The 124,664-nt window shown below is 41.8% G+C and overlaps 1 protein-coding gene across 5 annotated transcripts; it reads left to right on the top strand.

Annotated features, from left to right (window-relative positions):
• The first annotated feature begins 13,148 nt into the window (after positions 1 to 13,148).
• cenpe (centromere protein E) lies at positions 13,149 to 123,590 on the top strand. Of its 5 annotated transcripts, none has more exons than XM_033017918.1 (48): positions 13,149 to 13,526; positions 22,925 to 23,025; positions 24,234 to 24,323; positions 28,633 to 28,751; positions 29,081 to 29,197; positions 29,535 to 29,616; positions 33,805 to 33,872; positions 35,094 to 35,144; positions 35,770 to 35,821; positions 37,287 to 37,374; positions 40,083 to 40,215; positions 43,178 to 43,297; positions 46,174 to 46,323; positions 49,831 to 49,951; positions 53,299 to 53,440; positions 55,383 to 55,494; positions 56,579 to 56,650; positions 56,739 to 56,975; positions 58,340 to 58,414; positions 60,469 to 60,597; positions 62,213 to 62,320; positions 64,196 to 64,373; positions 69,017 to 69,171; positions 69,688 to 69,891; positions 70,594 to 70,762; positions 72,930 to 73,060; positions 77,535 to 77,726; positions 81,756 to 81,881; positions 86,351 to 86,497; positions 94,541 to 94,795; positions 94,999 to 95,256; positions 95,532 to 95,792; positions 95,961 to 96,221; positions 96,399 to 96,659; positions 96,849 to 97,100; positions 97,302 to 97,562; positions 97,767 to 98,021; positions 99,587 to 99,760; positions 104,219 to 104,440; positions 105,722 to 105,952; positions 110,329 to 110,544; positions 111,586 to 111,804; positions 114,515 to 114,718; positions 116,214 to 116,326; positions 116,424 to 116,521; positions 116,964 to 117,129; positions 118,063 to 118,430; positions 122,211 to 122,455. In XM_033017918.1, the coding sequence occupies exons 1-48, from the start codon at positions 13,471 to 13,473 to the stop codon at positions 122,303 to 122,305; spliced, it is 7,695 nt and encodes a 2,564-aa protein (XP_032873809.1). In that variant the 5' UTR covers positions 13,149 to 13,470; the 3' UTR covers positions 122,306 to 122,455. The 5 variants fall into 5 exon arrangements, with proteins under 5 accessions (XP_032873809.1, XP_032873812.1, XP_032873811.1 ...); XM_033017917.1 differs by having other exon boundaries at positions 13,165 to 13,526; positions 94,999 to 95,259; positions 122,211 to 123,590; XM_033017921.1 differs by lacking the exon at positions 96,399 to 96,659 and having other exon boundaries at positions 94,999 to 95,259.
• Positions 123,591 to 124,664: the final 1,074 nt, after the last annotated feature.

The following is a 124,664-nucleotide window of genomic DNA, read 5'->3' as shown; positions in this document are numbered from 1 at the left end:
TCAATCACCAGGGCTCCAGGCACAGGGTGCTCCTCAATAACCAGGGGTTTTCAGGCACAGGTGCACCCCAATCACCGGAGGCTGCAGGGAGAGGGAGCATCAACATTTGAAGTGGTTTCATGGAGAGAAAGGGAGCTCCCCAATGGAGAAACAATGGAGCAAAGAGGTCCTTCTGCAGTTGTACAGAGCCCTAGTGAGACCACAACCTGGAGTATTGTGTGCAGTTTTGGTCCCCTAATTTGAGGAAGGACATTCTTGCTATTGAGAGAGTGCAGCTTAGGTTACAAGGTTAATTCCCGGGAATGGTGGGACTGTTGTATGCTGAGAGAATATAGTGGCTGGCCTTGTATACTCTGGAATTTAGAAGGATGAGAGGGATTCTTATTGAAACATATAAGATTATTAAGGGTTTGGTCACGCTAGAGGCAGGAAAAATGTTCCTGATGTTCGGGGTCCAGAACCAGGGGCCACAGTTAAGAATAAGGGGTAAGCCATTTAGAACGGAGATGAGGAAACACTTTCTCACATAGAGTTGTGAGACTGTGGAATTCTCTGCCTCAGTGGAGGCCGGTTCTCTGGATACTTTCAAGAGAGAGCTAGATAGGGCTCTTAAGGATAGCGGAGTCAGGGAATATGGGGAGAGGCAGGAACGGGGTACTGATTGAAGATGATCAGCCGTGATCACATTGAATGGCGGTGCTGGCTCGAAGGGCCGAATGGCCTACTCCTACACCTATTGTCTATTGTCAATGAGGAATCCAAATCAATAGAAGCTCCAAGGACAGGGAAGAAAGAGACCCATTCAACAAAACCTCCAGAAACATCCCATTCAACAGTTCTTGACACCCCAGTCAGCACAGCTCCAGAGACAGGAGAAACCACTGAGTACGTAGGGCTACTGACATGGAGCGCTCCAATCAGCAACACTCCAGGAACTGAAGTATTCTAATAAATAGGGTTTCTCCCACATACAATGGAAGACGAGAAGGACATTCAACAGGAGCTCCAGGGATTAAAACCACAATTAGCAGGAATAACAGGAAGCACCCCAATGAGCTGTGGTCCAGAGAGAGGTAGCATCCCAATCAACAGAATTCCAGGGACAGGTAGGACACCGAATCAGCAGAGCGACAGAATATTTTTTTTAATTAAAAAAAAACTTTATTCTGAATATACAAAAAAAACCTCTTCATAAATTCGCAGAGTGTATTCATTCAATAGTGTCATACTCAGTAGTGTTCGCACCTATCTTTGCCACACGTGCCCCCCATGGGTGATACCTCTTCCCTTGTTTGAGCAGAAGAGCCCTAGATTATAGTCTTCCCCCACGGAACCTTGGCATTGGCTGCACCAAGCCTCAGTATGTCCCACAGCACGTACTGCAGCAGCCTGAATTGGGTCAGTCGGCAATATATCCTGATGACATCTCGCTGTGCTGGGAGACCAACAAGTTTTGAGAAGACCAAAGAGCGTCTCACCGAATTTATGATTTTCCAGCAGCACTTGACATCCACCTCTGGATATGTCGCTGGGAAAAGCATAAAAATCAGAGAGTACTCCGTTTCATAGCTGTTTAGAATGAACCCTGACAAGGACCCTTGCATCCTTCGCCAGATCCTCTTCACAAATTCACTTTGCAAAGAGATGGGCAACTATCTCTTCTCAATTGCAGCCATCTTGAGAGCAGCGTACATTGGTAGTAAGACTCTGACAGTATAGGAAAGATCTGACTGGGGAATGCTCTCTCACCACAAGCCAAGCAAGGTCTTGGTCCTTTTTAGTGAGTTATGGTGATGAGGCATTTCACCAGATAAACTGGGCAGTCTGCTCAGGGATCTACCTCACAGGATCCTTTGAGTCCTTGTTCTGCAGTATCTTTGGATCTTCAGATGTTGCACTTCCCGATGGACTTGTGGTCAAAGGTATTGGTCTGAGAGACCTTTTCCACAAAGAACAGTTGGAGCAGCAATATCTAGCTGACTGGCACAAAAGGTTTCTTTTAGTTTACTGTACGTGTACTGAGGTACAGTGAAAAGCTTTGTGCGGCATCAATGGCAGGCTTGTCCTTCGCAACATTGGGGACAATTAGAACTTGGCAGGTAATGATACTTGGTGGTCACGTGCATTGGCGCTACACACAGCTTAATGCAGCCATATACAAAAGTGGCCATCAAGATGAGGAATACGGATGTACCAAAACAGAACAATGATATTCTTATTTGCAGCAGCACCACAGGTTTGTAAACACAACACTCAGTAGATAACATAATAAACAAATTAAATCAAGGAAGTTCAGTAAATAACACACCCGTATACAGTGCAAAATAAAAGCCCAAAGTCCCTAGTGGAACCAGGATACATTTATTTGTCACATGTGCCAGTTGGAAGACTCGTAGTTCAAATTTCACTTGGTGTTTGTAGTGTTCAATAGCCCGAGAAGAAGCTATTCCTAAACCTAATGGTCACGGTTTTCAGACTATTATACCTTTTTCCCAGTGGCAGGTGTGAAATGAGAACGTGGCCAGAAGTTGTGGGGCATTGATGTTGCTGGCTATCTTTTTGGTGCAGTTCCTGATATGGATCCCTTCAATGGTGAGAAGGCCAAATCCCATGATGGACCACGCAATGTCCACCACTTTTTGTAAACATCTTCATTCCTGGGAGTTTGAGTTGCCGAACCAGGTTGTGATGCACCAGTCAATATGCTCTACTGTACATCTGTAGGAGTTTAGGAAAGTATTCTTCAACATACCAAATCTCCTCACTCTTCTAAGGAAGTAGAACCATTCACAAGCTTTCCTAAGAGGAAGAAGATTGGACTTTATTGCCTTCCATCACAGTGAGGAATGTGTTGAATCCGCTGTGGTGAATGTTTATGTTAACTTTTATGTAATTGTGTGTCTTGCTGCTTTCTTTTAGTATGGATGTATGGTAATTCGTGTATCACTTTACCTTCATTGGTACACATTAAATTAAATTTTTTTTTAAATTTCTTAATTTATATAGCACATTTTTAGTCAACTTGCATTGACCCCAAAGTGCTTCACATAATTACATTCACACACACAGGCAAAGATGGGTGAAGTGTCTTGCCCAAGGACACACACAGGCAAAGGTGGGCGAAGTGTCTTTCCCAAGGACACAACGACAGTATGCACTCCAAGCGGGATTCGAACCAGCTACCTTCCGGTTGCCAGCCGAACACTTAGCCCATTGTGCCATCTGTCGTCACATGACAATAAAAGACCCCTAAAACCTAATGTTCTCTTTGATTGCTTCTGGGAATGTATTGGGGTGTCAAAAAGGGACTTCAACAGTTTCCAATCTGCTTAGTCCCACTTTAGTTTTCTCGATGTTCTCTGTGGCCATTAGTTTGACCTCCCCCTCCCCCCCCCCCTCTTTCCTCCCCTCTCCCTCTTTCTCCCCCCCCCCCCCCCCCTTCCCCCCCCTCCCCCCCCCCCCCTCTCCCCCCCCCCCCCCCCCCCCCCCCCCCCCCCCCCCCCCCCCCCCTTTTTCTCTCCCCCCCCCCCTCTCCTTCTCCCCCCCCCCCTCCCTTTTCCCCCCCCTCTCTCTCTTTCTCCCTCCCCCCCCCCTCTTTCTCCTCCCCCCCCCCCTCTGTCTCCCCCCCCCCCCTCTTTCTCCCCCCCCCCCCCTCTTTCTCCCCCCCCCCCTCTTTCTCCCCCCCCCCTCTTTCTCCCCCCCCTCTTTCTCCCCCCCCCCTCTTTCTTTCTCCCCCCCCCCCTCTTTCTCCCCCCCCCCCTTTCTCCCCCCCCCCCCTTTCTCCCCCCCCCCCCTCTTTCTCCCCCCCCCCCCCCTTTCTCCCCCCCCCCCCCTCTTTCTCCCCCCCCCCCCTCTCCCCCTCCCCCTCCCCCCTTCCGGAATTGCGGCTGTGTTCCACCTGCAGAATTAATGAAGCCTTGCGTCTCTGACCGACTCCATCAGGGGCATAGAGGAGCTGCCCAGCCTGCTGTCAGCACCACCGGATCCAGTCATATGAATGGTGCAGTAAAAGTTATCAGCCAGAATGACCGGCCTGATCATCAGCAGCAGGAGCAGGAGCTGCTGGAAGACAGCTCGCTCTGCACACATTAATCAGTTGGACCATATAGTTATGGTTCATAACATCCACTACTAGGAGACACACCCCAGCAACTTCCCTGGACTGCAGTGATTGAGAACCTGCCACCCACAGCAGTATCCCAAGTCCAGAAGCATGACAGTCTTGCCCCCCAATAGTGACGATAGTCCGTAGGGCCACGATCATGGCCACCTCCGATAGTTGTGGCAGCTCGCACTCTTGTATAAAACTCACATCTGCTTTGACCTTGGCATGGTCCTGCAAGGTGTTAACACATGGTACAGTGCTTTTTACACTGCACACGTTTAGTGACACGTTTTATCTCCATTGTTGTCTTGGTGTTCATAGTTCACCAACTACACACAGTCCAGGCTCAGGTACTGGATGTCATCTACCTCCAGTAGAGAGGTTTCTTCTGGCAATGTTCGTGGTGTTGCTGGGGGAAGCTCCCTCCTTGATCTTCCCTCCACCGAAAGTATCCTCCGTCTCCCTGACCTGGTGTGTGTTAGGCGCTTCACTGCTCCTGGTGTCCCAAATCTGGAAGCCGTGGCCTCTGTACTGCTCCTGGTCTCCTGGAGCTGGGGTGCATTGCATTCTTCATAGTTCCCAGTCTCCCAGAGTTGGGGTGCGATGCGCAGATTTGTCTCCTCGCACATGCTTATCAGCACCGTATTATTGGTGCTTCTCCTGCCTCTGTTTATGCATTCTTGAGTTCAATTTATCCTCCAAAGAGGAGAGGTTGCAGGTGCCAGTCTGTGGCATGATTACTTTCTTGCCACTGTCATTGTTATCTTTGTATTCTTGTTGGTATCTTCTGTGGCCTTTTTCTCATCACCACCATCAGCCACATCCTCTCTCGTTCTTCCCCAACTCCCTCTTCCATCGCCTTTCCCTCTGGGGAGGAAGTTGGGGATTCATGTCTGGAGCTTGGGAAGATGGTTGGGCTATCTTTACTTCTCATCTCAGTTATTTCTGGGGTCCCAGTCATAGTACAGTGTGTGTTGACATTTTTGGGACTGTTGCTGTCAACTTACCCTCTTACTGCCTTTGCATTGGTGCAGGACTGTAGATGGCCTGCTTCCCCATACAGTTTGCTTTCCTTACATAGCCTAGTGGCCTTCCTCCTTGCCGTTCATGCAGATGACTGTACTGCATTAGGCCGACACACGTCCGGGTTTGTTGCAGTTGCGACTCACCCTGGGCTGTTTCAGCGTACAACATAAATCTTCGGTTCCCTCAGATAGCAAACACCAAGGGGGGTTGGATGATGGCTTCTTTGTCATCCATCCTCAGCTTGACAGTGACCTGGCAATTGCTGGTCCAAATCCCGAACAGATCTTTTATGTTGACGCAGCTTTTCATTCCCTCAATGTAACAAGCCAGGAAGGTGAAGACATCCATGATCAGCACAAGTGCACCGTAATCACATATTCCATCTGGGTGGGATGGATGAAGAGTGGCTGCACCTTCAGCAGCGACAGCGGAGCTTCATTCCTCTTCTCCCAGAAGTCCTGGAGTAGCTTCTACATCTCACAGAGTGCTTGAATGTAATATTGAAGCACCGCTATCATGGAGGTAGAAGATGTCCTTAGCCTCAAACCTGCAGGTTTCCAGTAGGATCTTACTCAAGAAGACCTCCCTGGTGATGGGGTTCCCTTTGCTAAGATTATTTACCAGCCTCCTGAGCGGGTTCAAAATCCCTTGACATCCCGAGGTAATCGAAGGCGCAACCATCCTGCTCAACCTGGTTATAGCTATTTTTTAAGATAGAAAGAGGTGTTCGATTTTGCCCCAAATCAGACTGGTCCATTTCTGTCTTAGCAGGATAAGCTCTTATCAGGCAGCCGCTTGCTCACAAAGAGCCTATATAGCATCATGCAGCACGGAAACAGTCCCTTCGGCCCAGCGGTTTTATGCCCCATCGACTCGAGTCCCACCTACCTGCATTTGGCCCATATTCCTCTTGATTTATATTTTATTGTCACATGTATTTGGTACAGTAAGATTCTTTGTTTGCATACAGCACAAGTATGCAAGGATCGCCACGTAAAGGGTGCCAACAAAGTCATAAAAATATTCAATATGGTCCCTCTTCCTTCTCCCCCAAACCCCCACTCCTGAAGTTTCTATCTGTTATTGGCGGCCCCCCCTACGCTGGGTTCCGCTTTGTTCTCAGCGTTCCCCCCTCCCCCCTCCCCCTCACCCATGCTGGCTTGATCTCGGCAGCCTGTCCTTCACCGACTGCCGGAACTCACGCGGGCCCATCCTTGGCCGACTGCCGGCACTCACATGGGGGACGGCTCTCTGATGGCTTCCACTCTCACCGACCTCGCTCTCCAAGCCTTTCCTATCCATGTACCTGTCCAAATGTCTATTACTAGCTGTGGAACTCCCGACCCGACTGCGGATCACAGGTACTGTACCTTGAAACCCCGGGATGACCCCCAGAGCCGACGGGCTGGATCTCCCAGCAACAACGGAGCTGCAGTTGCCGACTTTGAGGGAACCCCCGTTCGTTACGGAGCTGGAGCTGCCGTCTGTGAGGGAATCCCCGTTCCAGCGCAGGTCCGCAGAAACAGCAGGTACAGCAAACACAGTACCTGGAAACAAAGGGGAAGCCTCCATTGTGTCCGGAAACGTGGCCGTCGGGCAGGACTTCAGGTCAGAATGAAGCGCAGGGGCCTCCGGCCCCCTCTCCCTACTATCCTACTGGCTAATGTACAGTCCCTTGAAAACAAAGTGGAGGACTTAAGGGCAAGACTGCTTTATCAAAGGGAGCTGAGGGAATGCTCTGTGTTCTGTTTCACAGAGACATGGCTCACCCCCAGCTCCCCAGACTCAGCGGTCCAGCCTGAAGGGTTCTCCATCCACCGCATGGACCGTACCCTGGCATCTGGGAAAGGGAGAGGAGGGGGCGTCTGCCTCATGGTCAACTCTGCGTGGTGTTCCGACGTGGCAGTCCTGTCCAACTCATGCTCTCCACACCTCGAACATCTGGCGGTGAAGTGCCGTCCCTTCTACCTCCCGAGAGAATTCACCTCCGTTATCCTGACCGCGGTCTACATCCCACCCCAGGCAGACGTCCGTCTGGCACTGGAGGAGCTGCAGGCCGTGGTCAACAAACACCAGACGTCTTACCCCGAGGCATTTACCACCATTGCTGGGGACTTCAATAAGGCGAACCTCAAGAAATCACTCCCCAACTTCCACCAACATGTCTCCTGCTGCACCAGAGGACCAAACACCCTCGACCACTGCTACACCACCATCAAGAATGCCTATCGTTCTATCCCTCGCCCTCACTTCGGTAAATCCGACCATACCGCGGTGCTGCTTCTTCCTGCCTACAAGCAGCAATTAAAGAGCGCACCCCCAGAAGTGAGGACAGCACAGAGCTGGTCGGGGGGGGCAGAAGAACAACTCCAGGACTGTTTGGAGTCTGTAGACTGGGCAATGTTCAAGGACTCGGCAACGGACTTGAACGAATACGCCACAGTCGTTACAGACTTCATAAAGAAATGTGTGGAGGACTGCATCCCTACAAAAACCTTCCGAGTGTTTCCCAATCAGAAACCTTGGATGAACTTTGAGATCCGCACTCTCCTGAAGTCCAGACACAGGGCATTCACCTCCGATGATACAGTGGCCTACATGAAGACCAGATACGACCTTGGTAAGGCCATCAGAAAGGCCAAAAGGGACTTCTGCTCCAAACTGGAGGACGAGACAGATGTTCGGCAGCTGTGGCAGGGTCTGAATGCAATCACCTCCTACAAGGCAAAACCAGGAGGCAGCTCGAATGCCGGTGTAACATCACTCCCTGACGAGCTCAATGCATTTTACGCACGCTTTGACAGGGAGAATACTGATGTGCCTTCCCGATCCCCCATTCGCTGCGATGGCATTTCAGTCTCAGTCACAGAGGCCGATGTCAGGAAATCCTTCAGAGGGGTGAACCCCCGAAAAGCACCTGGTCCTGATGGTATACCCGGCCGTGTTCTAAAAACCTGTGCGGACCAACTGGCGGGAGTTTTTACGGACATTTTCAATCTCTCACTTCTGAGGTCTGAGGTCCCCACCTGCTTTAAAAGGGCATCAATTATACCGGTGCCCAAGAAGAGTAAGGTGACATGCCTCAATGACTATCGACCAGTGGCACTAACGGCGGTGGTGATGAAGTGCTTTGAGAGGTTGATCATGGAGCAAATCAACTCCTACATCGACAAAAACCTGGACCCACTGCAGTTCGCGTACCGCCACAACAGATCAACGGTGGATGCGATCTCGCTGGCCCTCCACTCCGCACTGGACCACTTGGACAACAAAAACTCATATGTCAGGCTGTTATTCATTGATTACAGCTCGGCATTTAACACAATCATCCCCTCCAAACTGGTTACCAAACTCGCAGAACTGGGTCTCTGCGCATCCCTCTGCAACTGGATCCTCGACTTCCTCGTCCACAGACCACAGTCTGTTCGTATTGGTGGAAATGTGTCAGCCTCAATAACAATCAGCACGGGAGCACCTCAAGGCTGCGTGCTCAGCCCCCTGCTGTACTCACTCTATACCCATGACTGCGTAGCGAACCACAGTGCGAACTCCATCATCAAGTTCGCTGACGACACCACTATTGTGGGGCGTATCACTGATGGGGATGAGTCAGAGTACAGAAGAGAGATCGAGCAACTGTCCATATGGTGCCAGCGCAATAACCTGGCCCTCAACACCAGCAAAACCAAGGAACTGATTGTGGACTTTGGAAGGAGTAGGAGGGGGACCCACAGCCCCATTTATATCAACGGGTCGATGGTTGAAAGGGTCAAGAGCTTCAAATTCCTGGGCGTGCACATCTCTGAAGATCTTTCCTGGTCCGAGAACACTAATGCAATCATCAAAAAAGCACATCAGCGCCTCTACTTCCTGAGAAGATTACGGAGAGTCGGATTGTCAAGGAAGACTCTCTCTAATTTCTACAGGTGCACAGTCGAGAGCATGCTGACCGGTTGCATCGTGGCTTGGTTCGGCAATTTGAGCGCCCTGGAAAGGAAAAGACTACAAAAAGTAGTAAACACTGCCCAGTCCATCATCGGCTCTGACCTTCCTTCCATCGAGGGGATCTATCGCAGTCGCTGCCTCAAAAAGGCTGGCAGTATCATGAAAGACCCACACCATCCGGGCCACACACTCATCTCCCTGCTACCTTCAGGTAGAAGGTACAGGAGCCTGAAGACTGCAACAACCAGGTTCAGGAATAGTTACTTCCCCTCAGCCATCAGGCTATTAAACCTGGCTCGGACAAAACTCTGATTATTACCAACCACTTTCTGTTATTTGCACTATCAGTTTATTTATTCATGTGTGTATATATTTATATCATGGTATATGGACACATTTATCTGTTTTGTAGTAACTGCCTACTATTTTCTGTGTGCTTAAGCAAAGCAAGAATTTCATTGTCCTATACAGGGACACATGACAATAAACTAACTTGAACTTGAACTTGAACTTGAACTAAATGAGCAGGAGGAAAACTGCTCTAGTTGGCTTGCTTCTTCTTCTCTCACAAACGTGTGTCACAATGATTGTCCCACACTTGATCTTAGCTGAAAGATCAGGCTAGGTCAGCAGAAATAGAGAGCACTCCAATTACCTGGGCTCCAGGGAGAGGGAGCATTCCAAACAACAGGGTTCCAGGGCCAGGGAACATCCCCATAAGCCATAACTGCTGGTACAGTGGTTAACTTAAAACACTATTAAAAGGCCAGGACTATAACTCCAGAGCTTTACAAATCCCACCATTGTTGACGAGACATCTGCGATCATTAAAAAAATATATTGTTAGTAATTATAATGGCCGGTCAGTTATGCAAAAACTATTTGGTTCACTCATGTGTTCAAGGCGAGTAATTTGCCACTTTTATTGTTCTGGCCTGTAGGTGGTGCCAGGCTCCCCAATGTAGTTGATACTTAACTGGCCCATCAAGGCATTCCGTGCAAGAGCAGAGTTGTGCTGCTCAGGGATATCATTGCTTATGTGCAGGAGAGAGGTAAACACCTGCCTGGTCAGCATGAGCCAGAAGAAGGCCTTTGAGTGGATATCGCACATATACATAATGGGCTTTGGGAAGGGAATGAGGAATTCAATTCAACTGTTCTGCGCAGATATCCAGAGAGTAACGGTGAGCCGCGCGTGTGGCCGGAGTGTCCGGGGAGTCACGCAGGCCCAATTCACCCGTCGAACAACCGCGCCACCACCGACCAGAACGACGACTGAAAACCGGAACGCGCCCCAGCAGGCCCGACTCGCCTCACAGGGGACTGTGGTGAAGCCGGGCTGCGAGGCTTGTCTGGGCCAAATGAGCCTCAGCGGTGGTGGCGATGGGAGCCTTGGCGGTGGAAGCCTCGCCGGTGGCAGCGGGAGACTGGACGGCGGCGGCGGGACTCAGCAGCGGCAGTGACGGGAGCCTCTGTGGCAGTGGGGCCTCGGCGGCAACATGGGCCTCGGAGGCGCCTCGCAGTCGATGAGCGTGGGAGGGGAAGACAATGGGACCTGTAGATTAACCCTTATTAATTCATGCCAATTATAACCTTCACCACACATATATGCATGCCACCCTTCACATGGAATTATGGTACTACACAAAGACTCTCACAAGCCAGCAAAGCCAGACGCGAACAGCTGGCTGTTTGAATGTTCCTGTTTGCTTAATGGAATAAAGATTGATTTCACCATGTGTGTATTCATTTGGATCGCTGATTCAGAGTCTTGAATCACGGCTCCAACTATTTTGCCTAAATTTATTTTTGTTTTTTTTTTACATAGAATCATGGAAAGTTCCTTGTGGCGACCAGATCCTTTGGTGTTCGACAGTGAGCTTGCTGAACGGTGGCGCATCTTCGAGGTGGAATTCGGGATTTTCATTGATGCTGCCCACCCTGCAGCTGCAGCCCACACCATTGCGTCAATTCTCCTCAATGTGGCGAGCACAGAGGCTGCCCTGCGGGCACAGGGCCCCAGAACATACCGATCTGGTAACACATGTTGTGACCCCAGCAGAGTTCATCAGCGACCCGGTTTGCCTCCTCCAAAAGTTCAGAGACTGTGCCAACTTTGCACCAACGTTATCATGGAGCACCACAAGTGTTTTCCCCGCAGTCAACAAGAGGGCGAAATGGTTGAATCCTACATTGGTGCCCTCACTAACCACCATATATGCTTTACTTCTTTAAGAGGAAGGATGTAGATTAACTCTTATTAATTCATGCCATTTATAACCTTCACCACACATATGTGCATGCCACCCTTCACATGGTATTACGGTACTACACAAAGACTCTCTCTCTCTCTCTCTCTCGATCACAAGCCAGCGAAGCCAGACGTGAGCAGCTGGCTGTTTGAATGTTCCTTCGGCCATCCCCGAAGTTGAGGGAGAGCATGCGCACCTCATTTGAGCAGATTGGGCTCCCATTTGCCGCGGTGAGGAGGGGGCCGCGTTTACTGGCGTAAAGGGTGTTAGAGGCTGGTACCTCGACGTTCACATTGGACATAGGGGGCAGGGAGGAGTTTGTCTCCGTCAGCCGCCTTAAGCCAGCCCACATCGACGAGTATAGCCCGGTGGCTGTGGCCACTCCGCGGCGCAAAGTGCGTTTTGACGCCCTCTGCAGCTGTTACCCCCGGTTATGTTTCACCGGTCCCCTCTGTTACGCCCGTCCCTCGTTCGCGTTTGTCGCGTCCTTCCGGTTCTGTTTTGCCGGTCCCTAATGTTACGCTCGCCCCGCGACCTCGGACTACGCGTTCCGGTCGAACCGTCCGGTTACCCGTGCGTTTACGTACCGCGGATTCTTGGGGGGGGGGGGGGCATGTAGCTGCACCTGCTGGCGCACACCGGTATCGAACCCGGCGTTCGGAAGCCGCGGTCACGTGACTCGGGAGGGGCTGCTGTTTTCGCGCGGATTTCGCTTTCGCGCATCAGCAGTGTTGCTGACCACCGTTGTGGTCAGACATGTTTGCAGAGACCTGTAAGCCAGGGAGCTATTGTCTGAATAAATATGTTCGCAAAACTTGGTTGTCGTCTTTGCATCCGCCAAAATAGTACAGAAAAAAAAGACTCCCATTCCAATTCCTGGAGCATGGGACATCCTACCAATATAAATGGGCACACTTAATCTTTGCATCTTATCACTCAACCAATTCTCAATTCAAGTCAATAGGTTGCTTACAATTCCACGTGTTTATTTTAACAAGTCTCTGACGCTTTAATCTTCGTCAAATAGCTTATGTGGTTAAGATAAATATCATTCATAATCACGTGCATACATAGTGCTCGTTACCACGTCAAGAAAGGTCTGTTAAACATGACTTATCTTTTAAGATCAATCCTGCTGTCTTTATCCAAATTGCGCTGTATTTGTCCAAATACTAGGTCACTGTCCACAGTAACCAATTTCAGTATCATGCCAACATTGAGATTGGACTACCTAGTCTACCATTTCCTGTTTTATCACTCCTTCTCGCATTTTGTAGTCACTTAGGATCTTCCTCGCTTTATGATCCTGCTTTTCAGATTCTGCAAATGCAGGTTCAGTGCTCCTCCATTATATTGTTAAAAACAGCAAACTCTCAATCAACAGCAACGTAGCCCATAGACAAGATTCATTTACTCCTGTATTCACCATAGTTCGCATGCTCTTCCCAACTTGTCCCTGCACGATTCCTGAACAACTCTGCTGCAACACACTTAAACTGGAGCCATGACTTGGATTTTGAAATGTAACGGTCGGCGTCTTTGGCATATTGAGTTTATTACCTGGGTTTAAAAAAAAAAAGGAATTGGCGCAGGATGTTGGGCGCTGGTCTATGATCGAGCTGGGATGTTAAAAGAGAAGAGTGAAATTAAATCTTGATAACTGTATTGGGACCAAAGAGTATGGTTATTGAATTGAAGCTGAGTAGGAAACCGCCCTTCCCCGTTTATGAGGGAACAGCGCACGCGCTCCGCCCACCAGCTCGCGCTGTGAGTCATCAACGGGACTGGGGGTATTGGCCAATCAGATCGAATCTGGCAAATTCAAACCGGGGAGTCGATCCTGCGAGCGGCGCAGTCGAGAGACATCAGAGTGGAGCCGGTCCCGCCGCAGAGGGAGGGAGAGACAGACGGACGGACGCCCTTAGCGTACCCGGTGCCGAGAGGGAAAGCGAGAGAGACACCCGGAGTGCACCTGGTCCCGGTGCAGAGCTTGGAAGAGACACCGGGAGTTTGCTCGGTCCCGGCAGAAGGAAAGAGAGAGAGAGAGCAGGGGCGACACCCGGAGCGTAGAGAGTGAATCTGGCGGAGCGGCCCCGGCCAAGAGGAAGAGAGAGGGCCCTGGGTGCGGCGTGAATCGAAAGGATGGCGGAGGAGGGCGCAGTTCAGGTGTGCGTCCGCCTGAGACCCCCCAGCTCTCGGTGAGTCTGATGTTATCCCAATCATAGTACAGAGAAGAGTGGAAAGATCCCAGAAACTTCAGGTTTTTGCACGGGGGTTGAATGTGTGAACGGGAGGACTGGCCGCCGAACCTCCAAGGCGGCTGGTCCCACCCCTGGCGCTAGGGGTCCGGCGGTAAATGGAAAAGAAAATGCCGGAAATACTCAACGTTATATAAACATTACTTTTGCGGGTTGCCGCGTCGGGTTGATGTTATAATTTGCCCGCGTGGATCGTGTTAATTGCCCATCTCTCAGTTGTCTCCTGGTTGCTGTCTTGAGACTATTGCTGACGTGACATTGACGTAGACTCGGCGACAGTTTTGCTGAACGTTTGTGTTCGGTCTGCCAAGGCTTACTGGATAGAAACACAGAAAATAGGTGCGGGCGGGGGGCGGGGGGGGGGGGGGGGGGCTATTCGGCCCTTCGAGCCAGCACCGCCATTCATTGTGATCAATGAAACCTCATTAAAACCTCCTTCTTTCATCTCCGCAACATCGCCAAACTCAGACCCTCTCTCACACCTCCCGCTGCTGAAAGACTCATCCATGCCTTCATCTCCTCCCGACTGGACTATTGCAACTCACTTCTCCTTGGCATCAGCTCCACCTACATCAACCGACTCCAACTGGTCCAGAACGCAGCCGCCCGACTCATCACCCACACCAAATCCTGGCATCACATCACTCCAGTCCTCAAACAACTTCACTGGCTTCCCATCTCCCACCGGATCACCTACAAAATCCTGATCCTCATCTACAAAGCCCTCCACCATCTGCCCCCCCCCCCCCCCCCCCCCCCCCCATATCTCACTGACCTCCTCTCCTCCTACCAACTCTCACAGTCCCTCAGATCCACATCAGCCGGTCTACTCTCCATCCACAAGCCCAACCTCCGCAGTTTTGGGGACAGAGCTCTCCAGGGCAGCTCCCAGGCTCTGGAACTCCCTCCCCCAACTGATCCGCAATTCCGTGTCCCTCACCATCTTCCAGTCCCGCCTCAAGACCCATCTCTTCACCTCTGCCTATCCTTAGCCCCACGTCCCCCTCCCTTTTCATCTGTGCATTAATTGCCTCATATTGTGTTTTGAATTGTATTCTGTCTTTACTTTGTGTACTTGTCATGTCTCTACTATTTATTTCATTCCCCTTACATGTTTTTCCTCTACCTGCTAAATTTTTGTAAGGTGTCCTTGAGACTCTTGAAAGGTGCCCATAAATAAAATTTATTATTATTATTATTATCATGGCTGATCATCCACAATCAGTAATCCGTGCCTGCCTTCTCCCTATACCTCTCGATTCCGCTAGCCCCCGGAGCTCTATCTAACTCGTTTAAATTCATCCAGTAAATTGGCCTCCGCTGCCTTATGTGGCAGAGAATTCCACAAATTCACAACTCTCTGTGTGAAAAAGTTCTCTTCACAGTTTTAAATGGCCTCCCCTTTATTCTTAGACTGTGCCCCCTGATTCTGCACAACCCCAACATTGGGAACATTTTTCCTGCATCTAGCTTGTCCAGTTCTTTTATAATTCAAAGTTTGCTTGATGGCGAGTTTAATAGCCTGATGACTGTGGGGAAGTAGCTCTTCCTGAACCTGGATGTACCAGATTTCAGGCTCATGTACCTTCTACCTGTTGGCAGTGGAGAGATGGGTGTGTGGCAAGGATCGTGTGGGTCCTTGATGATGTTGACGGCCTTTTAGAGGCAGCGACTGTGATAGATCCCTTTGATGGTGGGGAGGTCAGAGCTGATGATGGACTGAGCAGTGGTCATAACTTTCTGCATTATTTTCCGCTCCTGGACGCTCAAGTCCGCCCCAATAACATGTGCTCTAATTTTGCCCACTAACCTCCTGTATGGGACCTTATCAAAGGCTTACTGAAAGTCCAGCTACACTGGCTCTCCATCATCCATTTTACTTGTCACATACCCAAAAAATTCCAGAAGATTAGTCAAGCAGGATTTCCCCTTCATAAATCCATGCTGACTTGGACCAATCCTTTTACTGCTATCCAAATGATCCGTTATTACTTCTTTAATAATTGACTCCAGCATCTTCTTCACCACCGATGTCAGGCTAATTGGTCTATAATTTCCCCCTTTTCTCTCGCTCCTTTCTTGAAAAGTGGGATAACATTAGCCACACTCCAATCCACAGGAGCTGATCCTGAATCTATAGAACATTGGAAAATGATCATCAATTTCTAGAGCCACCTCCTTGAGTACCCTGGGATATACAGGGCTCTCACTTAACTTTTTTTCCCCTGTTGCCAGCCGGGCAACCTTGACAGCACTTTAGGTTGACAAATGACAGTTTAGGTGGTCATTTAAGACTGTTTGCATGACGCGTGTGATAATGTGCTCGGACGAAGTGCGTAGTTACCAATCGGAATTATGCTCAATGAAGCATCCACATATTATGTTCAAGAAGGAACTGCAGATGCTGTAAAATCGAAGGTAGACAAAAGTGTAGTGTGCATGTGTGCACACTACATACAGTGGCTTGCAAAAGTTTTCATACGCCTTGAACTTTTCCACATTTTGTCACGTTACAACCACAAACGTAAATGTATTTTATTGGGATTTTATGTGATAGACCAACACAAAGTGGTGCATAATTGTGAAGTGGAAGGAAAATGATACATGGTTTTCAAATTTTTTAACAAATAAAAAACTGAAAAGTGTGGCATGCAAAAGTATTCAGCCCCCCTGAGTCAATACTTTGTAGAACCATCTTTCGCTGCAATTACAGCTGCAAGTCTTTTGGGGTATGTCTCTACCAGCTTTGCACATCTAGAGACTGACATTTTTGCCCATTCTTCTTTGCAAAATAGCTCAAGCTCAGTCAGATTGGATGGAAAACGTCTGTGAACAGCAATTTTCACGTCGTGCCAGAGATTCTCAATTGGATTTAGGTCTGGACTTTGACTGGGCCATTCTAACACATGAATATGCTTTGATCTAAACCATTCCATTGTAGCTCTGGCTGTATGTTTAGGGTCGCTGTCCTGCTGGAAGGTGAACCTCCGCCCCAGTCTCAAGTCTTTTGCAGACTCTTAACAGGTTTTCTTCCAAGATTGGCCTGTATTTGGCTCCATCCATCTTCTCATCAACTCTGACCAGCTTCCCTGTCCCTGCTGAAGAAAAGCATCCCCACAGCATGATGCTGCCACCACCATGTTTTACAGTGGGGATGGTGTGGCAAACTGCAAACGGGACTTCTTATGGCTTTTTTTCAACAGTGGCTTTCTTCTTGTCACTCTTCCATAAAGGCCCGATTTGTGGAGTGCACTACTAATAGTTGTCCTGTGGACAGATTCTCCCACCTGAGCTGTGGATCTCTGCAGCTCCTCCAGAGTTATCATGGGCCTCTTGGCTGCTTCTCTGATCAATGCTCTCCTTGCCCGGCCTGTCAGTTTAGGTGGACGGCCATGTCTTGGTAGGTTTGCAGTTGTGCCATACTCTTTCCATTTCGGATGATGGATTGAACAGTGTTCTGTGAGATGTTCAAAACTTGGGATATTTATTTATAGCCTAACCCTGCTTTAAACTTCTCCACAACTTTATCCCTGACTTGTCTGGTGTGTTCCTTGGGCTTCATGATGCTGTTTGTTCACTAATATTCTCTAACAAACCTCTGAGGCCTTCACAGAACAGCTGTATTTATACTGAGATTAGATTACACACAAGTGGACTCTATTTACTAATTAGGTGACTTACTAAGGCAATTGGTTGCACTGGATTTTATTTAGGGGTATCAGAGTAAAGGGGGCTGAATACTTTTGCACGCCACACTTTTCAGTTTTTTATTTGTAACCATGTATCATTGTCCTTCCACTTCACAATTATGCGCCACTTTGTGTTGGTCTATCACATAAAATCCCAATAAAATACATTTACGTTTGTGGTTGTAACGTGACAAAATGTGGAAAAGTTCAAGGGGTATGAATACTTTTGCAAGCCACTGTATATACTTAACCATGCACACTACAGATTGATGCTAGCATGTTTTGGCGCAGAAACACTCTGGCTTCCCACATAATTTATCCATAACAAAATATACAGGTTGCAAGGAAATTTCTAAAGGCATTTTATGATAATAGCTGTTAAAACCGACTATACCCATCTGACAGGTTAAACATTACACTAACTGACAAGAGATGGCCAAAGGACATAACTGCAGCAAATGTTCTTTTGGTAATATGTTTAAAGGTGTCAAAACGCCACGTTACTGGACATTCAGATTAGATGTACGTGGTGTGAACAGCAATGAAGGTAGCCAGTTTGTACGCACCAGATATTTAAAAAGTTATTGATAAACGCTGTTTCCATCATTCCCACTTCAGAATTAACGTCAAAATTTCAACTGAAATATCTCCTGACCAAATTTATGATGTATATGACCGACTGTAGAAGTAAAACACTGGATAAATCCAATGTATAGTTGTGAATGTTGCTCATTAAATAACTACAGTACTGATACTCCATATTAAGAGCATTGATTTGCCGTTAAAATGAATTCTGTAATAACCTGTCAACGGTAGCAGTGACAATCGAACACTGCGGTTTTAATGTTTCACGTGTTCACAATTTAATTAATCCATCTTTATGGACTAAAACAAATAATAACATTGGGAATTAAAACACATTTGATTGCATTCCCTTATCAAACATAGTCAATGTTTGCTCTGAAGACATTTCCAGCACAATAGGGTCAGGGAAAGGGGTTGTGTGAATCAGTGCGGGGTAGATAGATGGCGGGGGGGAGGGGGGGGGGGGGGGGGTTGAGAAGGCAATCGGTGCGGAATGGATGGATTGAGGCAGGTGAATTAGTATGTGTTGGTTGGAGTATGTAGAATTGTGAGGGGAGAGCACGGGGGATGTCAGTGGTATTGAATGGGGGATCAGTATGGGATGGATGGGGATGATCAGTACAGGATGAATGGAAGGATCAGTACAGGATTAATGGGGGTAGACAAAAATGTTGGAGAAATTCAGCGGGTGAGGCAGCATCTATGGAGCGAAGGAAATAGGCAACGTTTCGGGTCGAGACCCTTCTTCAGATTACAATCAATACAATCAGTTTTATTCGCCATTGAATGGGGGGATCAGTACAGGATGGATGGGGGGAGGGGATCAGGACAGGATGAATGGGGGGGGCAGTACAGTGTGGATGGGGGGGGTCAGTACAGTGTGGATCGGAGGGTCTGCAGGATGAATGGGGGATCACTACAGGATGAATGAGGGGCTCAATATAGGATGAATGAGGGATCAGTAAGGGATGAATGAGGGATCAGTACGGGATGAATGAGGAATCAGTACGGGATGAATGAGGGATCAGTACGGGATGAATGAGGGATCAGTACGGGATGAATGAGGGATCAGTACGGGATGAATGAGGGATCAGTACGGGATGAATGAGGGATCAGCACGGGATGACTGAGGGATCAGCACGGGATGAATGAGGGATCAGCACGGGATGAATGAGGGATCAGCACGGGATGAATGAGGGATCAGTACGGGATGAATGAGGGATCAGTACGGGATGAAAGGGATCAGTACGGGATGAATGAGGGATCAGTACAGGATGAATGAGGATCAGTACAGGATGAATGAGGGGATCAGTACAGTATGAATGGGGGATCAGTAAAGGATGAATGGGGAGACCACTACAGGATGGATGGGTGCAGGATGGATGGGGGGGTGGCAGGAGAATCAATGCGAGGTGGGTAGGTTGATGACTAGATTGAGGGGGGGTGGGGTAGATGGGGAGGGGAGCACAGGGGTTGTCAGTGAGGGCTGAATAGAGGCTGGAATGGGGATCATTGCGGGATGGAGAGGAGGGGTCCCAGGATGAGGGGTGGAGGGGGGCATACAAGAGAGAGTGGGGAAGGGGCAGAGGTGGTGGGGAGGAAGGAAGGTCAGCGCTCCTCGGACAACATCGCCTCGCTGCCTTGGCCATCCCTGTCCATCGCCAAGTGCCGCCGCCAAAGGGGGAGGCGGTTGGGATCTCCTCGCCACCGCCTCCCCTCCTCCGCCAGTCAACAGCAAGGTGCGGGGCCGAGCGGTGCAGCTCAAAGATCCTATAAGCTATAGGATCTTTGTTGCAGCTGCTTCAGACGGCGGAAGGAGGCCTCCCCCTCCCTCCCGGCCTCGGCGTGCGGGGGTGTTTGTTTTGAAAGCAGTTATCGCCATTAGCGGATTTGCAAGCAGCGGCCACTATCAGAACGGGCGGGATGAGGAGGCGGTGGAGTCGCGGCCGCTGCTGCCGCTGTTCGGGGCCCGACTTTCAGAAGGCTTTCGACAAGGTCCCACATAAGAGATTAGTATATAAATTTAAAGCACACGGTATTGGGGGTTCAGTATTGATGTGGATAGTGCACTGGCTGGCAGACAGGAAGCAAAGAGTAGGAATAAACGGGTCCTTTTCACAATGGCAGGCAGTGACTAGTGGGGTACCGCAAGGCTCAGTGCTGGGACCCCAGCTATATATTAATGATTTGGACGAGGGAATTGAATGCAACATCTCCAAGTTTGCGGATGACGCGAAGCTGGGGGGGCAGTGTTAGCTGTGAGGAGGATGCTAGGAGATTGCAAGGTGACTTGGATAGGCTGGGTGAGTGGGCAAATGCATGGCAGATGCAGTATAATGTGGATAAATGTGAGGTTATCCACTTTGGTGGCAAAAACAGGAAAGTGGACTATTATCTGAATTGGGGCCGATTAGGAAAAGGGGAGATGCAACGAGACCTGGGTTTCATGGTACACCAGTCATTAAAAGTAGGCATGCAGGTGCAGCAGGCAGTGAAGAAAGCGAATGGTATGTTAGCATTCATAGCAAAAGGATTTGAGTATAGGAGCAGGGAGGTTCTTCTGCAGTTGTACAGGGTCTTGGTGAGACCACACCTGGAGTATTTCGTACAGGGTCTTGGTGAGACCACACCTGGAGTATTTCGTACAGTTTTGGTCTCCTAATCTGAGGAAAGACATTCTTGCCATAGAGGGAGTACAGAGAAGGTTCACCAGACTGAATCCTGGGATGTCAGGACTTTCATATGAAGAAAGACTGGATAGACTCGGCTTGTACTCGCTAGAATTTAGAAGATTGAGGGGGGATCTTACAGAAACTTACAAAATTCTTAAGGGGTTGGACAAGCTAGATGCAGAAAGATTGTTCCCGATGTTGGGGAAGCCCAGAACAAGGGGTCACAGTTTAAGGATAAGGGGGAAATCTTTTAGGACCGAGATGAGGAAAACATTTTTCACACAGAGTGGTGAATCTGTGGAAATCTCTGCCACTGAAGGTAGTTGAGGCCAGTTCATTGGCTATATTTAAGAGGGAGTTAGATGTGGCCCTTGTGGCTAAAGGGATCAGGGGGTATGGAGAGAAGGCAGGTACAGGATACTGAGTTGGATGATCAGCCATGATCATATTGAATGGCGTTGCAGGCTCGAAGTGCCGAATGGCCTACTCTTGAACCTATTTTCTATGTTTCTATGTCATTCGCTCCGTCACCCTGCACCTAGTATCTTTGCCCCGCACGACAGCCGCCGCCGACACGAAACTTCACGTTCCTTCTCTCCAGAGATGCTGACTGACCCGCTGAGTTACTCCAGTATTTTGTGCCTATCTTCGGTATAAACCAGTATCTGCAGTGCCAAGCCGGGCAAAATGACTAGGCGTTTAGCCTGCCATGCGGAACTTTGGGTGGTCAATGGCACCTGGGCAACCGTTAATTTTGAGCCCTGATATAGACCATCGGGACTTGGGAATTTATAAGCCTTCAGTCCCATCACTCTACCCAATACTATTTCTCGCCTAATACAAATTTCTTTCAGTTCCGCTGTCTCCCCAGATCCTCTGTCCTCTAGTACATCTGGGAGATTGTTTGTGTCTTGGTGAAGATAGAACCAAAGTACCTGTTCAACTTCTGCCATTTCCTTTTTCCCCCCCCATAATAATTTCACCTGTTTTTGCATTCAAGGGACCCACATTTGTTTACTAATCTTTTCTGTCCTTTATAGTCTTGGCGAGTTTACCATCGTACTTCATCTTTTCTGCCCGTATTGCCCTTTTTGTTACCTTCTGATGTCTTTTGAAAGTTCCCCAATCCTCTGGGTTCCTGCTATTCTTTGCAATGTTATACACTTTTTCTTTTAATTTTATACCGTCCCAAACTTCCCTTGTCAGCCACGGTTGCCTCTTAATCCCCTTAGAATCTTTCTTCTATTGGGTCTCCCGTTTGCTCTACAGATTAATTCATCTTTTCATACCAACTTCTCCTGGGTCACCTCCATTGCCAGAGTGAGGCCACATGCAGTCTGGAGGAACAGCACCTCAAATTCCCCTTAAGCAGTTTACAAGCCAACGATACAAAGAATATACAAAATGCAAAGTGTAGGGTGAACTCGGTGGGTGACGCAGCTACTTTGAAGGGAATAGACAGATGATGTTTTAGATCAGGACCGTTCTGCATGTACATTGAATTCTCCAGTTCCTTTCCCTTCCACCATCACCTGTTCACTTGTTTGGCAAACCCTTACAGAATGCTAACCCAGCCTTATGTTTCCTTGCATCATGACACCAGCACTGAACATTAAGCCTTTTCCAAGACATTTACAAACATCATGTATTGAATTCTATATTCCCCTCCCCCCTCCCCACATAGTATCCCCAACTCAACAGTTCACTATTATTATCTTCCATACATCCAGAGTCTTGTCCTCGGGTATTCAGCGTGTTGACCCCACGGAAGTTCTTTCTTAGTCTTGGTTCGACTTTATATGAAGGTGAGTAGCGAGTGGATCAAAAGACACCCCTCAGTCTTGCACCATTCTTAGTAGGTCATGTACCCCCCCCCCCCCCCCCCCCCCCCCCCAAGACTGATCATAATTTCCTTCCAGTATTGTTAAAATATATACTCTGATAAAGGAGCTGGGGTATTTGATGTATTGCAATGTTATCTTGTCATGGTGGGCAATGTTAGTAGAGTTAGTCATGTGATTCACACACTATGCAAATGAGTGCCCTTGTAAGATATTGTCTTAGACTTGCCTGAATGGCAGCCTTTTGTGAATGTTGAAGTCTGATCTGGGTAATGGTGACGCAAAGATCTGTTCAGCAAATGGCCCTTTCTGACTTAAACATTAATTTCTGAATAAATGTATTTAGATTTAGTGCCTGAGTATCTGTAATGTGGTCATTGTTGGGAGATGTAAAACGACGCAACAATGTAAGAGGCAAAATATAAGACCACTGGATACAAAGATGTATTTCCAATAGTTGAAAGTAATTCTTGTTGCAATACACTGTATGTATGTCTTCACCTGAATACCAATTCAGATCTTCTCACAAACTTCTCTCTATTCACCATCAGAGAGAAATCTCCACAAGGACATAGTGAAGGCTCTGTTGTTCATTGGAAAACAGACAACCAAACTATTTCCCAGATTAATGGAGGCAAATCGTTTATTTTTGGTAAGTACCCGAGATGTTTTTGTTGCAAATCACAAGTTTGAAAGGTAACAACGTATTGCTTGTTTCCTAACTCGGTGATTTACTGATTAGTGAATCTAAATACAGAAGCATATAGCTTGGAGCTCAATTGTTTCTGACATGTTTTATTGTAAGCATAAATCACTAAATGTATGTCGTATCCATTGCTCACCTCTGGGAATGATAACGACATAATTTTGGTGCAGTTGATTGATGCAGGTATTCAAATGGGTGAGGCAAATAATGTCAACATCTCTGTAAAATAAATAACATTTTCCGACCACTCTCCAGGTCATGACAATTTTAAGTGTCGCTATTTACTGATTTAGTAGCAGTACATTGTCAAAGTCAGATTAAGATGATGGCCATTTAATGCATTTTTTGGCATGCCATTTCGTGAGTTAGCATTTAAATTTCTCTGACTGAGTACGATTCAAAAGGTTTCAAAGATCTTTTATTGCCACATGTACCAATTAAGGTACAGTGATATGCGAATTACCATATAGCCATACAAAAAAAGAAGCGACAAGACACACTACATAAAATCCATCACAGCGGATTCCACATTCCTCAATGTGATTGAAGGCAGAAAAGTCCAATTTTCTTCCTCTTTATTCTCCCGCGGTCGGGCTGTCGTACCATCCATCGGGGCGATCGAAGCTCCCGCAGCCGACGGTCGAAGCCCCCACGTCGGGGCGATCGAAACTCCCACGGCTTGGAGTTCCCGAAGTCGATCTCTGACCAGAGCCCGCGAGCTCCGTGATGTTAAGTTCGCAAGCACCCACAGTTGGAGCTCCGAGGTCGATCCTTGACAAAGGGATTGCGGGCACTGTGATGTTAAGTTCTCAAGCGACCGCAGTTCTCAAAAGCCGGTCTCCGGCAAAGGCCACCAGCTCCTCAACGTTAGGCTGAAGTGCGGACGGAGATACGATACGGGGGGAAAAAATCGCATGGAGGTAAGAGATTAGAAAAGGTTTCCCCCAACCTCAACCCAACATAAAACAAGCTAAAAAATACTAAAAACATACATTTAACACATACAAACAAACAACAAAAGAAGGAAGGGACAGACAGACTGTTGGCGAGGCAGCCACTGCTGGCGCCACCCAGTGGCTGACTTGTTATAGAATGAGAAAATGGTGCTATTGGGTAGTTAATTTTTTTATTCTGCGCTGGATAATGTTTTCTAGACCGAGTGTTCCATTCAAATGAAACAACGGAAACGGTTTATGGTGAAGTTGCACATTCGATTGTGTGTTCTATAACTGAAGGCTATAACGGTGAGTATACTTAGCCCTCTAATTTTAAATTTCTGATAGAAAAAAACCTGGTGATGGAGTACTTTGTTAGTTTTGTTATGGTGCACATCAACTCGAGAGTCGAGAGTGTTTATTGTCATATGTCCCAAAACGGAAAATGAAATTCTAATTTGCAGCAGCACAACAAGGCACTGAAGCTAGGCTACTCTTGCGTGCTGATCACAAAGTGGGTCTGCTATATTCCAATTGCTCCGTTCTGTTAAATCTTTATTTCAACAGCAGCCCGTACTAAACATATTGTTTATCCTGCATCTGTACACTGTGGTCAGCTTGATTGTAGTCATGTATAGTCTTTTTTGATGACTGGATAGCATGGAGCAAAACCTTTCGCTGCACCTTGGTACACGTGACAGGTATCTCAACATAATACTCTGCAAACACTATAATAAATGACAAAAATTTTCAATGTGTATATATAAGAAACAAACAAACAAAAATAGTATACGGGCAAAACAATGCCCACAAGTCTCTGTAGCTTGCAGCTCTGGAGGTTGTAGTACTTGGGAAGAGCTGCTCCTGAACCTGAACATTACTTCTTCCCGATGGCTGGAGTAAAATGAAATATGTCAACATGGTGTGGGTGATGTTGCTGGCTGCCTTTTTGATGCAGCGACTAATGAATGAATGAATAAGTTTATTGGTCAAGTGTTCACATACAAGGAATTTGCCTCTGTAGATCCCTTTGATAGTGGGGAAGTCAGTACCCGTGATAGACTGGGCAGTGTTCACCACTTTTTACAATCTTCTTTGTTTCTTCCTTTGTAAGAACCTGGACCCACTACGACTTGCATATCGTCACAATGGATCAACGGGGATGCAATCACACTGGCTCTCCTATCTACATTGAGCCATTTGGTCAATTAAAAACACAGGCTGTAGAATATTGAGGAGATTTGGTATGTAACCAAATACTCTCTTGAACCTCGGCAGATGTACTGCAGGGAGCATATTGACCTGCTGCATCAATACAATACAATACAATTTATTTGTCATTTGAACCCCATTGAGGTTCAAACGAAATGTTGTTTCTGCAGTCATACACACAAGAAAGAACCAAGACACAACACAATTTACACAAACATCCATCACAGCGCATCTCCTCCTCGCTGTGATGGAAGGCAAAGACTTACCTCTCCCCTGCATTCCCCTCCCGATGTCACAGTCAAAGCCCCCGGCGGGCGATGGTAATTGTCCATTAACGCCGCGCCGGGTCTTGGTGTTGGAGCCCCCGGCATTGCGCTATCAAAGTCCCACAGCCATTCCAAGCCGCGCCGGGCGATGATGTAAGCCCCCACTCCAGGTACTCTTCAACCCCGCAACTCGGGCGGGTGAAGTCGCCGTTGCGGAAGCCCCGAAAAGCGGTCTCCCAGCAGGGACCCGCGGGCTCCCGGTGTCATTGTCCACCAGACCTGCGGTAAGCCTCCGAATCTCCGGGGTCAGGTCGCAGCCGAGCGCCACCACAGCTCCACCCACTCCGAACTCGGCCAGCGATGGTGAGTAGGTCCGCAGGCTCCGCGACTGGAGCCCCAGGTCGTTCCTGCTGGAGGCCGCTCCACGGTGCTAGGCCCCAACGACAACGGAGACCCGACAGAGAAAAGGTCGGGTTCTCCGTGCAGGGGATAGATTTTAAAAGTTTCCCCCACCCCCCGCCCCCCACACACATACACGAAAAAATAAATAATAAAAACTACATTCAAACGAGACAAAAAATAATAAAAAGACAGACGGACTGCAGAGGCCGCTGCGACGTGAGTCGCGCCGCCCACCCCACTAGGAAACAGGTATCACTGCCTGTTTCAGCAGCTTGCACATGAAGGAAGGGGTTAACCAAAAGTGGTTGACAATGCCCGGTCTATCATGCGTGCTGACCTCCCCATCATCAAAGGGATCTATAGGATGCACTGCCTCAGAGGCAGCCAGCATCACCAAGGACCCACATCATCATGGTCTCATTTCACTACTGTCTTCGGGAAGAAGATGTAGGAGTCTGAAAAGTGCGATCTCTCGGTTCAGGAATAGCTTCTCCCAAACAACAGGTTATTGAACGTTATGAACACCAACTAAACTTTGAACTACGAATGACTTGTTTGCACTTGGAGTTTTTACTTTGTTTGGCACCAATCTTTTTTTTATTCATTGAACTTTTTTTGGTTGTTTTTAATTTTGTTATCTATTGAGTACTGTATTTACAGACCACAGCTGTGCTGCTGCAAGTAAGAATTTAATTGTTCTATTTTGGTACCTATGACAATTAAACGTTCATGACTCTTGAGCTGTGAGCATTTGACTTTTCTCCTTCATGAAGATAATTTTACAAATAGCTTTAAGCCCAAGTTATAATCACTCACATTTTTTGGATAAGATGTCTTGAATTTTGAAGGATTGTGACAGCTCAAATCCTCTGAGCTGGGGTAGAATCTTATTAATACATTTGATGCTATCCTGTATTTATATAGACCAAATTTCTGTTTGAAAGGATTTTATGGATTTCTTGAAATATTTACTGTTTAAATATCAAATTGAATTAAAGACCTTGCAGCGGAAAGAACACCATAGCTGTTCATAGAAACATAGAAATTAGGTGCAGGAGTAGGCCATTCGGCCCTTCGAGCCTGCACCGCCATTCAATATGATCATGGCTGATCATCCAACTCAGTATCCCGTACCTGCCTTCACTCCATACCCTCTGATCCCCTTAGCCACAAGGGCCACATCTAACCCTCTTAAATATAGCCAATGAACTGGCCTCGACTACCCTCTGTGGCAGAGAGTTCCAGAGATTCACCACTCTCTGTGTGAAAAAAGTTCTTCTCATCTCGGTTTTAAAGGATTTCCCCCTTATCCTTAAGCTGTGACCCCTTGTCCTGGACTTCCCCAACATCGGGAGCAATCTTCCTGCATCTAGCCTGTCCAACCCCTTAAGAATTTTGTAAGTTTCTATAAGATCCCCTCTCAATCTCCTAAATTCTAGAGAGTATAAACCAAGTCTATCCAGTCTTTCTTCATAAGACAGTCCTGACATCCCAGGAATCGGTCTGGTGAACCTTCTCTGCACTCCTTCTATGGCAATAATGTCCTTCCTCAGATTTGGAGACCAAAACTGTACGCAATACTCCAGGTGTGGTCTCACCAAGACCCTGTACAACTGCAGTAGAACCTCCCTGCTCCTATACTCAAATCCTTTTGCTATGAAAGCTAACATACCATTCGCTTTCTTCACTGCCTGCTGCACCTGCATGCCTACTTTCAATTACTGGTGTACCATGACACCCAGGTCTCGCTGCATCTCCCCTTTTCCTAGTCGGCCACCATTTAGATAATAGTCTGTTTTCCTGGTTTTGCCACCAAAATGGATAACCTCACATTTATCCACATTATACTGCATCTGCCAAACATTTGCCCACTCACCCAGCCTATCCAAGTCACCTTGCAGTCTCCTAGCATCCTCCTCACAGCTAACACTGCCCCCCAGCTTAGTGTCATCCGCAAACTTGGAGATATTGCCTTCAATTCCCTCATCCATTAATATATATTGTAAATAGCTGGGGCCCCAGCACTGAGCCTTGCGGTACCCCACTAGTCACTGCCTGCCATTGTGAAAAGGACCCGTTTACTCCTACTCTTTGCTTCCTGTTTGCCAGCCAGTTCTCTATCCACATCAATACTGAACCCCCAATGCCATGTGCTTTAAGTTTGTATACTAATCTCTTATGTGGGACCTTGTCGAAAGCCTTCTGGAAGTCCAAATACACCACATCCACTGGTTCTCCCCTATCCACGCTACTAGTTACATCCTCGAAAAATTCTATAAGATTCGTCAGACATGATTTACCTTTTGTAAATCCATGCTGACTTTGTCCAATGATTTCACCACTTTCCAAATGTGCTGCTATCCCATCTTTAATAACTGACTCTAGCAGTTTCCCCACTACCGATGTTAGACTAACTGGTCTGTAATTCCCCGTTTTCTCTCTCCCTCCCTTCTTAAAAAGTGGGGTTACGTTTGCTACCCGCCAATCCATTTGCTACCCGTTTGCTACCCGTTCAACATTGGGCAGAATGCACTGCAGCCACCTCTGGCATGATTTTAATATATGGTCGTTTTTTTTTCACCATTTCGCCAGATTCACCTTTAAAGGGATTTTAATTTGATGAATCCTTCAAGTGAGGAAAACTGGTAACATTTTGACTGAAACAGGAATGGATTAAGATGTAAAATGGCAATATTTGAGGAGGATGGGTTTGGTATTAATATATTTTTGTTTATTAGGCACTATTTTTGCATATGGACAGACGTCTTCTGGAAAGACTTATACGATGATGGGAAATGCAAATGCTCCTGGTCTTATTTGTTTGGCGATCTGTAATTTATTCAATGTTATTAAAGATGTAAGTAACACTTACATGATTACTGCTGGAAAAATGTTGTTCTTTGGAAATGTGACTATTTTTAGTGCTGAAGTCGGCTCTTCCAGTTGTGATGAATCTTCCTTCTTGCAATGTCGGCATACCCACTGTTCTCCAGTAAGACATTCATTATTTTAAATATGCATTTGTGTAATTTCCATTTGGGACCTTTCATACTTGAATATCACAGGAATATTTGTCCTAATTTGTTTCATAAATGCCAATGTTCTTGTTTTTTTAACTTTGCTTCACTTACATCTCTCATCACAGCTTTTTGTGACGATCGGTGTTGCTGATTGTTTCTTTTTCAGATGCCGAATAGAGAATTTCTGTTGCGTGTTTCTTACATGGAAATTTACAATGAATCTGTATCAGATTTACTTAGTGATTCAAAACGAAGACCTCTGGAAGTTAGGGAAGATATGGAGGCAAGTACAGCTAATTATGCTTTTAAATGGTGCTTCTAAATGCACTGACATTCACTTTTCTTTTTGTGTAGGTAAACTATCTTGATTTTCTATTAATTCTTTGCTAGTTTGAAATTTCATCCTCGTATGTTTTAATCTTTTTCATAAGCATATTGTTATTTTCACAAAGCAAAACTTTACTCACACATTTCCTCATTTCAATCAGAGACCCCAGAAGCACCAGTGCTCTGTGACTGGTTTATGAATTTTATAATCTTGACATTAAAGACCAATATCCTGAAAAGGAAATGGTATTGAATCTCATTCTTTTGTCAACTCGTACATGCTCTTTTTTCAGAGAATTATTTATGTTGCTGATCTGATTGAAGAAGTGGCTGTAACTTACGAGGACGTTATGAAATGGGTCAAGAAAGGAGAAAGTAAGATTAAAATTGATTTTTTTTTTTTGCGTTGATAAATTTCAATGTTATAGTGTGGTGGCACAAGTTGGTCGTACTTTCACTTAATTTGTACATTTAACCACACTTCAAGAAGTAAGCTCGTAATTCTGGCTAGTATTTTAATGCAATACCAAGGGAATGGTGTAATACTGTCCTCTGGATAAGAGGTCAATTTCTCCTCCATGCATCCATCCAGGCGAATATCAAGGATCTCATCATGCTATTCAAAAGATAATAATTTATGGTTACTACTCCCTTAAATTAACGCCACCAAGATGCATGTTAACTGATGGTTCAATATTCTGTCGGTGCAAAATCCCAAAGATGTGACAACTTTGCTTGTGTAACATTGGCTTTACTTTCATCAGATATGCATTTTCAGATGTTCTTTGTTCGATAAATAAGTTCCCGCAAGTAGAGATTCCCTGCTCTTCAAATAATGATATTGATTGTTTTTTGCACCTATTTGAGGGTCATAGTCATACCAAACAAAAACAGACCCTTCTGCTTAACTCGTCCATGCCAAGATGTCCATTTACTCGAGTTCCATTTGCCAATGTTTGACCCATATCCCTTTAAACCTTCCCTATCTGTATACCTGTCCAAATGTCTTATTTCATATATGTATGGCTATCTTTGTGGAAGAAGTTGCATCTTTAGTTCCAATTAAATCTTTCTCCTCTCCCCTTAAACCTATGTCCTTCTCATCCTAGATTCCCCAACACTGCAACAAAAAAAAACTCCATCCATCCTATCTATGCCCCATGTGATTTTATATACCACTAAGGTCACTCCTCAGTCGCCTGTACTCCAAGGAATAAAGTTTTAGCCTGCTCAACCTCTCCTTTTCGAACAGGCCCTTGGATTCTGGTAACATCCTCTTATCCTTTTCTGCACTCTTTCCTGCTTCATGATGTGACCAAAACTGAATATAATTTTCCAAGTGTGCCCTTACCATCTTGTACAACTGCAACATAACATCTCAATTTATATACGCATTACCCTTACTAATGAGTGTTAAAAGCCTCCATCGCCATCCTGGCCACATGTGATGCCACTTTCATGGAACTGTACTTTGTACAAAACTCCCAAGGTCCCCAATATTCGCTGAGAGAATCGTTCCCTGAATTAATCAGGGAATTCCATTTGCCATTCCTCGACCAATTTGTGCAGCTGATCAAACATTTTAGATAATCTTCTTCACTGTCTATGATATCATCATTTTAGTGTCATGATCTTTCAAGCACAACACCGTGCTGACTATCTCTAAACAATCCCAGTCTTTCCAAATGCATGTATATCTTAGCCCTCAGAATTCCTTCCAGAAACTTATCTACCACTAAAGTCAGGCTTACTGATATATAGCTCACAGCATCTGCTTCCTTTTTTTTAATTGACCAAGTTTATAAACACTTCGATCAACCAGGGTCCCTTACCTTGCGATCCTTATCCTACCTCCTCACTGGAGCATGTTCGTCATGAACTCTGACCAGTTGGTCTTAAATGACTCCATGTCTGTGAATTTACCCAATAACAGCTGCTCCCAATTTACTCTCCCCAGCTCCTGGCTAAAGTTATAATCTGCCTTGCATCCAATTTAGTACCTTCCACCAAAATCCAGACGTCCTTATTCATAACTTTCTTATGAACTATCATTGTACCCAAGGATCTCATCAGACACCTGGCCAAGCTTGTTTCCCAATACTAGGTCCCTCCTCAAATTGACTATCCACATACTGTTTCATGAAACATGCTTGAAGACACCAAACAAAGTATGCTCCTTCTCAGCCTTTTGCACTTATGAAGTTCCAGTCAATATTGGGGAAGTTAGTCACCTCCCACCTCATAATTCTGCCTACATATCTATTCCTCAATCTCCTGCTGACTATTGGGGCTTAATGGATAATTCCATTAGAGAGATTGCACCTTTTTTTGTAGCTCAACTTGTATTCAGTAGGTGGACCTTTCAGTCTTCGTGCTGCTGTGATATTCTCCCTCATTTGTAATGCAATTCATAACACTCATCTAACTCTTTTACCTCCTCTTTTATTACTTATGAAACCTTAGTCAGTCTTGTCATACTCAGAACCAAGTCTCTATAATGGCCACAGCATCATAGCTCCATGCATTGAACCAGGCTCTAGCTTCATTCACTTTACCCGTACTACTACTTGCATCAAAATAAACACACTTCAGCCTCTCCGTTTCGCTTTGTTCAGTAATCTCTTCCTGCCTGTCCTTCCTCTTAGATTTACAAGTCATATTATCTCCCATTTGTCGACCTGCTCTTGTTCCCAACCTTTGCCATTCTAGTTTAATCCCTCATTAGGACGAGCAAACCGTGCAACAATTTTGCTTCCCTTCCAGTTTAGGTGCAGCACATCCATTTTGTACAGGCTCCATGTTTAGGAATTAAAGCCCTGTGACCCATACATCTGAAGCTTTCCGTCCTGCACCAACTCATCAGTCACGTATCCAAATGGACTAGTCTGCTCCTTGCCCCACTGGCACGCAGCACAGGTAGTAATCCTGCGATTGCAATCCTGGAGGTCCTGTCATATAATGTACCAACTAACTCCCTAAATTATTTTTGTAGGACATCATTTCTCTTCCAACATATGTCATTGGAAGCAATATGGATCACGACTTGTGGTTGTTCGCTCTCGAATACATCATTGACCTTGGCACCAGGCATGCAAAAGACCATGAGATTTGCTTGCAGCCACAGAAATGCCTCACTCTATGGCTCATTATGGAGTCCTCATCATTGTGGCTAGCCTAGATTGAGCCCTACCCTGAAATTCAACAGTGCAAGATGTGGTTCCACTGTCGTGGCTGCTGTTATTATTTGCTCCTGAGACACCATTGCCCCTAAATGGTATACTTACTTGAGAGGGAGATGGTCACAGGAGAATTCTGCACTGCCTGCCTGCCTTCCATGGCAATCACTTTTCTATCTTGTTCCAGCTACCTGAAACTACTGTATATAACCCCCTCTGCCCTGTATATTCCGTCTGTCCAACTGCTGCTCCAACCAATCCAGTCTGAGAGGAGCTGCAGTTGACATTCCTCCTTGACTTTTCCCTGATTTCCCTCATTTTACAGGAAAAGCATACCACCTCTCAATAGACAATAGATGCAGGGGTAGGCAATTCAGCCCTTCGAGCCATTCAATGTGATATGGCAGATCATCCACAATCAGTACCCCGTACCTGCCTTCTCCCAATATCCCCTGACTGCGCTATCTTTAAGAACCCTATCAAGCTCTCTTGAAAGTATCCAGAGAACCAGCCTCCACTGCCGTCTGAGGCAGAGAATTCCAGACTCACATCTCTTTGTGTGTAAAAGTATTTCCTCATCTCAGTTCTAAATGGCTTACCCCTTATTCTTAAACTGTGGCCCCATTAAACGGCATCTGCCATGCATCTGCCCACTCACCCAACATGTCCAAGTCACCCTGCATTCTCATAGCATCCTCCTCACAGTTCACACTGCCACCCAGCTTTGTGTCATTTGCAAATCTGCTAATGTTACTTGTAATCCCTTCATCTAAATCATTAATATATATTGTAAACAGCTGCGGTCTCAGCACCGAGCCTTGCGGTACCCCACTATTCACTGCCTGCCATTCTGAAAGGAATCCGTTAATCCCTACTCTTTGTTTCCTGTCTGCCAACCAACTTTCTATCCATGTCAGCACTCTACCCCCAATACCATGTGCCCTAATTTTGCCAACTAATCTCCTATGTGGGACCTTTATCAAATGCTTTCTGAAAGTCCAGGTACACTACATCCACTGGCTCTCCCTTGTCCATTTTCCTAGTTGCATCCTCAAAAGCCCTCTCTGACTTCCATAAATGCCCCCTAATGTACACTTAAAATTAAATATATAGAAATTTGGAGAAGTAAACCTTAGACACCTTATCTTGACGTTCCCTCTTTACCAAAGTCTGGTATTCATCAAAGCCCAAAGTTTTACCAACCTGTGGTCCTTCATCCTCAAAACAGCCCCATTGAAAATGGCCTCTGGAATGCTTCTTCACTTTAATTGCATCTCAGACTGTTGTTTTTGAAAAAACCCTATTAATGGTTAGCTACAATAATTTGTTTTACCATTCTATGACAGTGAAAATCCTTCATGTTGTTACAATATATTTATCTCTGCAGAAAACAGGCATTATGGAGAAACCAAAATGAATGAACGGAGTAGCCGATCGCATACAATTTTTAGAGTGGTAAGATAAAGCTGTCCATATCCTAAATTTATTGTTTCAGTTGTGCCAAAGAATGTACATTAGAACATAGAATAGTGAGGCACAGGAAGAGGCCCTTCAGCCCACAATGTCTGTGCAGAACATGATGCCAAGATCAATCCTTATCTGGCAAAAGTCTGTTAAATGCCACTGTTGTCTCTGTCTCCACCACCAGCCGTAACAGAGTGTTCCAGACACTCGCCACCCTCTTTAAAAAAAGCAATCAAAATCTTGTCCTGCACATCTCTGAATTGTGTTCTGAACAATTGTCTTCAAAATGTCTTCTGAACAATTTAACAGAATTTGATATCGATGCACAGGATTCTCTGGTACTTGGGGCCTCAAAATGAGGATATACTGGCATCCAGTCTTAAAAATAAACGAGAGGGGTACCTTGTCTTCAGTATTAAAAAGAGACCTCTTTTTTTCCTGAAGGGCTGAAGAACAATACAATTAAATAATACTAAAGTGAGAAGGGCACTTTGTCTATTGTAATATGGGGCCTTATTATGAGGAACTGGAAAAACAATACAATAAAATAATACTGAAGTGAATTACTTGAATGCAGGAAATCTGAAGCAACTAAGGCCTTGAAAATGCCTTTAACTGACAGCATCAGTGGAGGGAGATGATATACCTTTCCGTTTCATGTTTGTCTGATTTAAAGACCTGAAAGGTTCAATTTTCAGATTTTTGTGCATTAATTTCCATTAAAATTGTTTATTTAAACTAATTGAAATATGGAATGTACAAAGGTCTCTAGAAAACCATCATAACTTATTTCTGACATATTGGGACTTCAGCTTGCTTTGTTGTGAATTTAAATTGAGGATCATATGTCTTTGAATGGAATAAATAATGGTTATTGATACACAAACTTAGAAGGTTGTTTCATATCTCTATCTACTCTGAAGAGAACAACAATTTATTTTACTGATAATCCTCGTTGTTGGTAAGCCATGCATGTGTACCAATGCTATGAATGATTTACATTAGTATGTTTTTAATTTAAATAGCAGAATTGTATGCTTGATTTTGAAATGGGATTTTAATCAATGATGTGTCTATTTTACTGTGCTTTGTTAAAATTGTCCATTCCATATTTTTATAGAAATGTCTTGAACCTTTTTTGTTTTTGCATGTTGTTAATTTTGAGTCATTCTTTTTGAAGATCACTGATTTAATGAACCTTTTGCATTTCAGATTGTGGAAAGCAGGGATAAAAACAATGAAGCTGTTATGGTTGCCCATCTGGTGAGATGTAGGACTTTATTTGAAGTTAATGAGTCTCCATCTTACTCAATTAACTTGTATGTGTTTATTCTGAAATATCATATTTCTGGCTGTGGTTGGTGTTTTTGTAAGAAACTGCTGGTGTTCAGCCTTTTATCCCATTTCACATGGTCCCACAGTAGCGGCTGAAATGTGGGATTGTTGAGATTTTGTTCCATTACTTTCCAATCTTAAACAAAGCTTGATTTCTTCCAAGATGGGAATTTCTGAGTTGCATTCTCTTTTAATGATTTGTAAATGATTTGTGCATTGCTGGTGAACTTTATTCCCAAAATAGTTATTTCCATTCATTAATCTTTGAAGATAGAGGAATGTAATATAATGTCTCTGAATATCAGATGAAGGCGAGAATATTGTTGAATACTGGTCTACTGTTATTGCAAGAATGCTTTTTGTGGGTTTGCCCATTAGATAGACTATATAGAAACATAGAAAATAGGTGCAGGAGTAGGCCATTCGGCCCTTCGAATATTTGAATTATTGAACTGGAAATGTAATTAAAATATATAACTTCAATAAGCTTCCTTTTGCTATCGTCACAAACTGCAGCTTAAATTAGTTAAATAGGAAATTCTTTGTTTTGTAGAATTTGGTCGATCTGGCAGGCAGTGAACGGGCCAGTCAAACAGGAGCAGAAGGTACTTAAACTTCTAGTTAAATGTTGAAGAATTAATCTCCATCCTTCTTCTTCTTTCTTTCTTTATTTATATAGCACATTTTTAGTCAACTTGCATTGACCCCAAAGTGCTTCACATAATTACATTCACACACACAGGCAAAGGTGGGTGAAGTGTCTTGCCCAAGGACACAACGACAGTATGCACTCCAAGCGGGATTCGAACCAGCTACCTTCCGGTTGCCAGCCGAACACTTAGCCCATTGTGCCATCTGTCGTCCACATCTATCCTATTCTTTTATTCTTCATATTGTCAAACATTTTATAATGTTTAACTTTCTTTCAGGCTCCTAGCTATAAAAGTCATATTTGTAAGCCCCAATTCTCATCTGTTAAATCAAAGTTTAAATTATATTTGAAAATATTGCTCTTCAAATTATAAAAGCAACCCTTTATTTAAAAAATATTCACAACCTTGTGGTTGGTATGAAGTGTTAATATATCAATACATCTGTGTCCTAGAATTATCTTGCAAGTCTATGACTAGGCTTCCTTGACACCATATTGTGGGAAGAATATTCCAGGTTTTGTAAAAAAAATTATGGAGCTGCCAATAACATTTATGCCTGCAAATGCCTTTCATGTGATCCTTCTCGCTTGGGTATAGCAACTGTGTGTTCTGTAGTGATACAAGCATTTACACAAACTCCTTCGGTTATTTTGTATGTTGGCAATCTGTTGGTCTTATCTCAGATTCTGACAGTGGGAGTGTCATTTTTCGAGGTGTAAACGAACTATGTTGCATTTTGCAAGGCTCAAAAGTACTGGGAATTTCAAAAAACGAATGTGAAATGTTCACCCAGTTTATATCAGTGAATTATGTTGCTACAATAAATCATTAACTGCACAGTTGCCAAACAATAATTACAGATATAACAGAGCCACATCGTTTTTTTTAAAACAATTTTAACTTCAAAATTGACAAAAAATAAAAATTTGTTCAGATTTACTTTATGCAAATGGAAATTAAAATTTCAAAAGGGAAGAATTGGTTAATATTTATACATGGCTAAAGATAAATCAATTTTATGGAGGTGTCCTGAACTGCCCCAAATTGATTTGAAATTAATGAGTATAGCAGACTCTGAGAAGAAACAAGTATGGCAAAAAAGGAGGTAAGTAAGCTATTAGAAATTAGTTTTCCAAGTCATACCATAGAAGGTCTATCCCTTTTTATAGTTCTTAACACCAGTGTTAATTATGGCCTCGAGCTATTGCAAGGTTTTTTTTTTGCTAGGGAGTTCTATGTGTATTTCTAATTCTGGTGCTATGTATGGATTCTTGCCAGTTAAGAAAATGATCACCTTGCTCTAGTGTTTAAGTTTCTTTGTATTGCTTTTCGTCTTCTATTTGAATGGTATTATTGTTGCTCTAAACTGCTTGCTCGTTTTTCTGTGAACAGAGAAAGTTTTCTCTTTTTATAATAGGTGTTCGTTTAAAGGAAGGATGCAATATCAACCGTAGTTTGTTTGTACTCGGTCAAGTTATTAAGAGGCTAAGTGATGGTCAAGCTGGGTAAGAAACTGTTTAGCTGTTCTGAATATGCTGCAGACGGGACATTTAACATGTGCAGCCCAACATGCTTAAATTACCCATTTGTCTTACCCATCATTCACTGGTATCTGAAAGCTGTTACTGCAATGCACATCAATGCATTCCCTATGGCAAAGCCTCATTGGCTCTGCCAAATTTCTGATGGAATTGAGCAGTCTCTCCTTCCAGCAAAATGAGCTATGCTGATATAACTGTTCTGGAGCTCATTTGACTGTCTCTTTAAACATTGATGAAGCCAACATCAAAAATAACTTTCCTCTGCTGCTACAAAACTTTTTTTTTTTGCTTGTGTAATAATGCCACAACATTTCCATTCATTCCAATAATGTAAAAGAATGTGGAATAATAAATACCTTGCTGTGTTTTACACTGCCGGTATATGACCATGGTAGAATGTTTAAAACCTACACTAAATGGTATTTCTGTCACAGTAATAGGACTAAAATAAGATCAAGCATACACTGCCAAAATCCCTAATTTTTCTCTGCTACACCGGTGACCACATCGGAGCCACATCCTGTACTCGTGCAGAACTTGTAGATATTAACTTCTCCACTCATTTTTACCAATCCCTCAGATTCACCTGGACTAGTTCTGACACCACTCCCCCTTTTCTGGATCACAGGGAACAGAATATCAACTGACATCTTCCACAGACCCACTAACTCTCACAGTTAAGACACTATCACCTACTCATAATTATTTTGTCTCTGCTGCATCTACTCCCAAGACGTTGCTTTTCATTCTTGGACCTCCAAAACTTCATCTTTCTTTAATAAACGTGGTTTTTGCCTGCTTTCATAGATTTTCGTGGATCTCACCCGCGTCTACTCGATCTTTTTCCCCCACTTCCCGTTGGATCAAGAATAGAGTTCCCCTTATCGTCGCCTTTCATCCCTCCAGTCTCCGCATCCGACACATTACCTTCCAAGATTTCCGTTGTGGCTCCCTGTATATTGGTGAGACCAAGTGTAGACTCAACGACAGTTTCGCCAAAGACTTGTGCTTAGTCTGCTAAGGCTTACTGCCGTATAATATCAGAATGCTCAGAAGCGAAATGTCACATTGGCATATTTTCCAGACATTTATTTCACTTTTATTTATGGGTGTTACACTGGATAATATTTTCCAGTGAGCCGGGTATGTTGAAAGTGACCGTGGTAACCAGACATCAGGAAGTGGGAGGGGATCACTAAAAACGTTAGTCTGATGCCAAACTACCGCTATTTCCAAATAGTTAGATAACAGATTAGCAGTGTTTTACTGCGTCTTGTAAATAGCAGGTTACTCAATTTGAAGTAATTGACCAGTCTGAAGAAGGGTTTCGGCCCGAAACGTCGCCTATTTCCTTCGCTCCATAGATGCTGCTGCACCCACTGAGTTTCTCCAGCATTTTTGTGTACTCAATTTGAAGCCCCACTTCTTTTCCTATGTTTCCATCCTTCAAATACATTTTTGAGCCCTTATTTCACACTGGTAGGAGACTCCTAATGTGACCTTTGGTCATCTACCAAACCAGATGACCCCCTGGATGGCTCCATGATCATCTGCTCAACCTGATCTCTGAATCGCAGACTTTTTCATAAACCGCACCTATGATCCTTGTCCTTGCCCCTCCCCGCAGCCCACAGTAATTATAAGATTCCCTTAAGTAAGTATTCAGCTACTGTGCTATTAGTCATATTTTTAGTTGACCATGTAGCATTTCATTATTCCTGTGGAGATATATGATCATTGCATTCAATTTTATCTGCATGGAAATGAGTGATTTTATTATGAAGTGATTATATCGTGAAATTTAGAGGAAAGCATTTAAAAACATCTGGTTTCTTTTTCAGGTTCTGACATTTAATTATTCGATCATTGTAACACCTAAATTATAGAAATAATTTGTGATATAAGATTTGAGCATTGATTGAAAATAGCAAGAGTTGACTAATTGTATTTTTATAATAACGGAAGTGCTGAAGTAACTAAGCGGGTCAAGCAGCATTTCTGGAGAACATGGATAGGTGACGTTTTGGGTCAGGACCCTGCTTCAGATATTCCTCGTTTTTTATTCCTTATAAACTGTATTGTGCAATGTTTCGAGCAAATAGATATGTGAAGATTACAAGTACTGTGTGGAAAAAAGCTGGCCTAATCCTAGTTAACTTGGCATTTCCTGAATTTTGCTCTGGATTTGGACATCTCCATTCCTCTGCAGATGGGTAGGATATTTGGGCAAAGAACAAAGCAGAGGGAATTACTACCCTCTCTTACCTTGGTCTACTTCTAGAGTTTACAGTTTCTTGGGTGAATATTACATTCTACTAAAAATAACTTAGAATACAGTGAACTATTGAATAGAATTCACACTGAAACCACCTGTCATCATCTGAATCCTGAATTGAACCAGAGCGCATGTTTCTTCTCAGGGTGTCCCAAAGTCTGAGGTTTCCTACCGTACAACAAACAAAAATCTTAGTGGCTTATGGAATGTTCCAACGCGAGTCTTCAGCCAGTGTTAAGACTTCAGCGAGTCTTCAGCCAGTGTTCCCTGCACTGGGGGTCTGGCATGGGACTGAAGAGCGAGTTGATTGTTGCTGGAAGTAATGTAAGCATTTCATGTGATCTAGTCTTGTGTTTTCATTTTTATCTCTTCATTCTGATTTATTTTTCTATTTTAGCAATGGATTTGTAAATTATAGAGACAGTAAGGTGACTCGAATCCTCCAGAACTCATTAGGCGGCAATGCAAGGACACTAATTATTTGCACAATTACTCCAGCTGCTTTTGAGGAAACTCTCAGTACTCTTCAGGTAAGATAATCCACTTTTCTATTCTGTAATGAGCCCTTTTATATGAACTATCACTGTATAACTTTGCTATGTTGGTGCATGTGATCCTTTAACTCCTCAAGCCTGCTTATCAATGAGGGAGGAAGAATTCGCAATTGGCACAGTACTTGCAGATAAAAATTAAGGAAGTTATTCAGACGTTTCTGCCACAACTTGAAATACTAAAATGCCAAACACTCATCAACTAAATGTTCTGGACGTTCATGATGAAAGCAGCCAGGAATGTTGCTTGTGCATTCCTTTGCTTTGGGTACCAGCCTCTTGTAGAATGACTAGGATTTCTTATTTAAACTCCTGCAAGTATATTGCAGCTTACCTTAAGATAATTGAAAGTTAGCATTTTTGAAATGAGGTAAACAACAAAATCTTTCCTGCATAATTTTATATGTAAAGGATATATAAAGCAATTGTGACACAGTGCTGGAGTAACTCAACCAGTCAGGCAATAACTCTGTTTTATCAAGAGGGACCTGATCCAAAATGCCACCTGTCCATGTTCTCCCGAGATGTTGCCTGACCCTCTGAGTCACTGCAGCACTGTCTTTTTTTAATAAACCAGCATCTGCGATTCCTTGTTTCTACATATAGCAATTTATGTCCTGTTGCTCACTAATTGATGCAAATCACAGCATTTTTATGTTTTCTCATGACTCATGGGAAGCAATGTAGATGGATGATCCTCCTTGACAACTATGTTCAGCCCTGAACCCATTCAGCCAAAACTGAGAGGAGAATGGTTCAAAACTTTGTTTTCAATATTGCTTTCCTGTTGATTTGCCAATTTAATTTTATATTCCACTCTCATTCCCATTTTACCGTGATTTCTTATGTGTTCTGTTAAAATTTAGTGATAGAAACACTTAAGTAACACTATTATATTTTCCTGCTAGGTGCTATTAGATATTGACTTGAGCCCCTTCTTTACCGCAGGAGCAATTGTTTTAGGAAGATTCATTTACATGCATAAATGGTTCATTTTCAGAACTGCTTGGCCTCCCTTATTATATTGAAAGTCATAAGAAAAAACCCCAACTGATCAAGTCAAAGTCCAAGTTAAAGTATCCTTTATTGTCATTCAGACCTTTCGGTCTGAACGAAATTTCGTTGCCTAGCAGTCATACATATAATAAAAATAACAAAAACGCACAATAAACACAAATTTAACATCCACCACAGTTAGTTCACCAGGCACCTCCTCACTGTGATGGAAGGCAAAAGTCTTAAAGTCTTTGTCTCTTCCCTCCTTGTTCTCCCTCTGTGCTGAGACGATCCAGGCCTCCGATGTTGTGACCCCACCGGGTGATGGTAAGTAAGCCCCGCGGCACAACCGTGCTCCGCCGCCAGAGCGCCGCCACAGCTCCGAAGTCGGAACGCTGCCACAGCTCCAAGTCGGGCCGCCGCCACAGTCCTGAGGCCGCCAGCTCCGCCATTAGGCCTCGACGGAGACGGGGGACACAACAAGAAAAAGTCGCATCCCCCCGAGGGAAGAGACTAAAACCATGTTTCTCCCCCCCCCCCCCCCCCCACACTACACATACACAACCTAATAAACTATATTTAACTAACTTTAACTAAAACACAAAAGAAAACAACACCAAAAAAATAAAAAACAGACGGACTGCAGGCGAGCCGCAGCTGCTAGGCAGCGCCGCCACTTCGGGTTGAGTTGAGGAGTGCAAATTCTCACTCAGCACTGACTGTCTTTACTGCCTTGATATTAATAGACAATAAGTGCAGGAGTAGGCCATTCGGCCCTTCGAGCCAGCACCGCCATTCAATGTGATCATGGCTGATCATCCCCAGTCAGTACCCCGTTCCTGCCTTCTCCCCATATCCCCTGACTCCGCTATTTTTAAGAGCCCCATCTAGCTCTCTCTTGAAAGCATCCAGAGAACCTGCCTCCACCGCCCTCTGAGGCATGGAATTCCACACTCACCACTCTCTGTGAGAAATAGTGTTTCCTCGTCTCCGTTCTAAATGGCTTACTCCTTATTCTTAAAGCAAAGCCTTTGCGTCCTTGCCTTTCGAAATGCTTCCCATCTTCTCTGTTTCCTTTTCATCTTTAAGACTACAGTAATTTATTTGTATTTAAATGCTTTGCAGTCTTTCCTCTTCTCAAATATTAATTGCATTTTGTTCTCTTAACTATAGTGGAAATTTGAGCTTGTTTGTTCTCTGTGAAAGTTATTACACTGGGTGTTCAAGGTATTCTTTCTATGTTGAAACAAAGTGGAGGGAAGATGTGCAGATTGGTATTGTTTTAGTCATGCAAAGTATCTAAAGTATTGAGGGGACAAAAGTTTCATCATATGCTCCTGTTTTAGGATGGTTGCAGAATGTTGGTGCTTACATTTTAAAATAACTTTGCTGTAGGAGCCATTTATGCTTGGGCTAGCTACTGTTAGCATGTTATATTATTTTCTCTAGATGTTTCTAGAGGTCTTATTTTGAACATTTGGGGGCGGGCCTTTGATGCATAGAAGAGCGTTACATATAGCAAGCGGATAAGGGGTGATCAGATCAGGCGGAGAGAGTACACAGTTCTTACCAGACGGGAGAGAACGGAAAGTTACAGCTTGTATGAGAATAAGGAGAACCTGGTATGATCAATAATGAATCAATTAAATTTGAAATAACAACTGAAGATCTGTTCTTTTAATCTGTGTAAGATCACTCCTACCTACCTGTGTAGTAATGGCAACGGAAAGTTGGATATTGGAAAAGGAAGAAATTGCCATTACATTTGCAATTATGAAAATTTTAACAGCTCGGGCATTGATTGGTTTTGATCTTCCTGTGAAACTGCTGTCATTTCTCATCAGTACAAGTACTTTAATTTATTTTTTTACTGTTTTGTGAGGGCATGGAACTTTTCTAATTAACAGAAGCAAACTAAATGAGTAAATCATTCTCTTCCTATTAGTTTGCAAGCACTGCTAAATTCATGAAGAACACGCCTCATGTGAATGAAGTGTTGGATGACCAAGCAATGTTGAAACGATGTCGCAAAGAAATAACGGATCTGAATAATCATCTGGAAGAGGTAAGTTATTGTTGAAGGCTGTATGGAATTCTAAGTTATTGTTTTTTTCTGTTACTACTCGAGCTATAAACATTTTTACAATTTGGAAAAATTAATTGTAGGAGAAATTGCAAAAATATTTTAGTGCTTGTCTCTTACTAATTTTCTATTGTCAAACTTTAGTACTGTGCCAGCATTCTCAATTGAATCGGGCATACTTGATTTATGATCATATTTCTGGCATCTCATAATTAAGAGTAATATATATTTTACTGTAGTATTAAAGGGGGAGTTGTATCATTGGATGAGATGTCAAGGCATTGTGACTCAGCTGGCCATAATTTAGCTTTTTTTTAAGCTAAATTGTGTTCTCAATAAACATTACAATGTGGCGACTCCCAAGGGTCGGTCATTTCCACTATCGAACCCCTCGGCACGGAAATGGTTGAGTCCGGGGGCGGCCCTGAGCTACAGGGATAAAGGGCAGGAGTGGGCCCGCACCTGCATTCCGTGCCAGACGGCAAAAATCCAGCGCCATGTCCAGGCACCCCTCCAGGAGTTCGGTCTTCCACGCCGGCGTTTCGACCAACTCCACGTGGGCATTGTGTGGCCTCTCCCGCCGTCCCGGGGCATCACCCACCTCCTCAAGATGGTGGACCGTTCACGCGGTGGCCGATACTTCAACCGCTATGTGCGCTCATGCGTTGTCCGCGCACTGGATTGCTCGCTTTGGGGTGCCGGTGGACATCTTCTCGGACCGGGGGCCACAGTTCACCTCTGAGCTGTGGTCGGCCATGGCTCACTTGTTGAGTGTGCGCTGCACCACACCACGGCCTATCACTCGCAGGCAAACGCCCTGATGGAAAGGCTCCACCGGCAGCTCAAGGCAGCGCTGAAGGCACGACTCTCCGGCCCGGACTGTATGGACGAACTGCCGTGGGTCGTGCTGGGCATCCGAACTGCGCCTAAGGTGAACTTGGCCTCATCCTCAGCGGAGCTCATTTACAGGTCGCCACTCATGGTGCCCTGGGAGTTCGTGCCGTCGGCACCGGGGCAGCAGAGAATGCCCTCATCCACTCTACAGCGCCTTTGCGAGGACATTCCGCCATCAGGGACTTGCCCCTATGTTTTCCTGCGCCGTGATGCCCACCGGACGCCGCTCCAGAGGCCGTATGAAGGCCCATTCCAGGTGCTGGAGCACGGACAAGCAACCTTTGTGTTGGACAGGGGGGCCGGCTGGAGGCCGTGTCGATTGACCGGTTAAAGCCGGCACATTTGGACATTGACCAGCCGGTGCTAGTTGCTCGGCCGCGAGGTCGCCCCCTTTCGCGGCTCCCTCGGCCTGTGCCTCCACCGGCCGCTCTGTCGGCCGACTTCCGTATGCGGTCCGGTCGGGTTGTACGCCCGCCGGTGCATTTCGTGCCTCCTGTTCTGGGGGGGGGGGTCCCAAGGGTTGGGCCATTTCCACTATCGAACCCCATGGCACGGGAATGGATGAGTCCAGGGGCGACCCTTAGCTACAGGGATAAAGGGCATGGGTTTAGGTGCAATCTCTCTTGCAGACTCGCCTGGTCAGGAGAACGACAGCGAATAAAATACCTCCCGAAACACCTGGCTCCTCGCCTTCATTTCGGACTTATCGTCGCGCTACAACAGTGAATTTTCCTTCCTATTTATCGCTAATTGTGGAAACTTGCAAGCAGTTTGGTTCCTGAAATCCCTTCATATAAAATGATAACATTTAAATGTATTCAATTGGCTCAAATTCTGTTGATATCCTGTGGAATTACACAAATGGAAATTCTATTTTTTCTGCCTTAGTTACAACAATAGTTTGGCAACATTTGGATCATAAACAGTTTACAGCTTCTAGCAATTTTCTATTTATATTATTGATTTGAAATTTATGAGTGGAGCATTCAATTTATTGGGTGATATTAAAACTCTATGGTAGTATTGCGTGATGACAAGTGATAACGAGATGAATGTGCACTAATCTCTTCCAACAGGTATTAACTTTTTGGCTAATGTTTTGATGAGCCTACAGTCAGCAGGCACAGTTTGTTTTGTTATATACAGATGTTATTGCGGACCCCTTTATAACAGATTTCAGTTAAGAGTGAATGGAGTGTCCCCAGAGTAATCGGACATCACTCTCTCTTTAAGAACACATACTGCAAATTGCATTGCAGAGGTTATTGAAATTGTCAAGCAATTGATTTGATCGACACATAACCTTAATAAATAATGTAACAGTCTTTAGTATTTTTAGCTTGCAGTAACAAAAAGCATTTTTAGTTATTATAAAGAACTTTGTGCACTCAACCGGTTAGGCAGTGCCTTTGGAAGGGGAACCGGAGTTAACATTTAAGGCTGATGGCCTTTCACCTTGAACTCTGGGCAGGCAATTGGTTGTGGGAGTCTCACTGAGAACGAGACAGGGCTACTTCTCCCTGCCAACCCGACACCCCAGGCCTTCCATTTTGCTCTTAATCTCTGAATGCTGGAATCAGCAGCAGGGGCAGCAGTTATTGCCGATGCACAGCTGCGCTGGACATGGTGGTGTCAGGCAGCCTCCTTGGGCTGCTGCCTCCCTGTGGTAAGGGAGGTCCCACTGAGCTCTCAGCAACTCTGCTCCAGGATTCTGACCGGGCGAGGTTTTACTGTATGTTCAAAAGCTAATGCTAGAGGTACTATGTTTTGAGCATATAATTGCCCCTCCCTCATCTTGGCCTTTGTGTGGATTCATGTCCTAGTTTTCTTAATGGATAAATTGACTTTTACAATCATAACAGACATATTTTAAAAAAATGACATTTGGCCATATGTGTGGAATAATATTAGGAACTATTGAATATTGTGTCAAGTCATTAAAAAAAAAATCTGTTGTTGGTCAGCTTGCTTCAGAAACACGTGTCCATGAATTGGAGAAAGCTCAATTTTTGTCGGAAAAACACCAAATTAAGCAGGAACATGAAGAAAAGATAAAGAACTTGACAAAGATGCTTGTCAGAGTTTTGCCTGAGGGAGATCCGCTAAGTACAAAGGTAAGCAAAATATTTTTTACAAACAAGCCATCGTTTATTTACTTGGTTTTTTAATTTGTTTATTTACTTGTTAATTTGATATGTTTTGAGATGTGCTTCTGTGCTTTCAACTTTGGGAGTGAAAATAAATGGGAATGACTTTCTGGCTATGATGAGTTGACGAGAATGGAACCAGGTGAGTGTGCAGCCCCACTGAACTCGGTGGTGATAATGAGACGTGAGAAATGCCACCCTCTTCCAACACTTCAAAGTGGCATCTTAATCTGTCTGCACGAATTAGACCAGAAATGTTGGGGGTTTTTAAGTAGTTAAAAATATTTTAAATGTATTACCCAGAAGAATGGCCCCAGTTCCAGTTATTCACTTTTTGGGCCTGTAAATGCAAGTACATTGCAGGAATATAAGTTTTGTCCTTTGGAAAGGATCTTACAGTCCTAACTTGAGTTAATTTGGCAATTAACCTGCAAATATACTAGTTTCATGAGTCTTGAGGTAAAGGTGAGTTGCTGTTTCTACTTTAGTGACATAATCTAGCAGATGTTCCTTTGCTTGGAGTCAGTCCGTTGCAGAAAATACTAGATGAGGGAGATAAAAAAAGCATTCTAGACCTTCGTCTTTGTTTTAAATTGTTTTCAAGAACACAGAAATAGTTGAAAACCACAACACAAGATCATAACATCATGTGATAGGACTAGAATTAGGCCATTTGGCCCATCGAGTCTACTCTGCCATGGCTGATTTACCACTAGTAGAAGCTTCCTCTCCACATCCACTCTATCCAAGCCTTTCATTATTCTGTAACATTCAATGAGGTCCCCTTCATTCTTTAACTCCAGCGAATATAGGCCCAGTGCCATCAAACGCTCATCAAGTTAACCAACTAATTCCTGGGATCATTCTTGTAATCTCTCCAGAGCCAGCACATCCTTCCTCAAATATGTTGTCCAAAATTGCTCACAATGTTCCAAATGTGGCCTGACCAGCGCCTTAGAGCCTCAGCATTATTTCCCTTTATCAACTATTGCAGATTAACTTTTTGGGAATCCTGCACCAGCACTCCCAAGTCCCTTTGTACCTCCGATTTCTGGATTCTCTCCCCATTTAGAAAATAATCTATGCCTATATTCTTACTACCCATATGCATGACCACACTTTGCTACACTATACTCCATCTCCCACTTCTCTGCCCACTCTCCCAACCTTTCCTAGTCTTTCTGCAGAGTCCCTGCTTTCTCCACACTACCTGCCCCTCCACCTATTTTCGTATCATCTGTAAACTTTGCCACAAAGCCTTCAATCCCCTCATCCAAATCATTAATATACAACGTGAAGAGCAGCAACCCCAGCACCGAGCCCTGCAGAACTCCGCTAGTCACGGGCAGCCAACCAGTAAAAGCCTGTTTTATTGCTACTCTTTGCCTTCTGCCATCCAGCCAACCTGATATCCAAGCTGTTATCTGCCCTTTGATACCATGGGCTCTCAGCAGCCTCCCACGTGGCACCATATCAAAGTCTTTCTGAAAATCTAGGTATACAACATCTACTGACTATCCTATGTCTGTCCTGCTATTTACTTCTTCAAAGAATGCCATCAAATTTGTCAGGCAAGACTTCTCCTTCACAAAGACATGCGGCCTATTTTATAGTGAACTTTTAAGTAGTATGTAACCTCATCCTTTATAATTCTGAAATTTTACCAACCACCGAAGTCAGACTAACCGGCCTATAGTTCCCACTATTCTGCTTTGCTCCCTTGTGCAGCGGGGTAATATTGACAATTTTCCAATCACCTGGAACCACTCCTGACTAGTGATTCTTGAAATATCACTATCAATACCTCCACGATCTGTAAAGCCACTTCTTTCAGAACCTAAGGGTGCAGTCCATCTGTTCCAAGTGACTTATCCACATTCATCCCTTTCAGCTTCCCAAGCACCTTCTCCCTAATAATAGCCATTCCACTAACTTCCACCCCATGACTCTCTTGAATTTCAGGCACGATGCTGGTGTCTTCCACTGTAAAGACTGATACAGAAAGTTTTTCAACTTCTCTGCCATTTCATTATTCCCTATTATCAATTCTGCATTATTTTCCAGCTGTCCAATGTCCACTCTTGCCTCTTTCTAACTCTTTATATAACTGAAGAAACTCTTGCTATCCTCTTTTATATTATTGACTAGATTACCTTTGTGTTTCATCTTTTCTCCACGTATTGCCTTTTTAATTACCTTCTGTACAGTGGAACTATTTGAAGGTCACCTAAAGGCTGCAGAGAAGCAGAATGGCCTCTAGGGTGAGAGGCATATTGTGAAGCTGAAATAGCCCTCCCTGTGAGCAATGAAATTTGAAATGCAATTTAAAAATCATGAAGGAGATCATTCCTCATGGTGAAGGATTAAGAAGCGGAGGATGTACATTTGGTGATTAGCACAAGAAGCTAAGGTTGTTTGGAAGAAACTTTGCAGTCCAGAACATTTATTTGATGTGTATGTGGCATTTCAAGTAGTTACGATCAAGAATCTGTTGTTTGAAAGGGTGGAGGAAGCAAATTCAGTTGTTTGTTTCAAATGGAAACAGGCAGAATACATGCAGTAAATTATTGCAGGCTAAAGGGGAATGATGATGATTGTGACTGACTGAATTGATCTCGCAAAGTATCAAGATGGACTTGAGCCTCCAATGGTGTATATAATTCTATATATTTGTTTAGTCTGTGTTAGACAGGCAATTTGATAACTTGGGAGACAATGGATGGATCAAGAAGAATGATGAGGTAGATTTTTGTGGTGCTAGTAAATGTTGAAATCGTTGTTTAAAAAGTCGTCTCTGGGGACAATGTGCAAATGATAATGGATCTTTGGGAGGAGGACATGACAGTTAACAATGTGATGTTAGAAAATAAATAACTTCCAAAGATTTTCTGGCTATGATTAGTTGAAAAGAATAGTGAATGCAGTTCCACTGACCTAGGTGGTAGGATGAGATATAACAGGAGATGTACCACCCTCCTTTGTGGATGCCCGCATGCTTTATATATTGCTTATATTGCTGCTATCAGAATTGGTTGGAGCATTTTCTTTGAAACCGTTTGGTAACTCCAAAGCTGCAGAAGAAACTATAATCATAATCTAATTTTTCTAAATATTTTATTTTGTCTTTGAAAATAAGTTTCATGAAGTCATAAAATAATGATTGTGAGTAATGGGCCTGTCCCACTGGCAATTTTTTTTGGTGACAGTGGCGACAATTTTTGCTGTCGTAGGTTGTCGCCAGGTGTCGTAAGTGAATTCCATTAAAATTAGTCCCTGTCAATTGCCTAAAGAGTCGCCTGTGGGATAGGCCCATAAAGGTTAGGTAACATAGTGGGTAGAAGGTGAGTTCAGAACATTGAGGTGTAGAGCAAGTAATAAATGCAATTGAAATAAAAGCACTTGAGACTGACTGGGTGCTTGGAGTTGGCACTTATGTCAGCAGTATGCGGTACAATATCTGTCTTTATTTTTAAGGCCAGAAGAAAAAGGAGATTTACCTGGGCGCCTGGAAAATTGCGAACCAGCTTGAATACGGCAACAGCTAATGATGCAAAAATTATAAAATTAGATCAAGTCTTTCAAGAGCTAGATGAAAGTAAGTTAAATGTTTGTTCTATAGACCTTTAATTCAACTGCTAGTTCATTACCGGCTATTGAAAATGAATCCAAAAACAAATGACTGTTCCCAAATATTCCTTTTGAAAAGCACGATTGATCAGTGTATTTTGGGAAATTGGGCTTCTTTGACCCATGGAATACTTCATAGGTGAATAGTTGATAACTACTGATAAGGATAGAAACCACAATGTAAATGTAAGGCCTCTAAAGACCAAAGGGATATTGGTGCGTGTCCAATGGTCCATCGGGATGACAAGCCGAGTAGACAATTAAGAAGGTTATTAAAAATTACAGCATAAGTGGGCTGAGGATTGGCAAATGGTGCTCAATTTAAAGGCTGAGGGAAGACCTGATAGAAATATATAAACATAGGCATAGATAGACAGTCAAAACCGTTCTCCCCATGTTGGAAATGTCAACAACGCAAGAGGCCCTAGCATTAAGGTGAGAAGGTCAAAGTTTAAAGGAGAAGTGTGGGGGGGGGGGGGGGGGGGAGTTTAATATGAAGAATGGTGGGTGCTGGAATGTGCTGCCGTGGGTGGTGGTGGAGTCAGATATGAAAGTGACATTTAAGAGGCTTTTCAATGTGCACATGTTTACATGGGGGAAATAGATCAAGTGCAGACAGAGGAGATTAGTTTAGCTTGCCATCATTTTAAGCATGGACATTGTGGACTGAATGGTCTTTTCCTGTGCTGTGCTGTCCAACGTTCTAATTTCGTGAAGTGTTTCATTTTTGGAAGTGAAACCACAGTGAAAGGTAGGGAACTGAAAAGTGTCGCAGAACACATCGAATGCACATTTGATACATCTTCTAGATATCCTCCTATGTTACCACCTTAATGTTTGGCTTGATTTCTTTACCTTTGGCACAAACTTCGACCCTGCCCTCAAATTCACTTGAACCATTTCCAGCACTTCTCCCCCTTTTTTCTGAATCACAGTTTCTCTAAGACAAACAATCCATTTCTTTACCACCAGCCAACCCCCCTGATATCTCTCTGTGCCTAGATTTGTTTGCTTCTCCCACCTGATTTTTATCTGCCCATCAACCCTCCATAATTTGGTTCCATTTATCACTTTGTCTTTACCTTCTCCCTCCTCCCCACCTGGCTGCATCTGCCCATTGTCACTCAGCTTACCTTGTCCTGCCTACTAGCCATCTTTTCACTTTCAGTCTTAATGCACAGTCTCGACCCAAAATATCGACCACCTCTTTGCCTCAGCAGTTACTGCTTCACACAGTGATTTCCTATAGCAAAGATAGACGCTAAAAGAAGGAATAACTTAGCAGGACAGGCAGCATCTCTGGAGAGAAGGAATGGATTTTGGGTCGAGATGTCACCCATTCCTTCTCTCCAGAGATGCTGCCTGTCCTGCTGAGTTACTCCAGCTTTTTGTGTCAATCTTCGATTTAAACCAACATCTGGAGTTCCTTCGTACAGAGTTGTTGTGGGTTCTAGTAACTGCAGTCGCATGTGTCTTTGACCTACTTAATATTGTAAAGCCTAAACATTTTATATCCTGAAATGTTTCAGCCTTGCCTCCATGACAGCAGAAACGTTATATTCCTTTAAGCTAATCCTTGTTCTTATTCCTTGCTAGTTTGATTCCTTGCATTAAGCTAAACACAAGTTAGCCGTCTCTGCCCTGTGTGTCCCATATTTTGCATGTTCTGCTTACAAACCTGATTTTATTTTCCATCCCTATTTGAAAATGTCTGCCCAACAATTGTAAACTACTGCCAGATTTGTTTGAAATTTCTGCAATAGTACCAACCAATTTTCCCAAATGGATGTGGTACCTATTCCAATTCAGGTGCAACAAGTTTGGTCTGCACATGCCCCTCTGGCCTTGCTGAAGTCCATATGGACTGCACAGTCCGAGTGATCCAGAAATCTAAAGCCCATCTTACCCATAGCCTTCACTTTTTGAGGCATAATTTAAAACTTAAACGTATCTGGTGTTTTGTGAAGTACAGGCCAAACATTTAGTGTTCGATGCATTTCTGATCTTCTCACTTAAAAACTGACTTGGGGGCATTAAGAATCAGGAAAGAATAGTCCCAAATGTGAGTGGGATTTGTTATGGTGAAGGCTAGACAAGCCAAGTCTATTGGAAAAGATTAAAATATATTAAACATCAACAGTTTAATCATTTTTATTAGTAATTCCAGATCTTTGCTGCCTTTTGTGTGAATAAAATAAATCTTGAATTTAATTTTATTGCAAATTATTACAAATCTGTCCTCCAGTTACCGACCCATTTGCCAAACAAAATATGTTTTTGCATATTTGTTTTGTCAAGTCTATTAATTTGAATAGTCAGTCTTGCAGCATGGAAACAGGCCCATCTAAGCTAGTCTCATTTGCATGTGCTTGACCTACATCCCTTTAAACCTGTCTTATCCATGTACCTATCCCAAAAAGGACACAAATTGTTAGAGTAACTGTATCTCTGGAGGATATGGTTAGTCAATGTTTTGGGTTGACATCAATTTTCAGCCTGGCATCATCCCTGAGACACAGCAGATTAGTCACAAGCGCCCAGTTTAAAAGATTCCGCCACCTCCCTGTTTTCTGTTCTGTAGGTAGGTCTCCCTGGATCCCATGCCATCTAACCTTCTGGACCAGCGTACATGTGGAACCTTATCAAAGGCCTTGCTGAAGTCCATATGGGTTACGTTTATCTTAATCGTGGTTGCTTAAAAAAAGAAAAGAAAAGCTGATCAAATCCCAGCCATGCTGGCTATCCCTCGTCAACCAATTTCTCTCCAAATGCATCTATATCTTTATCAAAATCCCTTCCAGTAACTTATCTACCATGCATGTCAAGCTTACTGGTCTATGGTTCCTAGAGTTTTCTTTGTGGCTCTTATTAACTAGTGGCAGACAGTGTCTCAATGTAATGTTAATCTGATGAATAGTAATCTTAAAGCGGTATTGCACCAACCTGCAAGACCAATCAAGATTTTCCAATCTCTGTGCTTAAATTCATCATCTCTGCCATAATAAATATCTTCTGTTCCATTGGCAAGATCTTGACATCCTGAAATTTGATGTCCATTTTTTTGAGTGACAAAGACGACAGACGAGCACAGGGTGATAAATATCTAAATGTAGATGTTGCTTTTCACAAGATCTTTGACAATTATGAAATTGTTACCCCACTACTCCTGGGTAATTAGATCCGCTTTAATACTAGCCTCTCTTGTTCTATCAACAACTCTTATGTTAGTTATTTGGTATAATTTGCAATCCAAGTGTTGTAAAAGGCCCCAGGTGCTTTTTCGCTGTAAACCTGTTTTGACTTTTTTTTTAATAGTTCCTGAAGAAATTCCAGATGATCAGCAGTTAGATAAGCAAATCACAATAAGAGGAAGAAGTTTTAGCTACCAGATACAGCCATTTGATGATTCTCCACAGTTTGGTGATCAAAGTCGATTGAGTGAAACCTCCTTTATGAGGTAAAGTATTTGAACATAGAAAAAGCAGTTGTTCTCGTTAATGCCCATTTACAATATTATCTTTTAAGCTCACCTTCAAACAAACCCTATTGTCTTTCATATTTAAGACATCATCTTATAAACGGATAGGCATATGTTGAAAAGCAGTTCATATCCTTGAAATTTGTCCTTTCCATTAACTGTTAGAAGCAACAATAGGCCATGGGCTATTGAGTGAGATTTGTGGCAGGCCAATACCTCTGCTTCAGTTTAATCATTCCAATGTTCTCTCGACTCTGGATCAGTTCCTGTGGACTGGAGGGTAGCCAATGTAACCCCATTTTTTAAGAAAGGAGGGAGAAAGAAAACGAGAAATTATAGACCAGTTAGTCTTACATCTGTAGTGGGGAAGATGCTTGAGTCGATTGTAAAAGATGCTATAGCAGCGAATTTGGAAAGCAGTGCCAGGATCGGTCAAAGTCAGCATGGATTTATAGAGGGTAAATCATGCTTGAATAATCGTCTGGAATTTTTTGAGGATGTAACAAGTAGATTGGATAAGGGAGAGGCAGTGGATGTGTTGTATCTGGACTTTCAAAAAGTCTTTGACAAGGTCCCACACAAGAGATTAGTGTGCAAAATTAGAGCACATGGTATTGGTGATAGGGTATTGACATGGATAGAGAACTGGCTGGCAGACAAGAAGCAAAGAGTAGGAATTAACGGGTCTTTTTCAGGATGACAGGCAATGACGGGTGGGGTGCCGCAAGGCTCGGTGCTCGGACACCAATTATTAAAATATACATTTAACCATTTAGACGAGGGAATTAAATGTGACATCTCCAGGTTTGTAGATGACACACAGCTGGGTGGCAGCGTGAGCTGCGATGAGGATGCTATGAGGCTGCAGAGTGACTTGGATAGGTTGGGTGAGTGGGCAGATGCAGTATATCGTGGATAAATATGAGGTTATCCACTTTGGTGGCAAGAACAGGAAGGCAGATTATTATCTGAATGGTGTCAGATTAGGAAAAGGGGAGGTGCAACGAGACCTGGGTGTGCTTGTACATCAGTCACTGAAAGTAAGCATGCAGGTACAGCAGGCAGTGAAGAAAGCTAATGGCATGTTGGCCTTCATTGTGAGAGGATTTGAGTTTGGGAGCAAGGAGGTCCTACTGCAGTTGTACGGGGCCCTGGTGAGACTGTACCTGGAGTATTGTGTGCAATTTTGGTCTCCTAATTTGAGGAAGGACATTATTGCTAGTGAGGGAATGCAAGTTAATTCCTGGGATGGCGGGACTGACATATGATGAAAGAATGGGTCGACTGGGCTTGTATTCACTGGAATTTAGAAGGATGAGAAGGGATCCTGTATAATAACATATATAATAAGTATTTGACAGGCTAGATGCAGGAAAATTGTTCCCGATGTTGGGAGAGTCCAGAGTTTAAGAATAAGGGGTGGGCCATATAGGACTAAGATGAGGAAAAAATTTTCAGAGTTGTGAATCTGTGGAATTCTCTGCCACAGAAGGCAGCGGAGGTCAATTCACTGGATGTTTTCAAGCGTTAGATTTACCTCTTGGGGCTAAAGGAGTCAAGGGATATGGGGAAAAAGCAGGAATGGGGTACTGATTTTAGCTGATCCCCTGTGATCATATTGAATGGCGGTGCTGGTTCAAAGGGCCGAATGGCCTACTCCTGCACCTTGACTATTGTCTGTTGAGAGATGGTATGCACCTATTTTTCTATGTTTCTACACCACTAAGATGTTTGTATTTCTATAACTAACTGCTATCTTTTTTTTAAAAATCTAAAAAGATTTAAGGGAGAGTTTGTGGAAGACCGATTTCCTTAAGAGCTGCTGTAGTTGATCAAATATAATTGTGAAACAGATCAGTCCTCAGCTTGCCTTAAATGATATTTTGTAACCACTTTTTAAATATTTCAATTTTTTGCACAGCGTGCTGCACGATAGATCTGCAAAGGATGAATTTGAAAAAAGAATTTCTGAGTTGGAGAAAGAGAAAGAAGTCCTAACAGAGGAGAGAGAAAAGGAAATTATACAGCTAAAGGTGAGTGCTATTAAAATCCGGAAAGACGGTGCATTTCCTTTTGTTGTATCAAAGTAGTATGCTAGAATTACCACGAGCGCAGCTTTCAACAAGTGATGGAAACTATTAAATACAGTTTTGATTTCTGGCAAGAAGTTAATTATAATAAATTCATAGAAAGTTATTTAAATTTCTGCTTTAAATCTAATATTACTTGGAATAAAATGTACAAAGAATGGATCGACTGGGCTTGTATTTACTGGAATTTAGAAGGATGAGAAGGGATCTTATAGAAACATATAAAATTCTTAAGGGATTGGATGCAGGAAACGTGTTCCGATGTTGGGCGAGTCCAGACCAGAGGTCTTGTAATTATGCCATGTTAAACATAAATTAAGACCAAATGTTATCATAGCAACATAGAAAATAGGTGCAGGAGTAGGCCGTTCGGCCCTTTGAGCTTGCCAGCCATGCAATATGATTATGGCTGTTCATCCAAAATCATTACCCCGTTCCTGCTTCTGGGTTGAAATGTTTTCTTCATCTCAGTCCTAAATGGCCAGAGTTGTGAATCTGGAATTCGATTTTTATATTTGATGTGGCTGGCTCTGCATAAAAACAAATCAAATGAGGTGCATGATATTATGTAGACAAATCAAGCAAATAAAAATAAATCAAATATGAGCATGATATTATGAAGAATATGGTGAAGTTGTCAATTTTTAAAGTTGGCACAGATAATCATGGAGCATGAGATCCTTTCCTACCAAGTCCATGCTGACACAGGACCACCAGGGAAAATGCAAACTATAAAGAAAGCACCGAGTCAGGATTGCACTCGAGTTGGTGAAACTCTGAGGCAGTAACTCTACCAACTGTAATTGTGTTGAATTTTCATGCTACTATGATGCGGCCCTTGTCCCTCATAGATAATTCAATTCCTCAAGACTTAGTTATATCTGATTAGAGATGCTGTGAGTGGGGGAGAATCTCGGGTTGAATTTTTAATTCAACTAAGAGATCGAGGCTTGCACTGACAAAAAAAATGTTGTATTCTTAACTGCTATTGTTTGGCTTTTATTAATTGCTTGCCCTAATATTACAGAATAATGCAGAGCACTTTGAGAAACAGTTAAAGGAGAGTGTTGAACTTTGTGAACTACTCTATTCGGAAAAGGTATTTGTTTTTCTTTGATCTCCTTGTCAATATACTAGTTAGATGTCAGCTTTCCTGAAAGGATGTCAGTAATGTGTTTGCTTTACAGTTTGATGCAGAGAGTTTAAAAATGGAAAATGAGAAACACAAGGAAGAGATCCAAGAATTAAAAAAACTTCTGGAAGAAAAACAGAGAAATGAAAAATACTTCAAAATGGAAGATGAAAAACAAGAAATTGAATTTCAAGAACTAAAGCAGCTGAGAGATGGGATTGCAGACTTAAAAGAGAGGCGTGACATTGAAGAGTTTGAATTCTTGGAAAAAGAAGTTGTGAAACAAGAAAAGGTATTGAGCAAATATCTGGAGTGAACTTTGAAAATAATATGCAATTCGGTAGGGAATCGGAATGCTTTATTGTCATTGCAAGTGTCACATACAACGAGATTACTGTGTCTCCATTTAAAAGAACTTCAAACATTCACATACTCATACTTTTTACACTCCCTCCCTCCCCAAACCCACCCATGGATTCACATTTACATAAATTAACACTGTCTCCCACCCCCCCACCCCCTCCTTCCCCATAACCCGCTCCCAAGACAGAGTTCAGTTCCAAGATTGCTGATGGGTAAAAGCTGTTCTTGAGTCTGGCAGTGCGTGACTTTAGCGACCTGTACCTTTTTCCTGAGGGCAGCAGTGTGAAAAGGTGGTGACAAGGATGTGTAATGTCTTTCACGATATTACAGGTCCTGCTGCGGCATCTGGAGTGGTAAATGTCCTCCAGAGGGGGCAGGGGGAGTCCAATGATACCCTGGGCAGTTTTTATCACCCTCTGGAGAGCTGCTCTGTCAGCTGCTGAACAGTTCCCAAACCAGGCAGTTATGCAGTAAGTCGGTATGCTTTCTACCGAACAGCGGTAGAAAGACTCCAGCAGTTTAGCAGACAGATGGGCCTTCCTCAGTGTTCTGAGGAAGTAAAGTCTGTTACACCTTTTTTACAACTACAGCATAGTTCACAGACCATTTAAGATCCTCACTGATGTTGATCCCCAGAAATTTAAAACTAGGCACCCTCTCCACCACCTCGCCCCTATCTCCAGTGGCCTGAGCTCCGCTCTATGTCGTCTGAAATCAGTGATGATCTCCTTTGTCTTTTTAGTGTTCAGAGAGAGATTGTTGTGAGCACACCACTCAGAAAGTCTGTGCACCTCCTCTCTATAGGCGACCTCGTTCCCATTTAAGATGAGCCCCACCACGGTTGTATCGTCCGCAAATTTTATGATCCTATTTGCGGGGTGATGGGGCAAGCAGTCGTGTGTATAGGGCGTAGAGGAGCGGTCTGAGCACACAGGGAATGTATCACAAAAAGCAACAGCTTTGGAAAGTATTCTTTTATTTTTAGCAAAGTTCTATTAATTTCTTTAATAAAGTATGTAGAATTAATTTAAACAGTTTTGCTTGCTTTTATACTTTGATGCAAATTATACAATGCACAGAGTGTATAGAAAAGAGTCACTTGCCTCTTGCAGTAGACTGGAGGCAATATAACAACTGAAGTAGTAAGATAGAAATACGAGTCATCCTTTCACAATGTGTTTTGGAATAATGTCGCCAATAGGTAGCATCTAAATGAAAATAATAAAGGGGATTAAGATATTACATCATTCTGCCAATTAATAGTTATTTCTAATCCATCTTTATATTTTGCAGGCACAGCAAAATCATGAAATTGCAAAGTTAAAACAATTGGTTCACAATTCTGAAATTTATAATCAAGAACTTGAGGTGTGTTGCTTTAAATGTAATCCCATTTTAAGTCATTTGCATTGGAATAACAAGTGCAGATATGTCATGAGTAGAGCCATGATTTTGCCATAAATGCCATGTGCCTTTTTCATGATCGAGTACCAAAATCAGCCTATTTTTGCCGTTTTGCTAAAAAGTTGTGCTATTTTCTCTAGTTGTACCGTGATTACAATGATGTTTTCTATCTTAACATGTTAATATTAATATTATTATTAACGTGTTAGCATAGTATAACTTACAAGAAAACTTCCACCACCGGGGCGAAACCTGGGGCGCCACCGTCGGTCGTTTATTCTTTTGTGCCGCTGGTTCAGTTTTCTCCAAGATCTATTTAAGAAAGAACTGCAGATGCTGGAAAAATCGAAGGGAGACAAAATGTTGGAGAAACTCAGCGGGTGAGGCAGCATCTATAGAGAGAAGGAATAGGCAATGTTTCGGGTCGAGACCCTTCTTCAGACTTATGTGGGGGGGGGGGGGTGGGAAAAAGAAAGGAAGAGACGGAGACAGTAGGACTAGAAGGAGTGCTAGGAAGGGGGAGGAGGGAGAAGACAAGGGCTATCTAAAATTAGAGAAGTGAATGTTGATACCGCTGGGGTGTAGACTACCCAAGCTTGGCTCCTTACTATATTTACTGCTGGCTCCAGTCGCAAATCTGAGTTTACGAGTGATTTGTGCAAGGCATTAATTGATGCCAGAATTCCACTGTGGAAATTTGTAAACAAATCTCTCAGAGGTTTTTTAAAGAAATATATAGAGGAACATATACCAAGCAAATCATCATTATGGAAAAATTATGTTGACAGCAACTTCAACATTGTTGTGCAGAAAATTAGAGATGAAGTTGCATGCAACAAAATATGAATCCCAATAGGCTAGATAACCGATGCTGTGGGGAGATATGTTGCCAATGTGGTCATTGGTACACTGGAGGCAGGTCAACCATCAAAGGAGTATTTAATGACATTGGAAGTATTGGGGAAGTCAAACAGCTCAACTATTGCTCAGTTGTTTACATCTTTACGCTGTACTTTGGCCAGAAGGTATAAAACATGAGAATGTACTTCTGTTTGTGACTTAAAGTTTTATTCCCCAAAATGTTGCATTTGATATACTTAGCTCAAGGGCTTCATAGACTTGGCAAGCACAGACGTAGCTTGTTTCTAGTTCCAATGTCAAGAAAATCTTCCTCAAAGTACCGTCACGTGTGCAGTTGGTCAAGGAAATAGCACCCGAGATTCCGCTACCTCCTCCGCCCGTTTTGGCTAGGTGTGGCACATGGCTCTCTGCTGTACTCTGTTATGCTTCAAATTTTGAAAAGATAAAATAAATCGACAACTGTTTTGACGAAGCAGAATCTGCTGCAGTCAGGATCGTCAGTGAAATCATGCAGAAAAAGTCCCTCCACCGCAATCTTGTGTTTATTGCTTCCAATTTTGCAAACTTCCCACAAGCTATCACTTCCCTTGAGAAATGTGGCAAAACATTAGTGAATAACTTGCAGGTTTTCAACAAAGTAACTGACGATATTCGTAAAGTTCTTGGCGATGTAGGTAAAGACATACAAGGAAAATGTGAGTGTGATTTTAGCTAACAATGATCTTAAAGAAATACAAAACATAGATAAAGTTCTTAAAGGTAGTTGTAATGCACAAGATTTTGATATGAGTATAGAGTCTGTAGCTTGTTTCGGGTACGCACCACTGACCTCAGCTGGGGTAGAAATAAGTTTTTCACAACTGAAGCATATTCTGTCTGACAGACAGCATATTTTAAAACCAGATAATTTGAAAAAAATGCTAGTAATTATGTGCAAACAGGCAACTTTTGTCATTTAATGTAGTATACCTTTATTATTTTTAACCATATTTTGGCGGTGGAAATAAATGCCTTTTTACAAATGTCAATAAATGCCTTTTTTGTGATTTTATTATGCCTTTTTGCCTGCCCATTTCAGAGTTTCCTAGTGCCTAAACATCCTGTCTCTAGTCATGAGTAATTCAATTCTTAATAAAATGCATCAATTCTTTTAATAGATTGAACTAAAGGCAAAAACAAAACAATTAAAAGACCAGGAGCAGAGTCGCCTTGTTCTTCAACAGCGGCTAGATCAAATAAAAGAAATTTCAGATGGCCAGACAGATCTTGAGACATTAACGATCCAGGTAATGGTGCGACATTATGATTTTATTTCTTGTTTTACATTTTTGAGAACTTCCTTTTTAAATAGATAAGATAGTAGAATTTTACATGGTTGATTTGAGGATTTAATGAAAAATATTGTGTGCAATATTGTTTTGCGCATTTCAAAACTGCATCAGCTCGAACACATTGCCATCACAGAGAGCATTAGAAATAGTACAGTTTGATGGAAAGCTTCCGAGCTGCACTGCTCATGGCTGATACAGCACCCCAATAGCTTTCCTATTTTATTTCCATAATCTTCTATTTCCTTAATGTCCAACAATTCTTTAGTACCTTGAATGCACAACTGAGCCTCCTCTTGGATGGAGAATTCTGAAGAAAACATCCTGAGTAATTTGAAATAGCTACCGCCTTTTGTTGGTTCTAGACTTTGGCTTGAAAAATCAGTCTTATGGTAAACATCCTATTGAGTATGCATCCTCCCCCACTTTATCCCTCTGCCAACCACAACAATCGGTCTGAGGAAGAGTCCCGGCACACATATCACCTATCCACATTCTCGGGGATGCTGCCTGACCTGCTGAGTTACTCTGCACTTTTTTTCTATCGATTCTTGTTTGCTTCACTGAAACCATTGATCTTTAAGGATAGGCCTGCCCTCTTTGTGTAAGAAGGAACTGCAGTTGCTTGTTTATACCGAAGATAGACAAAACTGGAGTAACTCAGCAGGACAGGCAGCATCTCTGGAGAGATGGAATGGGTCTATCTTGGGCCTGTCATCTTTATTTTGTCCTGCTTTCACTTAAATTACCTTGGTCCAAAAATCCAAATATTTCACAACAGTGTGTGCTTTTTCTTTCAATATAATGCCCGACTTCTCTTATGCACAGATGGTGCAGCCTTTCTTGCCATCTGCTGCTATTCTGCAAACTTGCATTTAAATCTACGTCCCAGTCTGCAATTTCACAACTCTATCAACATGATATTGTAATTACCTTTATCAATGTTTCAGACTCTTGTTTTAGATACAAGTTTCCTACCCACATATTTGAATTTGCAATTCTCCCAAGCTTTAGTTGTCCTTTCTATCTTGGCCTTGGGCAATGAAATTATTACTTAAAACCAGATCTAAAACAGCCTTTTCATGGTTGGCTCTTCACCTAGTTTTAAGAAATTATTCCATGTACATTCTTCAAGGCTACTGCCAATTTGTTTTGTCTGATTTATATGGCAATGAAAATAGTCTCAGGTTATTAATGTACCTGTTTTATAAGCTACTGTTATTTATTTACTTTCCTTATGTATGACTTGCCTTACCATTTTTGTTATCTCCACCAAACATTCTCTATCTGAAGCTACTGATGGAATGTCATTCTTCACCACTGCAGTGACCTCGCCTGTTGTTAATAATCTTCCACATCTCATTTTCTTTCCTTTTCTGAAATGTCAAGTATCTCCTGAGTGTACAGTTGACCTCCTTGGCCATCTTAAAACCATGTCTGTAATGACCATCAGGTCACCCATATTTATTTGTATTGTCAATTTATCTTTGTTAAAGAATGCTGTGTGCCTTCAAATAGTCGTAAATTTTAGTTTACCGTTTTTCTTTACTCTTTCTGCTGATTTACATTTCAGATCAAACAACTACAACAGTCATTGAATGATGCAGAGGTTGTAACCTGTGATGCAAAGAAAGACTCTGCTTTTCTCAGAAGTGAAAATTTGGAGCTCAAAGAAATCATGGTAATGAAAGAATTTTGAGTAATCATGGTAATGAAAGAATATTGCAGGACCAATAAGATGCAGACAGTAATCAAATTATTCACTTTCACTGGCTGTCTACATATCGCAATGTGGAATTTGAAGTTGAGAAGTTGAAGGGAGTAGAGAATTAACAAACTAGCATTGTGCTGGACAAATTCAGTAATGTAAGAGAAGATGGAGAAAAAGGTGTGCAAAACTTTGGGAAATAGAAGGACATGTGATAAGAGATTAGCAAAACAATAAAACAAGTGGTTAACAGATTTAACAAGGATGTAAGATGCAACAATGGAGAATGAGAAAGATGAAAAGGGGTTGAGATGGAAAATTATACTGCTGCTAATTATACTGAGAAAATGAACCTTTTTCCTGAAGCTGGTTTCATATACTATGCCAAGTCATAAGTTTTACAATTGATATCATCCTTGCAATCACATTATGGTCAAACTCCAATACCAGTCTATCTGGCCATTAGGAAATCGAAGGATTTGACATGTGGCTTACCAAGTGGTGATTGCCCTGCTTCCCATTCTTGACAGAGGTCCCGGCTCCCACTCTCCACAAACTCTTGACTGGCTTCCATGCTCTTTTTAAACTAAATGAATTGGAATGGATTTGCATGTTAATCGGCCTCTGTAAATTGCTGCTAGTGTGCAAGGAGTGGTTGAGAAAGTGAGGCCTTAGAACTAGTGTGAATTGGTGACCAAATCAGCAGCTTATTTTAAACATGGATCTGAATGCAAAAAAACTAATGGATGTAGGAATCATTGCGCATCCCACCCTTGTTTTTCATCATGCTCTGCTTGATGCAACATAAGTAAAACTGTACAAGCTTGCCAAAATCCTTAATGAATTGCTATTGATGACTAGGCAATGGTCATTATGTGCAAATCTGTAGATCAAGTAAGGACTATAGTTACAGGAGGAGGAATAGCTCTGAGAAGCTGAATTTGGATCAGATTGAAGTGTCATAATTTAAGACCATATCCTCCTGGCACATCAGTGTGGGTACAGTTTCCGACCTTTAGATGCAGATTGCCCTAACTTCACCCAGCAACCTTCAGGATTATCTTCCAGTCGATAAATGAGTAATTTTGAGATGCGTCCTTTAAAATAAAGTATATGATTTTTTGGCTTCTATGTTTTGTAGCTGCCAAAAAGGTATGTATTTATTCCTCAATCAAGTACTTAAAACAGGATAAAGCACAAAGTGTCGGAGTAACTCAGCAGGCCAGGCATCATCTGTGGAGAACATGGATAGGTGCCGTTTTGGGTTTGGTCCCTTCAGTCTGAAGAAGGGTCAACTATCCATGTTGTCCAGAGATGCTGCCTGACCTGTTGAGTTACTCTAGTAGTTTGTGACTTTATTTTGTAAATCAGCATCTGCATTTTCATGTTTCTACACTTAAAACAGGATAACGTGTCATTATCATATTGATTTTGGGATATTGCATAGAAATTGACTGTAATATTTCCTGTAGCAATGATTATTCTTCAAACATTCCATAGTCAATTAAATAATTTTGGAATGTTCTGAGGTTGCAAATACTTCCATATAGATGCAAATTATTAAATGTAATTTATATCAAGTAAATTAGAATGTAATCGATACCAAATGTATCTTTCAAATTGCTGTCTTCATTGTCACCCTAATGGAAACTAAGTCTAAGTTTAAAATACTTGCTTTTGGAAGGAAAGAAAAATCTCCATTGGCTGTACATTATTTCTGGAGACATTACAAAAAATCAAAATGTCATTTATAGATTGCTTCTCATGTGCAATAATGATGAACAAATGGAAATGGCATTCTGTTTTAAATCTGCTTTTTCTTTCCTCTTTAACTTTTATGAACTGAAGAATGAAATGAAAGTGAACTATCAACAGATGGAAAAGGATGTTCAGTCGTACCGCACTAAGCTAGATACTGAACGATCGCGCTATAAGCAAATGCAATCTGATTTGCAGAAAGAATTGAAATCTGTTTACAGTGAAAATACCAAACTAATTTCACTTCTGGATGGGAAAGTTCCTAAAGGTATTGTTACTGTAATATTATATTTGACATTTATAGAAAACATTTCATTGGATCCACAGGTCTCGAGTATATTCACAACCTTTTGAGAAAATACGGTTTTTCTCCCTCTTAAATGGGTATCTATTATTCTGAAAATCTATCCCTAATGGGTGAAACGCGTTCTCAGATTCTTCGTGAATTCTCTTCAGAATCCTGCAAATTTGAACGTGATTAATTGGTCTTATACGCTCGATTAGACATAGTGTTACAGTGTAGAAACAGGCCCTTCAGCCCAACGTACTCACACCGGCCAACATGTTCCCGCTGTACTATCCCCACCTGCCGGTGCCCATGTCCATCCAAACCTGTCCTATCCTTGTACCTGTCTAACTGTTTCTTATACATTGGGATAGTCCCTGCCCCCGCTACCTTCTCTGGCAGCTTGTTCCATAACCTTACAACCCTTTGTGAAAGGTAAACCCTTAGATTCCTATTACATCTGTTCATCTTAAACCTATGTCCTCTGATCTTCGATTCACCTTTTCTGGGCAAGAGTGTGCATCTAAAAGATGTATCATTACTTAAATAACGAAAAGAGAATAGATAATACTCCAGGTGCAGCCTCACTAATGCCCTATGATTTCCCATCAAACCTTTTAATACCATCCATCTTCAGAGCTCTCCAGAAACAATGTGCAAAAGTTCTCTAGGAATTACCGATCTATGAGAGCCTAAGTTGCCTGACTGTTGAGTGCCCTGCCAGCCTTTCCTGATCCCTGCAAGTAAGCATTGCTCAGTACTATCACCAAAAAAACATCCTCTGTGATAGTAGTTCAACTCAATAGTGAGGAAGCAGCACCACAGCAAATCTTACTGTTTTTGGTGTTTTGAGTATATTGCAAGTTCCAACCTGCTCAGATCAGACTTCCTATGTCAGCAAAATGCCCCTTTAAATTGTGAGAAAAGTAAGAATGTTACGTGATGTTCTGTTGTTCTATCGAGGACATGAGAACCCTTTTCCTCATTGTACTTGGGTGCTTTAATAATATGAATTAATAAGTTTATTGGCAAGTATTCACATACAAGGAATTTGCCTTGGTGCTCCGCCCACAAGTGACAACATGAATACAGTGACAGTTAAGAATAATACATAAACATTAAGCATTAATAATAAAACATTATTGATTAAACATGTGAATTAAATTAAATACCAGAGCAAAAGGAGGCTACAGATTTTTGGTTATTGAGTAGAGTTACTACTCGTGGGTAAAAGCTGTTTTTATGTCTGGCTGTGGCGGCTTTGACAGTCCGGAGTCGCCTTCCAGAGGGAAGTGATTCAAAGATTTTGTGGCCAGGGTGAGAGGGGTCAGAGATTATCTTACCCACTCGCTTCCTGGCCCTTGCAGTGTACAGTTCATCAATGCAGGGAAGGTTCCAGCCAATAACCTTCTTAGCTGATGGGACGATTCGCTGCAGCCTCCGGATGTCGTGCTTGGTGGCTGAGTCAAACCAGACCATGTTGGAGAAGGCGAGGACAAACTCTACGATGGCCGTATAGAATTGGACCAACATTGCCTGTGGCAGATTGCGCTTCCTCAGCTGCCGCAGGAAGTACATCCTCTGTTGTGTCTTTTTGAATGTGGAGTCGATGGTAGCCCCCCCCACTTAAGTTCCTTGGAGATGATGATTCCCAGGAACTTAAAAGACTCCACAGATGTGACTGTGATGTTGATGGTGAGTGGGGTGAGGGGAGGGGGAGCTCTCATAGAAACATAGGAAATGGGTGCAGGAGGAGGCCATTCGGCCCTTCGAGCCAGCACCGCCATTCATTGTGATCATGGCTGATCGTCCCCTATCAATAACCCGTGTCTGCCTTCTCCCCATATCCCTTGACTCCACTAGCCCTTAGAGCTCTATCTAACTCTCTCTTAAATCCATCCAGTGATTTGGCTTCCACTGCCCTCTGTGGCAGGGAATTCCATAAATTCACAACTCTCTGGGTGAAAATGTTTTTTCTCACCTCAGTCTTAAATGACCTCCCCTTTATTCTAAGACTGTGGCCCCTGGTTCTGGACTTGCCCAACATTGGGAACATTTTTCCTGCATCTAGCTTGTCCAGTCCTTTTATAATTTTATATGTTTCTATAAGATAACCCCTCATCCTTCTAAACTCCAGTGAATACAATCTTTCCTCATACGCCATCCCAGGGATCAATCTCGTGAACCTACGCTGCACTGCCTCAATCACAAGGATGTACCTCCTCAAATTAGGAGACCAAAACTGTACACAATACTCCAGATGTGGTCTCACCAGAGCCCTATACAACTGCAGAAGAACCTCTACTCCTATACTGATATCCTCTTGTTATGAAGGCCAACATTCCATTAACTTTCTTCACTGCCTGCTGTACCTGCATGCCAACTTTCAGTGACTGGTGTACAAGGACACCCAGGTCTCGCTGTACCTCCCCCTTACCTAACCTAACCCCATTGAGATAATAATCTGCCCCCTTGTTTTTGCCGCCTTAGTGGATAACCTCACATTTATCTATATTATACTGCATCTGCCCACTCACTCAACCTGTCCAGGTCACCCTGCAACCTCCTAACATCCTCTTCACAGTTCACACTGCCACCCAGCTTTGTGTCATCTGCAAACTTGCTAGTGTTGCTCCTAGTTCCCTCTTCCAAATCATTAATATATATGGTAAACAGTTACGGCCCCAACACCGAGCCTTGCGGCACTCCACTCGCCACTGCCTGCCATTCTGAAAAGGACCCGTTCACTCTTACTCTTTGCTTCCGGTCTGCCAACCAATTTTCTATTCATGTCAACGCCCTACCCCCAATACCATGTGCTCTAATTTTAGTCACCAGTCTCCCGTGGGGGACCTTATCAAAGGCTTTCTGAAAGTCTAGATACACTACATCCACTGGCACCCCTTCATCCATTTTACTTGTCACATCCTCAAAATATTTCAGAAGATTAGTCAAGCATGATTTCCCTTTCATAAACCCATGTTGACTTGGACTAATCCTTTTACTGCTATCCAAATGCCCCATTATTACCGCTTTAATAATTGACTCCAGCATCTTTCCCACCCCGAAGTCAGGCTAACTGGTCTGTAATTCCCTGTTTTCTCTCTCGCTCCTTTCTTGAAAAGTGGGATAACATTAGCTATCCTCCAATCCACAGGAATTGATCCTAAATCTATTGAACATTGGAAAATGATCACCAATGCATCCACTATTTCTAGAGCCACCTCCCTGAGGACCCTGGGATGCAGACCAACAGGTCCAGGGGATTTATCATCCGTCAGTCCCATTAGCCTACCCAATACTATTTCTTGCCTAATGAAAATTTCTTTCAGTTCCTTTACCCCCTTAGATCCTCTGTCCTCCAGTACATCTGGGAGATTGTTTGTGTCTTCCTTAGTGAAGACAGATCCGAAGTACCTATTCAACTCTTCTGCCATTTCAGTTTTCTGCCCGTAATCCTGGGCTGCTTTATTCCACTTAAACTGCTGACAGTATAATTATCTTCTAGTTTTGGTGCTACTTTGCAGCCAGTTCCATTGTTTCATGAATTTTATTTAACATAACTAATTTCATTATCAATAATGCTGATCTGCAAGTTAAATACACATCCTTGTTTAGTGAGGTTTAAGGTTACAAATGCTAACATTACAGTTTATTTTGGCTCCCCCATAACCCCCTTCCCATTAACTGCGAAAAGATGTTTTAAAATGTTAAATGTTACGTTGAATATATGTTTAGTAGAAATCTACGAAGAAATGCAGGGAGTGAGACTAAATAAAGAATTTGATGACAAAGAATTGAAGAGTTGTGTAATTTTACTATATATATTAAAAAAAAAAAAAAAAAAAAGCTATCAGGATTAAACCATAAACGGGAATTGTTCTCGTAATTTTCCTTTTCTCATTTTGTTTCCTCTCCATCCCACTTCATAATTTACTGTGGCACTCCGTTCCTGTGAAATGTTAATTACTTGAAGTTAGAGCAACCTATAATTATTTCAATTCTACTTAGTACTACACTGGAGCAGGCCCTTTGGCCCACAATGTCTGCATGGAACATGATGCTAAATTAAGCTAATCCCTGCCTGCATATAATACATAATACCCATGTTGCTATTCAAAAGCTGTTTAAATGTCACTTTCATATCACATCTGCCTCCACCGTTCCAGGCACCCACTACTCTGTGTAAAAAAATCACATCTCTTTGTCCCTGTCACCATAATGCAATGCTTTCTAGTCCTTGTCATTTCCACCCGCAAAATAAAGTTTCTGACTGTCTATCCTATCTATGCCTCCCAGAATTTTGCATACTTCTAACATGCGTCTTCCCTCGGCCTCTGACACGCCAGAGAAAATAATCCAGGGTTGTCCAACCTCTTCCTGTAGTTAATACTTTCCAATCCAAGCAGTATTGTGGTAAACCTCTTCTGCATCCTCTCCCAAGCCTGCACATCCTTCCTGTAGTGGTGTAACCAGAACTGCACACCATAGTGGATGTATTTATAGAAGGACACCCAACTTTTTTTCTATGTACTTGTGGCAAGAACAAGAACATTAGTTTTTATATTTAAATCCATGGTTGTGGAAAGATGTGAAACTGCAGTTTTTTTTCTTTTTGATCTTAGATGTATTGGATCGTTGCTATCTGGAAAAGAACATTGCTGATCTTCAACAACAATTGGAAAAAGCAGAAAAAGAAAATATTAGTCTGCATCAAGAAGTGGTCATTTTATCTCAGGAAAAAATGTTGCCAGAAAAAGTAGATGAATTTGAAAAACAGGTAAAGGTAGAATTAGTTCTTTACCTCTACATTGGAAAGGAAGAACAGATACATACCATACCCTCGGGTCCAAGTTTTGAATTGCAATAACTATTGTTGTGCTGGTCAATTTAGAGACTTCCTGTTTTCTCCTTTCTTTTATTATCATAATCCGATGACAAATTTTAATTCCACTCCCCTCACCTAACTGAAGACATTGTATGAGTAATAACATTTAACTTATTCCTGGTAACTATTCTATTGAAGAGTATGTTATAATTAAAATTAAAATACATTTTGAAAAAACCTGAGGCGAAATCAAGTTGGGTAGATTTAGTGAAAATTGATGGTTGGGTTACAGGTGTGCAAGTGTAGAATGTACTTGCATGATTAAAGGCTTGGTTCTTGCAACCTTTGGGCAAGTGAAGCCATGAACTAACACAAAAGGCTCGAAGATTGCAAATGAAATTGGAGGCTCTAAAGCTGAGTTTATATTAACATGGTAGACAGAACGTTTATTGTTAAATGTGCATATAGGTGTCAAAGTTAACAGAAGAACTGAATGATGTTACCGCTGAACGTGATAACTTGTTGGTGGACAGAGAAGGAAATGTCAAGCAACTTGAGAGCTTGCAGAAAGAAATGTCATTGATTGGTCAAGAAAGAGAAAAATTCCAAGAAGCATTACTGAGCCTTCAATCTGAGAGGGATCATCAGGACAATTTGAAAGCTGAGCAACAGGTAAAACAAAATTGAGAAATGATAAAATGTTAAGTCATTTACATTATTTTAAAGAAACAGCTCATCCGGAACTCTTGTGTATTCTTCTTGAGGGAATTAAATGTTTATTTTCAACAGAACAGGCCTTTTTTGATGCAGTAGAAAATACAAACAGCAATAGATGTTCACCTCTCTATTGAAAAGTAAAAATACTAATGGCATTTTCATCATTGCCCTGCTTAACTTGTCTCTGAACTCAATGTCTTTAATTTGTCAAATTAGCCAAAGCTTCCTATGGTTAATTTGATTTATTTTTTTTAAGTCATTTCTGTTTCCTTCCTGGGAATTGCTATATAAACTGTAATATAGAAATGTCAAGACAAGAGTCAAGAGTGTTTTGTTGTCATATGTTCCAGATAGGACAATGAAATTCTTACGTGTTTGTAAATGGATTTTTCTTCATAAATCAGTAATGAGGTGGCTATAATGAGCGTATGCTAAATATATATGGATTAGTTTGAAAGGAGTTGTAATTTTATCAATTCATATTTGAAACATAGGCTAACATTTTTGTTTTGAGAGAGATATTAGCAAAGTGTATATGTGTGGGTAATTTAGTACTCCGGCATTTCAAGAAGGTTGAAATAGCAATTGACATTTCTGTACGTTTTCAGAAAATAACATGTTTGATTCGTTGCTCCATGTTTCCTGTGCATCCTGCAGAATGAAGTACAGGCAAGGCTCAAAGTGGAATTAGAATTATACTGCTCACAGCTTGATGAAGAGAGAGTTAAATGTTTACACCTTCAGCATAATATTGAAGACAAAGAATGTAAAGTTAAAGAGCTGGAGCAACAACTAATGCTGGAGGTTGTGAATAAAAAGGAATTGGGTGAGATTAATTATGTTTTATGAATTATTACATTGAGAATTTTTACTTTGGATTTTGCGATTCATGTCATTGCAGGAAATAATATTTTACATTTTTCATTTGCCAATAGTTTAACTTCGGGAAAAGTATAATTAATTAAGGAGGGTAGGGTGCTATGTTCACAAATTGTCTGTATTCCAACAAACAATATGATGCTTTCTGAGTCATTTATTTTAAATTTGATGATTTTTCAATGCCAAGATTTTGATTATAGATGTTCAAATTATTTTTTTGTAATCTGCCCCTGATCTGCTATTTTAAGTGTGGTTGTTGCAATTGAGTTACATTGTGAGGTAGAGCTTGATAAATGGATTAAGATTTGATTATGTTGGTCAAAAAGGAAAAGAAAATTGTCATCTATTGGAAGTTGAGCTTTCATGCCTCAGTTGTTTGATAGTAACTTTTGTCCCATCTGGCCAGTCTTGCACAAGGCATTATTATTTTGAAGTTGGCCAGTTACAGCTGTAATTTGGGTACATGTTTGTCACTTGGTATACTGAATGCAGGAGAGCTTTATTAGGGTAGCTGCCTTGTTCTAGCTGTGTCCAGTTTGAACAGCATGTGACCCTGGGTTGTAGAATCAGATCATTACTTTTGCCTCTGAGTCATGTGTGCACCATCTAAGAGTTTCAGTTTAATTTTTGAATGAAGCTATAGTGGGAATGTATAGTCAACTGCAGCAGCCTCTACCTACAGCCTGTCTGTCCCTTCAATCTTTTTTTTATTTTTAGTTGGTCTAAAGTTTGTTTTAGGGGGAAACTTTAACTTTTCTATGTGGGGCAGGGTAAGGTGGAAACCGTTTCCCAGTCTCTTCCTGGCAGGGACGCGACAATTTCTCCAAGTCGCGTCCTCGCCCCCCACCTCGCGGCCTACCAGCTGGATCGGAGCGGCCTTTCCTGCCAGGGACCGGGAACCGGACCAGGGCTGCTACAGCGGCGGCGCTGCGCTGGAGTCACCGCGGAGCGAGTGATGTCTACCTGGGTCGCCGTTTGGAGCTCCGGAGCGTTGGGCCGCTGCTCCAACATCGTGGAGCTCTGGTGCGGAGAGCTTCCAACGCGGGCGGCGCTGAACAACATCGTGGCGTCCTGGGGCACCTTGCAGAGGGCCGCCAGCAGCAGTCTCCACCCGGCGCGGCCTGCGGACTTTGGAAGCCGCCGACTCCGGTAGGAGGGGGCCGACTCTGGTGTCCACGCCGCTGAGGATGTCCCGCAGCCCCGACGTCGGACTTGTATCACCCCGGCGAGCGGTCCTGGACATCGGGCCGCCCGTAGCTGCAACTGCGGAGGGCTTGGGGAGGCCCTGACCACGAGGAACAGTGGAGGAAGAGACTGACTTTGGTGCCTTCCCACACAGTGGGAAACTTTGATTATGCTGTGTGGGGATGTTTTATGTTAAATTCTATAGTGTGTGTTCTTTATACCCTTTCTGGCTTAATCCCTCCCTTCACCACCTCCAGTTTAAATTCCAGTTGGAATATTTTGGTGGGCCCAAGAACCTGTAGCAATAATTATTGGCTGGAGATATAACGTACCATTAGTTTGGTATAGTTTTGGTGGGAAGATTTTAGATGACAGATGTTTGAGTTTAAAATTTAACAATCCGCTTTAGGACTGTAATATGTTCCATTGTCATTGAGATGTTTCTATTGCACGAAAGACATGCCAACAGGTGAACATGCATTCAGGTACAGTGGTTAGAAGTATCAGCTAAATTGAGGTAGAAGTATCAGCTAAATTGAGGTTGCAAGTGGAGGCACATATCTCCTTGGCAAACCCATAATTGTGTATCATGACTGACCATTGCATTCAATCAATAACGTCACCTCTTGAAACCTGAACTATTACTGGCATTGTTTCACCTATGAGGAGGGGTTGGGATGGTTATGAAAATAATTGTATTTCTACAACATCTAATTACACCTGAACATTTCAAAACAATTCATATTACAATAATTGCTTTGTTAACTAGATATGTAGCAGCAATAATGCATACAGCATATTTTCCACTCAAAACAAAATGTCATGTTCATCATAATAGGAATCGCGCAATGGAATAAAGTAAAGCGTGGTATATAAACAAACTTTTGTTATTTCGAAATGCAATTCACCCTTTGCTTCCTTCTTACCAGATAATATGTTTTCTGAAATGTCAGAAAAAGTTGAAATACTTAACAATGAAAAAGAAGAGCTGATGACTAAATTGCACATTTTAACAAAAGCCAATGAAGACGTGACAATGTCACAAACCAGGCCTGAAAAGGTATGTTTAACTAAGCAACTTGAATTTGCTTCAAACTTCCTTGATTAATGTACTGAACATAACAAAATTAAGATTCATTTTAGGAAGTCTAGATTGGCTAATATCAATGTTTTGTAAATTGATATTTATTCCTCTGTTCATTCCATAAACATGACACTCGTCTTTCTTCTGAGATGATATCTAAGTTAAAAATGAATTTTATGTCCTGGTGTTTCCGGTCATTTTCCTGACCGTGACTATTCATTGATTTGGGAAAAATATAGATTACTAAACCCCTAAATATAGATTATTAGACCCCTGACTAGTTGGGTCCCGTCCCCTCAATGTGAGCAAGGGCATTGTGACGTCCGCAGCTGGGCAGCAGTTTGATTTTTTTTTAAAGTCCGTTTTGTGAACAATTTTATTGAAAATCTGGGGAGATGACCAAATTTACAGAGGAGTGAATTTCTAAAATCAGAAGGTAAATCGCTACTGTAATCTGTAAAAATTTCCCCGTTTTGGCGTCTGGTTTAGAGGAGATACGTTTCAAAGACAAAATGACACGCGCGCTCGCGCACACACACACACACAGTTTTAAAAGTATACCAGACCAAGTGCAGATCCGTGAGTCTGTTCCCCGGTTGCGAGGGGGAGGCGGCCTTGGGCGTCACATACACGCTAAGCAACCCCACACACACTAACCCCCCCCCTTGATATTATATTAATATTAATTCGCTCCCTTTACCCCATCGCCTGCCCTATCCTCTCACGCATAACCCCAATCTGCACAGGCGCGGCTAGAGAGAGGGGGGAGGTGGAGAGGGAAGGGAGGGGGTAGAGATTGGGGGGTACGGCATCACAGGGGAGGGCTGGTTCCTGAACGCAATACTCCACCACTCACCATGGGTCCCAATATTCACCACTCCCTAGAGGGAGGGGGGCAGAGAGGGAGGGTCGATCACCTCCTCCCTCTTCCTCTTCCCTCTCCTCTCCGCCCTCTCTGGGAGGGGGTAGAGGGGCGGGTAGTGGGTAGAGGCAGCACCTACCCAGGTTGTAGAGCCGGCCTTCGCACCGGGCCCAAGCTAGGCTGCGGCAGGCGTGGACCAGAGCGAGGCACGGAGCCATCTGAGAACGGTGAAAAGCAGCGGGAGGGCAGCCGATCGTGGCTTCCGCAAAGGGAAGCGCACCCACCAGCGTGACAGAGCCGGGCCGGGCGGGGGGAACAGACGATCGGGCCTCCCCGGAGAGGAGGTCGTCCCCTGTGACGGATAGAGAGGTGAGGGGGAGGAGCAGGAGAGGAGCCGGGCGAGTGAGTGGTCTGCGAAAAGCGCAGAGAGACAGAAGCGACTTGACTCTCTGGAAACCTGTGGCTGAGTGGACGGGCAGGGGAGGGACGGGGCTTCGCAGGCTGCGCCGACAGTGGGGAGAAGCTTCTTCAGCGCGTGAGCGCCGCTGACCTCGCGATCTGCAGAACAAAGATCCTTTGGCGGAGCTGTAGGGTCTTTGCAGCAGAACATTCTCGTTCTTTCTGCGCCTTTTGAAGAACGGGTGGGTGGGTGGGCTTACGTGCCTCGTGGAAAACTGCGCATGCGCTTTGACAGTAGCTGCATTAATCCAGAGCGGCGGGGGGGGGCACAAGGAAAGGCATTGTGAGGTCAGCAGCTGAGCAGCCTTTTTTTTTTTTTTTTTTTAATGTCAGTTTGGTGATAAATTTTAGCAAATATCTTGGGAAATAATTGATCTACATAGGATTGGATTTTTGAAATCATAAGGAAACTTTCTACCAGAAGATGTAAAAATTTCACTGTTATTGTGACGTCAGCAGCTGGGCAGCGGTCAGATTTTTTAAAAAGGTCAGATTGGTCAACAATTTTAATAAAAAAAGATAATAATGTACCAAATGTACAGAGCAGTGGATTTCTAAAATCACACGGAAAATCTCTACTGAAATATGTAAATATTTCCCTGTTTGGCGTCTGGTTTTCGAGGATATACGTTTCTCAGGCAAAATTTTACACACACGCACACACAGTTTTAAAAGTATACTAGACCAAGTGCAGACCCGTTGGGTCTGCTCCCCCAATGGTGTGATCCCCCAACCCAATATTCCACCATGCACCCGTCTCCTCCAATGGAACTGAAGCCGTTCCCAAATGTAAGATTCTAGCACTCCCCTGCCTCCCTCAGCAGTGGATTAAAAAAAAAATCCAATTGCACCTCCCCTGCCTGCTGCAGCAGTGAAAAGTTCAGAGTGTTCCTGTCTTGCAACTTTGTTTCGAAGTGTGTTGGAAGCTGATAGGAAGGAGCAGCCGTCAACGAATCGAAAGGCAGCCGGACTCAACTAATCAAAAGGCAGCCGGACGGCAGCCGGTCGGATGGCACGAGAGTTTTAATAGTATACTAGACCAAGTGCAGACCCGTTGGGTCTGTTTCCCCAATGGTGTGATCCCCCATGCCAATATTCCACCATGCACCCGTCTCCTCCAATGGAACTGAAGCCGTCCCCAAATGTAATATTCCAGCACTCCCCTGCCTCCCTCAGCAGTGGATTAAAAAAAAAATCCAATTGCACCTCCCCTGCCTGCTGCAGCAGTGAAAAGTTCAGAGTGTTCCTGTCTTGCAACTTTGTCTCGAAGTGTGTTGGAAGCTGAAATGGCTGCTTGTATGGGTGAGAAGCGAGTTTATTGTTGAAATACTGGGGGTTGGGGGGGGGGGGGGGGGGAGAAGGATGTGATTAAAAACGTGTACTTAAACGCGACGAAATGTGTGAGGAGGAGATACTTAGAAAGAGAAGTGAAATCTCTACCGAAATGGAAAAGATCTCAGAGATTGAGCATGTGGATTGCGCATGGCAAGGAATCAAAGGAAGAAATGCAGCCGGCAGCCGTACATGTAAATGGATCCATTCCGATTGGACATCTGCGAGCATCGGCCATTCCGATTGGACATCTGCGAGTATCGGGCACGAATCAAAAGGCAGAACGGCAGCCGGACGGATGGCACGAGAGTTTTATAGATATGTAGATGTAGATAGATAGATAGATAGATATGATTGTAATTCTCCCATGCTAAACATAAATTAAGACCAAGTGTTATCATAGACAAAACAAGGAGGTGCAGGAGTAGGCCATTCGGCCCTTCATGCCAGCACCGCTGTACTCGGTTCCTGCTTTTTCCCCATATCCTTGATTCCTTTAGCCCTAAGAGCTAAATCTATCTCTCCTGAAAACATTCAGTGAATTGGCTTCCATTGCTTTCTGTGCCAATTCCACAGATTCTGGGTGAAAAAGTTTTTCCTCCCCTCAGTCCTAAATGGCCTACCTCTTATTCTTAAACTGACTCCTGGGTCTGGATTCCTCCAACATATTTTTCTGAACTTTTTTCCTGCATCTAGCCTGTCCAATCCTTTAAGAATGTTATATGGTTCTCTAAGATATCCTCTCATCCTTTTAAGTTCCAGCGAATACAAACCCAGTCGACCCATCCTTTCATCATATGTCAGTCCCGCCATCCTGGGAATTAACCTGGTGAACCTACGCTGCACTCCCTGCAATAATGTCCTTCCTCAAATTAGGAGACCAAATTGCACACAATACTCCAGGTGCGGTCTCACCAGGGCCCTGTACAACTGAAGAAGGATCTTCTTGCTCCTAAACTCAAATCCTCTCGCAATGAAGGCCAACATGTCATTAGCTTTCTTCACTGCCTGCTGTACCTGCATGCTTACTTTCAGTGACTGATGAACAAGGTTTCCCATTTCTCATTGTACTTCCCCTTTTCTCAATTTGACACCATTCAGATAATCTGCCTTCCTGTTTTTACCATCAAAGTGGACAAGCTTAATTTCAGTGACTGATGTACAAGCACTCCCAGGTCTCATCGCACCTCCCCTTTTCCTAATCTGACCCAATTCAGATAATGTCTGAAGAAGGGTCTCGACCCAAAACGTCACCCATTCCTTCTCTCTAGATACTACCTGCCCTGCTGAGGTACACCAGCATTTTGTGTCTACATACCATTCAGATAATAATCTGCCTCCCTGTTCTTGCTACCAAAGTGGATAACCTCACATTTATCCACATTATACTGCATCTGCCCACTCACCCAACCTACCCAAGTCACCTTGCAGCCTAATGGCATCTTCCTCGCAGCTCATACTGCCATCCAGCATTGTGTCATCCGCAAACTTATAATTTGGTTCACAGTGTAGGTGCCCGTAGTTATTTGGAAGGAAGATTATACAGATATGATCTAGATCCCTCTAGGTTCTGGTCTTATTATTATAGACGTTTGCTATTTAAATGTTTTTTTTAACAACCCTCAAATTGCTAGTTGAAAACTTGGTGGGGGGGGACAATACTTTCTGATTGTCAACTCCAAAGGATGTTCTTACAGTGATGTTATTTAATGTGCTTAAGTGAATATCAAAATGTAAATATTGATACCAAATATTTAAAGAACAGGATTTGAAATTAATTATTTGTTTTGGTATCAGGATCAAGAACCTCTGAATGTGACCTCTGAAGCTGAAACTACTGAGACAAAGCGTTTAACTGAAGAACTTGTCGTACATCAGAAAAATTACACAGAAGTCAGTGATGAGAAAGAGAAGTTGCATGAAGAATTGTTGAATCTTCAAACTGAGAGGGATCAGTTGAAATGTGATCTTCAAGAAAATATTGAAATGGTAATTTAAATCAATCAATTAGCTAAACAGAACGATATAATTGATTAGTACCTATATGACAATTAGACATATTGACATACATATACTATATAGATATTTTCAGGTTTAAGATTTTATTAAATAAGAATTGTGAAGTAAGATCAATGATCCATCTAAAAGTTTCAATGCCCATGTTTACTTCAAATGAAAAGAACTCAATTTTTCTTTGAACTGATAGACAGTAGTTTGATTGTTCCAATATTACTTTTGTCAGGATATTTTGGTTCCACCTTGAGACGGTGAGTAATTTTGTTTATCGCAGGTGCGGAAGCTGCTTAATCAGAAGGGATCATGACACTGCTGGCCTAGATAATCAGAGTGAAGCATTTAGTAAGTTCAGCCAGACTAAATGAAATCACTGTGGGTCATGTTTTTTTTAAAAATTGCTGCAAAGAAGCCTTTTTGTTCTGTTTGTTATGGACAGTGACCATGTTGACAATATATTTCATTAGCTGTACAGAGCTTTGTAGTGCCTTGTAGTTTGTTGGACGAGTGATGTGCACAATGTCAATTCCAATTATCCCTGTTAAGACCTAGCTTCTGCTACTGTTGCTCCCTCGACCCACCATCTCCAATGTTTGATATCTACAAATACATTAATTTCAAGTCAAGAGAGTTTATTGTCATGTGTCCCAGACAGGACAATGAAATTCTTGCTTGCTGCAGCACAATATAATTCGGTAGGCATAAATATAGAACAGTTCAGTTCAAAATACACATAAATAAACAGATAAAGTGCAATAGGCTGTTACAGTTCAGAGTCTGTTTGTTGGCGAGTTTAATAGCCTGATGGCTGTGGGGAAGAAGCTGTTCCTGAACCTGGATGTAACAGATTTCAGGCTCCTGTACCTTCTACCCGATGGTAGCGTGAGATGAGTGTGTGGCCAGGATGCTGTGGGTCCTTAATGATGTTGGCTGCCTTTTTGAGGCAGCGACTGCGATAGATCCCATCGATGGTGGGGAGGTCAGAGCCGATGATGGACTGGGCAGTGGTCACAACGTTCTGCATTCGTTTCAGCTCCTGGATGCTCAAATTGCTGAACAATGCAACCAGTCAGCATGCTCTCTACTATGCACGTGTAGAAGTTCGAGAGAGTCCTCTTTGACATGCCGACTCTCCGTAATCTTCTCAGGAAGTAGAGGCGCTGATGTGCTTTCTTTATAATTGCATCAGTGTGCTGGGACCAGGAAAGATCTTCGGAAATGTGCATGCCCAGGAATTTGAAGCTCTTGACCCTTTCCACCAACGTTAATGTAAACAGGATTGTGGGTCCCTAACCTACCCCTTCCAAAGTCCACAATCAGTTCCTTGGTTTTGCTGGTGTTGAGAGCCAGGTTATTGTGCTGGTACCATTTGGTCAATCGGTCAATCTCACTTCTATACTCTGACTCGTCCCCATCAGTGATTCGACCCACAATAATAATAATAATAATAATATATCTTTTATTGTCATTGCACGTCAGTGCAACGAGATTTAGTGTGCAGCTCCACTGATGTACAAGAGAGGTAAATAAATACAATACATAAATAAACAAGCAGAATTGATTGACGTGACCATCTGAGGGAGACTGTCCAAAGGGGGTGGGTGGGGGGGCACTCATTAGAGCCGGTTCAGAGCCGCTATAGCTCTTGGGATGAAACTGTTCCTGAGTCTGGAGGTTCGGGCGTAGAAGGCCTTGTAACGTCTGCCGGAGGGAAGTAGTAGAAACAGACCGTGGCAGGGGTGTGATGAGTCCTTATGGATGCTGAGGGCCTTCCTGAGGCACCGCGTGTGGTAGATGCCCTCCAAGGCTGGTAGCTCTGTCCCGATGATCCTCTGCGCTCTGTTGACGACGCGCTGAAGAGCTCTCCTCTCCGCCTCCGTGCAGCTGAGATACCACACAGAGATGCCATACGTTAGTATGCTCTCTGTGGTGCAGCGGTAGAACGTTGTCAGCAGCTGTTGGGGCAGACCAGTCTTTTTTAATGTCCTCAGGAAGAACAGTCGTTGCTGTGCCTTCTTGACCAGCGCGGCGGTGTTTGTGGACCATGTGAGGTCTTCTGAAATGTGAGTGCCCAGAAACTTAAAGCTGGACACTCTCTCCACACTTTCCCCATAAATGGAGATTGGGGCGTATTCTCCAGAATGGGACCTCCTGAAGTCAATAATCAGCTCCTTGGTCTTGGAGGTGTTTAGTGCCAAGTTGTTATTGGCGCACCAGTCCGCCAGGTTCTGCACCTCCGCTCTGTATTTTGTTTCATCACTGTTGGTGATCAGCCCAATCACTGTTGTGTCGTCTGCAAACTTCACGATGGTGTTGGTGTCGAATGCAGGGACACAGTCGTGAGTGAAGAGGGAGTAGAGCATGGGGCTTAGTACACAACCCTGTGGTGTGCCGGTGCTCAGGGTGATGGTGGAGGACAGGTGCGGGCCCAGTCTCACTGCCTGCGGTCGCTCTGTGAGAAAGTTCAGGATCCAAGCGCATATCGGTGAGCTGAGGCCTAGCTGGTGGAGTTTGGTGGTGAGCTTGGTGGGGATGACCGTATTGAATGCAGAGCTATAGTCAATGAAGAGCATCCTCACATACGTGCCCTGTCTGTCCAGGTGAGTCAGGACAGTGTGAAGGGCCAGAGAGATGGCATCCTCTGTCGATCTAATTGCCCTGTATGCAAATTGATGGGAGTCCAGTGAGGCAGGGATGCTGGATTTAATATGGGAGAGGACCAGCCTTTCGAAGGACTTCATGGGGATTGGAGTCAGGGCAACCGGCCGGTAGTCGTTGAGGTTGGTGATTTTGGACTTTTTCGGCACCGGCACTATGGTGGCTGTTTTCAGGCACTTGGGGACCGTTGCCAGAGATAGAGAGAGATTGAAGATTCTCGTGAATACCTCCGCCAGCTGTCCAGCACAGTCCTTTAATACTCTTCCCTGTACACCATCCGGGCCTGCAGCCTTGCGTGGATTGATCCTACGCAGAGCGCACTGTACCTCCTGAGTGCTCAGTGTTAAGGCCTGTCCCTCCGCTATGGCCGGGGTTATTCCACACCTGGTGGTGTTGCCAGTATCGAACCGGGCAAAGAAGGTGTTTAGACAGTGGTGTCGTCAATGTACTTGATGATGGAGTTCGCACTATGTCCGGCTATGCAGTCATGAGTGCAGAGTGAGTAAAGCAGAGGGCTGAGCACGCAGCCTTGAGGTGCTCCCGTGCTGATTGTTATCGAGGATAACACATTTCCACCAATACGGCCAGACTGGGATTTAGCTTTTAGCTTTCAAAAAGTGTCATTGTAACTGGAAATTTGGATTAATTGTATTTAACTCTTCAACTGAATATTTTAACAAGATTTAGGTCGTTTAGCTGATAATCAAACTGGAATTATATCAAATGAAATTTATTACAACAACACATTACTCTAAAGTAGCCATCAGGTCATTTTTGCTTTTCTGGTAGTTATCTATGACAAGATTTTGCTAATTGATTGGTGTTAACCTGCTGCCCAACCTTTAGTGTACAGAACATTTTGTTCCTATTTTAATTCTAGGCATTGTTTTATTTTTATTTTACTTTTGTGCTTCTGTGTCAAATATTACTCCCTCCTTCCTTGTCCCCATACCTCTTTTGTTCCCCTGGAATGTCCAGATAATATTTCATTTTTAAATCTGCACACGTTGATCATTGAAGTATAACTTGTCTGGTAAGAACTGTTTGGTAGCCTATGAGAAAAGAGAAAATTAGGATGGATGGGAGTAGGTCAACGTCAATTATAGTAATGGAAAACATACCTCCTAAAAGACTCCACTGTTCATTATCTTATTTGCTGGATAATAAACAAGAATCTAGAGATAAAACATAATGTTGTTACTTTCCAAGCTCCTAATGCTTTTGTTATTAAACTCTTCAGTGTTTGTTTCTGATATTGCAAAATAAGATGCTTTTTTTACAGATGGTTTAATTTCTTTATTTCTGTGAATCCAAGATCATGTTATTTTATTTGTATTTTTATATTAGTGTATAGAGAACCAAGCAGAATTGAGAAGCCTATATGAAAAACTGAAAAAGAAGCAAAATGTGGAGATGGAACTAAAGAAAAGTTTGGCTGAAAAAGAGTGCTTGTTAAACGATGAGAAGGAAAAGGTTCTTACATTTGTTTTTCTATATTTACGAGATAGTAATTGCAGTACAAAAAAAAGTTGTTTGATTAGTCCATTTTTATAATCTTCTGCCAACAAGTTTTTCTCCTAATACTCTTCCTGCTTCCCTAATTCCTTTATTCCTGCAATAAATGTGTTGACCTTTCCAAAACTGATGCAACTTTGCTTATCATTAATTTCAGAATTCCTTGTTTACATTTTTTCTGTTTGATATTTGTTGTTTACGAGACGGCCAGTGGACCCGTTGGGTCCCTATCACACACAAGTCCCGTTCCCCCCAACGTTGTGATGCCAGAGATCCCCTTTGTGACACGAGTGAAAATGACGATCTCAAAATGGCGGTCCCCAACTGCGCACGCGTGGGGAGACGCCGTCATTTTGCGTCACTACCGCGGCACAGGCTCCATTTTCAATTGTGACGTGGCTGATGGGCCTCCCCAAACTGCGCAGGGTCAGCTGACAGAAGTTAATTGTAAGTTTTTAAAGGAAATGACTTGGTCAAATCGAACAAAACTTGGCTAATACACATCGCTGGACAATGGAGAGTAAGGTGGGCCAAAAATTGTGGCGCTATCGTGTACCGTTTTTGCGCAGTTTCGGAAACGCACAAATTATATTTCACCAAACTGCATGTGCGGCAGGCAAGTGGGGACACTGTTTTAAGTTAATTTAAGTTTTAAATGTCAATAACTTGTAAAATATAACATCAATCTGAACAGAACTTGCCACTGCACACCCTCAGACAATGGTGAGCAAGGTGGGCCAAAGATGGTCCACCAACGCAACCCGTTCCCCAAGGCAATCTTCCACCACTCACCCCTTTCCCCAATGCAATATTCCATCACTCACCCGTAGCCTCCAACTGCGCAGGGGCTGCACATTTTGTCTTATTCAAAATTCAGTGCACTGTGACTTCAAAATATTTTGTTAAAATGCACCTTCCCTCCATGCTGCCAGCAATATGCTTGCTGCAACATTGTTGCACCTGATAGTGCTGACAGCTTGGCAGGAATGATTTCTGAGATTGCGACAATGTAGCATTGTGAAGTTATAGCTGCAGAGAAGAATATTTTCTCGAATCTTGACTTTTTACATGTAAAATTACTTGTGAAATATAACATCAATCTGAATGAAACTTGACACAGACCACCACAGAACAATGGTGAGTAAGGTGGTGCAAAAAAAAATGTAGCGCTATCGTGTATCGTTTTGATGTAATTTCAGGATCACATGTAATCACATAGATATCTTATCTAAATTACTAAAAGTCTGATCTTGACCGTTTTTGGCTCACTGTGCTGCGATTCCCGAGAGAACGCCGCCACCTACGGCCGTCATTTTTGGAATCAGAGAGATATTAATGTTTTTTAAAAATTAGCCATTCTCTCTGCTGCCCCTGCTGGAGGGAGGGGGAGGGACTATAAAACCAGGAAGTGGTGTGCCTCACAGTCTCTGCAAGATGGAGGAAGCCAGAGGGTCACGTCTCTCTGAGCTCTGAATAACACTGAACACATGTCTACTCAACTGTGAGTGCCCTTAATGTGGTTTGAAAATGAAAATATGGTTGGTTTGAAGTAAAAATGCACTGCAAATGGTTGTTTGGGTTGAAGTAAAAATGCACTGCAAATGGTTGTTTGTGTTGAAGTAAAAAATGCACTGCAAATGGTTGTTTGGGTTGAAGTAAAAATGCACTGCAAATGGTTATTTGGGTTGAAGTGAAAAGGCACTGCAAAGGGTTGTTTGTCTAAACTTGACAACTTCCTGTTTGCACTATATTGATTTTAGGTAAAACGCTACCACTTACGGCTGTGATTTTTGCCCACCTTACTCAGTCCCAGTCCGCTGATCAGGTGCAGAGGATTCTTCCCATCAATGAAAAATAAAAGTGTTATTAGTGTTTAAAAAATGTTGAGAATCTCTCTCCTGTCAATCACGCCATGAAGACCACACCTTTTCCGGTGGAAGAGGGATGGATTATAAAACCCGGAAGTGTGGGTGCGGCTCAGCCTGTGCATGATGGGGGAGGGAGAGGTCACAACTCTGTCTGAGCTGTGAATCAACTGAACACACTGAATGTCTACTGAACTGTGAGTGTGGTGTTTTGTGTGGTTTTATGGTAGTTTCGCCTTGCTTGAAATGGTATGAAACTACATTTGAATTCGGTGGTCTTGCACCCTGCTTGAAGTGGTATGAAACTGCACTTGAATTTGGTGGCCTTGCACCCTGCTTGAAGTGGTTGGAAACTGCACTTGAATTCGGTGGCCTTGCACCCTGCTTGAAGTGGTAGGAAAGTGAACCTGAATTCGGTGGCCTTGCACCCTGCTTGAAATGGTAGGAAAATGGATTTGAATTTAGTGGCCTTGTACTATGCTTGAAATGGAATTTCAAGGAATAGCCGTGAGTCAACTGCCAGCCCACCAGCCGTGAGTGAGCTGCCAGCACACCAGGCTTGAGGGACTGAGCTGCCACCCCAAGAATCCATTTGACCCACAATGTCCATACTAGCCCTCTGGAGACCAGTAGTCCCTGCAGCCAACAACACCCATACCAGCTCTCCAGAAACCCCCCCCCCCCGCACTGGCCACCAATATTGGAATTGGTGGAGAGGTGGAATATTGCGTCGGGGGACCAGCGGGTCCCCACTTACTCTAGTAACTATTAAAACTCTGATCATGGATGTATGTGTGTGTATAATCACATCTGCTCGAAAACACGACGCCCTGATGGCCAAATTTGTCCTATCTGAAAAATTCATACTTTATTTCTCAAGTTATTTATGAAAATGTTCAAAAATCTCTAAAAACTTGTGGAAAAAACAACTATCTTTCGCTTATTCCCTGTGCGTAGCCCTGCTCGCAATATTGTTGCTCTCCAAGTACACCGAGTCGTGCTAGCCCTAACAAGTGCAAATGGCGGAATATTGTGTTGGGGGGACGGGTTGAGTTGGGGGACCAGGCCTCCTATGTGACAGAGACCCAACGGATTCCACTTGGTCTAGTGTGTGTGTATGTGTATATATATATATGTATGTCTATATGTATATATAACTGCCTTTTCCATTTATTCTGCCTGTTGCCATAAAATATAATCATCACTACCGATTTATATTTTGCTCTTTGTTTGAAGAGAATATTTTAAGATTTCCGTTAGTATTTCTGCATATCAGGCCAGACAATTACTTCTCAAGAATCTACTATAAATTCTGAGGCAGAGTCAAAGGGGCATAAGTCATTATAAACTTCCCGCAATCTATTAAATCTTACATGGGTATCATTATTTACCTTGTGTGCTTTCTTTATCTCTTTAATTGGATGTTTTTAAGTAACCTCAATGAATTCTGTTACTGAACAAATTTGTGTTTATTTGGCACACCAGGCTAGACTAGCCTTCCACTCATCTTGTCAATTCACACTAGCCTTCTCCCAAACTCTTCAACTTTTTTTTTTAAATCATAAATAGCAATATGTTTATGAGATTCATATTCTTGCCATGGACATTCCTCCTAGAGCAAAAGTAATTTTGTGGTCTGTATTTATTTGTTTCTATAAGGAATGGTAATATATTTTCTGTTATTCTGTCAAAGCCTGTCTTTGGCACAATGCCGACGGGTATTGCTACCTCACAGCTCCAGAGTATTAAATCGGTCCTGACCTATGGTGTCTAATCAGCAATCACATGACTGCATTTCAATTGCGTGCTCTGATTCCTCTGACATCTCCAAAATATGCTGCTAAATTAATTGGGTTATTTAAGTAATCCTTAGCAGTTAAGTGGCAAAATAATCAGAGAAGCATTGATGGGCATGTGAAAAAAATAAAAAATTGCAGGCTAAAGGGAAACAAACAGGGTGGATTGGGATTAATAAAATTGTTCTGTGAGGGCAGGGTGGATTTAATAGGCTGAATTACCTCCTTTTTCAAAGTAAGTCTGTTTTTCAAGGTCTTCCTCTTCCCAATGACCACCCTGACTAATCCTTTGTGTAATCTGAAGGCCACCAATGAAATTGGGTACGGTTTTTTAAATATTGGGAATATGCAAAATTTAATCACGAGTAAAAGTGCACAAAATCTAAAAATTCAGTTACATTTAAAATGTCAACATCGCATTATCTGACTGGAGTAGTTTGGATAAGGAATTTCTTATTACAGTGTCAGTCCCGTATAAATAAGGAATCCATATTCTTATTCCCTTCAAGATTGTTGCTCTTGGATTTTTTAGTGGTCTTCTCTATTAGTGCCACATTTGGTTTTAACTTTCAGTTTTGTGAACTGGAGTCTTTCTCAATATAATTTATTTCAATTCAAGAAATGCCCTGGATCAATTGTTCAAAAAAGTGTTTCTGGATTATCCATCGAGTTGCATTACACAGTACATTTCTCTATCTGGTAGGACTTGAAAGTTGATTTAGAAACGGAATCTTTTGGATTAATTGAAATTTGGCTGTTCATCTAGTTCTTGCAGGCCAGTCAGGCATTGGATGTTGCCCAAGGGGAGCTGCAATACGAGCGTCAGCTGGTGAATGAAATAAAAACAGAAATTCACGAAAAGAAAGATATGTTCAGCATTCAAGAAAACCTTCCTGAAATAGTTGATAAAAAGGTGAGCTTGAAGGAGGAATGCGAACTGACTCCAGTTCAAGTACTAATTTTCTGCTGTAATTTTAACTCGTGCACATACACACACCCATCTCATACATCATGGAAACGGGTCGTTTAACCCATGTTGCGCATTCTGACCAAGGTACCCCATCTACGCTAGTCCCACATGCCCGCCTAAACCTTTCCTATCCATGTACCTTTCCAAATGCAACATTTTGTGTCCCCACTGCAATCTTCCCTCTTTCAAACATTGTGCACATGTTTTGGCAGATAATTGTCCTTCAAATAATCATTCTTCATTGGTGAACCAGACAGCAACAGTGACTGTCATTGACCTGTTTAAGAAGGAACTGCAGATGCTGGAAAATTGAAGGTCGACAAAAGTTCTGGAGAAACTCAGCAGGTGCAGCAGCATCTATGGAGCCAAGGAAATAGGCAACGTTTTGTGCCGAAACGTTGCCTATTTCCTTCGCTCCATAGATGCTGCTGCACCTGCTGAGTTTCTCCAGCACTTTTGTCTACTGTCATTGACCTTGTCTGTCGTCTGCTTAAATTGTTTCTGTGGAGATTTCTACAAAGTCGCCCACATTGAGAATTTTGTATTTCTTGCCTAATACCAAATTCAAATTTGACTGTTGACTTCAACACCAGTAGCCAGCCTCAATCTTTTCCGATTGGTATTGTTCAAATTCTGGTTGGTTCTGGGTTATCAAAATTCTGACACTGAGTTATGCTCTGGAAAAGTCAACAATCAGATTTGAACTTGAGCATCATCCTTGTTCTTTATGTGATGTATTTTGATTGAAGGCAAACTGCAGGATTATTGAAGTATATACCACACAACCAAATTAAGCCGCTGATTGGTGGAAGCCTATTCGAGGAAGCAGCTGATTGGGAGTCAGATCCCTGCTGATTTCTTCCAGCACTTTGTATTGTATCCTGCGTAAGCGGAGAGTATGAGGGCCAGGGCAGTTTACTGTTCTGGATGTCAGATGTGGGAAGTCATGGAGTCTGATAGCCTTCCTGAAGTCCACATCTGCGCCAGGTGCGTCGAGATGGGGCTCCTAAGGGACCGTATTAGGAACCTGGAGCAGCAGCTCGATGACCTCTATCTGGTCAGGGAGAGTGAGGAGGTCATAGAGAGGAGTTGTAGAGAGGTGGTCACTCCAAAACCACGGGAGGCAGACAAGTGGGTCACGGTTAGGAGGGGCAAGGGGCAGAGGCAGGGACTAGAGAGTACCCCGGTGGCTGTACACCTTGGCAATAAGTACTCCGGTTTGAGTACTGTTGGGTGGGACAGCCTACCTGGGGGTAGCGACAGCGGCCGAGCCTCCAGCACAGAGACGGTCCCTGTTGCTCAGAAGGGTAGGGAAAAGAAGAGGAGGGCAATAGTAATAGGGGACTCTATAGTTAGGGGGTCAGATAGGCGATTCTTTGGACGCAGTCAGGAGACCCGGATGGTAGTTTGCCTCCCTGGTGCCAGGGTCTGGGATTTGTCTGAACGTGTCCAAGATATCCTGAAATGGGAGGGAGAGGAGCCTGAGGTCGTGGTACATATAGGTACCAATGACATAGGTAGAAAAAGAGAAGAGGTCCTGAAAGGAGAATTTAGGGAGTTAGGAGGAGAGTTAAGGAGATGGACCGTAAAAGTAACAATCTCAGGATTACTGCGTGTGCCACGCGACAGTGAGAGTAGGAATGGAGCGAGGTGGAGGATAAATGTGTGGCTGAGGAACTGGTGCAGAGGGCAGGGATTCAAGTTTCTGGATCATTGGGACCTCTTTTGGGGAAGGTGTGACCTGTACAAAAAGGACGGGTTGCACTTGAATCCGAGGGGGACCAATATCCTGGCGGGGAGATTTGCAAAGGCTACTGGGGAGACTTTAAACTAGCACGGTTGAGGGGAGGGATTCAAATAGAGAAAGCTAGTAGACAGTGTGTGAGGCAGGAGGCAGAGAAGGGAAGCACTCAGACCCAACATGTAGGGGAGAAAGAAGAAAAAGATAATAAACAGAGAATAAGAGGTGGTGGGTTTCTTAAATGTGTGAGCAGAGAGACAGAGGGGTGTAAAATGAGGGTAGAAGCAATAGGTAGCAAGGTGAAAAGTAAAAGTGGCAGGCAGACAAATCCAGGGCAAAAATCAAAAAGGGCCACTTTTCACCATAATTGTATAAGGGGTAAGAGTGTTGTAAAAACAAGCCTGAAGGCTTTGTGTCTCAATGCAAGGAGCATTCGTAATAAGGTGGATGAGTTGAATGTGCAGATAGTTATTAATGAATATGATATAGTTTGGATCACGGAGACATGGCTCCAGGGTGACCAAGGCTGGGAGCTGAACATCCAGGGATATTCAATATTCAGGAGGGAAAGACAGAAAGGAAAAGGAGGTGGGGTAGCGTTGCTGGTTAGAGAGGAGATTAACGCAATAGAAAGGAAGGACATCAGCTTGGAGGATGTGGAATTGATATGGGTAGAGCTGCGAAACACTAAGGGGCAGAAAACGCTAGTGGGAGTTGTGTACAGGTCACCTAACAGTAGTAGTGGAGTTGGGGGTGGCATCAAACAGGAAATTAGAAATGCGTGCAACAACGGTAAAACAGTTATAATGGGTGACTTCAATCTACATATACAGTGGCTTGCAAAAGTTTTCATACCCCTTGAACATTTCCACATTTTGTCACATTACAACCACAAACGTAAATGTATTTTATTGGGATTTTATGTGATAGACCAACACAAAGTGGTGCATAATTGTGAAGTGGAAGGAAAATGATACATGGTTTTCAAATGTTTTTACAAATAAAAAACTAAAAAGTGTGGCGTGCAAAAGTATTCAGCCCCCCTGAGTCAATACTTTGTAGAACCACCTTTCGCTGCAATTGCAGCTGCAAGTCTTTTGGGGTATGTCTCTACCAGCTTTGCACATCTAGAGACTGAAATTTTTGCCCATTCTTCTTTGCAAAATAGCTCAAGCTCAGTCAGATTGGATGGAGAGCGTCTGTGAACAGCAATTTTCAAGTCTTGCCAGAGATTCTCAATTGGATTTAGGTCTGTACTTTGACTGGGCCAATCTAACACATGAATATACTTTGATCTAAACCATTCCATTGTAGCTCTGGCTGTATGTTTAGGGTCGTTGTCCTGCTGGAAGGTGAACCTCCGCCTCAGTCTCAAGTCTTTTGCAGAATCTAACAGGTTTTCTTCCAAGATTGCCCTGTATTTGGCTCCATCCATCTTCCCATCAACTCTGACCAGCTTCCCTGTCCCTGCTGAAGAAAAGCATCCCCACAGCATGATGCTGCCACCACCATGTTTCACAGTGGGGATGGTGTGTTCAGGGTGATGTGCAGTGTTAGTTTTCCGCCACACATAGCGTTTTGCATTTAGGCAAAAACTTCAATTTTGGTCTCATCTGACCAGAGCACCTTCCTCCACATGTTTGCTGTGTCCCCCACATGGCTTGTGGCAAACTGCAAACGGGACTTCTTATGGCTCTTTTTCAACAGTGGCTTTCTTCTTGCCACTCTTCCATAAAGGCCTGATTTGTGGAGTGCACTACTAATAGTTGTCCTGTGGACAGATTCTCCCACCTGAGCTCTGCAGCTCCTCCAGAGTTACCATGGGCCTCTTGGCTGCTTCTCTGATCAATGCTCTCCTTGCCCGGCCTGTTAGTTTAGGTGGACGGCCATATCTTGGTAGGTTTGCAGTTGTGCCATACTCTTTCCATTTTCGGATGATAGATTGAACAGTGCTCCGTGAGATGTTCAAAACTTGGGATATTTTTTTATAACCTAACCCTGCTTTAAACTTCTCCACAACTTTATCCCTGACTTGTCTGGTGTGTTCCTTGGGCTTCATGATGCTGTTTGTTCACTAATGTTCTCTAACAAACCTCTGAGGCCTTCACAGAACAGCTGTATTTATACTGAGATTAGATTACACACAAGTGGACTCTATTTACTAATTAGGTGACTTACTAAGGCAATTGGTTGCACTGGATTTTATTTAGGGGTATCAGAGTATATTTGTAAAAAAAATTTGAAAACCATGTATCATTTTCCTTCCACTTCACAATTATGCGCCACTTTATGTTGGTCTATCACATAAAATCCCAATAAAATACATTTACGTTTGTGGCTGTATTTATACTGAGATTAGATTACACACAAGTGGACTCTATTTACTAATTAGGTGACTTACTAAGGCAATTGGTTGCACTGGATTTTATTTAGGGGTATCAGAGTATATTTGTAAAAAAATTTGAAAACCATGTATCATTTTCCTTCCACTTCACAATTATGCGCCACTTTATGTTGGTCTATCACATAAAATCCCAATAAAATACATTTACGTTTGTGGTTGTAACGTGACAAAATGTGGAAAAGTGCAAGGGGTATGAATACTTTTGCAAGCCATTGTAGATTGGGTAAATCAAATTGGCAGGGGTGCTGAGGAAGAGGATTTCGTGGAATGTAGGCGGGATAGTTTTCTAAACCAACATGTAGAGGAACCAACGAGAGAACAGGCTATTCTAGACTGGGTATTGAGTAATGAGGAAGAGTTAGTTAGCAGTCTTGTTGTGCGTGGCCCCTTGGGCAAGAGTGACCATAATATGGTTGAGTTCTTCATTAGGATGGAGAGTGACATTGTTAATTCAGAAACAAGTGTTCTGAACTTAAAGGTAACTTTGAGGGTATGAGAAGTGAATTGGCCAAGATAGACTGGCAAATGATTCTTAAAGGGTTGACGGTGGATATGCAATGGAAGGCATTTAAAGACTGCATGGATGAACTACAACAATTGTTCATCCCAGTTTGGCAAAATAATAAATCAAGGAAGGTAGTGCCTCCGTGGATAACAAGGGAAATCCGGAATAGTATCGAAACAAAGATGAAGCATACAAATTAGCCAGAAAAAGCAACCTACCAGAGGACTGGGAGAAATTCAGAGTCCAGCAGAGGAGGACAAATGGCTTAATTAGGAAAGCGAAAATAGATTATGAAAGAAAACTGGCAGGGAACATAAAAACTGACTGCAAAAGTTTTTATAGATATGTGAAGAGAAAAAGATTAGTTAAAACAAATGTAGGTCCCTTGCAGTCATAAACAGGCGAATTGATCATGGGGAACAAGGACATGGCAGACCAATTGAATAACTACTTTGGTCCTGTCTTCATTAAGGAAGACATAAAAATCTGCCGGAAATAGCAGGGGACCGGGGGTCAAATGAGATGGAGTAACTGAGTGAAATCCAGGTTAGTCGGAAAGTGGTGTTAGGTAAATTGAATGGATTAAAGACCGATAAATCACCAGGGCCAGATAGGCTGCATACCAGAGTACTTAAGGAAGTAGCCCTAGAAATAGTGGATGTATTAGTGATAATTTTTCAAAACTCTTTAGATTCTGGAGTAGTTCTTGAGGATTGGAGGGTAGCTAATGTAATCCCACTTTTTAAAAAGGGAGAGAGAGAGAGAGAGAGAGAAAACAGGGAATTACAGACCAGACTACACTAATATCGGTAGTGGGGAAAATGCTAGAGTCAGTTATTAAAGATGGGATAGCAGCACATTTGGAAAGTGGTGAAATCATTGGACAAAGTCAGCATGGATTTATGAAAGGTAAATCATGTCTGACGAATCTTATAGAATTTTTCACGGATGTAACTAGTAGAGTGGATAAGGGAGAACCAGAGGATGTGTTATATCTGGACTTTCAGAAGGCTTTCGACAAGGTCCCACATAGGAGATTAGTATGCACACTAAAAGCACACGGTATTGGGGGTTCAGTATTGCTGTGGATAGAGAACTGGCTGACAGACAGGAAGCAAAGCGTAGGAGTAAACGGGTCCTTTTCAGTATGGCAAGCAGTGACTAGTGGGGTACCGCAAGGCTCAGTGCTGGGACCCCAGCTATTTACAATATATATTAATGATCTGGACGAGGGAATTGAATGCAACATCTCCATGTTTGCGGATGACACGAAGCTGGGGGGCAGTGTTAGCTGCGAGGAGGATGCTAGGAGGTTGCAAGTTGACGGATAGGTTGAGAGAGTGGGCAAATGCATGGCAGATGCAGTATAATGTGGATAAATGTGAGGTTATCCACCTTGGTGGCAAAAACAGGAAAGTAGACTATTATCTGAATGGTGACCGATTAGGAAAATGGGAGATGCAACGAGACCTGGGTGTCATGGTACACCAGTCATTGAAAGTAGGCATGCAGGTTTAGCAGGCAGTGAAGAAAGCTAATGGTATGTTAGCATTCATAGCAAAAGGATTTGAGTATAGGAGCAGGGAGTTCTACTGCAGTTGTACAGGGTCTTGGTGAGACCACACCTGGAGTATTGCGTACAGTTTTTGTCTCCTTATCTGAGGAAAGACATTCTTGCCATAGAGGGAGTACAGAGAAGGTTCACCAGACTGATTCCTGGGATGTCAGGACTTTCATATGAAGAAAGACTGGATAGACTCGGCTTGTACTCGCTAGAATTTAGAAGATTGAGGGGGGATCTTATAGAAAGTTACAAAATTCTTAAGGGGTTGGACAGGCTAGATGCATGAAGATTGTTCCCGATGTTGGGGAAGTCCAGGACAAGGGGTCACAGTTTAAGGATATGGGGGGAAGTCTTTTCGGACTGAGATGAGAAAAACATTTTTCACACAGAGAGTGGTGAATCTGAAATTCTCTGCCACAGAAGGTAGTTGAGGCCAGTTCATTGGCCATATTTAAGAGGGAGTTAGATGTGGCCCTTGTGGCTAAAGGGATCGGGGGTTATGGAGAGAAGGCAGGTACAGGATACTGAGTTGGATGATCAGCCATGATCATATTGAATGGTGGTGCAGGCTCGAAGGGCCGAATGGCCTACTGCACCTATTTTCTAAAGTTTCTGTTTCTATCTGAACCAATGAGAACCCTCTAGACCAAATAAATCTGGCGGTGATGTATAAGCTCAAATTTCAAGTATTCCATTGGCTGTGTATCAGTTGTAAAGGGAGATAAAAACGACTATACCGTGTCACTTCACAGATCAAGTTGATGATATCATACAACTCGTTGGTTTTGTAGCGGTGTTTGTGAATGATATGTGGATATTTGTGGCTTTAAAAGATTCTATTTAAAGCCAGTCATAAAAAATCTAACATTTGTTTTTGCCAAAGATGATTAGGATGAGGAATGAATTGTAAATTGGTTGGTGTATAACCTGTTTCTCATGATTGTTGCATGGACAGCAGTTATTATTGTATAAAAATACACAAACTGTAACAATCTGGCCCCTCAAGACTACCCTGCCACTCTATATAATCATGGCTGATCTCTGTTGGCCTCAACTCTTCCTCTTCTGTGCCAGTTCTTATAACCCTCAATCTCTCAATTTATTAAATGTTTACTTATCTTCACTTGTCTATCTTGTGAACTGGCCTTCAACCCTCAGGCAGAGAACAGCAGTAATCTGGAAACTCTGAGATGTTTCTAATGTTTGCATACAGGAGGAATGCTGTATCCTGAATGAATGTAATACTGAAATATTATTTGGCAAATAAATATTAATTGGGTACAAGAGTTAAATGAACAACTCCAAAATGTGGTGTCTCAATATGATCGGGAGGATGAGAAGCAAGAGCTGCTTGTTCATATTTTGGGAAAGCAAAACACAGATTCACAATAGACACATCTCAGTGGGTCAGGCAGCATCTCTGGAGAAAAAACTCACTGAGCTACAGCTTTTTGTGTCATCCTACAAAGATTCAAGAGTTCAACCAGTGCATCCAGCAAACAGGATGAAAAATCTTGAATAATGAACTTTGCTGGATGCAAAAATACCGATCAAATAATGAAAAGAAAAAAAGGTAGTGATGAAGAATTCTGAATTTTTAATGGTTGGATTATTTATATAGTAGCTTAGTCTTTACAATGTCAATTAACTAGTTTTCTAAGCTTGCATTGGGTTCTGGTCTATATGGAATATTTGTGAAAATACAACCAATGTTATACCATACAACCATGGTTAGAAAATATGCTAACTTCTGGCATCTTTTTAATTAAAAGCAAAACCAAGTTGATGAACTTTGTCTGGTGGCTCGGCATGATACATTGGTTGCTGAGATCGAAGAGCTGAGAGCCTGTGTTTCCAAACAAAAGGAAACTGAAATTCGGGAAGAGGAATTTAACCAGCGGTTCCAGCAATTGGAGGATGCAAAATCAAACTTGCTAAAGGAGAAGTATGAGTTCCAGGAGACACTGAAATGTATCAAAGCAGAAAATGATGAAATGAAAAGAGCCCTTGAAGAAAAGACTAAGATGGTGAGTTATGCATTTTAAGTAAGTACCTGGCATAGGTTTGAATATAGTCAATACATTTTTTTGCTGATTTAACTGTAATTTAGCTTGGTATGTATAGAATAACTAATTCACATGATTTAAAATAATCATTGGCAATCCAGCAAATGCGTTCTATATTTTCATATTTTTGTGCAGTTGAGCAATACACCTGTTTTTGTTTTTAGACACAGAAGCAAGATGACAAACTTCACCAGACAGTAGCTCAGTGTGACATATTGCTTCCTGAGATCGAAGAACTGAAACATGGCATTTCCAAAGAACGGGAAGTAGAAATTCAGGAAGAGGAATTCAACCAACGGTTCCAGCAACTGGAAAATGAAAAATCATCCTTGATTGGGGAAAGGGACGAGCTCCAGGAAAATCTCAGATGTATTGAAGAGGAGAAAGATGAAATGAAGAAAATACAGCAAGAAAATACGGAGGTGGTAAGATATGATTTATTTAATAATTACTGTAGACTACATGTTGCTGAAGGAGATGGTAAAGAGTGTAAACTAGAAGGGGATGAAAGGGAAACTAGAAGGGAAGAGAACCCTACAAGAAAATAGTGAAACTGAGTTGTAATTTTTTTAAGTAAATGGATGTATACAATAGCTTTAAATAATGTGTTCTGTGCAGTGGCTATTAACTTATCAATATTAAAGCAGAATTAATAAAACAGGGTGCCTTCTTGAAAACACTTTCCTATTTCTATTAGATGCAAAAGCAAACTGAAGAACTCTGCCGTGTGAATTTTCAGCATGACGTGTTGCTTGCTGAGATGGAAGCGCTAAGAACTCGTGTTTCCAAAGAACTGGAGGTAGAAATTAAGGAAGGGGAATTAAACCAACAGTTCCAGCAGCTGGTGGATGAAAGATCATCCTTACTAAAGGAAAACAACAAACTCCAGGAGTCACTGAAATGTAACAAAGCTGAAAAAGATGAAATGAAAAAGGTTCTGCAAGAAAACTCTGAGGTGGTGAGTAATACATTTAAGACGTTACATGGAATAAGGAGTCTGTCCCTTTAATAAATGTACTAGCCAATTTTACTGTAGTTTGACTTGGCATTTATAGGACATGGTTGGTGTAACTAATGGACTTGCATATTGTGTAATATAACATACAGCACCTTTTTTCTAAATTAGGTGCAAAAACAAAGAGAAGAACTTCACTGCACATTGTCTCAGCGTGACACGTTGCTTGCTGAGGTTGAAGAGCTGGGAGCTCGTATTTCCAAAGAACAGGAGGTAGAAATTCGGAAAGAGGAATTCAACCAACGGGTCCATCAGCTAGAGGATGAAAAATCTTCTTTGGTAAAGGAAAAAGACAAACTCCAGGAGACACTGAAATGCATCAACACAGAAAAAGATGAAATGGTGAGAACACTGCAAGAAAAAAACAGCATGGTGAGATTTAATTTTTTGTTTCATAACTAAACGGACATTTAGGATAGGTTATAGCAAATGTAATATCTGAATAACAAATTTAGTGTAAAATGGCTTCTGGCCTATATATGGATCATAAAATGTGAGGAAAATATCAGTGTACTTTTAGCTTCTAATGTAAAATTTTGTTTTTATTAGATGCAAAAGCAAAGTGAAGAGCTAAGCTGCATGGTTTCTCAGCGAGATGCATTACTTGTTGAGGTAGAAGATCTGAGAGAAAGTGCTTCCAAGCAACTAAAAGCAGAAATTCAAGAGGAGGAATTTAACCAGCAGTTCCAGCAACTCGCAAATGAAAAATTATCAATAGTAAAAGAAAAGAACGAGCTTGAGGAGAAATTGAAGAGTATCATGGCAGAAAGGGATGGAATGAAGAAAATCTTGCAGGGAAACACTGAAATTGTGAGTTATGAATTCTACATATGTATAAGGAGTAATAGCACAATAGCTTGTAATCATGTGGGTGCTGAATTTAGTAAGCAGATCTGCTGCACTACAGCTTTCGACTTGCCTAGGATAATCTTCTAAACATGTAATTGACAATTTTTCCAAGTTGTGCCATCAAGCAATAAAGTTCTCTCTTGCTATTAGATGCAAAATCAAGATGAGGAACTATGCCAGATAGCATCTCACCGTGACATGTTGCTTGCTGAGACTGAGGAGTTGAGAACTCGTGTTTCCAAAGAACAGAAAGCAGAAATTCAGGAGGAAGCATTCAATCAGCTGCACCAGCAGCTGGAGGATGAAAAATCATCCATAATGAAAGAGAGAAATGATTTTCATGAATCACTGGCCTGTGTCAAAATAGAAAGTGATGAAATGAAGAGAGCATTGCAAGAAAAGGTTGGGATTGTAAATAAGTAAATTAAACATAATAGTTTTTAATTAAGCACTTGTATCTTACATAAGTGTTAGCCAATTTTGCTTGCAGTTATATGTTACATAAGTGTTAGCAAATTTTGCTTTGTACAATGTAACCTCAAATGTTTGTGGAGATTCTACTGTTGTCCAGTGATTCTGTTTTCAATGTATTTCGTTCATTAGATACAAGAGCAGGCTGAAGAGCTCCATCAGTTGACATCTCAGCGAGACTTGCTGCTCAAAGGTATTGAAGAGTTAAGAACATGTGCTTCCAAAGAGCAGAATCTGGAAATTTTAGAAGAAAAGTTCAACCTGCGTCTTCAGCAATTAGATGATGAGAAAGCAGCCATTGTAAAGGAGAAGGAGAAGTTACTGGAGATGCTAGAGCGGCTTCAATTACAAAAGGATGAAATGAAGGGAACCCTGCAAGAAAACATTAATGCAGTGAGTTATATGTTCTAATAACTATAGTGAAAATACATTGTTTTCCCTTTTTCTCTATATCCTTGATAAATTCATGAGTTATGTTTACTGCGGTATAGCTTCCTATTGACTACAGTGTAATTTAATTACAGCATGAAGTAAGACTTCACTGCCATATGCGGCTGATAGTAACAGTTCCATTCTCATTTCTAATGCTTCCGTTAGATACAAGTTCAAACTAAAGAGCTGAACAGCGTGATTTCTGAACGTGACATGCTGCTTGCTGAGATCAAAGAGCTAAGAGCTGTTTCAAAAGACCGGCATAGAAACATTCTGGAAGTGGGATTCAGCCAGCAGCTGCAGCAGCTAAAAGATGAAAAGTCGGCCATGGACAAGGAGATGGCTGTGCTCCAAGCGAAACTAGAGCGTGTCAAGGTAGAAAGGGATGAAATGAAGAGAACACGGAAGGAAAACACTGAGGCAAGACACTGATTGTAAACAAAATACTTATGTGTAGTTATTGTCACAAAATTTTGCGGTACCCATGTGGTTGAAGTGCTAAATATAGAACTTGAGGTGCAGGTTACTAATTGATGTAATGAAGCGGAAGTAACTGAGTATTGGATAATTTTAAATACATAACTGATGCTTTCTTTATCCCTTGAAAGAGTAACTTGATATCCCCATCTTCTCCGGCCCTTGTTTGACTCGTCTCTTACAAACGCAAATGGAAGTAAAATATCCCAAAGTTATCTTAAAAAGAAAAGAGCAACGTTGACAGTGTTGAATGATTCTGGCGTTATAAGAGATCAAGATCAATAAGGTGGTTAAAGTGAATAAAATGTTTCCCAATCTGTGTGCTCCACATCATAAATCCCATCCATTAAGTAAAATTTAAAACATGACTTCCACTTTTGGAGGCCCTACCTGAAAGTGTGGTAGGTATGTACAATTTCCCGCAGCAAACCCTGCAAGTCTTGGTGTTGATTCAAGAGCCTTTCATAGCTTCCGGTCTCAATGTTGAGAATATTGCTGATTACTGCCAGCTTGTGAGTTTATATCAATTTCTGGCTTGCTTAGTTTCCTTCCTGCTGTATCCCTCCTGCTGATACAATTTTAAATAAAAAGCAATTTTCCTTAATGAGTCCATTAAAAAAAAATTTGAAGCATGTCACTCCAAAAAATGGCTACTATTATTGCTGCCCACCATGTATGCAAGGTGTTTCAAACGTCTCTGGAAAATACTGCTGTAACCATGGTATACTAACTATATAGATTATGTTTTGACTTGACCGTGGGTTAAGCAGCTGGGTCTGGAATTGGATATCTCCATTTGATTGAGTGGAATGCAAATTGAAGACATTTCAATGTTTTGCTCTCAATCATGCAACAGTTTCTATGTATAATTTGTGAAATAATTCTGACAGTTGCTTTGATGGACAGTGACCAGTGTAAAGCCATGAGAAGCCACCAACTATGCATGAGGGCATGAAGCTCATAACTATGGTCAATTGAATACTAGTCATTCAATATCAAAGCAATCATGCTGACCAATTTATTTTATTAATTATTAGTATTCTGAAAATATGGCTTTAATTTATTTTATGAAACCATAATTTACATTTTCATAGTGCTGTGAGAAAAAAATAGATGCTTCAATGCACTGCTTTATCTGCAAGTAACTTCAATGCAAATTACTTGGCTTTGTATCTGTATTATAATGGCCATAATTATAGGCAAATGGAATCATAATTTTAAGCAAAATTGCTAATTTCATTAATTTCTTCCGTTGCAAACCCTCTCTTTACTTTGAACCCCTCTGCTAGCCTCTAATCCCCAAGTAAATGTACTCCAATGCTCCAGTTGACTTGAAATTAATGTCAAGAATGTGTTGCTCTGATTCTTTCCCAATTAGAGAACTGAAACTATCAGTACAATATACAATAATTATTTTGGAAAAAGTCAAGGCTTGTTTAAATTCCAGTTTTCTCAAACATACCCTCTACCTTGTATGGGATTGTAAATGCATGAATTTTGGTCAACAGGAAGAAAGAAGAAATAAAGAGCTTACTGAACTAGTCGCAAGCTTGGAAAAACAAATTGCTACTTTAAAAGAGGAGCAGGTGCAAATTGAATCCACTATTCCAGAAAATCAGGAACTTGAAACTGAAATTAAGAAGCTTTTTAACCATCTAGAGGTGAAAGATCTTCTTTTGCAGGTAAGATTTAAACAATAATGTTAACTGGCAATAGCAGAAAAAGAAGCAACATGTGGTGTATTTAATAAGTCTGGAGGTTCGGATATTTTTAAATGAAATGCATTTTCCTTTGAGGACTGGCTTGATGTAGAAATCAGAAGTATATTTCCTTGTTTCTATTTATCAATGTCACAAAATCTAAATGCTGCATACAATTTGAAGAGGTAATTTCCCGTCCGTTTATTGTAATGTGAAAGTCTTGGATTAATATAATGCCTTTCACATATCTTTTACATGTCTCAAAGATTTCTACAATTAGTGTAGAAATTCAGTATATTGGATGTTATAGTTTTCAGCCCTTGGGTACCTCACTAAGGTGTTGGAAGATGTTCCTATAGGTTAGCTTCTATAGAAGGCCATCAATTAATTATGTGGCATTTCCTATACATCTGGAAATATGTCCCAGTCTTCGTGAATAATGGTAACACCAGTGTTACCAACAGACAAAATGAGAGATCCTGGGTTATTGGGAGGAAAATAATGAGAAACCATTGAATATTACCAATAAAATAATTAGGGGTACATAGACAGAACCTTAACTAATATGCAGTATTTTGTTATAAACCAAAATCATGTATATAAAGCAGATGATATAAAAATACTGTCAATTCAAAATGTTAGGGCATTTTGCATTCTATTGTTTTAATGGAACAAATTTCAAGATTTAATTGGGGTTTTTTTTAAACTAATTGATAGTTAAAGTATATTTTTGAGAGATTGTTGGACTGTGTGGATGTGGCTGTATCTGTGCATGATTCTTTAAATGTTTTAAAAATCAATATAAAGTATAAGCCATTATAATACATATACAAATGTTAAATTAAGTAATTCGTATTGAAACTGCGCATTAAAGTGTTGCAACTTATTTTTGTTATAGCGCAATGAAAATTATGTAAAGATCCTGAAGCTTTCGGAAAAAATATATTTGTGGTGTTAGGAATAATTGGCTTAGACTGATTTTTTAGGATTTGTTAGAATTTTTCTCTTAAAATATAAGGTCGTGAGATTTAAACAATTAGGCCCTGGGCTGAGCATCGAAAATGTGTCTAGAATTTAACTTTTGTGGCCCATGTCTGGTATCTACTTGAAATTTGGCACAAATTTACATAAAATATAATTGAGAAGGAATTCATAACTCGTCAGTGCCAAAAGTTGCACCCTAATTAATTAAGCTGATTAGAAAATTAGATCGAAAAAGTAAGCGTCATCTAGTGCTCAATGCTCATATTACTCTATGGGGAGCTTAATTCCATGATGCGGTCTATTTAAACCAGTGGTTCCCAACGTGGGGCATACGCCCCACAGGGGGGCAATTTGATTTTTAAGGGGGGCATCAGGTAAACATATGTAGTTTATGTTTCAGATGTTATTTTGAGTAAATTCCATTTTCTGAGAATTATTTCTTTGTCTGCTCGTGCTAAAATATGGGGGGTGGGGCATCAGGATTTTAGAGGTGATTAGGTGGGGCATGGCCAAAAAAAGGTTGGGAACCACTGATTTAAACCATATTATTATGTAGATTCCGGTTCTAGATTTATCCCCCCCCTAGTCTGGTTCAGTCAAACACGAGCACTGGAAATCCAACTCTCCTTTATTGTACACAATACCGCGGGACGATCCTCGTTACTACTTATTCCACACAGCCACACAGCCTCGCGCAACTAGAACAAACCCTAGGCGATCGGCACACCCCAATGTGCTCCCCACCCTTTTATACCCGTACAAAATAAAGGCGCAAAAATACATGGGGGAGGCAACCCCTACAAGCCAATTACCAATACAGGCTGCAACATAGTTTCAACACAAAGCACTTGTGGGGGGGTGGGGGGAAACGCTTCCTTCCATTAAGTAAAGAAACATCACTAGATTAAGAAACATCTTTGAGGCTGCTCTCTTGGACCAATCACAATTAGTGGCGGGAAGGCTCTGCAACATAATTGAAACCTAACATTTCCCCAACCAATCCTAAACATGCTTTTGCACAGTGCATAGACCCTTCTGCAGAATCCATACATATTAACAACATCTGGACAAAAACCTCTCTGCAACCCATTCCCATGTCACATGGCTCTGCAGCTTTCTGCAAAATATGTCAAGCAGGTTTTACAGATCTTTAAACAGACATCTTCCATTTTCCCAAGTACCTAAAATTCCTGATATCCTGATATTAACAATTGTATATATATAAATATACACACATTCTCTCTCTCTCTCTCTCTCTCTCTCTCTCTCTCTCACTCACTCACTCACTCACTCACTCACACACTCACTCACTCACTCACTCACTCACTCACTCACTCACTCACTCACTCACTCACTCACTCACTCACTCACTCACTCACTCACTCACTCACTCACTCACTCACACTCTCTCTCTCTCTCTCTCTCTCTCTCTCTCACACTCACTCACTCACACACACTCTCACTCTCATGCACACTCTCTCACACACTTGCTCTCTCTCACACACTCTCACTCTCTCTCTCTCACACTATCTCACACACTCACTCTCACACACACAAATATGACTGGAGTTATATATAATTATATTATAAAAATAATGTAATGAATATAATTATGAGTGTGTATGTTGAGTGAGACTGCCGCAGAGGTCGCGGATTTCACCGGTTCCTGAACCCGCCTAATTAATGGGTGAGGGCAGATTCTGTGCGTTCCCCCATTTTACTGAACCCAACTGACTGCCAGTGTGCAGAGTGGGGGTCACGGCCATAGTGGGACTGGGGCAGTGCCAGGCTGGGGAAAGGCCAAGGCACCTTCCACTGAGAGATAAATGCCTAACCCTAACTCGCCCCCCCCTTCCAGAGCTGCCCACGGCTGGAACTAGAGCCGCTTTGGGACCGGCTGCGGGCTCCATACGTGTGGCCGCTTAGCTCGGCCAGCATGCCCTTCTGGATCATCATGGTGATGATGGTGGGGAGCAGCCCTGCACGCTGCCCGGGCCACCTCCAGCACCCCCATAGTGCCGGCTCCGTCAGCCAGTCCGCCCGCCCGACCGATTCCTCTCAACACCCACCGGCCTGCAGACAGCCCGACCGACCTTTCGCAGCACCCACCAGCTGGTCGACAGCCTGACCGACCCCTCACAGCACCCACCGGCCGGCCGACAGCCCGACCGACTGACTGATCCTATCCGTAATCCTAACCCTAGATCTACATTTTTATTTATCATTTATTTTTATTTAACAGTTCACATCATAACTTTACAACGATAAATCAGATGTAAAAAAATTATCAGTAAGGTTAGCATTACCTTTATTCCTTCGAAACCTTGCTATTGTTTTGACGTTATTTGGAGGCAGCCATGATCCCAGAGTGCTTGCTGCCTCACTAGCATGAAACAAAGCATGTGATTGGTCAATTGGCGTCCGACTCAATGTCAAACGTGTGTTGATTGGACAATTACTACTCGGAAAATTGGAGGTTTTTCTCATATTTTAAAAATATGTACAGGTTTTGTACTTGATGAGTTTCAGGTGTGATTTCTACAATATTTTTACTCAATATGTTGTAGATACATGATTTGGGTCACGAAATGAAACGAAAAAGCACTTCGGCCCACGGTCTAAATGTATCTCTATCACTAATGGGGCCAGCTAAATCAGAGGATCTCTTTTGCATTTATTTCCAATTGGAATAAATTTTGAGAAACTCGTCAAGAGCTTGGGAAAGACTCTGGGAGTACTTGCTCATGGTATTACATTTCAAAAATAGAAAGAGTGGACTTGGAAAGGATGTTTCCAGTAATGGGAGAATCCAGAACCAGAGGGCACAGCCTTAAAATAAAAGGATGTACCTTTAGAGTATAGATGAAGAGGAATTTCTTCAGCCAGTGGGTGGTGAATGTGGAATTCATTGTCACAAATGGCTGTGGAGGCCAAGATATTGAGCATTTTTAAACTGGAAATTAATAGGTTCTTGATTAGTAAGAGTATCAAAGATTACGGTGAGAAGGCAAAATAATGGGGTTGAGAGAGAAAAATAGATCAGCCATGATTGAATGGGCCGAATGGTATAATTCTACTCCTATGTCTTATGTTCTAAAAAGGCAACTCACTACAATCTGCACCAGGACAATTAGAGATGAGTATTTATTTCTGGTGTGCACATAATAATAAAATCCCATGTATGTATGGCAAATAATTTACAGACTATAGCTTAAAATTAAATTAATTACATTTCATTGTAAGGCTAATTTCAAGATTGATACAGTGGAGTTTGTTCAGATTGAATTAATATGCACCAAGATAATGGATTTTAAATTGTGATGTGAATACTTAACATTCTACAGTGGTCTGTCCTTGTCCTGTATTCCTGCCTGCTGGTTGCCAGCAGCACTAATGTCACTAATTTTTTTTCTCTAGTTCTCTTGGACAAAATGTATATATTTTTTAATTATTCAGGAAACAATTGAAGGTTTATTCCAATTGGAAAATGAGTACAAGATTGATTTAGATGAAACTAACCAACAGCTTTCAAGAGAGAGGGAAGCATGGAATGAACTACTGGGCAGATTTTGTGCTAAATTCCCTGAAGAATCAATAGAGTCGATGAGAATTAAGAAGCTACAAGAAGAGAAGCAAAAACTATATGAACACCTTCTGTTGTGGAGGAATCATTTTATGGTAATTGCAATTTAAAAGTGCCATCGTTTTCTGTGAATAGGACGGCATGGTCCACAAGGACAGTGTGCTTTATATTTACAAAGTAAAGCACTACAAACTTTAGAATCTGGAATAATTATGAACTTCAGGAAACAGCAGGTCAAATATCAGGGTAAAGTAGATTGATATGTTGTGTTAATCATCTGAAAAAGCAGAAAGTCCTGAACCTAAAACTTTGATTTGTCTTTGTGTCCAGTCTAGCCAGCTAAATGTTTCCAACATTTTCTCTTTCTAGTCTCAATTTATTTTGGTAGTTAAGTATGAGGATACAAGGAACTGCAGTTTCTGGAATCTTGCATGGAACACAGTGCTGGGGTGCTAGTCGCATCTCTAGAAGACATGAGTAGGTGCCATTTTGGGTTGGGACCTTTCTTCAGTGAACTCTTTGACTTCAGTTATGATGAAATGCCGTTGTGTATTGGGATGGCAGTGGGAAGTAAACTCAAGGATAATTGGTATAGATCAATTCTACAGATTTCAATGTGGTTTGCAGTGTTTGATAAATAGTTAAATGAAGTCATTAATCAAAGTTAGACAAAAATGCTGGAGGAAGGAATAGGTGACATTTCGGGTCGAGACCCTTCAGACTGAAATGTCGACCTGAAGCGTCGCCATTCCTTCTCTCCATAGATGCTGCCTCACCCGCTGAGTTCCTCCAGCATTTTTGTCTACCTTCGATTTTTCCAGCATCTGCAGTTCTTTCTTAATCATTAATCAAAGTATAACATTTAAGCACAAATGTTGTTTTGTGAATAAATCTTGTAAAATATGAAACACTTGCAGAACATACTATGTAATAAAACTTTAATAAATAAAGAATTAATCTTTCAAGAAGAACACATTTAAAATTTTAAAAAAGTGGATTGATGTTATATTTATACTGTTTGAGGTATCCTATTTTCTCTTCCCTGTCTTTGATCAAAATCTACCCAATTTCCAATTTCAATTGAGGCTACTTCATGGCACTATATCAAAACCATTGATGTGCACAGTTCAGTTCAACTATCTATTGTTTCGATTGATTTTCCATATAACTGCTTTGCATGTTTGTGTTAACTTATCACTTAGTCAATTACAAGAAAGGGACGATGTGATTAGTAACCATTGAAGGTTCAGTATGAATTTAAAGCATTCACAAATCTCTGTTTGTCAGCCCCTGATGAATATTGAACATGCAAAAATTAAAGGGTATTTGTTTCTGTTCATTTCTGAATATGTCTTGTTTTCATGTTTTTTTAACAGAGAGATTTGAACACAGTACCTCAGAATGTAAAGTGGTATCAAGTCCCAATAACTAAACGTGACATGGGTCTAGCAGATGAGATAAAGAAAAGTGCAGAATTGTGCATACAGTTACAGACTATGAAAAAGCAGGTTTCTGATTCGCCTTTGCAAGAGTTTACATCGGAAGAGAAGAACCCTGAAATACTGCGACTTTCCACTTTAATTGAATGCAAAGAAACCCACTTGAAGGTCCGTATCACTATTTTAAAGAAAATATCAATGAATTAGACAATTGTAAATCCAAATTTGTTGGAGGGTGATTGTTTTAATGCAAAGCAAAATAATTTAAGGTTTACAGCAATGTTATTGGATCCTGACTTTGAAGTATGAAAACATCTATATTGAAAGTGAAATGAAAAATGAAAACATTTTCCATGTTAATTTCATAGGATTATTTCTTGGGTATTTTGTTAGAAAATTAATTGAATATCTACATTTCTAAATATGTTGCAAGTTTTGAGAATCATTATTTAAAATAATTGCCTGGTTATAATTTCTGTTATTTGAAAGTAACCTCAGGATAAGCGAGTACGTTTGAAGGCATCTAGGGCAGGGTCATTCAACTGGGAAGCATCAAAATATTGAATTCAAACCAAAGGCACGTCAGGATTTGAGATTGATCATTCTCTATCTTGAAAATATAAGAACCATATAGCAGTTTTTTGGGGTTTTTTTTAAATCCTTTCACTGTGCCCTTTCTTGTTGTCCTAACTATCATGTTGCTAATTTGAATTAGTTTATCCGCAGCTAATCTGGTTAACTGAAAACATAAAAAACATAGAAAATAGGTGCAGGAATAGGCCATACGGCCCTTCGAGCCATTCAATGTGATCGGCTAATCATCCAAAATCAGTTCCCCGTTCCTGCTTTCTCCCATATCCCTTGGTTCTGTTCGCTCTAAGAGCTATATCTAACTTACTCTTGAAAGCATCCAGTGAATTTACCTCCACTGCTTTCTGTGGCAGAGAATTCCACAGATTCACAATTCTCTAGCTGAAAACGTTTTTACTCATCTCAGTCCTAAATGGCCTACCCCTACTTCTTAAACTGTGACCCCTGGTTCTGGACTCCCCCAACATCCGGAACATTTTTACTGCATCTAGCCTGTCCAATCCCTTAAGAATTTTATATGTTTCTTTAAGATCCCCACTCATCTTTCTAAATTCCAGTGAATATAAGCCCAGTCGATCCTTTCTTTTGTATGAGTAGTGCAACCAGCCTACTCAGTTAGTCCATTTTTTTTCTGTCATTTCATGATTCTTATCCAACTGGATGCATTAAAAAGAGTGTGTCTTGGTGAAAAATAATATCTGCTTTGATCATTGCAACTAAATTTCCTGCTTGTGTATGATTAAAGGCTATTTGCATAAGATTCTAAAAGGAGCTGGGATATCAGAAATTGTATAATCTAAGTAGTTTTGGGGGAAGAAAAATATAACCTCACGATTTGTCAGGAAGCATTATTTAATATTGAATTGATTTTTGTTTTATGTTTCCCCATCATACATCTCCAACAAAGATAATATGTGAAGATTATTTCCAAACATGAAAATGGTTGATGTTGTGCATGTTAACTATGTTTTCAAGTTTGATGTTTTTTATACTTTTGTAGAATTCTAGAAACACTGCAATAGGAGATTGTTTAGCTTCATTGGGTTCATGCTAACAAAATAACTAACAAGCCTAATTTCAATTCACATACTGTAGCTAGTTTTGTAACCACGTTGGTTATAATATTTCCAGGTGCATATCTAAGTATTGTTTCTAAATATTATGAAGATTTCTACCTCTAACTCTTTCCAGCAATGAGTTCACAAATACTGCTGCCATCTGGATGAGAATGCTTCACCACAATTTCACTTTAATAATGTGCTAATTACCTTAAGTCTCTACTTTCAGTTGTGACAGCTTTACCAAGGGAAATGGTGTCTCTTATTTTCCTATCTCCATAGTTACACGATTTTCCAATGATTTTGAACTGACAGTGGAACATTTTTGGTGCTCTGGTACATTGACTCTACTTTGAGTGTTTGAAGATTGAAGTCATGGCTTCTGGTGCCTCTACCCTTTCTTCCCTTGTCAAATGAGATGTGTCCCATCTGGACCCATGTGATATGATGACTTCTCTTGGGTTTTGTATTAGACTCCTATGTCTTTTATATATCTTTGTGTATGTGAAATATTTGATCTAAATTTAGAATGTCCTCCTTCACGAACTGATTTCCCCCATGATTGGTGCCATTATTCCTTTAACAATTCTTTTATGCTTTATTTATTATGTATTCATCATCTCACTATCTTAACTTGATTAGTTTGCGTGTCAAGGGTTATGGGGAGAAGTGAGGAGAATGGTGTTAAGAGGAAGAGAGAGATCAGCCATGATTGAATGGCTTAGTAGATATGATGAGTCAAATGGCCTAATTCTGCTCTGATTACTTATGACCTTAACTTAACTTTATTGTATCCAATGTAATTTTCCTCTTTGCCCTTATCGTTCTGACTAATTTTCAAGCATATCCTCGACTTTGTAAACCAAGGTAATTTTTGTTTCTGAAATTGTGGTGAGATGCAAGCACAATGAGAATCTTGGTTCCAGCACTATAACAGGCACATGGCCCTAGACAATTCACAAACAAATTATGCAAGAATGTTTGCAAAAACGAGATATACCACAATTAGAAAACAAGTTTATGTTAGTGCAAGAGGTGGACCATAGTATTCTGGTGCTGAGGTAGGATTAGGATTGTGCAGCTCAGTCCAAGAACGGTTGCAGGGAAAGCTGCTCTGCACCACCTGTCTGATGGTAGGAGCGGGAGGAGGGCATGACATGAAAGATGGTGGATCCTTGATGATAGATATAGCTATGCCTGTGATAGGCTGGACTGAGGCCCTCAATTTAGATTTGAAAACTTTACTTGTGAACACTATATCCTTGGTACCACCCTTGAAGAATCGAAACTGACCAAGTATCTTGACATCAAATTACAGAACGATCTATGATGGAATGGTCAGACTCATCATGCGACGGTGTAAACAGGTGTCCTAAATTTTCTGAGACGCAACTTTCATCATTGTTCAATTTCAATCAAGGAGAAGTTATACTTTGCCCTTGTTAGACCACATTTTGACTACGCAGTTGCAGCATGGGATCCATACACAAATAGAAAAATTTCTTCCATCGAACGTGTCCAAAGACAGGCAGTTCGATTTGGTACAAATACCGATGAGAGAGAAGGAAGTGTTACCAAACTTCAGAATTCACTGGGTGGAACCTTCTCCAAGACAGATGTAAAGCTCACCGTTTGACCTGTTTTTATAAAATGTTAAATGGTCAGCTCGATATAGATTATCAAACCTACACCAAACCCAAACCTATTAGGAGCAGTCGAGGGCATTCGATCCAATTTGAGATACCAGCTACCAAGACAGATATGTACAGCATTCTTCCCCCGCACAATTAAAACATGGAATAGTCTTCACCGTATCATAGTTACTCAACCAGACGCAACTAAATTTAAGGTAGCTCTTCTCCAAGAATCATTTTTTGCTTAAGTCCACCCTCCACCACCTCCAGTTTAAATTCCATTTGGAATATTTTTTATAACCAAGAACCAAGAAGAACCACTGATTTACTTTAAATTTTAATTGGGCAACGGAATTTAAATCATTTATCTATTATTTGTAACGTTTTCCACCATTGTGCAATTCCACTTGAAAGCCCAGGGGAAGTGTGGGGTGAAGGTTAAGCCTGAATAATTTGACCACTTGGTGGGGTTGATGGAATCATCAGTTGTCTTTATTGGTTCAATGTCAACATACGGTGCAATTAAGCAAATTGGTACAGCAATTATTTACATAGTTGATATGCATGACTTCAAGTTATTCTTTCATTTCCAAAAATACCAATAAAGTTTATATTTTATGGTTAGACTAATATGTTAATGGAATGCACTCTGGAGTGCTGATAGCTAAAATTTTGTGTCTGTCATAGCACCATTGTTCTATACAATACAAAGTTTGTTTTAAAAACTAATGCTGAATTTTAATTTTCCTGGATCTATTACATACACAATTATCCATATTCCCTTATATTCACTTGGTTTATAATATTATACGGCTGCATGGTGGTGCAGTGGTAGAATTGCTGCCTTACAGCGCCAGAGACCCGGGTTCAATCCTGGCTATGGGTACTGTCTGCATGGAGTTTGTACGTTCTCCCCATGACCTGCGTGGGTTTTCTTTGAGAGATTGATTTCCTCCCACACTCCAAAGACATGCAGGTTTGTATGTTAATTGATTTGGTACAAATTGTCCCTAGTGTGTGTGTAGGATCGTGTTAATGTGCAGGGGTCGCTGGTCGGTGCAGACTTGGTGGGCTGAGGGGCCTGTTTCCACGCTGTATCTAAACTAAACTAAAAATTCCCCTGAAACATTAGTTTGCAGTTGCCTGCATTTTTAGTCATTTTTTGTTTAAAGTAAATAATTGTTTAAAGTAAATAATAGACTATACTCCCACAATTAATTTAGATGCTTTACATTTTCTTTTCACACATTCTCTCATTCAGAATACACAGCAAACCTTGTCTGACTTGAAGCTAAAATGCCAAAACTGCCTGAGAAGCACTAAGAATGGATTATCTTCCGTGACAAAAGCTCGAAATATTCTTATGGAAAGAATTTCTGTTGTGCCTTGTACTAACGTTTTGAAAACAATTCAAGAAATTGAACATGAAATGCAAACTCTGAATCATGACTTTCAACGTAAAAATGAAGTAGTTCAGGTATAATTTTTGTCTTTCTTCAAGATTGGCAATAGTGTGTGGTATTTCAAGGCCATGATCAAGTGTGAATGATATACATAGAAATCTAAATCGAAAAGCTGAGATTTTAAATAATAATAATAATAATAATGGATGGGATTTATATAGCGCCTTTCTAATACTCAAGGCACTTTACATCGCATTATTCATTCACTCCTCAGTCACACTTGGTGGTAGTAAGCTACTTCTGTAGCCACAGCTGCCCTGGGGCAGACTGACGGAAGCGTGGCTGCCAATCTGCGCCTACGGCCCCTCCGACCACCACCAATCATTCACACACAGGCAAAGGTGGGTGAAGTGTCTTGCCCAAGGACACAACGACAGTATGCACTCCAAGCGGGATTCGAACCGGCTACCTTCCGGTTGCCAGCCGAACACTTAGCCCATTGTGCCATTATGGTCTTGCTAATGAGGTAGAGCATTGTGCAATTCCACTTCAAAAGCATGTGCAATGTATGAACCATTCGTGATCATCAGTGGATCATATTTTATCACATCCACATCCACATAGTCTGATATCAAAGAATATATGCAGCAGGATTTTGCGTTGTTTATTTGGTAAAATTGACTGCTATAATGCAATAAAGGTTGATTACTTGTTCTATTCCAATTAGCATTCTTTAAAATGAGATACAGAAAATATCAATTTTATTTAGCATAATAGACAAGGACATACATGAATCATTGATGTTTTGACTTCAGTGGGCCATGTGATTTCACCAATAAAGAATTAATAGCTTTACAATTCAATTAAACTATCAAAATGTGTTATAACATGAATTGAATATTTTTTCAAAGTCCACACATAACTTCACCTATTTTGCTAATTACAAATCCAATTGTACATTGAGGACAAACCACACTCAATGAGTAAAATGGAGTCTGTGGTGCCGAGTATTTAAGTATAGACATTTAAATTGTGAGTAATATTTTGAAGTCTCTGTACAGTCTCTTTGATGTGTTATGTTGCTGGAAGTGTATTTCTCTTTCCTGTGCCTTCAGAATGAAGTGACATTTTCTAAGTCATTGCAAACTGAATATGTAAAGTACATCAGGAATTCTTGTAATGAGATGGCTAACGAGAAGAAAAAGAATGAGAAGCTGCTTTTGGAAATTGTTACTTATAGACAGCAATTCAACAAAAATGGCCGTGATCCACTATTGGCTATGGAAAACCAAAACCTGAAGAAAAAAGTGAAGGTGGATGAACAATCGCTTCAGGTATGTAAACAACATTTTTTTTCAAATTCTGAATTCATTTTGCAGGCTTCTGAAATACTCAGCAAAACAATTAATAACTATGATTAGTAGAATTTGATAGTTGGAATTTAAGAACCGTGTAAATTTGGACTAGGACCAATAAAACTGAATTGCTCATAATCACTAAAAATGTACTCTTGTACTCTATGAATACTTCACTTGTTTTTTTGTGCACCTACCACGTATGATTTCTGTGCAAATTGTACTTGGTATGGTAATCCTGGAATATAGCTGAGCTGCACTCAGTAGACTGGATTGGTCCAGACCTGCCTTCAGATGGCAACATATTAGAATCCACAAGCAAGGATATCATCCCTCAACTGTCAGAAGGAGTAAAGGAAGAGATCAGAAATTGGTGACCTATCTCACTAAATTTAGATTACATTATTTGGTTTAAAATCATTTCCAATCAAGTTAAATCTGCTCAGGGGCTAGTGATTTGTGTGTCATTCCAGCAGTAAGATCTCTTGATGGCTTTGTGCTGTCCAGGGATTGATTGCCTTCCGGCTGGACTGGGAGGGTAGATGCATGCTTAGACAGTTTGGTCTATGGTGGAATATGAATATGCTCTGCAATTGGACACTCTCACTGTCGTCTGCTCTGTTTGACTGTTGGTTTGCATTTGGAGCATCTCTGATCAGTTTGAACTGACCGTGGGTCAAAGTGAATCACAGAAAATCAAAGCCATCTTCTTTGGCACCTGTTCTGAGTGGTCCCATATTCTTTTCACTGTCAGATCCGATTATCTGATGCTAAAAATATTGTTTGATGATGCATGCACCAAGAGCTGGCTAGAGCTTGTTACAGTATCTGAACAATTTAGAATGTGGGAGTAACTGTCCATCTTTGACAAAACGAACATGGTCCTCTGATGCAAGGTGTTCTGTGTTGCATGATATGCGTGTGACCCATACTCTGACATTTGAGAAAAGGAAAGCAGAAGGCTATCAGATGATAGCCAGACATGCTGTCAAAGGCATTGGGCACTATACCTAATTACCACAACTTTCAAAGGCTTTGCTAAACTGGTGGTGACAGGGATGTCTCTGTCAGATCAATTGTGTACAGCCCAAGTCCCAGTTTCACTCTATTTCCGTCACGGCAGCTACGGTGGGCATTTTGCCGCCATCCATCCCCTATTGGGATGTCTCATTGCAAAGAAGTGCAAAATAAATTTATAGCCTTTACTGATTGAGAAGCAGAAGCACATGGGCTATTAATCTCTTGATTATTACCTAAACCACATTTATATTGACAAAGAATAAATAGGATTTTAGAAGTAAATACATGGCTCAAAGTACTGAGGTTGAAAGGAATCCAATGCATGGAATACTAGCATCAGTACTATGGATAGAAAGAGCAGTTCTTTAGGGATTGGGTTCATCTGAACTGTACTGGGACCAATGTACTGGCTGGTCTCGAGGGTTGCAAACAAAGCTGTAAAATAATGGGAGGTGGAGGGCTCCAAGAAAACCATGTGTAATAAATCACAAGGAAATGAGCAAGAGGCAGTGAAAGAGAACTTGACAAGCAAATTGTGATGGGCTGAGGCAGAAAATGTTATGGAAGGTATGCAGCACAAATCCAGAAAATAAACATCAAAATATCAATGTTTAACTGCCTTTATTTGAGGCAGTGGATAGTAATGTGCAATAGGTCGGGTTGAAATCATGAAAACAGGGGGATAAAGAGATAATTGTGAGGAGTAATCTATAGATACGAGCATAAGATGACCTTGTGATAGGATAGAGCAGAAATAGGAAACTATTCAGGGCAAGTTTGAAGGGAACTACATTTGTTGCCAGTGTTTAATCTAGAAGATGATTGGTAAACCAAACTATGGGGAACTGCCACAGAAGGGGAATTAAGGGGAGTCGAAAGCTAGATTAACTGTTTTAAGTGAGGGGATAGATTTAAAGGGAATCTAAGTCGTATATGTTTCCCATGAAGGAAGGTGGATATACAGTATGGAATGAGCTGCCAGACAAAGTGGTAAAGGTGGGGCATGATTACAATGTTTAAAATACATTTAGACAGCTTCATGGATAGGAAAGTTTTAGAGTGACATGGCCCAGCGACAGACAATTGGGTATATCTCCGGAAGACCTGTTGAGTGGTATTCATGAGTTGGGCTGAAGTGCCAATTTCCATGCCATATAAATCTGTTTATGCCCGCATAGATCAGCTGTGATCATATTGCTCTTTTGGGCTACTGCTGTTTGTTTGTGATCATCCTGTACAGCTGCATAATTTGGGACTCAGATCTCACATGTTCCTGGAGAATTGACTGGTACATACTGCTACTGATACATGATCAACATGGTGAAATGTGCTTTCTAGGCTGTCCCGTGGTCTCCAATGCAAAGATGTGCATGCCTGCATTAGTGCAGACATACTCATTCCATGATCTGGGACTATGCCTTGAGACTCATTAAAGCTGTAGTTGAAGACAGGTCTGTGTTGCAACTGAGGGATTGGAACCTGGGTAAAGTCCCCTTGGATTTCTCACTCATGGAATTTGCAAATGGAATGTTAATTTCATGTTGCTGTAAGAAGCTGCATTATATATGCGAAAATATTATGAATATAATCATATGACAACATCTTGAAATGCAGAATTATGAAGTAAATTGGAAACGGTAAACTGGTTTTCCTCACCTTATAATTTCAGGAGATGGGAATAAAGGTTCAAGAATTAGAAAAGGCATTGACCACAAGCCAAGAAATAAACAAACGGCAAGAAGATAAAGTCACGCAATTGCAGACAGAGTTGAGCTCCAAAACATTAGAGAAGAAACTTGAAGATCTTCAGACAATATTATTGATGAAGGACAACCACATTAATAGTTTGGAAGAAACTCTAAAGAAGTTGCAGGTTTGAGGCTCAGAATTGATATGTTGTGAATTATAAAATGTGGGCACTCTACTAAAACCATTTCAGTTAAATATCAAATAAATTTAAAAAAGAGTTATTTTTCCTTAACTTGATTTTCCAGGGATAGATCTCCAGACAACAATTTTAACAACACAAGCATTTATTCAGAATTGAGAATGAGGTAGCGACAAGATTAAATTGTTTTGTAATTTACACTCAATCGTGCTTTGCAGCTAAGGCCAAAATGTATTGTCCATTACTTAGTGTTCCTGAGCAGAAGGTGGCAAGGTGCTTATTTGTATCATTGGAATCCATGTGGTAAAGATCTTCTGATATGTGTTTTTTGGGAAACAAGTCTAGGATTTCAATCAGGTGGAAATGCCAAAGGCAATTAATTTCTAATTTGCTCTGACTCGTGATGTTAAAATGTGGATATTCCCATGCCCCTTCTGCCCTCGTCCTTGATAGTGGAGTTAACAGGTTTAGAAGGTGTTACTGAAGAATCCTTAGCAGCTTGCTTTAATGCATCTTGAGGGTGATATGTTGCCATTGGAGGAAGTAAATGTTTCAAAATGGACATTAATTTGCACATCAAATAGGTGTCTTTGTCTTTTATGGTATTAGTGGAGCTGCTCTCATCCGGGGAAATTGAAAGCATTCCATCTCAGACCTCACTTGTGCCCAGTAGGCAAAATTAACACTTTGGGGTGTGTCCTTCTGGAAAATGATAGCTTCTGACCTGCTCAAATAATCACAACATTTATGTTGTTAGTCAATTATGTTTCTCTTAATAATGACCAAAATATATTGATAATGGAGGACTAGATCTTGCTGATTACTACTCCTCAGTACCAGTCTGAATAGTGCCTAGCTCTAGCTGTATTATAAGATATGATGATAAACAAGCAATGCCTAATATTTGAGGAATTAATACTTGCCACAAAATAATAATAGAAATGCAGTCAAGCTGTGACTAATAGTGGTTTAAAAATTAGTGGAACGCCATTACTGAAAGTCTGGGCACTTTGCTTTGAAATTCTCTGCTTTTGAGCATGTTTCTATTTGAGCTCAAGTTGAAGAGAACTTTCTTAAAACAAACTGCTGGAGGAACTCGGCAGATCAGGCAGCATCTATGGAGCAAAGGGATGTTCAAAATTTCGGGTCGAGACCATCAATCAGAACCTATCGGCTGATTTTCTCCAGCAGTGTGCATTTTGCTCCAGATTACCGCATCTACAATCTCTAGTGTTTCCAACTTTCTGATCTGGTTCATGAGTGGTAATGAGAACAAATTGTTCATTTCAAATTTGGAAATGATGATAAGAGTACTCGTAACACTGAATTAATAGACAATGGTTCAGAAAAAAACTTTTTCAAAAGCAGGAGCATTTTCAAAGTATGACAAAATTATGTAGGCAAGTTTAATGTCTACATTATACTGAAGCAAGAAAGTAATAATTGGGTTATCTTTTGCATTAATTTTCTGAACTTGCAGGCTAAGCTGGACATGGGAGCTCAGCCCTTCAAGGTGGAGATGAACGAGCTGAAAAATCACTTGTTTACCTTGGAGATGGACAAGGTTAAAGAAAGGAAAAGTCTTGAAAATCAGTAAGGATATCCACTCCGTGCAGATTTTAGTTACTTTATCAGATTTTTTTATTTAGTGACATTGAAACTAATGTGATTTTTTTTTTTTAAATTGTAGGATTAGTAATCTAAAAGCCTGTTTGGAACAGAAAGAAGAGCTGATGCGACAAACAAAAGAACATTTACGTAGATACCAACAAGAACAGGACACCACAAGTTAGTTTTTTAATTCATTTTTCAAGAACAAGGCAAAATCACCAACCCTATCACACCATAATATTTTAATTGTATGCACTGAAATTCAGGTGTTGTGTTTATTCACTCAAATTGATCAAGTTTTGAAAATTGCATTAGGAGCTCGGATAGCAATATCAAAATTTGCAGATGATGGCGTGAAAAGGACAGATGCCAGGAAAGGAAAAGCATTAAAATTCAGATTATCAAAAAATAATTGATAAACTTGAAAAGAGTGAGAAACTCGTGTGAATGAGATAGATAAAATATTCCAGAATGGGCAGCATTATACAGTTAGCAATACTTTCCAATGTTGTCAAATCTATTTCCCCATCCCTTTACCGCTAAAGGTTATAATTGAATGTGAGTAGCATTTTTCAGAATACCAAACTTATTAATAGTTCACTTTTAAAATTTCTTCCAGTTGTAGTTGAAAATAATAATGAGATGTGTTCCAATGAAGCATCTCTGACATGCAGTGCAGGAAGTGGAATAGTTCAAAATGCACTTTTACTTGTGTTAAAGTGTGAGAAAGCTAAACTTCATGAAGACCTAAATCGTGTCAAGAAGGAAAATGCACGTCTCGTAAGGTAATTTCAGGTGTTCACATACATTATCTTTATCCTGTTAAGATACTAAAATAAAATACTAGTTTTCTTATAATAATGTGCTTTGATAAGTAGATGGATCTTGCAACAATGAGCCTTGAACTAAAGTAAAAAAATTCCCTGGTCCATCTAACACCCAAAATATTTCCACCATTTTTATGGGATCCACTTGTCTTGCTCTCTGTACAAAATGAACTGCAATTACTTGCCCAGGCTACATCAAAGTATCTTCTGCAGTACATGAGTTTTGATTGATGAGAATGACAAAGTGCGGTGGAACTTGACTAACTAGGTTCTTTTCCAAGCTGCAAACTATCCAGCTTGCAGATAGACTCAGAAATTGCTGTCCCTTCAATACTGAGGCAATATCCTGGAACAGTCTATCATCACCTTAGGTGTACCTTCATCGGTATGCCAATGGGTGTTCCCGAGGGTGGCTTACCATGATCTTCATGGTATCCAGTAACATACACCTCTACTGGGAAAATTGAAATAAAATTGCTGTGCTTGCGCAAATACCTAAACTGTATGTGATGGAAATGCTTAATATTCTGATTTGCACTGATCTGGAAGCTCTATCAATCAGACTGAGTCTGGAATTAGGGAGCTAATTTGGTTTTAAGATGCAGCAATTCAGAAACTTAAGAATTTCTGCCATGAATGTTCAACAACATAAACATTCATTTCTCAGTATTACCCTTTGTGAAAATTATGGTCAATGTAACTTCATAAATTTTCATAGTATGGAAGATAAGATAAAATGTATTTAGGATTTGTATTCTCATGTTAAACTGTCGGCTTTGGTTTCCCACGTTGCTGCTTAATATTTATGTCAAAATTAGTGAAGTATTGTAAACTTGTAATCTTCAAAGAAAATGTTGTGAATGTTTCAGACTTCGTTTTTTTCCCTTTTAGAACTTTGTCTGAGCTAAAATATGAAAATTCTAAATGGAAAGATAGAGCATTAAGACTTAAAGAAAAGGAGAAAGCGTCATCAGGACATCAATGTGAAAATATTCCGTGTACTTTGACTCCAAGTCTAGAAGAGAGCATTACTCCCTATTCATTCACAGAGTGCGCACCAGTGCCACAAAAAACAGAAATTTCAACAGCTTTATTTCCTCCTGAAGTCAAAACTGGTGCCCAAACTGATGAAATGTCACTCACTTCAGAAAAAATGCGACCAATTGATTCTTCTAAAGTGTCATCTTTTGGGACTGAGTCCAAGTGGCAATTGCCTAGCTCCAAAATTTTCGATAACTCACAACTGGGTTTCCCAGCAGGTAAGTGCCTTCACCTTTATGGTTGAAATGGAACTGCAAGTTTTCTAATTAATATGAGAACCTATTAGACTGGGTTCAATTTAGGCTGAGGGTCATTGGTAAAAACTCATAACATATGTGAACAAAACTAGAATGCAGCAATTTGTGAAAAAAAGTTATGTTCCACACTGTCTATAAATAGTGGGCCAAGTTTAGTGGTGCGGAAGAGCCTTAACACAATTGCTTCATGATAATTTGATTAGGACGTAAAATGTAATTAAGCTCACAATACTTACGTTTTCCTGTTTTTTAGTTTCGAACAAAATTTATGAAGTTCTTTATTTTAAACTTGATGGTGTAAAATTGCAGCTTAGGTAATATAACAATATGTGCTTTTTGTAGTCTTTGCTAGATTTAACTAAATTGTCAAATGTAGCATTGGAGAAGTCGTCAGCTAGAAAACATTAACTCCGCCTATCTTCGCCGCTTGATTTCATTCTTAAAAACATTCTTAAAAGTTTTCTTCCTCCTGAATTGTAATTAGTATGGAGCTACACTACTTTGAACTTAAAATAAACCACATACAGAATGGAAATGTTTTCCCCCATTTAATTCAGTTAGCCTAAAAAACACCCCAGCTACCAAGGAAATTGGATCATCCTTTAGTTTTTATACATATTTTCAAGCTTTTTTTGATGTCAAGAAGCTAAATATAAATCTAATTCTAAGATAATGCAGTCCTAAATAATTAATAAAGCCTAAATTATTCAGAAAATTTAACATAATGGGGTTGCCAATCTCAATACTTAAAAGTGAGGTTACAATGAAAACACAGGAACATTTATCATTATAGTTGTCATTATTGAATCGTCAATGAACAGAATAGGAAAATATTAATTCCTTGAAGTAAAAGGAATACATGGGAGGAGGGTCCTAGGCAAAACAATGCGGGGTAACAGTAGGGAGATGGTAGCAATATTAAATTGTTGTTTCACTTCCGTGTTTGGAAGAATATAACGTGAGTCATGAGAAATGTATTTAAAATAAGAAAAATGTCTATTAAATTATTCAAACACTGGGGATAAAACCACTGGCCCAGATGGATTACATGCAGGTGTATTAAAATATCTCTTACAGCCTAATCTCCTACAACAAACATACATCTGACCTAACTTGCTGTTCCTGCACTTGCAAGTGTGCAGTGCCACAAATAACCCAGAGATTAGTCTTTAGTGCTGTTTTTAATTTGCTATCTAGCTCTATAACCTGTTCTTCATTTTATGTCATGATGGTTTATTATCCCCCTGAGAATGCCTGCAAGAGTCAGTGACATTCTTGATCTTTGCAAACCATCTTTGATTTGTTCCTACAGCTGCAGAAGTATCTTTTTCTTTTCCTCACTCTTGAATCTCCTTCCATTCATACTGTTCTCCTCTGCAGCTAAGCCACCCACAGTGCCTAGAATTTTGTTCAGTCTGCGCTATCTCGTGGAACTTTCATGCCCACTGTTATTCATAATGGAAAAGCAGTTGTGGAGTGTGCTTTCTTTTGCTTCCTACGTTCCCTTGCCTGGTGGTCACCCTTTCCTTCACTGACTATTTCCTTGAGCTGCGGATGACCACCTTTTAAAAAATAAAATAAAAAAAGCACTCTCCAAGTAACACAGCCCCAACGATGCATGATAATGTCTCCAGCTGGTACTCGCATCCCTCAATCCCAGTTCAACCCAGTGGTGGCACTTTCAGATATGGTGATCTAAATTCCAAGGAGTATCTAGGAATTTCCACCAGCTGAATGGCACATAACACATGGAGGAGAATGGTGGAATGAGGAGATATGCTTTTGAAGAGTAATGATGGGAGAAAATTACAGTGAAGTAATAGTCCTAGCATGGTCTAAAAGTTAATTTTCTGTGCTATCTTTTCTTTGTATCCAGTGATGCATTTTATAAAGAATGTGAAGCAGTGTAAATTAAACTGTAGAGATTGAAGTAAGCACATTTTGTACAAGGATTTTTTTTAAAAATTGGATTTGGGTGGCAAAAACATAAATGAAAAGGCTATTGGGAAAGCTGGATTCTGTCGGAGCAGCAAAGGATCAACAAATGCACAAAGAGGTGAATGGCCTCCTGTGGTTAAATTCCATGAACTGAGAAAGCAGGTAATCGAGGGACATATACTTGGCATAAACGGCTTAAGGATGCAAAGTCACTGAACGTTTTATGTGAGGAAGTTTGTCAAAGGGTTTTGGCAGAATCTGGACTAGTTGGAAATATGGGGAGAGAAATGGCAGAAAAGTTTAATTCAGATAAATGTGAGATGTTGTACTTGGGGAGGTCAAATGTAACAGGAAAGTATGCAGTAAATGGTAGAAACCTCATTGACTAGGGTGCAAATCCATAACTCCCTTCAAGGGGCAACACAAGCAGATAGGGTCATAAAGAAGGCGGACATCATACTTGCCTTCATCGGTCAGGCCATTGTGTATAAGTCAAGAGTTGCCGTTGCAGCTGTATCAAACTTTGAAAGTCAGTCTACCCCACGACAGAAGGATAGGAGTTGTACAGTTTGATAGCCACAGGGAAGAAGGATCTCCTGTGGTGTTCTGTCCTGCATCTTGGTGGAACCAGTCTGTTGTTGAAGGTACTCCTCAGGTTGACCAGTGTGTCATGGAGAGGGTGAGCTGTATTGTCCAGGATTGCTCCACAGTTTGAGGAGCATCCTCCGCTCCACGACCACCTGCCATGAATCCAACTCTGCCCCCAGGACTGAGCCAGCCTTCCTGTTGAGTTTACTAATCCTATAGGCGTCGGGGCCTTCACCCTGCTGCCCCAGCACACGACAGCGAAGAAGATGACACTGGCTACCACTAGTTGGTAGAACATCTGCAGCGTCTTACTGCAGACATTGAAGGAGTGGAGACTTCTCAAAAAGTACAGCCGGCTCTGTCCCTTCTTGTACAGGGCCTCGGCGTCTATAAACTGGACCATTCCAGTTTGCTGTCCAGGGACACGACAAGGTATTTGTACTCCCTGCTAAACTGCACATCCACTCCATTGATGGAGACAAGGGTGTTCCTCTCCTCCTAAAGTCCACCATTAACTCCTTTGTCTTGTCGGTGTTGAGCTGCAGATGATTCAGCCCACACCACTCAACAAAGTCATTGACTACGACTACACCTCTGCATTCAGCTTCCCTCCTCTCACTGATGCAACCAGGTTCACAAGGTAGATATTTTAGAGTGGTAAATTACTGAAAATGTGCTACTCGCGGAAGTGCAGGAAGTAGATACAATGGTAATATTTAAGAAGCATTTTGAACAGACACAGAATAGGCTAGGAATGGAGGGATGTGATCAATGTAAAGACAGATGTGTAGTTAAATTGGCATCATGGTCAACACAGACATTGTTGGTCAATGAGCTTGTTTCTGTGCTATATGTTCCAGAAACAGCTATAACATGAAAGTAACCAGTGCCGGTGAAGTTTTATTACGTGAAATCTTGATGTAAATCTGCAACTTTATCTTGTTCTGCATGTTGTTAAAATTGAGATTTTCTTGGAGCTTGAGAAACTGAGACATAATCAATTATTCTGAGAAGGATAAAAACACTGGGCCAGCAAACAGGCTTTAATGGTATGAATTCCAATCCTACAGCAATGGACTGGGGAAAGGGTCATTTTTGAAGCATTTAAATTGGTTTACATTTATTCCTCAGTACTGTGGAACATTTTTTTCATCTGAATTAGTTATTGGAGAAATATATAGTTTGGATCTTAATTTTGAATGTTTTTGCCTTTAGCTGAAAGTCCTCAACGCAAAGCTAAATCTGAGGGGAATGAACGTGATGACTGGCCCAAACCTTCTGCTTCTGATCCTCAATGTAAAATGCAATGAATGGTGTCTGATGCGGAGTGTGAATAGGTTAAAATCCATCAGGTGGACTCACTATTGTACAGCTATTGTTATGTTGCTCACTGAACTGTAATTAGCTTGTACAGTTTCAATTGTACTTTGTAGCTCAGATTATCAATGATGTTGCAATAACTGTGGTGAACAGAAAACAAATGACGAACACACAATGCACAGATTTGGAATACCTTTTTTCTGCCAACATTGGTATTTCTTGTTTCTGATTCTACTTTCATAAAATGAATAGCGGCAGCAACATTTATGTCAAATAAATAAGGGTAATAGTTGAATTGTGTGAAATATTTCTGTATCACTTTCTGTAGCAATATTTAAACAACAGTTGGTAGTAAAAGAGGCTGTTTATTGAAGTATGACAAGGAAAATATGATACCTACAGACATGCAGCATGGAAAGAAACCCTTTATCCAATTAGCCCGTGCCCATCTAAGTCAATTCTATTTACTCGCGTTTGGCCCATATGCCCCTCATTGGTTCCTATCCATGTACCTGTCCATATGTCTCTTAAATATTGGTATTATACCTACCTCAACCACTTAATCTGGTATTTGTTCCATATACATACCACCCTCTGTATGGAAAAAGTTGCCTCAAGTTTTCCAATTAAATCTTTCTCCTATCACATTCCAGTTCTTGATTCCCTTTATCCATTTGAGTTTATCCCTTAAAAATCTTCTCTTCACACTTTCGGGCTTAATGGCATATTTCCTATAGCTTGGTGACCAAAACAAAACACAATATTTCTAGTACAGCCTCGCCAACATCTTGTACAACTCCAACATTACATCCTAAGCTGTCAATAATCACTATTTCGAACCATGGGTTCCCTCTCCCAACCATGAAGCAGCCACCCCTAGCGATCAAAGTAGTTTTAAGCACAGTTGTATTTTTGAATAAAGCAAGTTTGATTATGTTTAATTTCTACAAGACTCATACGGGTAATTTACAAAGGATTTAATACGCATTTTATCCTTTACAAAGATTTCAATGGCACCAGTACAATTATTGCATTACTGGAAAAAGATATGCAACAAGTGGTTGACAAACAAGCCATCTGTTGATAAAGGAGGCTGAAGAGTGCATTCTGTCTCTTTCTCTAACTCTTTTCCCCACTCAAAATGCCCCCCTTATTGTTATATTGGCCAGACCAACTGAATGATATGACTTAATTAATTTGACATCTTATTTTTCTATCAGACCACATTACTCACAATTGTCTGGTGGTGTGTTTTATTAAAGTTTTGTTAAGATTGATGTTATATTTTACAAGTTATTCACATTTTAAACTTTCAAAAATTCACTTTTCAATTTACAAAAACTTTCACTTTAAAACTTGCCCTGCCTATTACAATATTATAGGAAGAGTCTGCAAAAGGATATAGATAAGCTAGGTGAGTGGGCAACAACTTGGCAGATGAAATTTAATACCTGTACTAATAAATGTGAAGTCATTCACTTTGGGAAAAAAAATGATAGGGCAAGTTATTTTCTAAATGAGGAGGAGCTGCGTTGTAATGCAACGCAAAGGGATCTAGGGGTATTAGTACATGAATCACTAAAAGTTAGTATGCAGGTGCAGCAAGCAATCAGGAAGGCCAATGGAGTTTTGGCCTTTATTGCTAGGGGGATTGAGTATAAAAACACGGAGGTCTTGCTGCAGCTGTACACAGTATTAGTGAGACCACATTTGGAATACTGTGTACAGTTCTGGGGTCCATACTTAAGAAAGGATGTACTAGCCCTGGAGGCAGTGCAGCGAAGGTTTACAAGATTAATTCCTGCAATGAGGGGATTGACATATGAGGAAAGGTTAAGTAGGCTGGAACTCTACTCTTTGGAGTTTAGAAGAATGAGAGGCGATCTCATTGAAACATATAAGATCGTGAGGGGCCTTGATCGGGTGGATGCACCGAGGATGTTCCCAATGATCGGGGAAACTAGAACTAGGGGACATAGTTGCAGAATAAGGGGGGGCTCTTTTAAAACTGAGATGAGGAAGAACTTCTTCACCCAGAGGGTGGTTAATTTATGGAATTCACTGCCCCAGGGAGCAGTGGAAGCAGAAACGTTAAATATATTTAAGACTAAAATAGATGGTTTTTTAGCTGCCAAGGGGATAAGGGGCTACGGGGAGAGGGCAGGGATATGGACCTAGGTATGGTTAGTATAGTAAGACCTGAGTGATCTCCTGGACAAGTGTCGATCGCCTGGATTGGGGTCGGAGAGGAATTTCCCGGATTTTTTTCCCAAATTGGACCTGGGTTTTTATCCGTTTTTTTGCCTCCCCCAGGAGATCACGAGGTTCTTGGGGTGGAGAGGGGTGATA

The sequence above is a fragment of the Amblyraja radiata genome, chromosome 3 (assembly GCF_010909765.2).
Source record: "Amblyraja radiata isolate CabotCenter1 chromosome 3, sAmbRad1.1.pri, whole genome shotgun sequence".
Lineage (NCBI taxonomy): Eukaryota > Metazoa > Chordata > Chondrichthyes > Rajiformes > Rajidae > Amblyraja > Amblyraja radiata.
Note: the sequence above shows the minus strand (reverse complement) of the source record. Positions and strands in the feature narration are given on the sequence as shown.

Bases quoted from the DNA above. Each gene is read 5' to 3' on its own strand.
- cenpe (XM_033017917.1), top strand. From the start codon at position 13,471: ATGGCGGAGGAGGGCGCAGTTCAGGTGTGCGTCCGCCTGAGACCCCCC. The intron at 58,415-60,468 runs GTGTGTTGCTTT...TTCTTTTAATAG, and splicing joins TTTATAATCAAGAACTTGAG to ATTGAACTAAAGGCAAAAAC. The intron at 69,892-70,593 runs GTAAAACAAAAT...TGCATCCTGCAG, and splicing joins ATTTGAAAGCTGAGCAACAG to AATGAAGTACAGGCAAGGCT.